The following is a 144,179-nucleotide window of genomic DNA, read 5'->3' as shown; positions in this document are numbered from 1 at the left end:
TTCAATCTCCTTACTGGTTATGGGTCTGTTCAGGCTTTCCATTTCTTCCTGGTTCAGTTGTGGTAGTTTATATGTCTCTAGGACTGCATCCATTTCTTCCAGATTGTCAAATTTTTGGCGTAGAGTTGCTCATAGTATGTTCTTATAATTGTCTGTATTTCTTTGGTGTTCGTTGTGATCTCTCCTCTTTCATTCATGATTTTATTTATTTGGGTCCTTTCTCTTTTCTTTTTGATAAGTCTGGCCAGGGGTTTATCAATCTTATTAATTCTTTCAAAGAACCAGCTCCTAGTTTCGTTCATTTGTTCTATTGTTTTTTTGGTTTCTATTTCATTGATTTCTGCTCTGATCTTTATGATTTCTCTTCTCCTGCTGGGTTTAGGGTTTCTTTCTTGTTCTTTCTCCAGCTCCTTTAGGTGTAGGGTTAGGTTGTGTACCTGAGACCTTTCTTGTTTCTTGAGAAAGGCTTGTACCGCTATATATTTTCCTCTCAGGACTGCCTTTGTTGTGTCCCACAGATTCTGAACTGTTGTGTTTTCATTATCATTTGTTTCCATAAATTTTTTCAATTCTTCTTTAATTTCCTGGTTGACCGATTCATTCTTTAGAAGGATGCTGTTTAGCCTCCATGTATTTGGGTTCTTTCCAAATTTCCTCTTGTGATTGAGTTCTAGCTTTAGAGCATTGTGGTCTGAAAATATGCAGGGAATGATCCCAATCTTTTGACACCGGTTGAGACTTGATTTAGGACCAAGAATGTGATCTATTCTGGAGAACGTTCCATGTGCACTAGAGAAGAATTTGTATTCTGTTGCTTTGGGATGAAATGTTCTGAATATATCTGTGATGTCCATCTGGTCCAGTGTGTCATTTAAGGCCTTGATTTCCTTGTTGATCTTTTGCTTGGATGATCTGTCTATTTCAGTGAGGGGAGTGTTAAAATCCCCTACTATTATTGTATTCTTGTCGATGTGTTTCTTTGATTTTGTTATTAATTGGTTTATATGGTTGGCTGCTCCCACGTTAGGGGCATAGATATTTAAAATTGTTAGATCTTCTTGTTGGACAGTTCCTTTGAGTATGAGATAGTGTCCTTCCTCATCTCTTATTATAGTCTTTGGCTTAAAATCTAATTGATCTGATATAAGGATTGCCACTCCTGCTTTCTTCTGATGTCCATTAGCATGGTAAATTCTTTTCCACCCCCTGACTTTAAACCTGGAGGTGTCTTCGGGTTTAAGATGAGTTTTTTGTAGGCAACATATAGATGGGTTTTGTTTTTTTATCCATTCTGATACCCGGTGTCTTTTGATTGGGGCATTTAGCCCATTAACATTCAGGGTAAGTATTGAGAGATATGAATTTAGTGTCATTGTATTGCCTGTAAGGTGACTGTTATTGTATATTGTCTCTGTTTCTTTCTGATCTACTACTTTTAGGATCTCTCTTTGCTTAGAGGACCCCTTTCAATATTTCCTGTAGAGCTGGTTTGGTGTTTGCAAAATCTTTCAGTTTTTGTTTGTCCTGGAAGCTTTTAATCTCTCCTTCTATTTTCAATGATAGCCTAGCTGGATATAGTATTCTTGGCTGCATATTTTTCTCATTTAGTACTCTGAATATATCATGCCAGCTCTTTCTGGCCTGCCAGGTCTCTGTGGATAAGTCAGCTGCCAATCTAATATTTTTACCATTGTATGTTACAGACTTCTTTTCCCTGGCTGCTTTCAGGATCTTTTCTTTGTCACTAAGACTTGTAAATTTTACTATTAGATGACGGGGCGTGGACCTATTCTTAATGATTTTGAGGGGGGTTCTCTGAACCTCCTGGATTTTGATGCTTGTCCCTTTGCCATATTGGGGAAATTCTCTCCAATAATTCTCTCCAATATACCTTCTGCTCCCCTCTCTGTTTCCTCTTCTTCTGGAATCCCAATTATTCTAATGTTGTTTCGTCTTATGGTGTCACTTATCTCTCGAATTCTCCCCTCGTGGTCCAGTAGCTGTTTGTCCCTCTTTTGCTCAGCTTCTTTATTCTCTGTCATTTGGTCTTCAATATTGCTCATTCTTTCTTCTGCCTCATTTATCCTAGCAGTGAGAGCCTCCATTTTTGATTGCACCTCATTAATAGCTTTTTTGTTTTCAACTTGGTTAGATTTTAGTTCTTTTATTTCTCCAGAAAGGGCTTTTATATCTCCTGAGACGGTTGCTTTAATATCTTACATGCCTTTTTCAAGCCCGGCTAGAACCTTGAGAATCATCATTCTGAACTCTATATCTGACATATTACCAATGTCTGTATTGATTAGGTCCCTAGCCTTTGGTACTGCTTCTTGTTCTTTTTTTTATTGTGAATTTTTCCGCCTTGTCATTTTGTCCAGATAAGAGTATATGAAGGAGCAAGTAAAATACTAAAAGGGTGGCAACAACCCCAGGAAAATATGCTTTAGCCAAATCAGAAGAGATCCCAAATCGTGAGGGGGGAGAAAGGGGATAAAAAGGGGCTCAGAAGGAAAAAAAAGAAAGAAAGAAACTATTAAAAAAAGAAAGCCAATAAAAAATATAAAAAGGAAAAATATATATATATATATATATATATATATATATATATTAGATAAACTATTTAAAAAACGTCAAAAAAAGAAAACGGTAAAAGTTAAAAAAAATTAGCAGAAGAAGAGAAAAAAAAATTGAAAAAGAGAAAAAAAAATTAAATTAACTGCAAGGCTAAAGAATCATGGGGAGAAAGCCATGAGTTCCATGCTTTGCTTTCTTCTCCTCTGGAATTCCGCCGCTCTCCTTGGTATTGAAACTGCACTCCTTGGTAGGTGAACTTGGTCCTGGCTGGGTTTCTCGTTGATCTTCTGGGGGAGGGGCCTGTTGTAGTGATTCTCAAGCATCTTTGCCCCAGGCGGAGTTGCACCGCCCCTACCCGGGGCCGGGCTGAGTAATCCGCTCGGGTTTGCTGGGTTTGCTTTCGGGAGCTTTTGTTCCCTGAGAGCTTTCCGCAGAGTTCCGGAGGACGGGAGTGAAGATGGCGGCCTCCTGGTCTCTGGCCTGGAGGAGCCGAGAGCCCGGGGCCCCACTCCTCAGTGCGCCCTCAGAGAACAGCGCCCAATGACTCCCGTCACCCTGGCCTCCGGCCGCGCTCCGAGCTGACCGAGCCTGCGACCGGTTCAAGGCAACCCCGAGCTGAGAGTCACTCCTCGGCTCTGTCTCTGTAGCCGGCTTCCCCATTCTAATACCGGTAAGCTCTGCGACACTCAGAAACCCCCGATCTTTCTGTGACCCTGCGGGACTCGAGGCCACGCTGACCCCGCGTGGGCTTCACCCCAGTTAAGCCTCTGGAGTGATGTCCCTCAGCAGAACAGACTTTTAAAAGTCCTGATTTTGTGCTCCGTTGCTCTGCCGCTCGCCGGGAGCCGGCCCCTCGCCCCGCGGTCTATCTTCCCGTCGCTTTGGATTCACTTCTCCGCCAGTCCTACCTTTCAGATAGTGGTTGATTTTCTGTTTCTGGAATTGCTGTTCTTCTTCTCTTCAATCTCCCGTTGGATTTGTAGGTGTTTGCAATCTTTAGATAAGCTATTTAGCTGATCTCCCGCTACCCGAAGTAGTCTCAGCCTGCTACTTCTCCGCCATCTTGACTCCTCCCCCGGCATGTATCATTTTTACTTTCAGAAATTTATAAAGATTTTCTTTGTGGACAAAGAAAAAAAAATTTTTTTTTAAAGATTTTATTTATTTGACAGAGAGTGACAACGAGATTGGGGACACAAGCAGGGGAAGTGGGAGAGGGAGAAGCAGGCCTCCTGCTGGGCAGGGAGCCAGATGCAGGTTTCATCCCAGGACCCTGGAATCATGCCCTGAGCCGAAGGCAGATGCTTAATGACTGAGCCACCCAGGCCCCCAAATTGATTTTTCTGACTATCTGATCAGATGGGCTTAAAAAAACACCTGGGGGCAGGAAGAAGGATCTTTGAGTATCCTAAAACCATGATCAGTCTGGGCGTCCTAGCATCTCAATAGTTTGGCACCAGACAGGTTTCAGGCTGAACCCTTGGATTAAAAACTAGGACCTCTCCTGGCTTTTGTCCCACTGCTCTGGAGGAAGAGCTGAGGGGAACTATGGAAAAAACATATCCACCTCTTTTCTATACACTTGTCTCAACATGATCTTTTTGTTTTCATTGACATATAATTATCATACAATATTATATTAGTTTCAAATGTACAACACAGCAATTTGATATTTCAAACACTACTCAGTGATCACCGCAGTAAGTGTACTCACCATCTGTCACCATGCAAACCATTACAATATTATTGACCATATTCCCCAAGCTATACTTGGTATCTCTGTAATGACTTATTTACTTTATAATGGAAAGTTTGCCATGCTGTCTTGAAAACCAGTACAACCATCCTGCTTGTAGAAGCCAGCACTCTGGGTATTCTGACTAAACTGGGTTATAGGAGGTGGAGGTAGGACAAAGTGAAGGGAGGAAGTTCAGGTGCTACTTCTGTGGCATGGTGTACTTTGAGGGAAGTAAGACTTTGAGGATGGGATTTTAGGAACAAAGAGTGGAAGGAGTGTCCTAGAATCCTAAGGAAGAAGAGCAACAAGTGTCCAAGATAGGCCCTTCCCACTCCTTTCCCTAAACATGAAGATGTCATGTAATGCTAGTCTTATGTCCTGGGCTTGCAAGACATGGTTTCTATTTTTCTTATAATTAAGCAGAGGTGATAACTTGTTTAAGTAAAAGACGAAACTAAGGGAATCTCTGGCCGGTCTCAGACAGCAGCCTGTGTACTTTAGGCTGGTGAGAGTTTCGTGTGAGTTTTGCCAACGCTTATGGGGAAGTGCAGAGAGAACAGGTGCAGCAAAAGTTTATGCAGCAGCAATCGGAGAGACTGGGGCGAATTCTGATGTTCAGATTTGCCCTGGACACCCCCGTCCGCCCCAACTATTTTAAATTACAAATTATCCACAGAAACCGGAGTGTCTTTTAACTTTCTATTTCAATTTTTGGTCATATTTTGTCTTAGATAATTTTCTAAAATTGGATAACCTGGAGACTAATTTATTTGCTTGTCACTTTCCCATTAGAGGGTTGAATTCATTTCTGTTTTCATTACCGGTACACAGTGGCTTATCCAAAATTGCTTTCACCCAAATCCCACGTGGATGAACTTACAGCATTTTAATAAGATGGCTCTTTGCTTTGGGAAGGATTTATAATGGATAAAATAAATCTTATCTTTGAAGTAATACCTCACTTTTGCCAGCAGACATATAGACACACAGTCTTAAAGGGTAGGAGGTTAGCTTGAATGTGAGACTAAAGTATGTCCTTTATACTGGGCTGCATGATAATCCAGGATTCTTTCTTTAGAAGTTCAATACTGAAGTTGTTATGCAACATTTTATTAGATGATAAAAAGCCCCTTTTCTTCATAAATACTCCATAAACTGCTGAGTTGTCAAAGTTCTCCATAAATAATGCAAGCCTCTTGCCCATCATTAACAAAAAAACACTGCTAAGTGGACAGAAAATTCAATGATTCCCTTTTATGGAGATCATAGGACACATACTTAGCACAATTTGCTGACCTTGCCCTCAAAAAAATAAACTGCATAAACTCTGGCCTGGATCTTTTCTTATGGGAAACAGAGACGTGGGGATTTTAAAAGGAGACATTGAACATTGGTTAAAACTCTGACTTGACTTTAGAAGTGGTCTACTGAGAAAAAACAAAACTATTGCTTCTCTTCCATTCAGAGCATACTCTTCCAGCAAAGGCATGCTGAGCCAGGAATCTGAGCTCTTTCAAGAAATCAGCTTGTAGGAAGCCCAAGTGAACTATGGAGTCAGATCCCAGTGTGGTAAGTTACATTATCATTCACCATAGTCCGTGAATCATCATTCATGTGTCTCATTTGTACCACCAGGAATATGCCAGTCAAACAGACTCACTGTATCTCTGTCCCCAGGAATTCAGCTTGGGAAATGCAACATAAAGTAACAGGTGACTTGGTAAGTTTATGAATACGAAGAAAGCAGGTGCCCATACGGCAAATTTGCCTAAGACAACCAGATGTCAAGGTATTTGGTCTGGGCATATTCTCCCCCAGCCCTAAATATTAAGTTTTGTTGCTCCATTTCTCAATATTCTAAGCAGTAACAAAGCTCAAGTCTGTGCTAAAATCTCTGGCTAATATATGGCTTCTGTATACTGCCTATCTACTCCCTGATTTGAAATACTACTCAACAGTCAGTTGATCCTGTATTCTGGAAAGTGCAGTTAGACCCACTGTACTGTAGAAACTCTAGCAGCCACTCCAGATTTCTTTCCAGCAAATGCACAAGTTAGATGCTAGCCATCCCCAAATGTCCCATTCCATGCCTTGAAGTCCACCTTTCACTTGTTTCTCTTACTCAAATCAGAGTCCAGACTGCCAAAATCCTTCCTGGGTGCCCGGGTGGATTAATTGGTTAAGCATCAGACTCAGTGTCAGCTCAAGTCACAAATCCCGAGGTTTTGGGCTCAACCCCTGCATTGGGCTCTGTGCTCAGTGTGGAGTCTGTTTCGGATTCTGTCTCTGTCTTCCTCTCTCAAATAAATAAATTAAATATTTTTTAAAAAGAGAAGATGGGGTGCATGGGTGGCTCATTAGGTTAAGTGTCTGCCTTCAGCTCAGGTCATGATCCCAGAATCCCAGTACCAAACCCTGCATCAGTCTCCCTGCTCAGCAGGGAGTCTGCTTCTCCCTTTGCCCTTCACCCTGCTCATGCTCTCTTTCTCTTGCCCTCTCTCTCTCCTGCTCTCTCTCACTCTCTCTCAAATAAATAAATAAAATATTTTTAAAAGAAGAATTATTTGCCATTTTATGGTCATATGATTCACCATAACTAGCCTCCTTGACACACAAACCCGTGCTCTCAGAAGGGCTAATGCTCCATTCTAGAAAACATGCACTACCCCTCTCATCCTGATCTTTCTTTTCCATCCAATTGCTTCAGAGCATGTTAAAATGCTCTGGGCATGCTAAAGATTGGATTTCTGGTCCTTACCCCTGACCTTCTAAGTTAACATTCCTGAGAATGGGGCTCAGAATCTTTTACGTTTTAAAAGCAACCACATAGTTGTGTATATGTTGTACTTTGGGCAGCACATGCAGAGGGTTTTCAGCGGGACTCATTTCTGCCTTACTGTTCTGTGGTTCTGGATACATCCAAAGATGTGCCTGCATGCCACAGAGAGACAGTCACAGGGTCCGCTGCAGCCAGCGGCCACCCCGTACTCCAACCATTGCAGGACCTCGCTCAAGGAATGCTGAACAGGGCAGAAGGGGGCTAAAGGATATGTGAGGGTTGGAAATTACAAATCCCTGTTTGAGTTCAGCACCTTCATGTCTGACTCTGCTGCCTTAGTTACAGTGCTTCACCTTTCTATTGTTGGGTTTCTCTACAGAAACAAAAACAGTCAAAAACAAAACTATTTCTCAGATTGTAAAGGGATTGCATGAAGCAATAAAAAGACAGGACCTTGCACATAATAATGCTCAATTGGTATCTGATTTAACTCAGTAAATGTTAGTTTCCTTCCCAATTTCTCATTTGCAAAGGAATCGTGACTGACTACTGGCTCGTGGGTGGTTTTGAAGAGCATACTGGGTGTATGTGAATGAGACTCTTTACAGATAGCTCTGTGAGGAGCAGGGGACCCAGAAGTCCTTCCTCTGCCTTGAAAGAGAGACAGACAAGGTCACCAGTTCAATCTGAGAGAAGGGTTGTGTGGTCAGCTGAATGATGGGCTCTTTCAGTGCCCCTGTCCTAATCCTTGGAATCTGTAAATATCTTACATGGCAAAACGACTCTGCAGATGTGATGAAATGAAGGACTTTGAGATGGGGAGATTATCCAGGATCATCCAAGTGGGTCCTAAATGTAATTATAAATGCCATTCCAAGAGAGACCAAAGAAAGACTTGACACGAGAAAGGAAAGGCAGTATGATGGAGAAGTAGGAGAAGAAAGGGCTGTGTGCTGCAAGGAAGGTGTCACAATCTAGAGAACACAGGTGACTTCAGAAGCTGGAGAAGACAAGGACATTGATCCTCCCCAGAGCCTCCAGAAGGAGCCAGTCCTGCCAACACCTTGGTGTGTTGTCCTCATGAGACTCATTTTGACCACAAGAATGGTTGGGGAATCCATTTATATTGTTTCAAGCCACCGAGTTTTGGCCATTTGTTGCACTGGCCCTAGGAAACTAACATAGGTGGGTTTTATATAAAATTATTTCTAAGAAAGTAAGGGAAATATTTTAATAATTTACAGAGGAGAAGTATCTGAAACTCTAATAAGGCAGTTTGAACTTGTATGTATGTTCCCCGTCAACGTTGACAGGACATGTGCTAAGTGCTTTGCACAATCCAGTATCCATGGCCCCAGTCCCCCTGCCCCACCTGAATGAAGCATCTCTGGGAAACAGGCTAGATCCCTCTTCAGACTTCAGATCCTGGATGCAGCCACACTGGCTCAGTTTGCCCAGAGCTGGATCTCAGTATCTCTAGAAACAGCTTCCTGGAATCCTTTTCTGGAGTGAGTTTCTCAGGTTGGCTCCAGTGAACCAGTCCCTCTGAGGCCTGCAAAAGTCAGGAGACCCAGGAGGTAAGGGTAGGATTTTTCCTCTGCATTCCTACCATTTTCTCTCCTGACTGTCTTCGTCTTATTTGTTTCCTTTTCGTCCCATTTTTCCTCATCTTTGTTCTGTCTGCCAGAATCATATTGCCCCCCTATTGCAAAGGTGGATTCTATGGTTAAAACAAAGCTGATGCAATCAGTTCAACCCAGAGAGGCCCCTGGGCTAAGAATAGGATGATCATGTAATTTATCATTCACAGCAGGACACTTGTGCATTAAAAGCAGCCTTGCTGACCTGAGACAGAGTATCTGCTGGAACTGGCAAGCTCCAACCAGAGACAGGCATGGCCAGCCCAGAACAGGACGGCTGCTAAGCCAAGGAAAATAAAAGCAGGCAGTCCCTCTATCAGGCTTCTGTCTTCCCTCTTGTCCACACTGAGCACTACAGGCCAGTGTCTGTATTAGGCTTTCAGGAGAGCCCAAGGGCAGACTAGAGTCCTGTTGGGGTAGAGAAGCAGGACATGGACCTCTTCATTCGCTTTATCTAAGAACACTGCCTCACGGCCAGTCACTTTTGAGCCAAGAAACTTGACTCAATTTACTCCACTTAGCAGCACATACCTCAGCCTTCTGCCCTACCATTCTAGGCTCTGATGGGTAACCAGACCTTCCTAAAAAGTCAGAGATCTTGAAGTGGTTGGGTGGCTCAGTTAGTTAAGCATCTGACTCTTGATTTTGGCTCAGGTCATGATCTTGTGGTTGTGAGTTCGAGCCTCGTGACAGGCTCCATGCTCAATAGAGAGTCTGCTTGGGATTCTCTCCCTCTACCCCTTCCCCCCTTCTCCCACCCCATCTCTCTCTAAAATAAATAAATAAAATCTTTAAAAAAGAAGTCTAGGACTAGACTATCTAGAACCCATCAACAGGCAATCCTGGGCCACTCACACTGTTCTCATGTTCTCCTTTGCCCAACCATTGGTTCCTGTTCCAGCCAAAGCCTCTGGATCATTTTCAGAGCAGCCAGGAACTGCACACCTGGAATCCCATCATAGGCCAAACCTTTCTTAATTTAGAACAACACTTCCACCTGACTGGTTGTTAATATTATTTTTTTGTGATGACCTCTGGGAAGATAAAACACAGGGTACCCAGTGAAACTTGAATTTCCGTTGAATAACTTTTAAGTGTAAAGATGTCTCATGTACTATTATCCCATCCCGTATTTTTATTTTCTAGATCACAAACCCTACCTTCCTTCATTCCCCTCTCCCAAACTCAAGGAGATATTTTCTGAAATCCTATTGTGGTTGTATAGTATCAAAACTACATGTTTAAAAGCTTTACTTGTTTGTTTATTTAGATTATGGTTTGATGTAAGATGCAGTGGTGATGATTTCATACCCACACCATGAATTCCATGAAGGGAGGATCACCCAGTGGTAGACACTGTCCATGTTCAGATTTCCTCCACGTCTTATACTCCTGGGAGAAGTTGGGAGAGCCACTGTGCAGAACTGACAATGTCTTCTGGAAGCTTTTCTAACTTCGTCTTCAACTCCAGACTCAGTCGATATGTAGACTGCTCAGGCATGTGTGTCGAAGGCTTCATATGATGTGCAAAGATTCCCTGATTTTGAATATTGTCCTTTGAGCCATTGTTCTAAAAGTCTACAACCAGAAACTTTAAGTAAGTTCTATAAAGTCTATAACCAGAAACTTTAAGTTCTAGTTACTTATTTTATTTTGTTTCCTTATGCTAACATTTAAAATGAACAATTTTTGTGCAACTCAGTGAGCACACTGGTGGTGGATATCCATTATAGCACCTTTTTTTTGTTTGTTTTTTGAAAAAATATGTTCTTTGAAAGCAGATACAAAGTAATTGGAAGCTAATGGACTGTGTCTCTTGGGGACAAATAGCAGGAGAGGTGGGAAGGAGAGTTTAAAGGCATCAGGTGGTTTTCATTAGTCATTAGTAGAATCAGCAGATTAATAATTAAAGAAAATGTGATCTCCAATCTCATTAAGTTACTCCTATTATTTATTCATATACCACAAAAATTACAAGGATGTTCTTAGCTCAGAAGTTAAAATCTGGAGTGTTCCAGAATCCTAGGGTTTAGCAAAAGCTACATTGTCATGAAGTTGGTGGCCAGGTGGGAGTTAAATATGTCAGTTTTTTGACATATTTCAAAAGGCCTCATGGAAATTAGCCCATAAATGCTACCTGAGTATATTGTAACTGAAAATGTCCTTCAGCTGGAGACCCCCTGGGAACATGCCTGCATTTGAACAAAGCAGGCTTTTTGCTCCTTTGGAGCTGGAGAAACCACCCATGGGCCTCCATGGGGAACTGTGGGGCATCTGGGTAAGGGGGTGCCAGAAAGGATTCCTTACAGGACTAGGGCTAGTGTTGGGTGACTCTGGAGGAGGGTTAAAAGAAGTGGGGCTTTGCTCTGGATTGGATGCTGTCAGGAAGCATAATGCTTTGCTTGGTGACCTAATAAATCACATCTAGAAGAAGGGCAGACAGAAGTGAGGTGGCATTCTTTTAATTATAAGGAAGCAGCACTCTCACTTTATCTGGGAGAGGGGGATGTTTGGCCAGTTTTGTAGCTTGAACAGTGCTCCTGCTTTGTCTGTATTCAGACATGATGATGTACTGGTCTCGCTCTCACCCTGATCCATCACAAACACTGAACGGCTTTGCCTGCTGCATGCAATGTGATTGTTCACGTTTGTCAGGAGAGCAACAGGGCCCAGCTATGAGCGCCAGACCAGTGCCTGCCCATCATTGCTCTTTCCCATATCAAATCAGTAATAATCGATGCAAAATATGACTAAATTAGCACTTCTTTTATTTTTGTGTACTGCAGGATTATTGATGAATAACATATCAACGTTCTTTAGAAACACTGGGAAATGATTAAGTGGGTAGATATTTCAAATTATGGGATTCATAAAGGAAAAGTAATAAAAAGTTCTTGAGCTAAAGATAATCATATCTCGCACTATTTAAAGATGCGGTGATGCTGCAGCCACTAAACCGAACCCCAGGAGACCATGGAGAGGCTATGTCTGTCTTCATGAGTGCCTCTTGCACTGTGGTTCCCTCACTTAGGATGCTCCTCTGCCCATAGCCCTGGGGATATCTATCCAATATCTTCACACTTCCTGGACTCCATGTTTCCCAACAATTCCTGGCCATGCATTCCCCCCTCCAAAAACAGTCTATGATAAATATGTAAGATGTCCCCATTTCACTACCCCATCTGCCATTTGGGCAAGATGCATAGACCACTCCTTGCTGCTCCAAGTACAACCAGATATTTAGAGTAACACACAAGAGGCAATCAGAGAACTCTAAAAGGTGGTCAGAGTGTGGAGGGCTGCTTTGGGAGCCTAGGAAGGAAGGAACAGTAGTAGGAAGACATGAGTTTCTCCAGCCCAACGGAAGATGATCCTAGCCCAGAAGCTGAAGATGGCAGGATAGGTGTATTCCTTCTCTGATGAAGGATGTTCTTCTGACAATTCCAGCTCAACACCACTAGCAAGGGAAATGGATCCCAAGAACCCCCAGTAAGAACTGTCAGGGGAGGCACTCTTCCTTCTCAAAAGCTGAGATCTTCCTCGCCACCTAGGGATACCAGATGAATAAATGGTACCTGCAGGGGAACTCCACCGGAGAGGCCTCTTTGTCCAGCACAGATCACTCTGCCTCACCAAGAGATGCCCAGGGCTGGGGGAAGACCCTTCTGTCCATCAGGCAGCATCAACAGGGACCATAGGAGATCCAGTGACATCAGAGAAACCAACAGGGGAAAATAACACGGCAGAGACTCTGACACAGTCATTGGAACCATAGAGCACAGAATAGGCCAGGGCATACATTCTTAAATAGGTGACTGCCTGCTAAAGTAAAAGATTTGAAAAAGACCCAGAGTTCCCTACATGACAGACAAAATGTCTACAATATACGGGAAAATCACCTGTCATATCACGAACCAAGAAAATCACAACTTGAATGAGAAAAGACAAGGGCCACCAACACAGAATGAATCAGATATTGGAATTACCTGACAAGAACTTTTAAAGTAGCCATCACAAAATATTGCTTCAAAAATGATACATCATCTTTAAATAAATGAAACCCTGGAAAATCTGTCTTTCCCCTCAGCTCCAGGGTTGCCAGCTGTTTTCTGTGATCCCAGCCTCTCTATACACATTAGAGCCCTTGATCCCTCCTTTCAGTCTTGGCTACCTTTGTCTGCTTGGTAGTTCTTCGAATGAAATTTTCCATGCTCACATGTTTCCCCCGCTCTGCACTGACTGGCAGATGGGGCTTTGCAAAGTTTAGAAAATATCATTTGGTGAGATGGAGGAGAGGGTTTATATCATACCTGTCTAGAAAATGCCTCAAAATCCTCTTTTGACTTTGTGTTTTCTTCTAGGTCCCTCTGTCCTGGGCTTTGATAAAAGATTGGTTACTCATTCATTCACTAGCCAAGTCTCATTGGCTGTGACCTTCCATCTCCCATTCTGCAATTCTCACCCCGTTTCTCACCTTAAATATGGTGGGGGGAGGGAATGCTTAAGGGGTGACTGGGTAGCTCAGTTGGTTAAGCATCCAACTCTTGTCTTCTGCTCAGGTCATGATCTCAGGGTCATGACATCAAGGTCCGCACTGGGCTCTAGGCTATGTGGCGAGTCTGCATAAGATTCTCTCTTCCTTCCCCTCTGCTCCACCCCACTGTGCTCTCTCTCCCCCTCAGATAAATAACTAAATCTTAAAGGAAAATGAGGGGTCTTTGGCTTCTACTGTCAAACTTGTTCAGGCTTTCAGCATAATCCTCAAGATATGCTCTCTCATGCCCTATGGGGTGGAAGTGGTGGGAGGGAATATGCTGCCTCCCTCAAATCTATCTATAAGAATCTGAAGACAAACAGGATTATACCACCGTCCTGCTGGAACCTTCAAAGCCTCCCCATTGCTCTGAGGAAAAACAGTGACACCCCAGTGTCACCACTCCCAGCTCTTAGCCTTACCTGACTGCTTGTCCCTCTCATGCTACATAGGGTCAGGGGCCTCCTCTGTGCTGCTGCCACTCCCATCCACCACGCTGGATTACTCTGCTCATCCTTGCTTTATGTGTTGCATGAGGTTGCCTCCGGAAAGACTCTCCTGACCCCTTCCCTCCACTCCACTCTCCCACGTCTTCATCCTGTCACGCCCATCCTGTCTCATTCATGTCCATGTCTGTACACAAGGTTATCACACTCCCTACCAGACTCCCAGACTACCAGACATGTGGATAGGCTTCTCCCTCTTTCCGTGCGGGAACCTGTGGAGCGTGTAAGAGGCATTGAATATGTACTCATTCTGTGACGGCTCTCCTGCTTTTCATGTGGAATGGCCCCTCCCTACCCACCTGCTAGCTTTTCTCGGGGTTCACTGCCAAAGCCCCTCTCTACGTCTTTGACTTGTGCTTTTCAGTACTGGGGTTCTGGAAAATACCACTCAGAAGAGATGTCAGACAGTGTCTCTCTGAACTGCTTTTTCTCCCCAGGAACATGTGGCTGGATGTCCTTGCCAGTGAGGCAGGAGCAGTTTGTTAAACTTGAAGGCAAAGCCTGTGACAGAACAATTGGGAAGCTGTTTGTCATAAGCCTTTAAAAACAAGAATAGAATGTCTCCCGTGTGGGATGATGAGGTTTGATCCTGGTGAAAATGAACTTAGCTCACATTTTCTGAGTGTTTCCTGTGTCCTGTATCTAGAACCTTGTCTCAGCAGATAGAGCTATTAGTCATTTACTCTTTATGAATGGAAAAACTGAGGTTGAATAGCAGGCTGGAGGTCAGTCATTGAGTCATTGCCGTGCCAGAGTTGGGTTTGCGGGTGTGATGGGCTGACCTGGGGTGGCCATTTCTAACGACTGCACTAGAGAAGTGACAGACATTTTGAAGGGAATGGATTTGCAAGCCACAAAGTGCCTTGGAGAGATTTTCTTAATCACTCCCACCTAAATTTATTCGATCTGTGGTAGCTGAACAGAGCCCTAAACCACTCTGTGGGAAGCTCTAGATGCAGGGCCTCAGGGCACCATTCCCAGTTGCCCCTTGCCACCCATGCTTCAGCTAAAAGCACTTTTGGGACCACCAGTGTCCCCAAAATCATGGCATTGAAGAATTAATCTTACAAAGAAAAATGGTTTCATGCAAAATTTTCATCCACAACTAACTAATGAAGACAGCACACACCAGTGACAGAAAAAAATAATCACTTTGAAGGATGTAATGCTGAGTCGGCAAGGCAGCCGTAGCATCTCTACACTTTTGTTTAAATCTGGGTATTGAAAGACAGGACAGCATTCTCCATTTCCAAATTAGGACAGATGCGTTTGGGGTAAATGAATACAACCTTAGGACATCGAGTCTCCAGTCCTAATTCAAAAGCAATCATTTGTGAGAAACTGAACACATGATCAGTTTGGGCCTCAGTCTGGCTGTCTGATTATAGCTGAGGCACCACCTTCTCTGGGAAGTCTTCCGTGATTTCCCAAGCCTGAGATGTCTCGCTCCTTGTCTATTTCTGCATCTAAGTCTCTTCCTGGGAAAGACCTCTTGTTCTGGATGAAGAACTGTCCCTGCACATGACAGCACCCACTCTGCACCGCAGAGCCTAACGGGGAACATTGCATCATGGGTGGTTTATTCGTCTGCCAGAACTGCCGTACAGAGAGTAGCAGACTGGGGGTCTCCACGACCAGGGCTTATAGTCTCACAGTTCTGGAGGCTGGATGCCTGAGATTAAGGTCTCAGCAGGCTTGGTTTCTCCTCAGGCCTCTCTGCTTGGCTTGCCAATGACCTTCTTCTCCAAGTGCCCTCACATGGCCTTCCCTCTGTGGGTGTCCTCTACTTAGAAGGACACCAGTCAGACCAGATTAAGCCCCACCCAGATTATAACTGAAACAACATGACTTCACTCCTTGGGGAGTGGTAAACTGCACGGGGGTCGGGGGGTCGTTGTGGCACAGAGAAAACTTTATTTGCAACAGATAAGGAGATCACGGGGAATGACTTTCAAAGCTGTGACTCCCAGAGCAAGGGTGGATGTGATCCTTTTATTTAGGGTTAAGATAAATATTTAGATAAGGAAGCCTTGTATGTATGTAGGGGTGGGCATAAGGAAACAGGCCTGTACCTGCATTGTATGTATGTGAATGAGGCTCGTGCTCCTCCTTGGGTGGGAGTTGTAGTATTATAATGAGGTAAAGGTAGTCGTTGTTCATTCTAGAGGGCACTCCAGGGTCACATCTGCACAGGCACAAGTCAGAGGTTACTCTCAAATTACTCTGGGTGGTCTGGGCCCGCTACAAGTCTTGTCAGCGAAGCTGCTGTTATTCAAGTGTCAGTTTCATTGTCCATTTGCCTGACTTAAGAGATAACGTGGAAAGAAGAGTGGAAGGAAAAACGTAGAGCAAAGGTCGGTGAGCACAAGCAGGCGGGCACTGAAGTTCAGGTTCGGGGGTCTTTCTAGCTGGTGACAAACTTAACCTCATTCTGCAAAGGATTTGAGACACTGCTTTCTCAAATGCATAACCATGCTTCCCTCTGTAGAAAGCACGTGGGCCTTGGCAAATGAGGACGCCTGAGGTCATCACAGAGGAACCAGAAGGCTGAGGTTGACAGGGTATAGGGAGCATGCCGAAGTATGGACAGGACGAGATCATATTATAATTTCAAATGAGTAGTTCTTTTCTGAGCCCTATGACATTTGAAGAGTGTAACGGCAGTTCACACTGTATAGTAATTGCCAAAATGCACAGGAGAAAACACAACTCTCACTTTAACTCAGAAGTATTTGTTCCTTCAAGACTGTCCGTATCTTAAAAGATAGTTCGGTATAACAGGTATTGAAAAACAGCTATGTCATTAGTATTAATAGAAAGATATACTACAGTAAACGGCCAGCTCTTGGCTACTTTCATTTACCATGGGGAGAAAAATGGGCAAATAGAGGTGGAGGAATATTAAGCTGCACAACCAGATGCTCCTTCAACATAAAGTTAAAAATACCTGCCAGGATACTTTCAAGTGATTGAGAATATAACTCTCCACTAGCCTTGGTATTTAAGGATACAACACTTATCCTCCACTGTTACTCATTTTTCTGAATATAGGTCAAGGGCCTTAAAAAGGCATTATGAGTGGAGGAAAGCAGAACCAGATATGCTTCCAGCCAAAACAGCGAGAAAGCTAAGCAGCAGAGGGAGGTAAATGAAGTGACAGACTTGCATGCCGCACTTCTCAAAATACTGCAGCCACAAAGAGAGAGACAAGAGTGCTGTGGGCCTGCAAGGCACAGACCCTGCCTCCGTGTGACACCCCTACTACGTAGACGTCCCACCAAAGCTCCTGACTCCACTCTGCCCAACCCCATCCACACCAGTCTGGCATGTGGCTCACTGAAAAGGGAAGTTGTAATTCAAAGGGGAACATTTCTAGAAACCCTGTGAGTGCGGAATGCCCTACGGACCCTTTGAGGATCTCTGCAGAAGCCAGAAACCTACCAGGGGTCTTCACATTGCCTTTCTGAGATGGACGGGAAAAAGGGGGGAATGTGATTTTTAACCACCTCAGAGGCACAATCAGATCAAAAGGTAGTGTTTCCACATCGCACCCATTGGTGGGAACAGCAGCTCTGTCAACCAGTATTTTTTCTTCTCTCTGTCCTGAATGAATGGATTTAAGGGTAAGGGCTGGGCCATGCCGCTGCAGAGATCAGGCTAAAATAATCAGCTGGTGGGAGGCTCCAAGACTTCATGCTGAGTTAGAGAAATAAATGGAAGTCTCTGAAAGTGGTACCTCACTTGTCAGTGGCATTTAGCAGGCCAACAAGTACAGCAAAAAGGTAAACATAAACCCTAGATCTTCCATCCTTCCTCCCAGAATCTCAGGGCAAAAGAGCAAAAGAGGGAGGAGTGGGCTTTCACCTCAAGCTTGAATGGGAGAATAATTAGAAATTTGGAAAAGGGGGTCAGATCTTCTCAATCAGAGGAAATGGAAGGTCCACACAGAGCTACTCAAATTAAGCAGAAGCAAGACAAAAATAAACGGCAAGGCATTCATGCAAATAGGTTCCTGGAGAACAGAAAGGAAAGTGTGGCCCATCTGGAAGAAAGGCAAAAATTCCACTCAGCAAGGACAACCCAATGAACAGAAGGAAATGCTCCAAAATTGGTTATAGGAAGTTGATGAGAAATTGATTTCAATAAAACAAGAGCTAAAAGAAAAGATCGATGAATCAAATGAAAGGCAAATTGTAGAGCTTGAGAAACAAATTGAGAATCCAAAACCCACCATTTCAGAACATGTGAGAACACTGGAAACAGGCTCAGACTGATAAATCATGAAATATAGGTTTTATTAAAAAAAAGAAATATAGGTTTGATTATATTATGTAAAAGTATATAGGTAGCCACTTTAAACAGATACAAATAATAAATCTTCCATTTTAACAAAAAGAAAACCCATATACCCAAAAGAGGGTAAAGAAAACCCAAAACACAGGATGCAAAAAATTTATATTAATACAGAAATCATTTGAGGAAAAATAATATCAGGACAAACATATCAGTTACATTTAAAGTTTAAATGAATTTCAAGATGAACCTACAACAAGGTGACTCAAAAACGGTTAAAAATAAAATCATGAGGGAGGATATATGAAGCATAAGCTCAGGGAAAGAAATCTGGGCCCCTGATTTTGAAAGCAGACAAATGTGTATTAAAGGTAAACATTTAGAACAGAAGCAAAATATGATGTATTGTTAGATATCGTATGGTAAAAGGAAGAAAAATGAAAGAAATACAGCTAATAGAGTGTGACCCCTCTTGCTAGACTCTGACAGTTCAGTGTGAAAAGGTAGAACTCCAAGATCATACTCCGGAAAGGACCCATTCTAACAGACTGATAATATTTAAAAAAACAAAACAAAACAGAGTAAAGCCCCTCAAAATATAGCTTAATAAATTATAAATAATAAAAATAGTACAGAATACATGGTGCTCAAAGAACAATGTAATACAATAATAAATTTTTTTAAAAATGTGGAAATTTTTAAAATGCTCAAAAAAGTTCATTTCAGGGCGCCTGGGTGGCTCAGTGGGTTAAGCCTATGCCTTCGGCTCAGGTCATGATCTCAGGGTCCTGGGATCGAGTCCCGCATCGGGCTCTCTGCTCAGCGGGGAGCCTGCTTCCCTCTCTCTCTCTCTCTGCCTGCCTCTCCGTCTACTTGTGATCTCTCTCTGTCAAATAAATAAATAAAATCTTTAAAAAAAAAAAGTTCATTTAAAAGAAGATGTCAAAACAGAACTTAAAGATTATCTAGAAAATGAAGGTTAAAAAAAAAACTACATCTCAAAATATGAATTGCTGTTAAAGCTTTGGTGAGAAGACTATTCAGACCTTAAAGTACTTATACGAGTAAGTCAGAATTAATGAAAATAGATGAACTAGCTATCTACTGAATGAATTAGAACACCAACAAAATAAACGATAAAAATAGAAAAGAAGCTACAACTCAGATGAACCTGGAGGACATTATGATAAGTGAAGTAAGCCAGTCACAGAATGACAAATACCATGTGGTTGCACATACGTAAGTTACTTAGAATAATCAAATTCATAGAGACAGACAATAGAATGGTGATTGCCAGGGGCTGGGGAGATGGGAAATGGGGCATTAGTACAAAGTTGGGTGTAGAGTTTCAATTTTGCAAGAAGAAAAGAATTCTGGAGAGGGATGGGGTGATGGTTGCACCACAATGTGAATGCCCTTAATGTCACTGACCTATACACTTAAAAATGGCTAAAACTGGGGGCATCTGCGTGGCTCAGTCAGTTAAACATCTGTCTTTGGCTCAGGTCATGATCCCAGAGTTTAGATTGAGTCCTTGTGTGGGGCTCCCTGCTTAGTGGGTAGCCTGCTTCTTCCTCTCCCTCTCCTTCTGCTGCTCCCCCTGCTAGTGTTCTTTCTGTGTCTTTCTCTCTCTCTCTCTCAAATAAATAAATAAAATCTTTAAAAAAAATTGTTAGGGGCGCCTCGGTGGCTCAGTGGGTTAAGCCTCTGCCTTTGGCTCAGGTCATGATCCCAGGGTCCTGGGATCAAGCCCCGCATCGGGCTCTCTGCTCAGCAGGAAGCCTGCTTCCCCTCCTCTCTCTCTCTCTCTGCCTGCCTCTCTGCCTACTTGTGATCTCTCTCTCTGTCAAATAAATAAATAAAATCTTTAAAAAAAATAAAAAATAAAAAATAAAAATAAATTAATTAATTTAAAAAATTGTTAAAATCATAAATTTTATGTTGTTTATATTTTGGCACAATTATATATTTATAATAGTTTTCTAAAAAATTAACTTCAAGACTTACTATAAAGCTACTGTAATCAAGATAGTGTGGCATTAATAAAATGATAGACAAATAGAACAGAATAAAGAACTCAGAAGAAACCCAGTGGAACAGAAGGGAGAGCCCAGTAATAGACACATATAAATATAGTCAACTGATTTTTGACAGAGGAGCAAAGGCAATTCTGTGAGAAAGGATAAATTTGGTTTTTTGGTTTTTTTTTGTTTGTTTGTTTGGTTTGGGCTTTTTGAGGGGGGGAGGGGCAGAGGGAGAGGGAGAAATATAATCTTTTTTTTTTTAAGATTTTTAAAATTTATTTATTTGACAGACAAAGATCACAGAGAGAGAGGAGGAAGCAGGCTCCCTGCTGAGCAGAGAGCCCGATATGGGGCTTGATCCCAGGACCCTGGGATCATGACCTAAGCCAAAGGCAGAGGCTTTAACCCACTGAGCCACCCAGGCGCCCTGAGAAAGATAATCTTAAGCCAGCTCCATACCCAGCAAGATCCCAACGCGGGGCTCTAGCTCACAAACTTGAGATCATGACCTGAGCTGAAATCAAGAATCAGATACTTAACTGATTGAGCCACCCAGGCACCCTGGAAAAAGACAGTTTTTTAAGCATATGATGCCTGAAAAACTGAACATCCATATGCAATACAATGGAGCAAACAGCTTTTTCAATAAATGGTACTGGAACAACTGGATATCCACAGAAAGAGAAGAAACGAAAGAAAAGAAAAAGTGAAAGAAAAGAAAGGAAAAGAAAAGAGGAAGGAAAGAAGAAAGGAGGGAGGGAGAGAGGGAGGGAGGGAAGAAGGAAGGAAGGAAGAGAGGAGGAAAGAAAGAAAAAAAGAAAGGAAGGAAGGAAGGAAGGAAGGAAGGAAGGAAGGAAGGAAGATTTTACACTGTCTAAAAAATTAACTCAAAATGGATCACAGGCTTAAATGTAAAACATAGAATTATAAAACTCCTAGAAGACAATGTAGCAGAAAACCTAGATGACCTTAGATATGCAAATGAGCTTTTCAATACAATAGTAAAGGCATGATCCTTGAAAGAAATAATTGATAGACTAGACTTCATTTAAATGCAATACTTTGTTCTGTGAAAGACAATGTTAAGAGAATGAAAAGACAAAGCACAGATTGGGAGAAAATTGAAAAACACATTGGATAAAGGTCTGCTATCCAGTATATACAAAGAACTCTTAAAACTCAACAACAAGGGAAAAAAACAACTCAATTTAAAAAATAGGCTGGGACGCCTGGGTGGCTCAGTTGGTTAAGCGGCTGCCTTCGGCTCAGGTCATGATCCCAGCGTCCTGGGATGGAGTCCCACATCGGGCTCCCTGCTCAGCAGGGAGCCTGCTTCTCCCTCTGCCTCTGCCTGCCACTCTGTCTGCCTGTGCTCACTATCTCTGACAAATAAATAAATAAAATCTTTAAAAATAATAATAATAAAAAATAAATAAAAATAAAAAATAGGCCAAAGTCCTTAACAAATACTTCATCAAACAAGATAGACATACGGCAAATAAGTATATTGAAAGATGCTCCCCATCATACGTCACCAGGGAAAGGAAAATGCAAACAACAAAAAGGTACCACTACACACCTATTATATGGCCAAAATCTGAAGGCTGAAAACACCAAACTCTGGAAAGAAAGGGAAGCAACAGAAACTCCCATTCACTGCTGGTGGGAAGGCAAAATGCATTCCACTTTGGAAGAGCGTTTCTTGCAAAACTAAACATATTCTCACCATATGATCCGGCAATCGCACTCCTTGGTATTTACTCAAAGATGTGGAAACATTATTTTCAAACAGAAATCTGCACTTGGATGTTTATAGTATCTTTCTTCATAATTGCCAAAATTTGGCAGCAACCAAGATGTTCTTTGGTAAGTGAACAGATAAATAAACTATGATACATCCAGACCATGGAATACTATTCACCTGTAAAAAGAAATTAGCTATCAAGCCATGAAGAGACAGGGAGAAACTCTAAATGCATATTACTAAGCAGTCAGTCTGAAAAGGCTATATACAGTATGATTCCAACTATGTGGCATTTTGGAAAAACAAAAGCAGAATTTGAAGACAAAGATCGGTGGTGGCCAGAGGTTGGTGGGAGTAAGGGGATAAACAGGCAGAGCACAGTTTTAGGGCAGTGAATCTGTTCAAGTGTGTTACTATAATGGTGTATACATGTCTTTGTCCAAACCCATAGAATGTGTTAACATCAAGAATGAACCTTAAAGTAAACAATGGGCTTTGGGTGGTTATATTGTATATAATATACATTGACAATGTATATTTATCAGTTGTAACAATTGTGCCACCCTGGGTGGGGGGTGTTGGTAGTGGGGGAGGCTGTGCATGTGTGTGTGGCGGGGGGGTATATGGGAACTCTCTGTACTCTCTCGTTATTCTGCACCTAAAACTGCTCAAAAACGAATCTTAAATGTAAAAAAATAAAGAGTAGAGGAAAAGAGCTGAAATATTAAAAATAAAAGTAGAACTTTAAGAATTATAAAACATTTCCGTAGAATTTGTTGATGGGTAGTATTTGTTAGAAGGTAAATTCATAAAAATCCAATACAGCAGAAGAGGGACTGGTAATAAGGTTTTTAGAGAGAAAAAAATTTTAGAGAATGTACAATTTTAAATGAGACATTGGAGTCAGACAGGAAAGGTTGAAGAACTGGGCTGAACTGTGGAATATCACACACTCCTAAATGGGGTGTGCTGAAGATACGGTGACAATTGACCACAAGAATTCAAAAAGGCTGAAACTGTGGATAGTACCTTCCTCCCCTTCCCTCCCCCAGGTATAAAATATCAGGACCCCCTCCTCATATTATCATAATATCTGATATTAGAAAAATCAAACCCATATGCAAATGGAGTAAATGGATTTTAGTTAAGGAGCCATGAGCAGTGAGGTTAGTCCTGTGTGGATTGGGAAGGGTTTGGGTCAGAAAGAATGCATTAATGAGAGAACATTAAATTGTGTGAAAAAGAGCTCTTCCAGAGGACTGTGCCTCAAGATGGCTTCTGGTTAAAGCTTTAAGTCCATCTATTCTCCAGCAAACTATGGTCGTCTCTTCAGTAGAATGGTTATTCACATGTGCCACATCTGTGCTGCCTGGCCTGGTTTGACCCTCGATCTCCCTTTGCCTAGTGATACTCCTGCTGTGGCTCTGGAAGCCAGTGGGAAGGTGGCTCCTCACAGCTGTGGCTCCCCTTGCACAGTATACAAGCTGTCCCAGTACAGGTCAGGTCAGCACGATGCCAACAAGGGCTACACCAAGTTCTCCAAACTGATGAAAATATCTAAGGGTTTGGGGTCTGAAAACACAAAAACAAAATCCTTGGTGAGCTATATCAATAAAAACAGAAGAAAGGAGAAATGAACACAATTAAAAATGAAAACCTGAGAATAAGCCACCAACACAGAGGAAATTAAGAAATCCTAAGTGCCTATATTGTAAAAACTATGCAAATATGTTGAAAAAAGGGACTGTCATTAATTTTCTTAAACATCTGTAACTAAAGTTGACTACAGAAGTGCTTGAGGACCTAAACTTCCCAAATGGGAGGAATTCAGACACACACCAGTGGATGCCCAGACAGCCCCCAGGTGAGTTCTTTTATACTTAAGAAGATGATTCTCAAACCAAGTAACCAGTTGCAGAATATAGAGATTTTTGCTTAGTGCACAAAAGCAAGCGACAGAATGATTAATCTCAATTATCAGTACTAATAGGGAAAAATCACATGTAGGGATCATCTCAGGACTCTAACAGTGGTTTGGTCTTAAGGAATCTATTAATATAATACAACATACTATTAGAGCAAAGGGGAAAGCTTTCTGATCATCTCCATAGATACTGTGAGGCTGTGACAATAATCTAACATCTATATATTTCCCCCAGAAAGCCTGAATAGTTTGAGAATACACGGATACTTTTTTATTATGACAAGGAAAATACATGTCTTCATACAAGATGAATAGTGAGACACTGAACCATCCCATTAATGTCAGGAACAAGATAGGTATGCCACCTGAATCACTATTATTTGACACTGTTCTCAAGTGCAATTGCCTAAGGGAAAGAAATAAGGGAAATTATTGGAAAGGAGAAGGCAAAAGAAAATCTTAGAAACAATAAGAAAACACAGTTAAAGCAGTTATGACATTAATATACAAAATCAACTATATTCTTATACATCCAGTTATCAAATAAAATGGAAGAAATATTCCATTGAAAATGGTAGCCAGGGCGCCTGGGTGGCTCAGTGGGTTAAGCCGCTGCCTTCGGCTCAGGTCATGATCTCAGGGTCCTGGGATCGAGTCCCGCATCGGGCTCTCTGCTCAGCAAGAAGCCTGCTTCCCTCCCTCTCTCTCTCTCTCTCTCTGCCTGCCTCTCCGTCTACTTGTGATCTCTCTCTGTCAAATAAATAAATAAAATCTTTAAAAAAAAAAAAAAAAGAAAATGGTAGCCAAACAATAAACTATCTAGAAGTAGACAAGAAATTCATAGCACCTATCTGAACAAAACCATAATAATCTACCAAGTGGCATAAAATTAGATTTGAACACAAGCCTAGACTGCAGCACTCTTGAATAGGAAGACTCACATAAATTCATTGTGACCTCAACGAGGGAGACAAACCATAAGACACTCTTAACTAAGAAACAAACTGAGGGCTGCTGGAAGGGAGGGAAGTGGGGGTGAGGTAACTGGGTGGTGGGCATTAAGAAGGGCATGTGATGTGATGAGCACTGGGTATTCTATGAAACTGGTGAATCACTGAACTCTACATCTGAAACTAATGATGTGCTATATGTTGGCTAATTGAATTTGAATGAAAAAAAATGTGTGTATGAGAAAGGGAAATGGAGGAGAGAGAGTGAGAGAGAGAGAGGATGGGAAAGGCAAGAAATGTTAAGGGGATGGTTAACTTGAAAATATCGATTTGTGAATATTTAATATTAACATGAATAAAGCTTCAGAAATGAAAAGCATTCAGAGAGAGACAAACCAATAAGTAAAAATAGCCCCAAAACACTTGACAGGAATTTAGTTTACAAACAAGGAGCCATTCTGAACAAAATGGGTAAAAGACTAACTGTATTACAGGGATACACTATTATATATTTTGTTGGCACAACTGACCAACCATTTGGAGAGAAAAAAAATGCATTTTTACCTTCATTTCCTGCAGTAAATGAATTCCAGGGAGTTAGAAGATGTAAAGGTAAACAAATGAAACCATAAAAATTTAGAAGAAAATATGAGTACATTTATTTATAATCTCAGAACGGGGAAGGCCTTTTAAAACTAGAAACAAATCCCAGGATCTACCCACACAAATATGGATAAATTGACAACATAAAACTTTAAACTTTCTATATGCTAAGAAATAAATCAATAAATAACATCAAAAGACAAAAATAAACAAATAAAAATATTTTCTAAACAAATAAGAATATTTTCAAGATATAAGACAAGAAAGTTCCAAAGTACACAGGCAAATTAATTAAGAAAGAGCCAAATAACCCCAAATTATGTAAAGGACATAAATTACAAAAATTGAAATTTCTAAAACATATCTGAAAGATACTCAACTTTATTCATAATAAAATGAACTAAATCAGAATAACATTGCAATATAATTTTTCTCCAGATTGGAAAAAATATATATATATTAAGTTTGATAATACCCAGCACTGAGAAAGTTGAGAAACTAGCCTTTTCATTATATTCTTGGTAGGTATATCCATTGATTGTTATTTGGAGGGTAATCTATCAATATCTACCGAATGGTAAATGCACAGAACCTTGAATCCAGCAATTCCATTTCCCACTTACACCATTCCCATTTATACCAAGATATGGTCACAAATGCATGCTAAGATATAAATCAAGGATGTTCATTACAGATTTGTATATAAAAATTAAAAAAAACCTGGAAATTATATGTTCACTAATAGACTAACCAAAAAAAAAAAAAAAGTCCATCGAGACAATGGAATGCTAAGCAGCTATTAAAAAGAATGAGGTAGATCTTTTTATGTTGCTATGAAAGGATAAAACACTAATCGCAGAAAGCAAAGTGCAAAGTGCTGTGCATAGCAGGAGGGGATAGCAAAGGAGTCTCTCTGAGCCGCCTTACACCCCCTCCTGGCCTCCCTCCCTTTCTTTTTCTTCCTTTCCGGAAATGCCCCCCAGTCCTCAGAAGCTCATTCACCGGTGGTCCCTGTAACTATTTATGCTTTTCTTACTATATGTGAATCTTTTCCTTATTATCACTTTCTAAAATGGCAGAGTACTGGTCGAGGGGTTAACATATAAACTACTTTTGTTTGCTTTTTTAATGTTTTTCTGTATAAAATACAAAATCAAAGTTAGTTTTTTTTTCCCAAGCAAAAGTGTTAACAGAAGTTTTCAGGTAGCAATAAGAAATGAAGCATTCTCTTATATATCAAAACATTTTTACTTGTGTCTACAATAGGAAAAAAAAAAAGAAAGAAAGAAAAGATTGTGCGTTGTTCATCCATCCCATGTAGAACGGCTGAACTCTGAGGACAACCTTGCTCCAAACGGCGTGACGTTAGCTAGAATGCCCTTACTTATCAACCTGCTTATCCCCTCTGCAGCTGCACACTCAGCACTCACGCACACCCACACTCGGAGCATGCCTGAGCCTCCATTCTCCTCAGTGCAAACAAATCCATGTGCATTACCCAGAAATGAGTGAAATAAATGGCCGGAGAAAGGTATGCAATTTCTTTCTCTCTGAAAACATAATCTTCCCTCATAATACACCCATCTCAGGGGTTAGAAGCAAATTAAAGATCTCCAGGAGCTCAAAGCCTTCTGCGGTTTTGAGCTCTGATCTGTTCCTAGAAGAAACAACAGAGCAGGAGAGATTTTGCTGTGTCTCCTTCTGATTGCATTAAAAATAAGGAAACTGGGAAGAGTCAAAGTGACCACTGTCAGCTAGATAATGTAACTGGAGAATTCTGTCACCACACAGGTTTAAAATGAAAGATTCCTTTGCTTTCAAAATGCTTATCTCCAGTGAATCTACCTTTTCAAGCTACCTTTCTGGGCTAACGTTGGAGCTGTTGAGCTGTGGGAAAACAGATCCCTAAAAGCCAGAGACTGGAGTTACTGGTCCGGGAAAGCTGCTGCCCACATCATCCCCTTCCCAGTTCCTGCCATACAAGGAACCAGAAGAGGTCCCAGATCCTGCTCCTTGGCCTTGATACATAAGGAAAGGCATAGCATACTTTCACTTTATATTGTGCATTTGTACAGACCCACAAGTTTCTAAGACTAATCAACTCAAGTACACGAGAAACATCTAATGCATTATTAAACATACACACACACACACACACACACAGCTGGCTTAATTTAACTTTCGCTATTACGTTGGGCTTACAATTTTTAACAGAATTGTATTTGCCCTTTGGGTTTTTCAGAATAGAGCAAACTCAGCTCCCCAGTGTCTGAGGGCAGCACAGGAAGTTTGGGAGTCTCCTGGTATCTACAGACATCCCCCTGCCTGGGCCAGGTGTGGTCCTAGTTCAGAATCAACATACATCTATGTCCCTCCTGATTCCCACCACAGGGTAGCTTGGCAGAAAATCAGACTGGTAAAATCATCATTTAAAAGACCAACTATGCCTCTCTCTCTCTCTCTCTCTAATAAAATGCAGGAGCAGTGTAAAATTGTCTCTCTCTACCATCTATGGCAGAGAAAAATAAAATCTGAATCACAGAAAAACGAGCAGTTAGGTTTTTACTTTTAGTCTTGTGTCCTTTTACCAATTATCTGAATGGATCTAGTGAGGTGGTTTATTACTATTATTGTTACTTTCCATCGAGGTTTGTAAACAGGCAAAAGCTTATGTTGAATTTTCACATAGGCCTTCTGGCAAGTGACATGCAGGCATGCAAAACCAACTGTACAGGCCTCCCCTGGCGGTCTTGAGCCGCCTTGACCTCTCTGAAGGGCTCACCAGGAATTGGGGAATGGGCAAAAACAGCTTTCAGTGGTCCTGGTGACCCTAAGGATGTTCCAAGAATATGAAGTAGCCCATCTGAGAGGGTTCAACAAAACGTGCTGAGATTCTATTATTCAAAGTAACAAGGAAACTATAACAGATATGACTGGCAGCGAGCGCTTGGGGTACATCAGCATCCTCACGTCTAGTGTAGCACCCCGAATTCTCCCCAAGCCAAAGGCATCGCCTGTCGGTGCGTTTCCCACATGTTGGGGACCAAGACCGGGTTAAGCGAAGTCTTTCGACACAGCCTCGACGAAGTTTGGAGCTGACATCAGGATGCCGATGGTGCAGATGATGGTGAAGACAGAGAAGGCCATGAGACACAGGCGGTCCACCACGCACGCCGCGAATTTCCACTCACTGCATATGGCCTCGCTCTCGTCCTGGCAGCGGAAGCGGTTGGCGATGTAGCGGACCTCCTCCAGGATCTTAGCCAGCTCCGGGTCCCCCTCGGAGGGCTGCCCACCATGCAGGAGGTGCTCATCGTGCGTGGGGGAGCAGGCCATGCGACCACACACGACGCCCGAGTCGGGGGTGGGGGCACAATGCACCCCATCCAGGCCGCGGAAGCCGATGTAGAGCAGGTTGCCGTTGGTGGTGGGCGGTCCGGCCACCGCACTCATCTCCACACTGGCCAGGCTGCAGCGACGCTGACGCGGCTTGTGCTGGCAAGCCGGCCTCACCTTGTCCTCCCCCGGCCTCTTCATGCGCAGGAACCATGCGCACCAGTTCAGAAGGATAACTCTGGTCTGGGGAGACAACAGGGAAGTTAGGAGCGGGTGGAAGCGAGCATCAGCAGATCCTGATCACAGCCCTACTTGTGGGGGGAAGGGGTTCCTGGGGGAGCCAGGCTCCCACTTCTTCCCTGAGTTTACACAGGCAAGCAGTGCCAACATGTTGCAATGGTTGGGTCAAATGTGAGCCTAGAATAAACCAATCCAGAAAGTCACCCTGGGAATGAGCGGGATTCTCAGTGGCAGACACCTTGCAGTCTTGGGGCAGACAGGCATACGGGAGGAGAGAGCTGTCTTGGAAAAAGAGCCCTGCCTGAGTTGTGTGAACAAAACAAGTCACCTTCCCTCTCCAATCTTCCCCCATCTGTCACCAGCGACCATCATACCCAGCTGCCTGTGGGGCACCCCAGTGCCAGGGCAGACTTGCAGGGGCACACCGCTGGAGATTTAAAATTTTTCAAGGGCAACCCCGTGACGCCTATCAGATGCTGCATGAACCCCTAGCTTGAAATAGTTCCTACTGGAACACGGGGTCCCTTGTAAGGATGGCATATCATTGCAAAGCAGGTTTTTGTCCTGATGAAAAGCAAGTGCCAAGAAAGTCAACATGGAACAAAAAATGGGGGCACTGTGCTCCTAAGATTTGAAGGGGTGTGCCATGCCAACAGGTGCCTGGGGGTCAGGACATAAATACTTATTATGTTATTTTGACCACCTTAATAAAGAGAGCCATTAGGTGGGTTTTTTTGTTTGTTTGTTTTTGCCCTAGGGCCTGTGAAAAAAATCCCTGAGACACTAAAAAGGAGCTGTGAACCAGGAAAGTTTAGGGACCTCTAACCTAATTCATTAGGCTACAATGAAGACAGTCAGATGATGTGCAGGAAAGTACTTGGAAAAGTCGAAAGCAGGGGTTGGCAGACTTTAAGGGGCCACATAATAACCTCCACAAGGTCTCTGTTGTAAGTACTCAGCTATTAATAAAGTATAGAAATAGTCACAGAAAGCATGTAAAAAAATAAACATGGCTTTTTTCTAATAACATTTTATTTGCAAAAGCAGCTGGTGGGCCAGATTTGACCACTGGAGCCACAGTTGGCTGACCTCCGGTTTAACGTGTTTTATCAACATATACTGCCTACATGCATAGAAGGTGCTGGAGAGAAATCACTAAGATTTCTGGTTTTTCCCTCTAATGAAAAGAAGGAGCCATGCAAAGCCTCAATTCAGATTAAAAAATTTCTTGGAAACTTATTGAGACAAGTGTGGGAAGAGTGGGCCCTTTCCCTGAAGTTAGCCAGATCCCGATTTTAATTTTGGTTTAGGATTGTGTCACCACAATCAGCAACATAACAGGTATGTTTCCCATCTGTAAGTACAGGCAGTAAGTTGGGAAGTTCATGCCTGTAGCACTTTAATGGCCTTTTCTCAGAGATAACTGCAGTAGAGCTGTCTGGAGACAGGCAATGAAAAGAACAACAAGGCATAAGAGCAGGTTCACTCCAGCTGTAAAGAGAACCCTTTCTCAGGGCAGAGGCACTCTGTATATCCCGCCCACACCTTATGGACAAATCTCCAGAGCCTGGAAAAAGCCTGTCTGCATACCCTGGAGGGTTTTCCATGACCAGTAAGGAGTAGGGACATATGGCTCCCCATGAATCTGCAGGTCAGTCCAGCCCTCCACAGGAGGCTGATAAGACATGCCAGTTCAGTTGGTCCTCTCAGGGCCTCTGTGAAGTGAGTATAATTTCCCCCACCCATTTTACAGATAAAGAAACTGAGGCTCCAAAGAGGCTAATAAATTGGCTCAAGGTCACACAGTAAGCAAGTCATCTATGCATTTAGGCTTTCACGGCTCATCTGTGAGAGGGTCTATGAAATCTTTTTCAACACTCCTGTGATTTTAGCCCAAACCCCACTTCAAGGGAATGCATTGGGCAGCGAGTCCGTCTAAGCCCAGAGACAGCTATACACATGGAGTGTGTGTGTGTGTGTGTGTGTGTGTGTGTGTGTATGTGTGTGGCGGGGGACAGGGGAGTCTGTGCCTACCCTGGAGCACATCTCAAGCTAATGTGGTCCACACTACCAAGTCTGTTCTGAGTTCCATGCCTGAATCATTAGCTTTCAAAGCTAAAGCATCTCCAAAGATGCAATTATCCTCTTGACACTTATCAAACTGTGCTCATGACCTCTTCTGTTGGGTTATGGTTTTGTGTCTGGCTGTGTAAATGTCACATAATGCCACGGCACCAGCAATATCTTCTTCATAGCAACACGTCATAATAAAAGTTCCTTGAAGGCTATTTATTTTTCAAATACACCCAGAAAGAAAGAAAAATGCAGGAGGCTATATAAATTGAAAGTGAGAGAGATCCAAGCTTCATATTTCATTTGCAGCCATTGGTTTTAACACCCTCCCGTGCTGAGAGGTGAATAATTAGCATAGACTCTTAATTAGGATTTTTTTTTTCTGGGCAGTAAAGTACTATCAGGTCTTTAAAAATGGTTTTGTGTCTTAAACATAAGGAATAATAATATGCGTTTTTAGTTTTACATTGGCATAAATAAACACTTGAAGGATAATGGGGAAATTGCTTAAAATGGCTATCAGTATTGGTGGTGGAAGCACAGTGAGGGGTGGGAATGAGAGCAGGATTTCCTTCCGTATGATTTTATTTTCACTTTGACTTTTGAAACATGTGAATGTATTACCTTTTTCAAATGGAAGGAGGGTAGCCAGAAAGTGTGTCAGGGTTGTAAAAGTCAGATGAAAATGTAGTGAATGTGTGCAAATGTGTCCCATTTTTTAATGGGGGGACCTTCTCAAAACAAGCCCACGGACTGCAGTGATGTGACATGTGTGGGAGACAGCACCATTTCTGGGGGCTCATTCCAGTGCTGATGCAATGAGCTATGAGAGAAAGTTGTTATTAGGTGTATGAAATTGCTGTGGAAAAGAACCTAAGAGAAGAGAGTAATTCGGTAAAGTAAAAAAAAAAAAAGAAAAGAAAAAAGAAAAATTTTAAATTGGTCTTTCCTAAGTTCACTTTGGGTAACTGTAAATTATTGCACAATGAATAGTTTTAGAACCCTGGGAACGCTTTCTTCCCAGAGGTTCACAAAATGCCCCTTACGTCTTGCACCTGCATTTAGCATGTGTGTGTGTGGGGGGGGGGTTCTTAGAGTCCCTTCCGAACTTGGATGCAAGGTTATAGATCTCCAAAGCAAACAGCCTTGTTCTGACATGAGAGGGCTCCTTTAGCACCTGCTGTGCCTAGGCCATGCTCTCTGGACAAGAACACTGGAAGGTCTGCAGGGCCCAAGTAAGGATCAATCCCGCCCCTGGCCCTGGGTGTCGTCACACTGTGCTGAGGTGAGGAAAGCCTGGGCCATACTTGGCCCTAATCAAGGTTTCCTGAGTGTCAGGTGAGGACGGGCGTTGAGCTTCAGATCCCAGACTCCCAAGGGCACGGCTTGGTAAGCATCTGCCTATATCCCAGTGCCCAGTGCTGCGCAGGAGCAGGGAAGGTATGGCATGACCCAGGGCTGACATAACAGGCTGTTATATTCAATCATTTATCTTTTTCCCTTTTGCTTTTATCCTAGCCCCCCTCCCCACTGGTGACCACTAACCTTTATTAGATAGGCCTGTGGTGCAGTGGCATCCTCCAGGCACTGACTACATGTGTTAATACAGGGCTCACTCTCTCTCACCCTACTGGTCTTCATTCTGTTTGGAAGATCCAACCACACGGCTGGGTGCTTATCTCCTCTGCTGCTTCCAACCACTGTCCTGTTCGCCACAGTGTACGTGCGAAACGTTTTAAGAAACACACTGGTAGCCAAACATAGAGAGCGGCCAGTGTGTGGGCCCCGTTCTGGAATGTCAGATTGCAAGAACAGTGCCATGGGCCCCTAAGAGCATGCTCACCGTAATAGTCCAGAGGTAATACAATAGTGCGGACCGGTGAGGTCCTATGGGATACATGGCTCTGTGTTGAGGGCTGCTAGCTGTCTGTGGGGTTTTTAAAACAGATAATTCATCTGTGGAGTCACCGGCACTGAGGGCCCCTGACTCCCTGTGGTGAAGAGCAGAAGGGACGCACCCACTTGGGCATCTTGCCGCCGTCAGGGTCGTGGTGGTGGTACTGGAGCACGATCACCGTCACGACCACGGAGAGGCCCACGATGATCATGGTGCTGGCAAAGTACTGGGCTGCAAAGACAAGGGATGCAGGGTGAGCCCCGGGCCCTCCACGGCACAGGCATCATGGCATGGCAGGCAGAACCAGATGGCGGTCTCTGACTGCCTGGGACCATATGGCAGAGCTCGGAGCAGGGCAGGACTGTCTACAGGCCTGCAGAACCCCTGCCCACACTCCTGGCAGGCAGAGGCCAGGCTGAAGCATGGGGACCAGCTTTCCCATCCATGCCAGCTGCTTGGCTTGGCTGACCGCACTTTTGTGAGCTCCGCCAGCCTCCTCCTCCAGTGAGGGTTAACAGTGCCTCACAGGACACTGATAAGGTTGTTCCTAGGAGAAAAGCTGCGGACTGTGATGGGAACTGAGAATACCAGGGTAGTGAAAGTCTGGTCCCCATCGTGATAACTGTAGGCCAGGGACATGCTGGAGGCAGGGATATAATAAGGGCAAACCTGAGCATCACTGGCAGGGTACCTAGAATTAGTGTGGGAAATGAGCCTGGTCCCAATTAATGAGAGATAGGAAGAGGTGCCAGGTGTCTGAAGAAGACGTGAAAGACAGTGACTTCTCTGGCTGAGAATGCCAGCTTCAGCTTCGGTGGGCAAGGATGCATTTCTCCTCCTTGGTCCACATGAGAAGCATGGCACATCCTAAACAGCTCTCCACTAACCCACTGCCTCCATCCATGAGTTCAGACATCTATGAGTTTAGGCAGGCTACTCAGCCTGTCTGGGCCTCCGGTTCTTCAGCAGTATGACAGGGATGGCAATGCCTTCTTTTGTGGGGCTGGTGCAGGAATTAGCAATTATATGAACTGAGGATCTAGAAGAAAGCCTGGCGAAGAGAAGACATTCCTTGATTGGCAACTCTCATTACTAAACCTTTGGTGTGGCTTTCAGCTCAAGGGGGCTGAGCTCGAACCAGAGGACATCCTGGTGCAGAGGCTAAGTGCATGGCCACACACTCAGTTAAGAATGCCTCCTTTTCTCTGGGCAGGAAGGAACTCATTGCCCCACTGTGGGAACCAAGAGGTACATGTGAGAAGCTGTGAGAGAAGGATATCTGAGACTTCAAGTTAGCACCAGGTGTTTCAAGTTAGACCAGGGATCTCCAAGAAAAGGAAGGAGGTAGAACAAAACTGTGACTTCTGTGGGCTGAGTTTATATGTTGAAGCTCTAGCCCCTGGTATCTCAGAATATGACTGTATTTGAAGACCGGGCCTTTAAAAGGGGGATTAAGTTAAAATGGGGTCCTTAGAGTGGGGCCTGATCCTATCTGACTAGTGTACTTATAAGAGGGGAACTTTGCACACACAAAGGGGTACCAGGAATGCACCCAGATAGGAAAGACCATGTGAGGGCACAGCAAGAGGGTGGTTATCCACAAGTCAAGCAGAGAGGCCTCACTTAGAGATTAAACCTGCCGGCACCTTGGTCTTGACTTCCAACCTCCAGATTTATAAGAAAATACATTTCTGTGTGTTGACACCCGGTCTGTGGAATTTTACTGTAGCAAACCTAGCCGACCAAGACAATGACCTGCGGAGACATGTGGTGTCAAAGGATCCCCGCAGCTGAAATCCCATCTTTCTAGACATGGGCTATGCACCAACCATGCCTTTTGCTCATCGGTTCATCGGTCAAGGCAGGGATGCCCACTACCCCACAGAGCCAGCTTTCTGTTTGAAGTCTCTAGTGAAAGCATGTTGTTGGAAGGTAGGAAGAATGGGCTGAAGCATGGTTTCTTGACCTCCGGACGGTAGTGAGAGAACTAGGAACACCCACAAAGGCTTTTCATAGCAATACTGTCTCTCTCTGGTCAAAATTATCACACATTAGGGGAACAAAGGAGAGACTTGCCTTTGTAGTTTGTGAAGCCTGGGACTATCTGTGTAAGAGAAATAGGCTCCCCTAGACCTACCCTCCCTTGTTAACCACACAGGGTGGCCCTCAGGTGGCCTGGGGCAACAGGAATAATCATAGACTCCATTTGTCTTTCTGAACTCCATCACCCAACTGGAGGAGTGATGCTCATATTAAACCTAATATCCCCTATGAGGCTGTTTGCTTCCCATTCTCAAAACTGGCTTGGAGGGACAACTGGGTGGCTCAGTGGGTTAAGCCACTGCCTTCGGCTCGGGTCATGATCTCAGGGTCCTGGGATCGAGCCCCGCATCAGGCTCTCTGCTCAGCAGGGAGCCTGCTTCCTCCTCTCTCTCTGCCTGCCTCTCTGCCTGCTTGAGATCTCTCTCTGTCAAATAAATAAATAAAATCTTAAAAAAAAAAAAAAAAAAAAAAAACTGGCTTGGAGGTTTTGTTCCCTGACCAGGAACAGAGCCCTGGCTATAGTGGCAAAAGTAGCAGATCCTGACCACTGGACCGCTGAGCACCCCTCTGCATGTTCCTACTTATTCCAATCCAGGGAGGTACATAGCCACGGGCAATCCTATCTCCTGTTCCTGTCATCCTGTCCTGGGCTGAAGGTCATGCTTTATATCTGTCTTGTCCAAAACACATTTATCCTGTTTACATTTCCTCACAAGCTTTAACTTTATCCAGAGACACTGAGGTATCTCAGAGTTAAAACATGAGCCCCTCCAATTTTGACAAAGAATTTGTGGAAGAACAATGACTCAAAGCTAAAGTAACAAATCTCTAATGGTAAAATCTCTGGCTGCATAAGTGTGAGGGGGAGAACAATGGGAGGGTACATTTCTGTACCTTCAAGCCAAACCATGAAGCTCAAGTCCCCACACTGCCTTACATGTGCCCAGGTAAGCAGAGTCTATAGGTCACTCAAAACAGTTATAGAAAGTCACTCCTCCTGGGACCATGTGGCTCTCCAGGACCCTCACTAAGCCCACGTCTTCAAAAGAGACCTAACATTTACTTACCTATCAAGGGCACCGAGTCAGATGTCGCAGGCATGATCTCAGCCACCAGCAACATGAAGACAGTAAGAGACAGTAAAACTGTTATCCCTGAAACATAAACACAGCAGTGCCTGAGACAGAAGAGACGATAACGCCTCAAGTCCATTAACTGCGCCTAATCTGAGATTCAAAGGAGGGAGGTGTGGGGGAGGGGCCAGTGATGTCCTAAAAGTGAATGCAGGGTTCTTTCTCTGTCAATAAGGGTATGGCCATTTTTCTGGGGGCTGTTCACATCAATTATCAGATCGAGCTAAGTTTAGGAGCCAGAACTTTAGAACAAGGATACAAAATGAATTACTGAACTCAACATAAGTATCTCTCATTTTCTTAATTACATTAGAATTGAGAGGTAGTTACATATAGCAGGAAAACAAAAATAAAATAAAACAAAACAAAACAAAACAAAACAAAACAAAAAAGCCACGCAATCTTAAGACCTCACTTTTGGTCTTGACTTTGCTATTTACTACCTGTGTAACTGTGGATAAGTCACTTAATGTGCCTGAGCCTTGCAGTCAGAAGATAAGGATTTGAGGGTGATTTCTACATGTACTACATATGACCTTTAATAACTCTTTAAGATGTTGAGAAATACATTTCACCATTCTAAGTCTTAGTTTTCTTATCTTTCTATTGGATGATCAGAAGGAATTACCCTGTGTACAGCAATATAGAGATGCAAACTGATCGTGAACTAACTAAAGTGTTGCTTCTCCATAACAAATGCTGGCCAGTTGCTCCCCAACAAACAGGATGCGGTAGCAGAAGAGGAGAAAGTAATGCCCCTCAGGACAGAACCCAGTAGTCTCTTCTTACGCAGTCCCATCTTCTGTGGAAGATCCTACAGATTCTCAGGAGGGCACCGGGCATCTAGCATGAAGCTAAATCAGGAGGCTGTGGTGTCGGGGAGATGCCCTGTGCTGGGAGGTCGGTGTGTGACCCCACATCTCTGCCCCCATAGCCATGACATGTCCTGCATCGTCCACCGGTATCCCTAGAGAGCTGACTTCAAGGCAAGGGCCTCCCATCCTGTCTCAGACTCCCACCCAAGATCAGGACACTTACCCAGGGAAATTTTCTCCCCTGAATCTGCAGGAAGCAGGAAGACAAGGAGGGCCAGTGCAGAGATGAGCACACAGGGGATGAGTAGGTTGAGGCCATAGTAGAGGGTCCTGCGGCGAATGGTCACTGTGAAGGTAACGTCTGGGTAGGGCTCTTTGCAGCACTCATAGAACTTCTCACTCCGCTTGCCTGGGATTCCTCCATGAATAAAAGGGGAAAGGAACGATGTCTGAAGAAAATTACCCTACTTGTTTATTTTAATAGGCGTATCACACAAATGACCATGGAGTTTGTTAGATGCTTAAAAAAAATTAAAAAAAAAATAATAAAACTGGGTAATCAGTGTTTGAATAAACTCTTTCTGGTGTATTTGAGTTGTTCAGGAGTATCTTAGTGATATTGGAGCAAAGCGGGAGAATTGTTTTTAATGGATTGAACTAGATGAGGTACAGAGTAAATGTTTGGGTCCCCCTCAACATTCCTATGTTGAAATGTTAACCCCCACAGTGATGACATTTGGAGATGGGGCCTTTGGGGGGGCACGCCTAAGTCATGAGAGCAGAGCTCTCATGAATGGGATTATTGCCCTTATAGAAGAGGCCCAGAGAACTCGCTAATCTCTTTAGCTGTGTAAGAACATAGCCAGAAGACAGCCATCTATGAACCAGGAAGCGGGCCCTCAGCAGACACTGGATATGCCTTGATTTTGGATTTCCCAGCCTCCAGAACTGTGATAAACAAATTCCTGCTGTTTATAAGCCACCTAATCGATGGTATTTTGTTTTAGCAGCCTGAATGGACTAAGACACCATGATTATAAATAATACATTATGAGCTTTACACCATTATAAATGTAATTACTATTTTTTTCTATTAAAAATCATCAAATATAGGTTTTTGTGAACTGCAATTTGCTATCCAACCTGATTTTAGGAATGGAGCAGATTCTAATAATATAGTCATACCTAAACTAATGCTGACTTCTTTAAATGGCTGCACGTTTCTCATGGAAAGCTCTGAATTTTCTAATTGTTTTTTGTTTCTTATTGTATAGCTCTCAGTAAATTATAGAGATTGCCGCAGGGTTCAATAAATGCTTACACTGAAAAGCAGAGTGGAAAATCCCAGACTTTTAAAGCCAGCCCAGGAATAAAAAGTAGCTTTCGGGGGGAGGGGGTAGGGAGAGGGTGGTTGGGTTATGGACACTGGGGAAGGTATGTGCTATGGTGAGTGCTGTGAAGTGTGTAAACCTGGTGATTCACAGACCTGTACCCCTGGGGCTAATAATATATTATATGTTAATAAAAAATTTAAAAATTTAAATTAAAAAAAATTGAAAAAAAAAACCCTAGGAGCTAATAAATGGGTACTGTTTTATAAATATATATATTTTAAAAAGTGGCTTTCTACAAGGCTGCTAGTCTCATGTCTTTGCTGGGCTTACCCACAAGGTCCCATTCTCCGTTTGGGATATAGCCGCTGATATCTGCCTCTTGCATCTGTAGATCCAAGGACCACCCTCCATAGGACCAGGACCCAAACTTCAGTTTGCACTGCTGCACATCAAAGGGGAACCAGCGCACGTCAATGTAGCAGGAGCTTTTGAATATGCCTATGTGGGCAACAAAACAGTCAGAAAACCGAAATGGAAGGGGACCAAGCCCGGCTTTAAATACCCAGCAGTCTCACACTGCTGGTGGGAATGTGAACTGGTATAGTCATCATGAAAACAGTATGATGATTCCTAAAAATATTAAAAATAGAACTATTATATGAACCAGTGACCCCACTTCTGGGTATATACCCAAAGGAAACAAAATCGCCCTCCGGGAGAGAGAACTGCACCCTCATATTCGCCATGTTCACTGCGACATTATTAGCAACAGCTGAGGAATGGAAACAAGCTAAGTATTCATCGATGAATGAATAAAAAAAGATTATCAAACCATACACACATGCAAACGCATACACACACACACAGTGAAATACTATTCAGCTTAGAATAGATGGAAATCCTGCCATTCGCAGTAACATGGATGAACACGAAGGGCATTTTGCTAATTGAAGTAAGCCAAAGACAATACTCTATGATCTCACTTACATGTGGATTTTGAAGAAAAAAAACAAAAACAAAAACAAAAACAAGAACAAAAAACTGAACTCACAGAAACAGTGAGCTCCCAGGGGCTGGGGGAGATGGGGAAATGGACAGGGGCTGGTCAAGAAGTACATTTGGAGGATCCGCGGTACAGCAAGGGGACTCTAGTGGGTAACATTGTGTACTTGAAATGTGCTAAGAGAGCAGATCTTAAACATTCTCATGAAAAAACAAAACAAAACAAAACCCAGCCCTGTAAGGTGATGGATGTGTTAACTTTGTGGCATCATTTTACAACGCACATGTATGTTCAGTCATCGTGTCACACACCTCATTACATTCTCATTCGTCAACCGTACTTCAGTAAAGATGGAAGAAAATGAAATAATTATAAGTAAATAAATAAATAAACACAGAGCTATTCTTTGGGTCTCTAACCTCATATGCTGTTCATAATATGTGCTGCCTCTTCTTCGTGGAAAGGGCTGGTGAGTTAAATACATTATTTTTGATGTTCATCTTTATGATCGATGCCTCATGTATACGTTGTTCTGGCCTACCTGTGTTCCCTTCAAGAAGTGGAGACGTAGTCTCCTGGGCCTCTAGACTAGGTGTGACCAGAGAGGCCTCCAAACCACAGCTAGACCTGTCCAGAACAAGCTTGGTCTTTTTTGGAAAAAAATCTCTAGAAAGGAAGCTCAGCTGAAGCTTCACAGTCTTAAAATTCACAGACAACGCTGTCATGCTCTGTTGAAGACTCTATTTAAGGATTTCTTTGCAAAGAATTAGAAGTTCTGTGAACTTGCTCCTACCATGTCTATGTACCTTCAAACTCTAATAGGAGAAAAGTAAAGAATGTAAAAATAATCACAGAAAAGTTGATAAAAAATGATGAAGGGTTTAGAAGCAGAATATAAAAGGGACGTGTGTGGAACGGAGAAGCAGGGTGGGCATGTCCTGAGGTTAAAAATTGAGGGAAAAAAACAAAACAAAACAACACACTGGGGGCTCCTGGGTAGCTCAGTTGGTTAAGCATCTGCTCAGGTCATGATCCCAGAGTCCTGGGATCGAGCTCCATTTTGGGCTTTCTGTTCTGTGGGGAGTCGTTTTTCCCTCTCCCTGGTCATGCTCCCTCTCTCTCAAATAAATAAATACAATCTTTTAAAAAATTGAGAAAAATACTTGGTTATCTAGAAATGTATGTGGAAGATAATTTTAACTAGTTAAGATCTTAGATTAAGAACAAAGACTGATAGGTTTAAATTGAAGACAGTGCTTGGGCAAAAGTAAAAGTTCCCAGTGAAAAGAGTGACTTCAGCCTAAGACAAGTTGGAAGTGAATTTTTGGCAGGTTATGGAGATGAAACCAAATAAGCCCCCTTCAGCAATTTATGCCCATGTGCTCCTCCCTGCCCAGAAAAAGGCTTGAAGGCTGTGGAAGGCACAAAGAGCTAAGGGTGCCCTCTATTCCTGGGGACAGGGTCAGTGCTCCATACATTTCTGCTAGTAAATTAGGAAAAAGAAAAAAGAAAAAATGAATGGAAGAAGGGACTCAGCAGCCTTGCAAACACAAACCTTCACTCCACAACCAAGCTGGGAAAGGATAAATAATGTCCCATCCTCACAAGTTCCTTTAAGGGCCATGTCCGCTGTTTATAGGAATCCACAGATGCTGCCCTCCCATTAATGGGCGAGACCCCCAAAACCCACACTGCTTGTGGGAAATGTAACTCCATAACTGAATTATTCCATTTCCATGAAAGGGCCAGAGAGAGAGTATCCCTAGTGATAGAAAGCAGATCAGTGGTGGTCTAGGACTGGCAGTAAGGGTGGGGATCAACTGCAGGATGGTAAAAGGGATCTTTTTGGAGTGATAAAAAATAACACTAGATTTTGGTATTGGTTGTACAACTCTGTGAATTTATTAAAAATCACTGAATCGTGTACTTAAAATGGGTGACTGTATGATATGTAAATTATATAATAAACCTGTTAAAAATAAAAACATGAAAGACAATTTCATAACCAAATCTTTATTTCAAATCGTGCATCCAAAACACTTTTTTTTTTCTTGCCTGTACTTGGTTGCATGAACAGAACAACATCCCAGACCAGTCCTACATGACCCCAGGGCACAGGCTTGCTGCCCCAGGTCAGAGTGCTCCATTCTGGTCCTGCCAAAGTAGGGGAGTCTCCCACACTCACAGCACAACATGCCCTGTCCTTCCCAGGCTCCTGGGGCCATGAAGGCTGGGACACAGGCACGGAGCCCCAGAGGACTTTGCTGCACACAGGTGGCCTAGGGCTCAGGAATGCTGCTTCTTGTAGCTGAAAATAGCCTCAGCCCTCAAAACAATGTTCAGCACCCTATTCTTGTATACTGATGACTACTGGAGATCGTTTTCTAAAATAGCTCTCATAATAGAAACTGCAACTCCCAGGCTGGGGAAAAAAAATGTATGGGTGTGTGATGGAAGACTCATCCCATAGCCTCAGTCCCCCAGGGGCCTGCAGTTAGGCAGAAAGTATGCTTGGGCTGGGGGAGGGGTGAAGGAACAGGGGAAGCAGCAAGGAAGCACATGCTTTCAGGTAGAAAACCTGAAAATCTGTGGTTCTTCAGTCTCTACAAACATTATTGAGAGGTATCTGCCTTTGATGGGTTTAATCACTCACACATTCATTTATGAACAAGTGGGCCAGGTGCCTGGTTGATTAGTGGTGGTTCTAAGTTATGTAAACACAGAATCTGCCCACAGGATGCTTGCCTATCATCTGCTGAGGAGGAAGAATGTGTAAGCAACAACTAAGAAGACAAGGCCAGCTTTGCTGTGTGCTGTGAATGAAGGTGTGAGAATGGGGTTTACTGCAGCAGAAAGGCTGTGTGTATGTGAGTGTGTGGTATGTATGGTGTGTAGTGTGTATGCAGGGCTTGTGGTTGGTGTGTGGATATGTGTGTGCAGGAAGTAGGTATGTGGGGCATATATGTGGGATGTGTGGTATGTAATGCATGTGTAGTATGGGGGGGATAGCAGATAGTAGTGTGTGGATAAGGTGTGAGTGTGTAGTATATGTATGTGGGAGATGTGGTTGGTGTGTGAATGTGTGTGGATTTGTGGGGGGGAGGTATGAGTGTGGGTATATATGTGGGGTGTGGTGTCTGTGTGTGGTGTGTAGTGTAGGTATGTGGGGGATGTGGCTGGTGTGTGAATGTGTGTGGATATGTGAGTGGAGGAGATATGTATGTAGTTGTACATGTGAGGTGTGATGTGTGACATGTTATGTGTGATGTGTGAGGTGTATGTGTGGTGTGTTGTGTGGGGGGGCTGTGGTTGGTGTGTGAATATGTGCGGATATGTGTGTGGGGGAGATATGGATGTGGGGTGTATATGTGGGGGTGTGTGCGTGTGATGTATAATGTGTGTGTGTGGGAGTGGTAGGTGTGTGCATATGGTATGGTGTGTGTGTGTGTGTGTGTGTGGTGTGTAATATGTGGGGATGGTAGGAATGAGGATATGGTGTGTGTGTGTGTTTATGTTGGCGTTGGGGTAGGAGTTGGCTGCAGATTGCCTGGAACAGGAAGTTGAACAGTTGCAGTGTGGGAGATAATCCTGGAAAAGAACATGTAAAAAAAAATCATCCAAAAGATTTTTAAAACTCTGTTAATATCTGCCTCAAAGCATTAAAACCCAGGTTCCCCATGCTCTGTATTATTCAGTGAGCAGCCTAGAGCTCAATGAATGGAGAGAAATGATGGGTTGGTGGGGAAAAAAATCAATCCCAGGAAGCAGTTAACCAGCCACTGGCTGCGAGGGAGAGAAGCTCAGTCAGGAACAAGACACTAATGAGCCCCACTTTGAAACCACTTGCTCTTCTAACATGCAAGGTTTTTAATGCACATGCTCAAAAAGCCCGCAAGTCCATCATCTCGCCCCCAGCACCTGGAGAACAGCCCCTGCCGAGATACGCTGTCTGGCGGGAAGGGAAATAGCCAGCTGAAATGGTGGAGGGAAAGGCCGGGGTGCTTGCCTTGCAGACTATAAGGAGACCTGGAAGTGACCTGATGAGGGAGACTTGCTTTAACTGTGGATTAACTTTAAAGAACACCTGGCACACAATAAGGACATATGACACATTTCGGCAAAGACAGTTTGAGCCATGACCCCAAGACAAAAAAGAGGAAGATGGCATTGTCATGTTCAAGAAATATCTGCAAACACAGGAGGGGTTGGGTGTGAATGAGGCAAAGGATGCCACACACTCATGTGAGGACCATTGGGACTGGCACCCTGAACTCGCTTAAATTGTCTAACTATAGAAGGACAAAGGAAGCGGGTCTTACCTGGAGGGAGGTACTGGCAATGCCCAGAAGAATTAACTAACACGTTGGTGTGGAATGTGGCATCGAATCGCTCATCAGCACTAGAAACACGAGAAGGATTTCATGAGTCAGCACTGCCAGGCGGTGGATTTCCCGGGGCCCTTAGTTCTGTCCTGACTGCAGCTAGAAAAGCTTAAGAAGTGCTACCCTTTGTGCTGGGATCATGCCAACACCATTTGCAGCTGGCCTGGGAGATCTTCTCAGAGCACAGGCTGGTAGTGGCCAATGTCCATCCATGCCACCCATTTCATATACACTCTGATTTTCATATGCACATAAAACAAAGTTTTTAGCAGAAGTTAAACCTGAAGACAATTTCACAGGACATCAGCAGATGAGACGTTCCTATCTATCTTTAGGAAATAAAGAGCGGGTAAAGCATTCTGCTATGGACAGCCCCATGTGGGCAGGGATTCTGACCCACTACCTCCAAAGCTCCAGTTCCCACCTCCTGAATGCACCCAATGCTTAGGGGGTGTTTAACCAATACATCTTGAGGGACTGAACTGCAGGCACCAGCAGAGCCCAGAGGCATTCTGGGCCTCAAGATTAGTGATGACAGAAAGGAGGGCAGGTGAAGAGAGCAGAGATAGGAACAGGTTTCAGACAGGTACACCCCAGGCTCCTCCCTGCCCATGTTCAGAACCTCCTGCAGCCAGAAGTTACCAACTTGAACAAAGACATGAAACAGGAAAAAAGAACAGTTAAAGCCATCAGCCTTTATTATTCATGTCTTGTATCTTCTGTATTCTGATGCTTTCCTGACCCTGGAGGAATTGTCCCCCCTCCACTGCAAGGTAGCCAGTTCCTAGAGACAGGAGACAACATGCTCACCAGTGCATCTGTCAAATGCAAACCATCTAATCCAGAGCCCATACCCCAGCCCCCTCCTCCAGGTCTCACACTCCGGCCCTCTCTCCCTCTGTCCTAATTACCTGAGGGCAAGGTACCAAGCAACTAGCGATAGCCCCTATGACCCAGAACCCACTGATATCCTTCACACCAGCCAAGCCTAACCCTGCTTACCCTGCCTCGCCAGTTCCAGTCCACAGAAACCACAGCAAAGGCTCTTTCCCTCCAAGAAGATGCCATCGATGAAAGGAATAAAAAATTGCTCCTTAAAAAAGTAATATCCTCTCAGAAATTCAAGAGGACATTGCATTTAGTAAAACAAAGAGAAATATGAAAGTTAAAATATGATTTATAAAATAAATTTTTATAAATGGTTGGGAGGTTTGGCTGAGAACAATCAGAGATGAAATGTAGGACAGAGACGAGGAAAGCCTCCAGAGCCCAAGACCTGGGGGAACTCACTTGACAGATGCTGGAGAGACAAAAAGGCGGGAGACAATTACTCAAGAAATCACACAGAGAAATGCTAGAGCTGAAAGAAACCAGTCAAGCATGAAGGCAAAGGGAGGCACTTTCACAAACGTTAAAGGGCTCAGAGGGCTTGTGTCCCACGTGTATTTTCTTGGTCATGGATTTGAGGATGAGCTCTAGGAAAATAAGGGTGAATACTGAAAAAGGAAGGAATAAACTTTTGGACTAAACCTAGGTATCAAGTGAATGTATTTCCATATTGAGCTGTGCAGCGGGCCTACAAGAGGAGGGATTGGGAGACCTGTCCAAATTACAGCAAGAGATGAGGGGTCTCAGGAGAGAGAAACAGATTCAGAGCAAGGGAGAAGAGAAATAAGCTGGAAAACACCATGCATTTTATCAAGAACACATTTTTTATTAAAATTACAGTAAAACATCAACCAGAAACTTCAGGGGGGGAGCTAAACAAAAAAGCCAGGGCTTGGGGGCACCTGGGTGGCTCAGTGGTTGAAAGCCTCTGCCTTCGGCTCAGGTCATGGTCTCAGGGTCCTGGGATCAAGCCCCGCGTCGGGCTCTCTGCTCAGCAGGGAGCCTGCGCCCCCCGCCCCTCTCTGCCTGCTCGTGATCTCTCTCCCTGTCAAATAAATAAAATCTTAAAAAAAAAAAAAAAGCCAGGGTTTGAATATGAAACAAATATGTGATGAGGTGCAGAGGAAGAAGCAGGGGAGAGAGACTAAGCTCCTAGCTTTGGGATGAAGAACACTCCTACATCCTTACTGGCAAGCGCGCCCAGGGAGAGAGAGGAGGAGGCCGGCTCAAGGTGCAAATATTCTCTGCTTGACTGTGGTCTGTACCCAGCTGTCTCCATGAAACAAATGATAAACAGTGACTGGGCACAGAAAAGCTGAACATGTGGACCATCACAAAATTGCTCTAGCTCAAACCATGATCTTCAAACCGGGTTCTCTGGAACCCTGAGATTTTCTGGGTGTGCTCTGGAGTTTCTGGACATGTAGACATGTAGATTCTGATACTCTCTTTTCCTTGTACTTGATAATACTAATAAAATTCCAAAGACACTCAAAGGACTTTTAGAAAATTCTACCTCTTCAGACTAGACGACAGATGGATTACTACCTGTGGCCCATTTGCCCATTTAACTCCCTTCTGGCTGAAAGTTAAGCTAAAACTTCTCTTGCCATGCCTGTGCATGGATTTGAACCTCTTGCAAATGAGTTACCCGGTAAGATTTCAGTTTTGCACTGCTCTTTTTAAAAATCCACATTTGAGGGGCACCTGGGTGGCTCAGTGGTTTGGGCCTCTGCCTTCGGCTCGGGTCGTGATCTCGGGCCCCGCATCGGGCTCTCTGCTCAGCGGGGAGCCTGCTTCTCCCTCCCTCTCTGCCTACTTGTGATCTGTCTCTCTCTGTGTCAAAGAAATAAATAAAATCTTTAAAAAAATAAAAATAAAAATCCACATTTGAGCCTACAGTTCTAGCACAGAACCTGGACCCCACTGCACAGCCCATTCCCACCACTGCAACAACTGAAACTGTCTCGGGACGCATGACACAGGATGCATAGTTCTGCTTATTTTAAGCTTGGGTTTCTTCTTGTCTGATTTTTATATTTATAACAAAGGCTGTGAGCATCTGTTAGATCAGTGACTTAATTCTAGAGGAAAAAAAAAAAAAAAAGAATTCCTCCTAGCTCTTCCTCCACACATTTGGATCAATTTAATTGAAGAGACTCTTGAGATCACAAGACAAATGTGTAAAAACAAGATAAAAATTGGTTTCCATTAGCAACAGTTTACCTGTGTGACTCACTGGTTTCTAAACACAGTTCAACCAAAACAGAATATTGAGATAAACAGAACTTTAACACTGTTATCGTTATCAACGGTCAAATCTTAATATTCATTTTGATAGTCTTAGAGTTCTTTGCTATTTTCTACACCAACGATGTAGAAGTAAACTGCTATAATAACTGTATGCTAATACCACTTTATCTGTTTTGGCCATTAGAACTGGAGATGAGATTTGTTTGCAAAAGGGCTCTCTTGCTAAAAACTGAGGCTGAACAGAGCTCTGTAAAACATGAGTGGCCCCAAGCCACTGCCATGACACAGGGGCGTGACAGTGTCAGTGAAACATGTCCCGTGGCCCAGCACTAGGTCATGCAGTGATGTGTAATGGGTGCCAGGGGAGAGGGAGCATGAGGTGTGAGATCATACAGCTTTTTAGCCAGCAGACACTGATAACCATGGGAATAGGGGTGGGTCCACAGGCCTTGGCTCACTCCTCCCTCTGCTCTGGTATGCATGTGAAACTTTCTGTATTAAACAGTTTGAATATATATACTGTTTATGTCCTTAAGACACGATGAACCCTCAGAGTTCTTGACGACTCAGGCACATGGTCACTTCATTCCCATCGATAGCTCCTCTTTCCAGCTGCCTGCATCCTTGTCCAGCCAGAGGAGGACAGACAAGCCCTCCATTGGTGTAAGGAGAACTCTGGGTATACCCTCCCACACCAATAGGGCAACAAAGGGCAAAGGGGCTTTGTCACTGAAAAGTGATCATAGAGAAGATGGATATTTAGCCCAATTATTCAGACCCTAATGTCCTTCATGCGGTGGTCAGGAAGAAAGGGCAACTGGACAGGCTTAAAAGGTGGGCATAACTCCAGCAGGTGGAAAGGAAGGTTGGTACATCCCCAGCAGAATGCATGGTCTGATCATATACCTGTAAGTAAACTATACAGAGGGAAGCCCTGTGAAGGTGTGGTTTGCCTGGATGCTGGGGTGAGTGAGGTTTGCCCCAATACCTTACCATACCACTTGCCTTAGCAGGAAGGCTAGCATCAGGGCTTGAGGGCAAACCATAGGTAGCCATGCCTGCAGGGTCCAGGGTTCAATGCTCAGTGAGTTCACTGAAAGCTGTACTTTCAGAAGTCAATGAAGGCACAGGCAGAGATGAACTTGGGGGTCTGGGATTAGATGTCTTCCTGTTCTCCATCCCCCTGGCGCTCTAGTACTGGCTCCTGACCTGGGAAGCAGAGCCTCTGAAGCCAGCTCACCGTAGCCTCCTGCTTAGCTTGCCCTACAGCACGGACCCCTACAGTCTGCAGGAGCTCAGCCTTAAGCCAGGGAAGAGAAAGTGACCGTGCCACTCACAGCATCATCTGTCCCTGAAGTCCAGCTGTCAGTGCCCTGAGAGAGAAGAACAGGGGGGCCAGTCATCAAGGAAGCCCAGAAAGACCAACCCCCAACAAAACTAAAGACTCTAAATATTAGTAATGCAGAAGGATTAGGGAAAAAATAATCCAGGGTCACCCTGCTGTACCAAAGAGCCCACAAGGTGTGTGAGCTCATGAATAAGATGAATAAGAACTCATGTGCAGCCCATACTGTCCTCTCTGAGCTCACATCGTCCTTCAAAGAGAAACGGAAAAGCAGAAGAGAAGAAAAATGATCTCAACTGTTCTCACCGCAAAATGAAATAATGATTATGTGATGTGCTAGAGGTGTTAGCTAATGCTACGGCAGTAATCTTACTGCAATATACACATGGATCAAATCAACACATCACACACAGTAAACTTGCATGTTACATGTCAATTATATCTCAATAAAAAATAATAAAATTAAAATATTGGAAAGAAACAAAGTAAAGGAGGAAGACAGAGAGAGCCAATCTATCTCAAAATACAATGGATTTAAGGTATCATTTATATTAAATCTCTTGCCAAAAGAAAAAAATGTTGTCAATTACACGATAAAACACCTCTTAAGTAAGGCATACCTAGATGTCAGGGGGAAAACAGTCTGTTTAAAATAGATGATTTTTGTTTCAAAAGTAATGAGTCCTGTTTCTGGATACCTTGATTTAGTTCTGCCTTTTTATCTAAGATGTTAAGGGTCTACAACCAGTACTGTGGCCAGTCATAGTCCACGAACAAAATCTTGAGCAGAACTAAAAATTTATGGTCATTTCTACCCGTCAGAGATCCCAGCAGGAGGCTTCCAGAGGAATGCATTCAAGATCCTTTCTTTATCCACCAATTTACATGTTAGGTGGCATATAACATGGATGTTATTATAACAATTGAACGTAACATTGGAAGGATTATAATAATGTTATGAATAGGATAATGTTAGCACAGTATGTATCAAGTTTCTGAGCTCCCTACTTTTGTTCTTTGAACTGTATGACTATCCCTGACCTCGTACAATATTATCTTTGTTTTTAAAGAGAGGAAGAGAAATGGTAAGGGGAAGGGCAGAGAGAGAAGGAAAAAGAATCCCAAGCAGGCTCCATGCTCAGCACAGAGCCTGACTCCAGGCTTGATCTAAAGACCCTGAGATCAAGACCTGAGCCAGAATCAAGGACCGGATGCCCAACTGACTGAGCCACCCTGAACCCCTCATATAATATCATCTTAATCTATAAAATAATGAAAATGTTGGTATTTAGCAGAATAAGTCCCCCAACTTTGTTCTTTTGTTAAAACATTGTATTATCTATCCTTGACACTTCCTTCATCATTGTAAATTTTAGGATCCACTTGTCCAGTCCCACAAAGACCTTGCTGAGACTTCAGTTGGAATCACATTAACTTTATAGAATAGTTTGGGAAAACTGGACATCTCTGTGATACTGAGTTTTCCCAGAATTAAATATGATATAATCCATCCTTTATTTTAGTCTTTCTCGTGTTTGTTTATTAATAATTCTTGCCATTTGCAGATATTGGAAATAAAACTGGTTAACTTACATTTTCTAATTGTTACAAGGGCAAAGAAATACATTCAATATTTTCACACCTGTTTTGTATCCAACATATTTTGTCTGTGTAGTCTCTAAAGAGTTCTTTTTAATGTAAAAAAAATAACAGTCTATGAATAATGGTTAATTTAGTTTATTCCTTTCCAATCCCTGACATTTTAGTACTTTGCTTTTATTACTACTTAGATTCATACCATTATTAAGATATATGATGACAATGGGTATCCTTATTTCATTCCCACATACATAAACTTCTAATGTTTCAGCATTAAATGGGCTTTTGGTAAAGATCTTACATCAACTGAAATCAAGTTTTATTCTATTTCACAAATGGGTGTCACACACTGTCAGTTGATTTTTCTCCACTTACCAAGATGATCATATGAGGATAAATTATATAAATGGATTTTTCTAAAGTTAAACAAAACTTGTATTTCTAATAGAAAACTAAATTTGATTGGATTTATTTTTAATTATTGCTAGATTTAGTAAGCTAATATTTTGGTTAAAATTTATTGATGTGTGTTCATAAGTGACATTGTATGTTAGGTGGAACTTGCCTATAAAACCCACATTTTGGGACGCCTGGGTGGCTCAGTGGGTTAAAGCCTCTGCCTTCGGCTCAGGTCATGATCCCAGGGTCCTGGGATCGAGCCCCACATCGGGCTCTCTGCTCAGCGGGGAGCCTGCTTCCTCTTCTCTCTCTGCCTGCTGCTCTGCCTACTTGTGATCTCTGTCTGTCAAATAAATAAATAAAATCTTTTAAAAAAAATAAATAAAAAATAAAACCCACATTTTCTGCTTTCTTTTTCAAAACGTGTCAATCAAAAGAATGAAAAGGCAAGCTTCAGATGGGGACAAAATATTTGAAGACACAACTGATAAAGACTGTTATCTAAAATATACAAATAACTCTTGAAATTCAACAATAAGGATAAAAACAACCTTTTTTTAAAGATTTTATTTATTTATTTGACAGAGAGAGAAAGAGAGATCATAGGCAGAGAGAGAGGAGGAAGCAGGCTCCCTGCTGAGCAGAGAGCCCAATGCAGGACTCAGTCCCAGGACCCTGAGATTATGACCTGAGCCGAAGGTTTAACCCAGTGAGCCACCCAGGCGTCCAAAAACAACCTGATTTAAAAATGAGCCAAAAACCTGAATGACAATTCAGCAAAGACATACAAATATCAAATAAGAATAAGAAAAGATTTTCCACATCATAAGTCATTACGGAAATGCAAATTAAAATGGATTTTGGCCAACCAGCCTAGCCAAAATCGAAAACACTGACAACACCAAATGCTGACAAGGATATGGAGCAGTAAGAACTCTGATTCATTACTGGTGGGAATACAAAATGATACAAACTTTGGAAGACAGCTGGGCAATTTTTTACAAAACCAAACATACTCTTATCATACAATCCAACAATCACACTCCTTGGTATTTACCCAAAGGAGTCGAAAACTTAGGTACACAAAAATGTGCACATGGATATTTAGAGCAGCTTTATCCATAATTCCTAAAACTTGGAAGCCACCAAGATGAACTTCAGTGGGTGACTGGATAAATCAACTCAGATACATCCAGACAATGGAAAATTATTCAGTAGTAAGAAGAAATGAACTAACAAGCCATGAAAAGACATGGAGGAATCGTAAATGCTTATTACAAGGTGAAAGAAGCCAATGTAAAAAGGCTGTTTATGTATGATTCCAACTATATGACATTCCAGAAAAGGCAAAACTATGGAGACAGTAAAAAGGTCAGTGTTTGCCAGGGATAGAGGTGAGGGAGGGATATATAGATGGAGCAGAACATTTCTAGGGCTGTCAAACTACTCTATATGATGTAACAGTGGCAGATATGTGCTATTACACATTTCTCCAAACCCAGAGAATATACATCAAGAGTGAACTGTAATGTAAATCATGGACTTAGGTGATAATGATGTGTCAATGTAGGTTCATCAATTACATCAAATGTCCCGCTCTGATGCGGGGGGGGGGGGTGTTGTGCATGAGTGGGCACAGGGGATATAGGGAAAAATCTCTCTCTTCCACTCAATTATGCCATGAACCTAAAACTGCTCTAAAAAGTAAAGTCTATTTTTAAGAAATACATGTTGATTCAATCTTATCTATTTTTTTCCTCTGTTTTTGTCTAGAATCAGCTTCTGTTTTTCCAGAAAAAAATAATTCTGGCTAAATTTCCAAATTTATTGGCATAAAATTATCCATAATAGCCCCACTTGTTTTAAAATGCCTGTCTGAAAAATAAAATAAAATAAAATACCTGTCCATAGTTATAAACCCTTTTAGCTGCTAATTAACATTTGTTTGAATCTTCTTTATTTTCTTGGTAATTATTCTAAGGTATATTCATCTTATTAGTTCTTTTAAAAACCAGCTTATTGGGACACCTAAGTGGTTCAGTCAGTTAAGTGCTTGCCTTTGGCTCCGGTCAGGATACCAAGGTCCTGGGATTGAGCTTCACATCAGGTGTCCTACTCAGCAGGGAGGCTCCCTCTTCCTTTGCCCCTCCCCCACAACTTGTGCCCCCTCTATCTCTCTCTATCAAATATATAAAATCTTTAAAGAAAATAAAATGAATATAATCAGCTTATTCCTTCTTGATTTCTATGTTTCTTATTTAAGGTATTTCTACTCTTTGTTATTCCTTCTTTCTACTTAGTATTTTTCCTAACTTCTTGTGATTGGTGATTAAATCACACATTTTCCTTTTTAAATCTTCTCTAAAGTAATTATTTAAGGCCATGTATTCTCCCTACACACACAGACACACACACTCAGGCACACAAAGACACACACACACTTACACCAAAGTTTTTATTCATATATGATATTTAGTTCTCCAGATATTTATTTTTCATATAACAAGGATAAATCTATTCCTATATCTATCTCCATGTGTATCCCTTTAACTGTACATATTTATATATTGGATAAGTCTTGTTAACTGTGTAGTTCAAAACTGAGATATCCTAATGCTTTTTTCTCTTCTTAAACTATCAATTAGTGGAAAAAGTCCATCAAAATCTACCATAATTATGGATTTGTCTGCCAATTTTCTTCATTTGTTTTAAAGGTAATTTGTATTTAGTACATACATCTGAGATTTGTTATATATTTTTAGAAATTGTTTCTTTATCATGGACTTGGCCTTTAATTTTTTTTTTCTTACAGTGTGTGTTATGACTTTTGGTTTTCTGTTTTTTGGGGTTTGTTTTATTTTTGGTTGCTGTTTTTCTGTTGTAAACACAGTCATTCTCATTCCTGGTTCCTCTTTGTCAAGTATACCTTCTCATTTTTTACTTTTTACTTTAATTAATGTGTTTTGTTTCTTATGTACTTAAATGCTTTAGTTCTATCCGAATGACCTATAGCTAGATTTTTAAAAGTATATATAACATAGCTGGGAAACATCAGTACTTTTAACCAGCTGCCTAATCCATTTACTTTTATCTTCTCTGTTGATATGCTTGGTTTTTCTCTCTACTACTTAATTTTGTGCTTTTGATTTCTCCTTTGACTGCATTTTTTCCTCTTTTCTTTGGTTTACTAATGTTTTCCTTATTCTCCCACCCCCACCTGTTTGAAAGTTCACTATATTATTCTTATGCTTCTAATGGTTCTTCTTACATTTTAACATATGTCTCTTACTCAGAACTGACCACTCTGTGGCCTGTCAGAACAACAAGGGAGTATTTTACCTCCACCTGCTATCCAAGTACCACCTTCCATGTTACTATTTTCTAGCATCTTAACCTCTTTGTTTTTAATACCCCAAGTTCATCATCATTATTATTATTATTATAAGATTTTATTTATTTATTTGACAGACAGAAATCACAAGTAGGCAGAGAGGCAGGCACAGAGAAAGGGGGAGGCAGGCTCCCTGCCCAGCAGAGAGCCCAATGCGGGGCTCGATCCCAGGACCCTCCGGATCATGACCTGAGCTGAAGGCAGAGGCTTTAACCCACTGAGCCACCCAGGCGCCCCTCATCATTATTATTTTATATATTCCAACTTGTTTATATTTACCTGAACTTTTTTTAAAGATTTTATTTGAGAGAGACAGAGAGAGTGTATACCAGCGGGGGAGGAGCAGAGGGGCAAGCAGGCTCCTCAATGAGCACGGAGTCCACCTCAGATCTCCATCCCACAACCTGAGATCATGACCCGACCCGAAGTCGGACCCTTAACCAATTGAGCTACCGGGATGCCCTTATATTTACCTGAATTTCTAACCAACTGCTTTGCTTACCATTCCTTCTCAAAACTTGTTCCTAAATGTTCGTTCTGACGGTTTCTTTAATAGTAGTATTTCTGGTCATTTCCCCTTCATGGGAAACTCTTTTTGTCTTTGTTTTCCTGAAGATGTCAGGATGTCTAATTTGCCCCTAAAAAATGGTTTGGGCGGGAAAAGAATTCTAAGTTGATAATTATTTTCTTTCAGTATTTAGAAAATACTTTCTCTTTTTTTCCCCCTAGCTTCTACTGTGGCTTCTAAAAGGTTCGCAGGCAGTCTAATTCTCAACTCTTCATTAAGAAGCTGCCCTTTCTGTCTTCCCTTGTTCCCAGGATCTCCTCAGCTTCGGGTGTTCTGCAGCCTTTAGCACAGGATGTCTAGGGGCTCATTTCTTACTATCCACCTTTCCTTAGGCTTGTTGTATGTCCTGAAGCTGAGGATTTATGTTTTTCATCAATATTATTAAATTTTCAGCTATTCTTTCGGAATATGGCTTCTGTTAAAAAAAAAAAAAAAAAGATGTATTTCAGTGGAAAATCTCATCCTCTCTAACACAGTTCTGAGTTAGCCTGTACGGTGTTCGAGCTATTTTGCAGCTCTTTGTAAGCCGTAAGCAACTGATAGATGTATACATTATATGTTGTCTGGTACTGATTTAACTGACAGTGACTTGACTTTCTGTGCCCTGTAGGAAAACAAGTTTTGTGTCCACCTCTAATTTATCTCAACATTCCCAGTCCATATAAATTTGTCCTGATTTGACTTCTCCTTTGAACTGGCTCTAACATCTGCCTGGTTTCCTTGTGTTTTATGAGTAAAATAAATTCTTTAACATGTGTTCACTTTTTATATCTTTTTTTTAAAGATTATTTATTTATTTATTTGACAGACAGAAATCAGAAGTAGGCAGAGAGGCAGGCAGAGAGAGAGGAGGAAGCAGGCTCCCCGCTGAGCAGAGTCCGATGGAGGGCTCGATCCCAGGACCCTGGGATCATGACCTGAGCCGAAGGCAGAGGCTTTAACCCACTGAGCCACCCAGGTACCCCTCACTTTTTATATCTGTTTACAAGTCACAATTTTATCTTTCTTTTAAAAATAATCTTTGGGCACGCCTGGGTGGCTCAGTTGGTTAAGCAGCTGCCTTCGGCTCGGGTCATGATCCCAGCGTCCTGGGATCGAGTCCCACATCGGGCTCCTTGCTTGGCAGGGAGCCTGCTTCTCCCTCTGCCTCTGCCTGCCACTCTGTCTGCCTGTGCTCACTCTCGCTTCTCTCTCTATGACAAATAAATAAATAAAATCTTTAAAAAAAAATAATCTTTGAACACTTATCCGACATTCTTTCTATTATTTCCTTCTATTGTACTAGCAAACATGTGTGGGAATACTAATCCTACATATGAGAGGAACCCATACTCCAGGTCTTGCAGGATTAAGTACATGGTGTCTCCTGGGTGGATTCATGCTTCCATATCTGTTTTCCATGTAACCTCAGACACACTGTACTTTATTATGATTATGATCAATTAGTCCTATTTTTCCCTATTGGAAAATAGGAATAATAATAGTACCTTCCTCATAAGGTTATTAGTCTATATGAAACTTTGGCACCAGGACCTGGCACAGAGAAGCATCATAGAAGTGTTAGAAATTTTTGCAACTGTTCACTATTCTTTCATATTTTCATCTATTTAGCTCACTGTGATTCATCTGGGAAATAGCTTTTTCTTCAACTGTGCCTCATTTGATAATCAATGTCTCCACTGAGTTTTTCATTTTGATGGCTAAATTTCTCAATCTATTAGTTTTACTTGACTTTTAAAAGGTGCTTTCTAGGGATGCCTGGGTGGCTCAGTCGGTTAAGTGTCTGCCTTTGGCTTAGGTCATGATCCCAAGGTCTTGGGATTAAGTCCTGCAACAGGTTCCTTGCTCAGGGGGGAGCCTGCTTTTCCCTCTGTCTGCTGCCCCCCCTGCTCGTGCTTACACTCTCTCACTCTCTCTCTCTGACAAATGAATAAAATCTTTAAAATAAATAAATAAATGGTGCTTTTTAGAGGGTGTGCCGCTCTTTTCTTGTGTTTTCAATTCTTAATCATGTTTAATTACCTTAAAATTATTTGTTAGTTTCTATGACCTAAGATTTAGATCTAAATCTGTTGTTTGCCATGTTTAATCCTTGCTCCAAGTGAGCTGTTTCTTTATAAATTTTATAATTTTAATTTTCAACTCATCTTCAGCAGGGGGCGTGTGTGTGTGTCTGTGTGTATGTGTGCATGTGCACATGTTTAATTGAGTTCCATCTTACCTTCCCTACTGCTTTATTTCTGGTAGAGTCTTTGTACCATTTTCTGTAAGAACTAGAGCTCAGGAGGCATCAATGCAGCAACAGTGCTGGTGGGAGAGGAGGCTGGGAATGTGAGGGGACAGTGGGGAAAAAAGAGTCCTGTGGCTTTCTCCTCATGCCTCCCACTCCAGACATTTATCTATTTGTGCCTTGTACTATTTGTTAGGCTGCACAAAACTCTTGGCTCAAGTGCAGATTTCCCACCCACAGAGCTTGAACAGGGCATGTAAAAGCTTTTTGCTGGGAAAGACCAGAATGAACCTTCAGCCTTTTAGTCCCAGGAGGCAGCTCCCCCTAGCACAGCCTAAAACAGGCAAGCTTCTTTTTCATCCTCCTGTGCTGAGAAGCAAATGCTTTTCAGCCCAGTTTCTCACTGAGGGCAGCATTTCCACAGCCAGCCAGCTTTTTCAGTTCCAATCCACCTTGTATGGGGCAAGAGAGCAGAAGCACCACTATCACTCCTGCCTTAGTTTTGTGACACAGAACAGTTCACTGAACTTTTCCAGGGCTCCATGCGGGAAAGAGAGAGCTGATCTCCATTTCCCTAAGTCTGCTACCTGGGCAGAAAAGAAAGCCTGGGCATTCCTTCTAGCGGTGTTTTAGGTTAGCCCATATAATCGATATGAAGACCTCAATGAAACAAAAAGTAGTTTTTCATTCCTAAACTATGCAACCTACGACGTCCCTTCTGGCTCCAGATGTGGAACAAACAGAAAAAGAGGAAAAGCTAATCGCCCGTGCCAGTGGACAAAGTATTCTGCCACTGGTATGATTATGTGTTAAAAGACTGTAAATCATATGCAGAAATTCATAAGTGTGTGTGTGTGTGTGTGTGTGTGTGTGTGCAGCGTGACTGGAAAACACAATGGTAAATGTAACAAAATCACACTTTGCCTACCTGTGCTCCAGCAATATCTGTCAGCTTAGGAAATGCCTATGTAAATGGTGGCCCGAGGTCCATGCTGAGGTAACTGGCTAAAAAGTGACCACATTAATTTTTTAAGGGGACTTTCCTTTTCAGACTGAAGATAGTAAAGAACTCCATCAGCATTAATCTGAATGAATATGATGTCTATATAAACTAAGCATATGCTTTCAAAAAATACCACTTGCTATGTATGACATTATATAAAAAAAAAACAATAAACTCAATCTAAAGATTTCCTGCCCATAATTATTTCAAGTATTTCCACCAAAAACTGAAACAAATTAATAATTAATTATAAAAATCAAACTTGGTTTAGAGTATGTGGAATATAATACTGGGGGCCTTATTTTCTTTTATTTTTTTCCTTTCTTTTGCTTTTTCTTTTTTTTTTTTTTTACACATTATGCAAAGTTTAAGCCAAAGAAGTAAAATAAAAAAAGTTGTTGGGAATGAAGGGTCTTATTTTCTTTATGAGTAAACCACATTGGTATAACAAGCTTGGAAAGAAATTTCACAAAATATAGTAAGAGCATTTAGGAGCCTTAAAATTTCCATATTTTGTCTGGAAAGTTACCTAAAGTTAAAACAATTATAGTCACATATGTTTATTACTATTTTGATAGAATATAGAGCTCGGACTTTCAGTTATAGAAAGACAGAACATTATCTTTTTACTATGGACTGATTTGGGTCCTCCCACCCCAAAATCCACACATTGAATCCCTAAACCCCAAAGTGACTGTATTTGAAGATAGATCTTAAAGGCTTAAAGGAGGTAATTAGTTAAATGAAGTCATAAGGATGAGGCCCTAGTCCTACAGGACTGGCAGCCTTATAAGAGGAAGGAGACTTCCCTCTTTCATTTCCCTTCCCCCATACTTTTTATATATGCCATGAGGACATGAGAAGGCAGCAATCTACAAGCCAGGAAGAAAGCGATCAGCAGGAAACAAATTGGCTCGTTCCTTGATCTTGGACTTCCAGAACTGTGAGAAGTAAAAGTCTCCATTTTTATGTATCCATTAAAATCACTTTGAATGCTTCTTGGGAGGAGCACAGTATATAAATAAATAAGAAATAAACTTTCATGGCTTGAGGATTTAGCTCTCTAAAAATATCTACTTTGGTACAAAAAAGAAAACAAAACGAAACAAAAACAAATACGACATCCAACATATAGTACTTTGTTATGGCAGCTCAAGTTGGCTAATCCATCATTCTCTCTATTAATTATAACTAAAAACTCTGAATATAATATATAAATAAACATAAGGAGAAAAGTGCAGAGAAGAAGGCAGAAGGAATGACATGAGGTCCCTCCATGCTCCATTTGTCTCCCCAAATTCCAAACTGGGTAGTTGAGAAGCACCAATAGGCATAGATCAAAAGAAAAAAAAAAAAAAAAAAGCCCTGAGAAAAGCCTGCTCTATCTAGCCCAGTGACCAGAAGGGTAGCAGAGAGATGGAAAAGTTTTAGACAATATCTGGGAATCAGCTAAACACCAAAGAAGAAAATAATATACCATTACCAACCCCACCAGCAACGGCTAAGTGAGGACTCTAGATTTCCAACCAAATTGTATATACCAAGAAAATAATATCCAAAAAGGCAAGAATTACTATGTTATTATGAGATAGAGTAGACACTAGAGGAAAGAAAATTACAAAGGACAGACATAAATATACACATTGATGAGGGTTCAATCCACCAAAAGACACCGTAATCATACGTAATCTTACGTAATCATACGTAATCTTTCCCACAAATTGCAGAATATGTGAACCAAAACCAGATAGAAGTGAAAAAAAGGAAGAGACAAACACACAGTTTATAGCTGGAGACTTCAACACTCCTCCCTCAACAATGGAAGACAGGACAAATAGACATAAAAATCAGCAAGGATACAAAAGAACTTAACACACCCTCAACCAAAAGGACTTAATGGAGAGAAAACCCTTCTCCCAACAACAGTAAAAACACATTCTCTTCATTCATTTTTTTTAAAGATTTTATTTATTCATTTGAGAGAGAGAGAAAGATAGAGAGAACATGAGCAGAGGGAGTGGCAGATGGAAAAGCAGACTCCCAGATGAGCAGGGAACCTGATGTGGGGATTGATCCCAAGACCCAGAGACCATGAACCGAGTCAAAGTAAGATGCTTAACCATCCCAGCCACCTAGCTGCCCCAACACATTCTTTTCAATACTACGGAAGGTATACTATGACCATATCCTGAGCCATAGGACAAAGCTTGACAGCATTTATCAGAATTGAAACTATATAGAACATAATATGTGCCTTCAACAGAATCAAATTAGAAACAACAGGAAGTGTCTCAAAACACTTGGAATCAAACACCATATTTCTAAGTAGGCTATGTGCTGAAGAGGAGGTCTAGAGGGAATTCAAAACATACACTGAACTGAATGAAAATTAAAAAAACACATATCAAAATCTGTAAGATGTAGGCAAGGAGTTGACAGGGAAATTTACAGTAGCAAATTGCTTACATTAGAAAAAAGTCTCAAGTCTATAATCTGTGATTACCTCTCAACTAACTAGAAAAAGAAGAGAAAAATAAACTCATACTAAGTAGAGGGAATGGAATAATAAAGATAGGAACAAAAATCAATGAAAGTGAAAAGAGAAAAAAATAGGGAAAATCAATGAAGCAAAATCTACCTCTTTGAAAGGATCAATAAAATTGACAAATCAGTATCAGGAAGGAATCTGAGTATAACACTGCAAGTTCTATAACAATGAAAGGATGATAAGTTGATAAGGGAATACTATGAACAACTTTTCACACATAAATTTGACCATTTAGATGAAATATGCCAATTCCTTGGAAATCACAAACTACTAAAAATTTATACTAAAATTTAGCCAAGAAGAAACTGAATAGCCCTAAAGCTATTTTACAAATTAAATTAATAATTTTAAAAATTCTTAAATGAATTCTCTAGATCCTGACGGTTTTACTTGAGAATTTCATCAAACAATCAAAGAATAATGAATACTAACTCTGTAACTCCCTCCCAAGAAGCAGAGGATGAGAGAATGTCTATCAACTCATTTTAAAAGGTTAATATTCTGAAACTAAAACCACAAAGATAGTACCACCCCACCTCACCACCCCAAAAAAAGGAAAAGAAGAGAAAAAGGAAAAAATATAGCTACAAACTACATTCCCTCATAAATAGACATTAAAAAAGCCCTTAATAAAATATTAGCAAATATAATTCAGCTGCATAGTTAAGTAATTGCACATATGACCAAAAGGGGTTTAGTCCATGGGTGCAAAACTGGCTTAGTATTTCAAAACTGATCAGTGGAATCAAGCATATTAAGAGCCTAAACAGCATGATTATACCAATTGGTAGGAAAATAGAGAGTGATAATAGTCAACACTTATCCATAATAAAAACTTTCAGAAAACTAGAATAGTAACAAACTTCCTCAGCCTGATAAAGAACATCTAAAGACAAACTAAGCTAGCATTATACTTCATGGTAAAAGGACTGAATGTTTCCCCCCTAAGATCAGGAACAAAGCAAAGACACCTGTTTTCATCACTCTCCTTCAACATAACACTGGAAGTCCTCACTTCGAAAATAAAGGAAATAAAAGGCATAAAGATCAGAAAGAAAGAAAATTGTCCCTATTTGGGTTGACATGACAGTAGAAATCATCTACATGATTATGTAGGAAAAAAATCCCGAGAAGTCTCCTAAAAAAAACAAAAACAAAAACAAAAAACAGCTCTTAGAATACATGAGTTCAAGATCAGAGGATACTAGATCACCTTTAAACAACCAAACAAACAAAAAATTATGTGTATATAAACTAGCAATAAACATATGGAAACTGAAATCACAATACCATTTATAGTCACTCAAATAAATGAAACTCGAATATAAGCCTAACAAGACATTCATGGGACTTTTATGCTGAAAATTACAAAATGCCGGTGAAAGAAATCACAGAGGATTTAAATAAGAGACACATACTGTAATCACAGATTGGAAGATTCAACATAGGATGTCAATTCTCCCCAAAATGATCTGTAGGTTTAACAAAATTCCTATCAAAATTCCAGTAAGTTATTTTGTAGACATAGACAAGGTCATTCTCCAATTGATACAGACAGGCAAAGGAATTAAAACAGCTTAAACAATTTTGAAGAAAGAGGAGTGAAGTGGCAGAAAATACTCAATGTTTAAGTCTTACTGTAAAGCTTAAGCAAGGAAGACAGTACAGTATCGGTGGAGAGACAGACAAAGAAACTAACAGAACAGAGAACCCAAGTATACACCCACATGAATACAGTAGTTCCCCCAGCCCTTACCCAAGATTTAACTTTCTGTGATTTCAGTTACCCGGAGTCCAGAGGCAAATCATCTTCCTTCTGATGCACTGTAAGAAGGTCAATAGTAGCTTAAGTCGATGTTACAATGCCTACATCATTCACCTCATTTCATCTTATCAGTGAGGCATTTTATTGTCTCCCATCATCACAAGAAGAAGGGTAAGTACAGTACAACAGGGTATTTTGATAGAGAGACCACATTCACATAACTGTTATTACAATATATTGTTATAATTGTTCTATTTTATTATTATTATTATTAATGTCTTACTGTGCCTAATTGATAAATTGAACTTTATCACAGGTATATATCTATAGGGGAAAAAAAACATATTCAGGGTTCAGTACTACCTGTGGTTTCAGGCATTCAGATCTCCACTGGGGAACTTGGAATATCCCCCATGAATTAGAAGAGACTATAGTACACCCCGCTGATTTTGACAAAAGTGTGACACACAAAGGAGGAATAAAGCCTTTGCAACAAATGGAGCTGGAGCAATTGGAAAACCATAAGCAATAAGATGAACCTCTACCTAAGCTTCACCTATTATTCAATAATTAACTCAAAATGAATTATAGATTTAAATGAAAATCTTAAAACTATAAGGCTTGGGAGAAAATCTTGGGGATTTGGGTCTAAGCTAAGAGTCCTTAGACTTGATACCAAAAACAATCCATTAAAGTAAAATTTGATTAACTAGATTCCAGTAAGTTTTTTTAAAAATGCTCTGTGAAAGACTGTTAAGAATGTGGAAAGACAACCCACAGAATGGCAAAAGCTTTTTTCACATGGCATGTGACTCCAACAAATGACTCCTATTTACAACATACGAAGGACTCTCAAAACTCAACAGTAAGAATTAAATGAATAATAAAAAGCAACAATCCAAATAGAAAGAAGGGAAAAATGCATGAACAGAAATTTGATGAAGAGAATATACAGATGACAAGTGAATACATGCAGAGATGTTCAGCCTCATTAGCCATTATGGAAATGCAAAGGAAAACCACAATGAGATATCACTACATGCTTATCAGAATAAAAACTAGTAATAACATCAAATTTTGGCAAGGACACAGAGTAACTCAATCACTCATACACTTCTGGGGGTTAGAGGACTGTAAACAATACCGATACTCTGAAAAAGATTATGGCAATTTCTTGAAAAACCAAATATTCACTTATTATGTAAGCCAACAATGGCATTCTTATTTAATTCATACCAGATAAATGAAAACTTATGTTCACATAAAACCTGTACACAAATGTTCACAGGAGATGCACTTGTAACAGCTAAAGACTTTAAACACCCCAAATGTTCCTCAATGGATAAATGGTTAAACAAACTGTGGTACATCCATACCATTGAGTCCTATCCAGGATAGAAAGATAGACCTCCATGTATACTTTTTTAAAAATTTCTTGTGAACCTATAATTATTTCAAAATGAAGGTAGAATTTTTTTTTTTTAATTAGAAACTTGAGGTGCCTGGGTGGCTCAGTCATTATGCATCTGCCTTCAGCTCAGGTCATGATCCCAGGGACCTGGGATGAAGCCCCACATCCGGCTCACTGCTCAGCAGAAAGCCTGCTTCTCCCTCTCCCACTCTCCCTGCTGGTATTCCCTCTCTTGCTGTCTCTCTCTGTCAAATGAATAAATAAAATCTTTGAAAAAGTTAGAAACTTACAAAATATCCAACAATGTTCAATAAAATACATCTTCTCAATGGGCTACTATGTCACCATTTAAATGATGATTAGGAAAAGTCCATGGAAACAGAAAATGTCTATGATAACTGAAAAATACAGTCATTATAATCCCATAAAAGCATATTAAGCAGATGGACTAAAGAAAGACATAATAAAGTGAAATTTAGCTATTTAGGGAAGGAGGGACAGAAATTAAGCATTTTTATTTTTTCATGGCCATTGATGGTAGTCTTTAAATATGAAGAGGTCCTTCTTTACCTGGCTCTCAATCTGAAGTTAGCTTTCATAATAAATAAGGGTCAACAGTGACAACATAAAAAGTAACAACATCTACTGGAAGATGAGAAGGTACTGAAACCTTCAAACCCAGATGCTACTGCCACCAATCTTTAGGAAGTCGTTTGGAGGCACCATCCGGAAGACCAGAAAACGGAATTCATACAATGTTCTGCATACCAAGAACATCAAAAGACTATGTTATAATAACACATTTGTTGATTACAAATAGGTGAGAAATCCTGTAATGATTCACTAAAGCTGTCTAACATTAATGCATCCCTGGGAAAAATGAGAAGCACTCACTAGGTAAGTACCAAAGAGAAACACTCGGATGGTTAGAATCAAGTTCTCATTGGTTCTTTTACCATAGCCTCCAATGGCATGAGCATAATTCACCATTCAGTTGGTATTTCTCTGGACAGCAAAAGGGAGACAAGAATATAACTGAGGTTAGCGTATGGGCTAAAATTCAGGACTTCCAGGCACTAAATTCCTGCTAGCTTCCATCTAATTAAAGGAATGCAAGCAGGTGTTAGTGCTAAGCAGGCAGTCTTTCAAAGCTTGGTCTGGGGACCTATGTAGCAGAGTTCTGAGCTGTACTTCTTCACACTTGCTGGGTCAGGCCCTGGGGGAGGTAGAAGGGAAGTCTCCATTGTTAACAAGTACTCAAGGAGCTTCTTTTTTTTTTTTTAAGATTTTATTTAATTATTTGAGAGAGAGAGAGCATGAGAGAGAGGATGAGAGGAGAGAGGTCAGTGGGAGAAGCAGACTCCCTGCTGAGCAGGGAGCCTGATGTGGGACTCGATCCCGGGACTCCAGAATCATGACCTGAGCTGAAGGCAGTTGCCTAACCAACTGAGCCACCGAGGCGCCCCCCTCAAGGAGCTTCTTATGGCAGAGCAGAAGCCGGAATGTCAAAACAGAAGAGTCAAAATGGGCAGCAGAATGTAAAAGACCCTTACGGCCCACAAGGATTCAGAGAGCCGCTGATAGAACCACTGAGCAATCTGAAAATTTTCAAAGCTAATCTGTCTCCTTGTGGGCCCTTTGTCCTGGTACAGAGAGACTGCAGATAAAGTAGTAGAGCCAGATCTAGGAACCTTCCCTAGCAGTCCTCCTGCTGCATGCTGCTTCCAATGTCTGGGTGGCCACATGGGGAAGAAGGTTAGGAAGAACACATATGCCACTTCTGGCTGTTTCACTCCCCTTGAGGTGCTTTGGTGAATTTTTATAATTTTCCTAACAACAGTATGGTGCCTTTGTACCAGATTTATTCCTCTGTATCTCAGGGTTATCCAAGACCCTTTATTCCATGTTGCTATCCACTGATGTGTAACTCAGCTGTTATCTTGCCTTCCTTGCTCTACTCTCTTATTAGCTCAAAGTTTGTCAGCTAATTCTATTTTTAGGTAAATAATCAACTAGGAGCAATGACAGTGTTATGTCTTCCTCTGTAATATTTAGATTTCTTATTTTTAATTTGCTCTGGCTAGGGCCTCCCAGCAGACCGCTGACAGCAGGAATATCTGGCATTTCTCTAACTTGGATGGAATTCGTCTAACTTTTCGACAGTTAGCTTTATGTCTGCAGGAGTTTTCTTGTGGATAATATTTATCCAGTTATAAAAGTTTTCTTCTAATCTTAGTTTATAATGTGTTTTGGTCAAGGATTGTAGCTGAATTTAAAAAGTTTCTGTCATTAGAGATTTTGCCTTTGTTTCCTTGTTCAACATGGACATGCAGTGAATTCCATTAGCAAGCCTACCGAGTTAATCCATCTTTGCATACCTGGGATAAAATTTGTTTTTTTTTCACCTAATGCACTGCTGGATTTTATCTGCCAGCATTTCATTTAGAATACCAGCATCCATATTCACATGCAAGATTTGTTGGTAGTTCTCTTCTATTGAGATATCTTTACCATGTTAATTTATATCAGTGTTATACATTTTCCATCTTTTATGCATGTTCTAGAATAATTTATATAACGTAGATTTATCTATTCTTGAAGATGCAAAAGTCCAATGTAAAAATGTATCTTTTAAAATATAAATCTTGGCCTACTTTTTCCATTTTTTAATGTATTTTTAAATCTATCCTGATTTTCTTCTCTTTATGTATATTTAGTAATTTGTATTCCCCTAGAAAATCACCCATTTCAACCAGGTATTTATATATATATATATATACATATATATATACATGTATATATATATTCATTTGGGGTTTATGTTTTCAAAGAACTAAACTTTAGTTCTTTTCTTTTCTCTAAATGTGTATTTGTTTTGTATCTTTTAAAAATAATTTCTGTTTATGCCTTCACTAATTCATTCCTTCTGCTTTCTTCAGGTTTATTCTGGTATGGATTTTCTAATTTTTTTAAAGATTTTATTTATTTCTTTGACAGAAAGATCACAAGTAGGCAGAGAGGCAGGAAGAGACAGAGGGAGAAGCAGGCTCCCTGCTGAGCAGAGAGCCTGATGCAGGGCTCAATCCCAGGACCAAGATTATGACCTGAGCAGAAGGCAGAGGCTTAACCCACTGAGCCACCCAGGTGCCCCAATATTTTCTAAATTTTTGAGGTACAAACTTACTAACTAAATTTCAAACTTCCTTCTTTTCTAATTTGTGCTTTGACAATATCTCCCTGGTCTTGTTATGTTCACTCTCATTGTCATTCATTCCTTAAAAGATATTTCTTGAAAGGTTCTATAAACCAAGATTAATTTGAGAGTGTCTTTAAAAAAAAAAAAGTGCAGATTATAAATACATATGCACACAGAATACCCTATCATAATCCCTCTGTTGTTATTCATCTTTTAAAACATTTGATCAGAGAATATGCGCTATATGAGATCTACTTTTTTAGAATACACTAGATATTACTTATAGTTCAAAAATAATTTTGGGGGGCGCTTGGGTGGCTCCATCATTAAGCATCTGCCTTCAGCTCAGGTAATGATCCCAGGGTCTTGGGATCGAGCCCCACATCGAGCTCCCTGCTGGTGGGAATCCTGCTTCCCCCTCTCCCACTTTCCCTGCTTGTGTTCCCTCTCTTGCTCTCTCTTTCAAATAAATAAATAAAATTTTTTTAAAAAATAATTTTTGGCAAATATTTCAAGTGTTTAAAAGTATTTTTTGTTTGTTGAGTATGAATCTCTGTATTTCTTGATTCGGTCTTATCAACTATTTTATTTCATCCTATTAACCAAATTTTTTTTCCCTGAGATTATGATTTTGTCTACTTCTCCTACATACTTCATCAGTATTAGCTGCAAATGTCTTTAATCTACATTGTTTGCTACATAACTGCTCATAATCACTTTGTTTACTCAGTACCTTTGCCTTTAGTCAACATAAAAAGATTCATTTTGCTCCTTTTCATGCCTTTTGTGTTCTATTTTTGATTTTTATTTATTGAATAAGAACACTGCTAAGTCAGGTGTCTTTTTCTGGCACTTTCCAGACATAACTTTTTCAATTCTTTTCTAGTCATTCTGCTGCATCATTTTGATGAAAATTCGTCCTATGTATACAGCCTACAGTTGGAGTTTTGTTTGTTTTTCTAAACCAATCAGAGAGTCTATTTTATTTTAGGAATTGTTATGGGATGTAAACCTATTTGCATTTTTATGATTAGTGACTACTTTAACTTATTTCTGCTTTTCTCTTGTCATTTTACCATATTTTCTTATGTTGTTTCTTATTTTTCCATTCCTGCATATAATAACTTCCAAATCACGAGACACAAAACAAAGAAATCAGTCAGGATTTCTTTGTTTTGTGTCTCATGGTTTGGAAGTTATTATACCATGTCTGTCCCTCTAATATCTACCAAAATTTATAACCAATCAATTTAATCATACTTTTTGTCCATCCTGTACACTTAACTAGGGTATCTATCTATCCTATGCACAAACCAGAGTAGAGCAAACTTCCACGTCACTCCTCGATGCCTCAATCTCATACTGACTCAAACAGCATATTAATTTATTTAAAAATATTATCAAATATTTAAACTTAGCTATAACTTCTAGTGTTTTCTTTGGTAACCACTGCTGACTGTACAACAGTCTTTTTTGCCTCTCTTTTGGTTTCATCCCATTTTGTTCAGTCTGTCCTTAAGTAAATCACTCAAGTCTTCACAAATTCTAAACTACCTTAATTTTTGCCTGGGTAGTACAGTTCATTAAAATATTTTATTCTGAAAAGAATTTTACCTCTAATACTAGAAAGTAAGGCTCTATTAACTTAGCCAATTATTTTTTCCTGTTATAAAGATCTTTCACTTTGAAAGCTTTGAGAGGTTTTCCTTTCATCCTCAACATTTGTAAATTTCAAGTGATATTCATGATATAAGTCTCTTTCTGTTTACCCTACTTAGTATTCAGTATGCTATTGGTACATGAAGAGACAAATACAACCATCCCATTTCAATACACTGGGGGAAAGATGGAATGCTCAACCAAATCATGTTAATCATTTCCTATTCTTTAGAGTGAAATAATGTTAGACTCTTACCTCATACCATACAGGAAAATTTCAGGGGAAAAAAAAACCCACAATATAAAAAAATCTTCTCTTGGTTTACTTTAGCAGTCAGTTTAGTTTAGTACAAACTTTTTAAAGTATTAAAAGAAACTACAATAGAATGCACGTGTAATCTGCTGGCATGGAATCCCAAAGTCTTAGAGGACACATTAAAAGAAATAATAATAACAAAATAGATGTGATTTACTAAGAATGAAAATTTATTTTAAATAAAAGACCACACATCATGCTAAAAGATAACTTGAATAATTTAAATTGAATAATCCTTCATGAGAGATAGGTATGGAAAGTACTGTAGAAAAGAGAATGACAATCTCTAGGTTAATTTGTTTTTCAGGCTACACCCATGTATATTTTAGGACCCATACCCAACACCCCCACCCCAAACAACCAAAATTCCTGTATGTTTATAGGTAGGTATGTATGTATATATGTATGTGTTTGGTGTTGGGGAGAGCAATCGGTCAATTCAGACAGTGTGAGTTCCCAGTGCCATTACCCAAATTGTGGGCTCCAGCCATTCCCTAATGGACCCACCTAATGGCCCCAGTAGTGCAACTACTCACAGTAATTTGATGCACTCTAGTGCTATTTGCCACACTAACTTTTGGGGATAAAACATGTGGACAGAACATGGCCTCCCTGACAGAGATCACTGGCCAGTGAGGAGGAAGGAGAGTGTTAAACCTGATTTTCTATGGGCCATGTTGCTTAGAAACAGCAAGTTCCTCCATGGTCCACAGTGGCCAAGGCAGGGATAGTCCCAGAGGAGAAGCCTGGCCAGACTGATCTGAATTCCTCATTGTAGTTCATCCTGACCTTACTATCTTATCTTCATCCCCTCCTTTGCATTAAAAGCAAATGCCTGCAACATTTGCTTCCTTCCAAGTTTGACTCCCACCACCTCAAGAGCCCTCTGCACGCCATGGCCTAATTCATATTTTCTCATGGAAATGCCATATATCTTGGCTCCCATGTCTTAATCTAACTGCTCTCTCTAAGCAGATAGACACTGTCCCAAAGTGAGGCAACCACTTAAATTATTGTCTAAACTGAGTTACTCTTAGAAGTGAAATGAGGCATTATTAATAGCTGTGCCAGGACAGAAAACTGAACTCAGGCCTGTCCCAGGCTCCCAGGTAGACAGATCTGGTACAGCCACCCTCCCACAGACAAGTACTCCCCTCCTGCCTCTGGATGAGGCTTTCGGTCTTCCAGATCCTTCTAAGATGCCAGATCCCTGATACATCATTTCTCCTCTAAAAGATGATCCGTTGAGCCTTTGTCATACCCAGGAAGAAGGTGTCAATCATTGCAAAAAGCAAAAGGGTTTGGAGTCAAGGCTGTGGTTCTGTGTGAACAGGCCGTTTAATCTCAGAAACAGCTGAACTGGGGATAGTAATTTGATGAGATCAAATCAGATGAGACCACCTAGGGTAAAGTGATCTTTTTCCTGATTACAAGTGCCTTCAGGTCACTGAATGTGTGTCCTTTTAGAAGCACAGAATCTCACACGTAGTAGGTCCTCAGAAAATCCTCCAGAGCTGAACTGATAGCATCAGTCACATCAGACAAGTAAAGTCTCGGTTCCTCCAGGTTTCCATACGCTCTGATACACTCCATGGGGCACAATCAGCTAGGGCCCCACACTCCGTAGAGGAGGTTGTGAGGGCTTGCTGGGGAAGACCAGTTTCTCTCCCATACATCTCTTCCTGTGACTCACAAACCCCTATGTGCGGCTCCATGCAGGCAGCCTTGAGCACAGCCCTGGGCAGAGGGCAGTGGAAATTTGCAGGGACCCCCAGAGCAGTCTGAGGAGGGCAGGCAAGGGCTGATCTTGCCCACCACCACTGTGCTACCTGCCCCGCCCCTCCCTCAGGCAGCTCATGATGATGACTGAATTTCCCATCGAATCCCTGTCTCACATATTTATTACACAGACCCTTACAACCATGTTGGCTCTGTGTCCAATGTCACTAAGATCAATAAGCTCATCTCCAAAAGCCATGCTCTTGGACTCAATCAGTCTCACAGGCCCTCAGGGTGCAGGGAGGGGGTGGGCGCTCAGTGGACTGGCCCTGTGCCAAAGGCAGAAAGACCGTTTGCCTGGGCCATCTGGATGCAAAGCCCTCCCTAGCAAACCCTGCCCACTGCAGCACCTGGCCCTCTGTTTGAAATTCTGCTCAAACCTTTGCACAGTGGTTTGCATTTTGTCATCCCACTCTGGCTGGCAAGGGATTTAGTGAAAGAAAAGTTGGATGTTAGATGCTCTGAAAGTGGGAAGAGACAGACTCACCTTTCCAGAACGAAAGACAAAAGAGAGGCCCAGTGAAGGTCTTAAAGTAGAGTCAACTCGGAGGGAGAGAGGAATTATTTTGTTTTGTCTAACTTGTAGAAAAATAAAGGATCTCTGGCCTGACCAGAGGCAGGCCAGCCTGAGGTACAGCAGACTCTGGCGTTGGGTACACACTGCTGGGTCACTCTGGGCAAGTGACTAAAGCTCTCTGGGTACCAGTTTCCTGTCCTGAGAAATGTGGATGCTAAAGACTGACTTTGAAGTCATCCAGCCCTTTGCAGAAAGAGTAGGACCAGGCAGAGGTGCTAAAGGTCCACCAGAGACAGTCTGTGATGTCCAGTGCAGACAGGCTGGCCTCTGAGTCAGCTTGAGGCAGACAAGTATCTGGGCTAACAGTGGCTGAATGACGGCATGTGTTCATGTGCCCTCCCCCACTCAGCATGACCAAAAAGCTAGAGGAAACAGAACAAAACACATCCCCTACCATCGGCTGGGAGCAGTGTACAAGCAGAGAACAGGTAACTTTTGGACAAAATAACCATGGGATGGGAATCATCTGGTAGCAGAAGAAGGAGTCAGAAGGAGAATATGAATAAGTATTTTGACAACTATTCAGAGAAAGAAAGAAATTAAATTCTACAAAAAAGATGAGAGCCTCTCCCATCTCACTCATGATAAAAGCCAAGCCCTCCAACACTTGGACTACATCCCATCATGTCTCTGACCTTCTCCACCCACGCACTCCAGCTACTCTGTCCCTCGTGTTCCCAGACAGACCCAGATGACATGATCCTATCTGAGGGTGATCAAAAAAGGTAAATTCTCTCAAAGAGAAAAGCATGACACTTGCACAAAATACAAAGTGAACATGTGTCAAATTTTTTACTTAAGTCATTAATTAATTAGGGAAGAGGCAAGGTGTCAAAAACCAATTCTAAGGAGCATCCAGAAAGTAGACACATACAAAGGCAATCAAGAGTGGGGATCAGATCTGTTAACGGAGAAATCAGCCCAGCAGACAAAATCCATTTTCTTCTCTATGCACTGCAGTCATTTAAATGCATTACTCTCAGTTTCCTAGAATGTACAGAGTTGGAAAGTAGTTCAAAGACCATGACAGAGTTTGAGATAGTTTCTGCCAACCTAGAAGGTGCATGTGACCACACACAGCATGCCGTAGGCCACCTGGTCATCCTTCTCTTGTCTGTTTTGCTCTCACATTGCAAGGCTTTTCATAACCTTTCCTGATAGGCCTTATTCTTTCGATCAAGAACATTCATCTCCCTGATGCCACATGACTTGTTACCCACCTCCTCCAGACCTTCTGTTGACCTCACATCCTACCCATGGCTCTACCACTCCCTATCTGCTCTCCCTGCTTTCTTGTTCTTGGAGCCCCTATAATCTGGTGTGTGTGCTCCCCTCTTCTCTCTCTCTCCCTTTCTCTAGAGAGCAGGAATTTCTGTCTGGCTTGACTGCTGCTGTGTCCTCAGATCCTAGACAGTGTGTGATAACAGCACATAAGCCTTCACTAAATATTGGTTCAGTGAACGAACAAATTAAAAACAAACATCAAAGGCACAGGGGTAAGAAAGGGGAGATGGGCAGACAGTTCAGAGGACAGTTTTGGAAATGCACACACAGATCGGCTGGTTCCACTCACTTCTTGAAAACAGGTGACTGCTCCGATCTCTTCCTGCTATACCTTCTTAGGAACAGCCTCCCTCCAGAGTAGGTCTGAATGTTTGATAAAGCAGATAATGCTGTAACAGCACATCCTTAAAACCTCCTTCCCTGGGAGGTATAAAGTTGCAAAATTACCTTTGTTCAACTGGAGAGTCCTGCTGCATCCAAGAGCCGCTACTGATGTCCTTTCGGTGATGGCCTCCTGTCCCCAGCCCCACCCCCCACAACCAGCCATGACTGCACATGGGCTGTTGAGTACCAACTCATTAACCTTCTCCACGAGGCATTAACAGTGACAACACTGAATAAGAGATTCCCTCTCTAAGATCCCTTTGCATATGTAGGCTCATGTGAAACCATGATAACACATGAAGGCCACAGAGGGGCTATGGACTCGCAAGGATATAGGTCCTGGCTCTTCTCTGTTACCTCTGCTACCTGCCTGTCTCCTCTCTGCTTTGGCTGAGAAACCCGCCTAGTCCTTATGGTGTTCTCCCTCCTACTTGCATCACTGCTGTCTTCCCCAACAGGAGGGGAACTGGACTGGAACTTCAATCAGGCCAAGGAGACAACGACTGAAACGTTGAGTGTGCAACTCATCTGCACTGCAGCTGACCAGGCTGACAGCTGTCCTTCCCAGGCCCAAGGCCCTGACATCTGCCTATTGGAGGCATCAGCAGTCCGGCTTGAGGCTTGAGGACCAACTCACACTCGGTCTCTGCACGGGGCAGACAAGCAGAGGTGGTGTCAGGGAGGTGACATTCCTGGAAGCAGCGGTCAACCTATGACAGGCAGAGGGCAGCTGGCAGATAAATACCCCAGAGGTTTCCAGCGAGAATGGGCCCCACTGCCCAGAGCAGTAGCTTGCTTTTTAATTCATCTTACATTGGCTTCCTTCCTTCCCTGTCTTGCTTCTCCCAAATAAACCATGTGCTGAAATACTTGTCATAGATTGACTTCTGGGGGGAACAAAAGACACCTGGAAAGGAAATAAACTCTATTTCATGGGTGACTCACTGATTAGCACACAATTACTGGCCCTCATAGGCTGGAATACACTGCATCCAGGCTGGTTCTGCACACATCACTCTTTCCCTAGGCTCTGCCATCAGGTACAGGGTTATGGGAATACGTGACAGAAAGAAGGTTATAGCCAGGGGACTGTAGTCTCAGAGCCAGACATGAGCCTGCAGACATGCAAATGCAGTTTTGCACAGGCGGTAAGAAAGGGATGGTTGACACATCATGCTGTCCTAAAAATACAGAGCCAACAAAAACACCTTCAAATACATTCATCAACAAAGATTCCACTATTATAACTGATTGAGCAGCTCAGGAATGGAGAAGCCCAGAGAAGCTGAGGCAGTTGCCTGTGGTTGCACAGTGCAGGGCAAGCCAAGGTGTCCCGGCGGTTCAGGCTTTCTTCTATGAGCCGACTGCTGATAAGGAACGCCTTTCATTCCATCCAAATGTGAAAATCATGAAAAGCTATCCACAATTGCTACTCACTTTGAGCAAGGCTGTGTTCAGAAAAATCCTTGAAGTGCAGGCTTAAAGTAAAGCAGAATAAAGCAACCGAGAAACTACTGGGATCAGCATCCGGCAGGGATGCTTTTATCAGCGCCCATCCTCTCCTCGGAGCAAGCCGGCCAGCTGGCTGGCCGCACTGTAACTCGTTCTCCATCCATCAGGGAAATAAAGCATCCCGTCCCAGAAATGATGCAGAGATGGCTGTTTTGCAGTGACCCAGCCTCTTCAAAGCATAGAAAATGTATTCTATCCCAAAAACCATTCGTGGCTCACAGTTGGACTCCATTCTCAAACCAGAATAGAGCAAGAAACGTGATGGACATGTTTGCGATGCTTCCCCTAACCTGAATCAATGCTCCTTTCAAAACCATGGCTTACACAGAAATGATGGCATGCCCCCCTCCTTAAGGAAGAGCTCCCCCTGCAAACACAACATGTTAATGAACCATCTCACCAGCCTACTAAGGGAATATACCATTTGGAGTGCCTGGAAGCTGGCAGAAAGTATTAAGCTCAACATCTCTCAAAATTCCTAATAACAGAATATCAGAAGGTCAGGATCCTATTAAATTCAAGCCTGTTTTTGCTACTTCCTGTGTCAATTTTTTGGCTCCGTCACAGGTTCGTATTTTCCAGCTTGCCCATACGATTTCTTTTTCTTCTTTCCCTGCTGTTCTTAACAGCACCCACATCACATGGATCCATCATCTTCCCTCCCTCCTCTTAATTCCTGCATCCTCCCTTCCTCCTTCCATCCTGCCTGTGCACAAATATTGATTAACCACCCTCTAGACCCCTGAAAGATGGCAGACCCCATGTGCTATGGGCGGCAGGACCTCATTCTGTGACAGAGCATGACAGAGAGACACACCAGGGACTCAGTGGGATAGGGCATCAAGCTGAGGCCCGCGGGAGGACAGAAGGGTGACCCTGTCAAAAGGGGAGCTCACAGAGATGTCCTGTAGTGGGAGAGTCCAGACACACCAAGGAGCTAGAAGACAAACTTCTAGCTAGGGAGCAGCACTTGTTAAGAGGCAGCTGGAGGGGATGGGCTGGGCCACTCCCCCCTGCTGGCCAGGCCTTGTGACTTCTGTCCAGACAGCAGAGGTAAGCCAGTGAATGGAATCAGGGGATGAGAGGATGTTTGGAAGCTCTCTCTGCCTGCCTCCCTGTGTACTCTCTCCCTTCTACAGATCCCTCCAGGGTGCACTTAACTGAGTCCTCCTTCATTACACATGTCTGTTTTGGTCCTTCATCCTCTCCCCCCACAACCATTGAATTCATGCTTCACCACTTCCCTTCCACAGAGCACAGCATACCTTTGTCTTCCTTTCCTTCCCTCCCTGTGTGCCCTGGAGAGGTGAGGTTGACTTCTGCTCCCCTGATCCAAGCTGAGCCCCTGACTACTCTGCCCAACAGGGTGTTGTGAAGGGGCTATTCTGGGGTTCTTATGATCAGTCCCTACAGAGCCTCGTGGCCCTCACTTCCTTCCTCTTTGAGCACCCCACTGGGGGATGCCCATACCAAGCGGAAAAGACTTTTAAAGGAAGCTGTGGTGGCAGAGGCGACAGCCCCAGCTGAGCTCCCAAACGCAGCTGCCATCCCTGCCCGCCATGGGGCTGCGGCCCTCCACATTCCAGCCTGTCTGAGCCCCAGCCCCCTACTTCCTGCCAACATCTCACATGCAGAGACAGGCAACCACATGGGTCCAGTCAGTCTACAGCCTGGTGAGAAGTAACATGCACACAATTTTTTAAGACACCAAGTTCAGGGTAGTCTGTCAAACAGCAAGGGATAAATGACACTGTGTCTATGACAGGCTTAAAATATATTCTGTAACCTGCTTATGCTACAACATGTTTGTGTGGACATGCAAGCCATATATTTAACAATTACTTCAGAAAGGATGCTCTACCTCCCATTTCTCAGAAAAACTGAAGCTGAAGAGGAGGCAGCCTCCACAGATTCTATGAGAGGAAATAATGAATGTGGCCAGCAGGGAAGTGGGGAAAGGAGGGGAAAAAAAAAAAAAAGATAGTTATTTAGAGCTCAAGGGGAAACTGAGAGGAAAGGGTTTCTGGGGCCATTGGTTGAGTCAGACATATGGGGGGCAGCATTATTTCTGAGGGCCTGCTCCCTGGTGACGGCAGGTGGAGACTATTCCTTTGCTCCTTGAAATTCAGTTTATATAGAATTCTTGGTAACTCTTCATTATCCAGCACATTAGAATCATCAAACATTTTATTTATTAGGGTTTGAGGCCCTCCATATAAACCATAAGAACCATCTCTATGGCCTTATTAAGATTCTACCGGGGCACCTGGGTGGCCCAATGGGTTAAGCCTCTGCCTTCGGCTCAGGTCACAATCTCAGGGCCCTGGGATCAAGTCCCAAATCAGACTCCTTGCTCAGTGGCGAGCCTGCTTCCTCCTCTCTCTCTGTCTGCCTCTCTGCCTACTTGTAATCTGTCAAATAAATAAATAAAAATCTTTATAAAAAGAAAAGATTCTACCACATTGTAATATTTATTCTTGACTTCAAATGAAAAAGAACTAAGTTAGGCACAATGCAAAACCCTTAGAGACATTTCCTTCTGCATTGCCATACCCTCTTACTCTAAGCGGAAATCCTCATTACCATCTCTGTAAATGCACTGCCATTCAGTCTTTGCCAAGTACCACACCGGGCATGCTAGGTACATCCACAGAGTGATCCTTTCCAAATTCTGTGAAGCTGGCATCTCCCCCGTGCTGCAAAGGAGGAGTCTGAGACTTCACAATTGTATACACAGTAAACATTACAGCTAAGATTCCAACCCAGACTTCTCCAGTCCTGATTCGTTGTCCTTAAGGAGTCAACTGCAGTGCCCCTGTTAGGGGCTGAATTGTGTTTCCTTCAAATTCACACACTGAAGTCCTAGGTCCTATGCTGAAGTACCTCAGTACATGACTGTATTTGGACAGTCTTTAAAGAGGAAGCTAAGTTAAAATGAGGTCATTAGAGTGGGCCCTAATCCAGTATGATAGTTGTCCTCACAAGAGATCACAGAGCACAGACATGCACAGAGGGAGGACCATATGAAGACAGAAGGAGAAGATGGACATCTACAAGTTACAGGAGAGGAGCCTCAGAAGAAGGAAACCTACTGACACCATAATCTTGGGCTTCCAGGCTCCAAAAGAAAATACATTTCTGGGGGCACCTGGGTAGCTCAGTGGGTTAAGGCCTCTGCCTTCAGCTCAGTCATGGTCTCAGGGTCCTGGGATCAAGCCCCATGTCGGGCTCTCTCCTCAGCGGAGAGTCTGCTTCCCCCTCTCTCTCTGCCTGTCTCTCTGCCTGCTTGTAATCTCAATCTCTGTTAAATAAATCTTAACCAAAAAAAAAAAAAAAGGAAAATACATTTCTGTGAGAAAACAAATTCTTGTTGTTCTGGTCACTCAGTCGGTGGTATTTTCTTATGGCAGTCCTGGAACACTGATGACCCAAAAGATGAGCCATAGGATTTCATGTGCTTCACCTACTCCGTAGGGGACCACGTACTCTGACTTTAGACATGTTGCAAAACTCAAGTATTGGAACTAATTTAAGGAGCTGAATACTGGCAGCAAATCAGGAAGGGATAATATTCTTCTAGAAACAGGCCCAATAATTCAAATGAAATGTAATCTCCACAAATTAAATTAATAGCTGATGTAAGATAAGAATCACCCAGCCTCCTAGAAGCAGTCAATATAGGACAAACATGTCAGCTGGTCCCAGAATCACTCCGTGGAAATCAAAGGCAAGGGCCAATGGTCACACGGTTTCCTAAGTCAGGAAGGCATGGGGCTTCCTTCTTTTCCAGGTAGGACCAAAGGCAGCAGTTACCACTAGGAAACATCTTTCTTTTACATTAAGTTCATTATCATATTCCACCCCTTACTGGAAAGAGATGTTCTGGATCCCTATTTTGATTATGTAGTTTAGCCCAAAATTTTGTGCTTCTAGAAATTTACTCTGCCTGAATACTTGCCTTTTGGGCATCTGGTCTACAAATCAGAATGTCCTGGATTACTAATGAATCCCTCATTTCCTGACCTCACGAGCAGGAGGACTATTAGAATATGACTGTTATGTGCCTTCTGTCACTCGACCTGTATCACAAGCTTCCAAGCACAGCTAGAGATGACAATCTCATGCACCCAGCTACACACAGTAGGACTCTCCCAATGCACGTTGGGAAATGCACCCAATGAGGACCTGGGTCCAAATAGTAGATTCCAGTCATGCACGCCATTGGCCAGCAACTTATGCTGTGACCATAATGCTGCCATTCAGGTGCAAAGGTACTTCCACATGCAAAAATGCCTCAGTGTCAATATGTACAAAAGTATGTATGTATCTATCATGCACAGTCCTAGAGACATGGTCATCATAGGGAGAGTAGTAAGTAATACAAGCCTGCATGCCACAGCAGAGAACATGGGAGAGTGGGACAGAAGGCTTCTCAAAGGCCTGGGCATTCACAAAGCATCATGGGCAGCAATGATCTCAATACAGATAATGTATCCGGTGTTTCTATAAAATATGTAAATATGCTTGGTTATTACATGTATGCAAGAAAAAAATCATTTTTCCTTTTGTCCAGCGTGCTTACCTGTTATAGAGAAGAATGTCTGGCTTCCAAATCAGGCCATCTGGGAAACGGACAGTCTTCACACCCGGATATTCTGACATATTCCATTGTAAATAGTGATCTGTCCAAGACTGACACACGGATACAATGACATTAGCAGCACTTTGCTTCCCTGCCTACTTATATTTCTTCTACAAGATTATTAGATATATTCAGAGCCAAAACGAGATCCAGATCCTTATTTACATAATTGAATTGTTATCTACAAAATATAAGGAAACTGGGAATTAAATAATCTCTTCCAAAATGACCATGAATATCAGCACAAAAAAATCACATTTAAGATTCTGCTGTCACCATGATTACATTCAGACGGTAGCAGTAAAGTTAATTCTGGTCCACTGCATGCCCCCAAGCCTTTCCCTCCCACAGCAGATGGAGTTTTTCTAGCCAAATGAGTGACTGTTCTGCTTTCAAAGTTCTCCACTGAAAGGACACTTGGGAAAAATAAATTCACTTATTTCAACTGGAATACGAACTAAGCTGGAAAAAAGGAGAATATTTATTTCCATGAAATAATTTTGTGCAGCTGCTGGGGAACCTCTCAGAACCTTCTAATGGGGGGCTGTTTTTGGACTGGAGTCGGTATTCTCATGCAGGAATAGTGCTCCTGATGTCACAACCGAAAAATGTAAACACTCGGCCTTGGTGGTCAAACACTAAATCAGGACAAGTGTGCAGATGAGGACTCAAGAAATAGTCCTGAACACGCCAGCACAGGTGCATCTCCTTGGGGCCAGGCCTTAAATTGGTTCTTGAGTGACCTCTGCCAGAGGAAGGCCCATGCCTGAGGTCCCTTGTCTAGGACCACATACCCCAGCCCTACCTGGAGTCCACTAGCTCTATAAAGACTGGTAAGTAAGGATCCCACAGGCAGCTGCTATACAAAGAGCACCACCAAGCCAGGGTTGCTGAGCTAGCCCATTTGGACTCAGCAGCTCCTATAAATGTGCCATAATCAGAGCAGACCCGAGCAAAGGCCCCATCCTGTATCCAGTCTCCCTGGGACCACCTGTACTCTGGAGCTCAGACCTTCTCAGACTTAGAAAGGTATCTGATACAACACTTCCAGCTGGGACCAAGGCAACTCCCATAATCAAACATATCATTATTTCTGTAGCAAAACATGCATACTGATACTAAGTCAGAAAAATAAATGCCTTCACTGCATATCTATTTCAGTTTGATTTTTAAACTCTGTGAGTCTGATGCAGAGTTACAAAAACAACATCAAGGGAGACAAAAGTACTTTAATTTTCAAAGCTGTTGAGATTTGGGAATTGCAGCCAAGAGGTAGTGGATCACAGAGCATGTCCCAGAGATCCCTCCATCCTCTGGAGAGGACAGGTAAGTATCTGGAAAGGCAGTCCCACTTCTGGGACCATCTGAAGTCAGATGAGAGGGAATAGCTGGGAGAGTAATGTCACTTTACAGCCATGAGCCTCTGAGAATGAAGATTTGTCAATGTATAATGTGCTGGAGAATCACCTGGGGGGCATTTAGGATAGAAAGCCACCCCACTGATATTACTAATTGATGTGGGTGGTTGGTGACCCCCAGAGGGCCAGTCTTGGTGAAGTTGGTTTGCAGAAATCCCTGGGCAGCAACCAAACTGTGTTTTCTCCAGACTGCTCCATCTCTGTAGCCACTGGCCCAGGGCGCCATTCTTTTTCCTCCTTTGTCCTGGTGATGAGCCAGTTCATACCCAACACCTCTGATTTCCTTACGAGGATCTCATCTTACCCTGGGATGCTTCTCTGGGTTGGTGACTCATTATCGCTTAGCCTGTCACTCTCACTATCAGAACCATGTTAATGAGGGTCACAGGGCTCCCAGAACGAAGGTGGGCAGGGGAAGAAAATACCCATCTCCTCAGCCTGCTGAAATGAGGGGCAGAGCAGGGAGGTAAGGCAGGGAGTGGGAGTGCTTGGTTGGTCAAAGCTCAGCCTCTTCTGATGGCACCATGTGAGAGCTCTTGGCTACCTCCCCAGCAATCTCCCCCTACCCAACTCATGATCTTAGCTGCATGTGTCCTGTAGGCATATGCCCTCACCATCTTGTTTGTTTCAAGTCATGTGTACACCTCGCTGGCCATGATCCAGGAATGCTAGCATGACAACTATTCCTATTTACAAGAGGAGACTGGAGCACAGAGAAGCAACATCCTTTCTGTCAATCACTGGGTCAAGACTCAGGGCTGCATTGCTTGACTTCAAGAAGAGTGATCAGGATATAGAAGAAAGCAAGATGGTGGAGGAGTAGCAGACTGAAATATCATCAGGTCCCAGGAGTTCAGCTACCTAGTTATCAGACCATTCTGAACACCTACAAACTCAACAGGAGATAGAAGAGAAGAAGAGCAGCAATTCTTGGAACAGAAAATCGACCACTATCCGGAAAGTAGGACATGTGGAGAAGTGAATCCAAAGCGATGGAAACATAGACCGCGGGGGAAGGGGCCGGCTCCCAGGAAGTGAGAGAGCAGCGGAGCACAAAATTGGAACTTTTAGAAGTCTGCTCCACTGAGGGATGTCGTTCCAGAGGCTAAGCGGAAGGTGGAGCCCTTGGAGGGACAGTGTGGTCTCAGGACCCATGGGGTCACAGAAAGACCAGGGGTGCCTGAGTGTGGCAGAGTTCCTAGGTATCAGAGTGATGAAGCCGGCTGCAGAGATGGAGCTGAGCAGTGGGCTCTCAGCTCAGGATTACCTTAAACTGTGGTCTGAGGCAGAGTTGGGCCACTGTTCTTCGAGTAGGGACCCCACAAGTGGCAGATCCAGAGACCCCCCTCCTTCCTCCTCTGGGAGAAGCGACGCGGGAGCATGCTGCAGGAATCTGCTGGATTTGGAGACTCCAAACTGGATATAGAAATGCACGTCACAGTCTGGATGAGCACAGGGCTGGATGGCCAGAGACCAGGGAGACAGGAGGGATTAACTGCTTTTCTCTGAGAGCACACTGAGGAGTGGGGCCCTGAGCTCTTGGCTCCTCTGGAGAGGAGATTGGGAGGCTGCCATATTCATTCTCATCCTCCAAAGCTGTATGGAAAGCGTTCAGGGAACAAAACCTACCTAGAGCGAACCCGAGCAGATTACTTAGCCTGGCCCCTGGCAATATCAAGGGCAGTGCAATTCTGCCTCAGGCAAAGACATCTGAGAATCACTACAAGAGGCCCCTCCCCCGGATCAGCAAGAACATCCAGCCAAGACCAAGTTTTCCCATCAGTGAGAACTATGGAACTCCAGAGCTAGGGGAAAGCAATACATAGAATTCATGGCTTTCCCCTGTGATCCTTTTGTCGTTCAAAGATAAATTTTTTAAATTTTATTTTTTTCTTGTACTATTTTTTAACTTTTCTTCTTTCCTATTTTAACATTTTTAACTATTTTATCTTATCAATAACTTTTTTTAAAAAACTTTTAAAATTTTCATTGGTATAGTCATATTTTATCCCTTCATTGTATTTAACCTTATTTTTTGTATACGTACAGATTTCTTTTCTTAAAAATCTGGATATATTCTCTAATAGATAAAATATACCCTAAATCTAGTGCACAGATTTGTTCTAGTCTCCAATCTGATCACATTTTCTCCTCTTTTTTTCTTTTTCCAAATAACTTATTAATTCCTTTTTTAGAATTTTTTAAATTTTTGTCTGTATAGTCATATTCCATCCCTTCATCGTGTTTACCCTTATTTTCATGTATATTTAAGTTTTTCTTTCTTTAAAATTTTGGGAGGTAGTTTCTTCTAAGAGACCAAAATACACCCAAAATTAAGTGGGTGGCTCTGTTCTATTCACCAGTCTAATATATATATAATTTTATTTATTTTTTATTTTTTCATTTTGCCCCTTTTCTTCTCCCCCTGGTTTTGTGTCTCTTCGATTTGGTTAGCATCTTATTTTTCTGGGGTCTTTGCCATCGTTCTTAGTATTTCGTTCTCTCGTTCTTCTATTCTTATCTGGATAAAATGACAAGGCAGAAAAATTCACCACAAAAAAAAAAAAAAAAAGAATTAGAAGAAGAAGAACTAGAGGCAGTAACAACAGCTAGGGATCTAATCAATATGGACATTAGCAATATGTCAGAACTAGAGTTCAGAATGACGATTATCAAGGTGCTAGCTGGGCTCTAAAAAAGCATGGAAAATATTAGAGAAACCCTTTCTGGAGAAATAAGAGTCCTTTCTGGAGATATAAAAGAACTAAAGTCTAACAAAGTTGATATCAAAAAAGCTATTAATGAAGTATAATAAAAAATGGAGGCTCTTACTGCTCAGATATATGAGGCAGAAGATAAAATTAGTGTTATAGAAAACCAAATGCTGGAGAATAAAGAAGCTAGGCAAAAGAGACAAACAACTACTGGATCATAAGGGGAGACTTCAAAAGATAAGTGATATCTGTTGGGGCGACGGCCCAGGAATGCAGGAGGAATAATAGAAATGACCGCCGGGGCCGCCATCTTCCAGCCCCCTTCCCGCCTTCCTCAACCCTTGATCCTCCCGCCAAAAGGATGTATGCCCAGGTCACATCTCCATAGGTAACCTGATACCTATGCAGGAAACAGAAGTATCAGGATGTCCCCACCCCATACCCTCCGATCACCAAATACCCTACCATATACGGATGTGAGCCCATGCCCTGCCTTGGCCCGATAAAAGACCCCCGCTGCCTCCCTCCCAGCGTGACTTCCCCAACTCTGCTTTCCAGAGTCCCGGAACCTCGCCCAAGGGTGCCTGTCTCCTCCCCGCGTGTCTTTCCTGGCTCCCCTTCTCTTGAGCCCTGAAACTTTGCCGGAGAGTGCCTTTAATAAATCTTGCCTTGTGCCTACCTCGCCTGGTGTCATGTTTATCTTGCCTATAAAACTTTACAATACCATAAGACAAAACAATATTGGAATAACTGGGATCTCAGAAGAAGAGAAAGAGAAAGAGAGAGAGAGAGAGCAGCAGAAGGAGAGTGTATTGGAGCAAATTATAGCAGAGAATTTCCCTAATATGGCAGTAGGAACAAGCATCAAAATCCAGGAGGCACAGAGAACCCCCCTCAAAATCCACACTCCCTCATCTAATAGTAAAACTTACAAGTCTCAGTGACAAAGAGAAAATCCTGAAAGCAGATTGGGACAAGAGGTCTGTAACATACAATCTTAGAAATATTAGGTTGGCAGCAGACCTATCCACAGAGACCTAGAAGGCCAGAAAGGACTGGCATGATATATACAGAGCACTAAATGAGAATAATATGCAGCCAAGAATATTATATCCAGCTAGGTTGTCACTGAAAATAGAAGGAGAGATAAAAAGTTTCCAGGATAAACAAAAATTAAAAGAATTTGCAAACACTAAACCAGCCCTACAAGAAATATTGAAAGGGGTCTTCTAAGCAAAGACCTAAAAAGTAACAGACCAGAAAGGAACAGAGACAATATACAGTAACAGTCACCTTACAGGCAATACAATGACACTAAATTCATATCTTTTGATAGTTACCCTGAATGTAAATGGGCTAAATGCCCCATTCAAAAGACACAGAGTATCAAATGGATAAAAAAAAAAACAAGACCCATAGATATGCTGTTTATAAGAAACTCATTTTAGACCCAAAAACACTTCCAGATTTAAAACGATGGGGTGGAAAACAATTCACCGTGTTAACAGACATTAAAATGAAGCTGGGATGGCAATCCTTTTATCAGATAAAATAGACTTTAAGCCAAAGATTATAACAAGAGATGAGGAAGGACACTATATCATACTTAAAGAGTCTGTCCAGCAACAAGATCTAAAAATTTTAATTATCCATGCCCCTAACATGGAAGCAATTATATAAACCAATTAATAACAAAATCAAACAAACATGACAATAATACAATAATAGTAGGAGACATTAACAGGCCCCTTACTGAAATGGACAGATGATCTAAGCAAAAGATCAACAAGGAAATAAAGGCTTTAAATGACACACTGGACCAGATGGATCACAGAAGTATTCAGAGCATTCCATCCCAAAGCAACAGAATACACCTTCTCTAGTGCACATGGAACATTCTCCAGAATAGATCACATCCTGGGTCACAAATCAGGTCTCAACTGATACCAAAAGACTGGGATCATTCCCTGCATATTTTCAGACCACAATGATCTGAAACTAGAACTCAATAACAAGAGGAAAGTTGGAAAGAACTCAAATACATGGAGGCTAAAGAGCATCCTACTATAGAATGAATGAGTCAACCAGGAAATTGAAGAAGAACTGAAAAATATTCATGGAAACAAGTGAAAATAGAAACATAAATGTTCAAAATCTTTGGGACACAGCAAAGGCGGTCCTGAGAGGAAAGTATACAGCAATACAAGCCTTTCTCAAGAAACAAGAAAGGTCTCAAGTACACAACCCAACCCTACACCTAAAGTTGCTGGAGAAAGAACAGCAAAGAAAGCCTAAATACAGCATGAGAAAAAAAATGAATATCAGAGCAGAAATCAATGAAAGAGAAACCAAAAGAACAGTAGAACAAATCAATGAAACTAGGAGCTGGTTCATTGAATTATTAAGATTGATAAACTCCTGGCCAGACTTATCAAAAAGAAAAGAGAAAGGACCCAAATCAATAAAATTATAAATGAAAGAGAAGAGATCACAACCAACACCAAAGAAATACAATTATAAGAACATATTATGAGCAACTATATGCCAGCAAATTTGACAATTTGAAATGGATGCATTTCTAGAGACATATAAACTACTAAAACTGAACCAGGAAAATAGAAAACCTGAACAGACTCATAACCAGTAAGGAGATTGAAGCAATCATCAAAAATCTCCCAACAGGGGCACCTATGTGGCTTAGCTGGTTGGGTGGCTGCCTTGGCTCAGGTCATGATCTTGGAGTCCTGGGATTGAGTCCCACATCAGGCTCCCTGCTTGGCAGGGAGTCTGCTTCTCCCTCCGACCCTCCCCCTTCTCATGCTCTCTCTCTGTCTCTCTCAAATAAATAAATAAAATTTAAAAAAAAAAATCTCCCAACAAACAAGGGCCGAGGGCCAGACAGCTTCCCAGGAGAATTCTACCAAACATTTAAAGAAAAAATAATAGCTATTCTTCCAAAATTATTCCAAAACCTAGAAATGGAAGGAAAACTTCCAAATGCATTTTATGAGGCCAGCATTACCTTGATCCCCAAACCAGACAAAGACCCTATCAAAAAGCAGAATTACAGACCAATATCCTTGATGAACACAGATGCAAAAATTCTCACCAAAATACTAGCCAATAGGATGCAACAGTACATAAGAGGATTATTCACTACAACCAGGTGGGATTTATTCCTGGGCTGCAAGGTTAGTTCAACATCCTCAAATCAATGTGATACAATACATTAATAAAAGAAAGATCAAGAACCACATGATACTCTCAATGGATGCTTAAACAGCATTTGACAAAGTACAGCATCCTTTCTTCATCAAAACTCTTCAAAGTGTAGGGATAGAGGCTTTACACCTCAATACCATCAAAGCCATCTATGAAAAACCCACAGTGAATATCATTCTCAATGGGGAAAACCTGACAGCTTTTCTCCTAAGGTCAGGAACACAACAGGGATGTCCACTATCACCACTGCTCTTCCACATAGTACTAGAAGTCCTAGCCTCAGCAATCAGAAAACAAAAAGAAATTAAAGGCATCCAGATCAGCAAAGAAGTTGTCAAACTCTCACTCTCTGTAGATGATAAGATACTTTATGTGGAAAACCCAAAAGAATCCACTCCAAAACTGCTAGACTTCATACAAAAATTCAGCAACATATCAGGATAAAAAATCAATGCACAGAAATCAGTTGCATTTCTATGCACCAACAGCAAGATAGAAGAAAGAGAAATTAAGGAGACAATCCCATTTACAATTGTACCCAAAACCATAAGATACCTAGGAATAAACCTAACCAAAGGGTCAATGAACCTGTACACAGAAAACTATAACTTACTCATGATAGAAATTGAGGAACACACAAAGAAATGGAAAAATGTTCCATGCTCATGGATTGGAAGAATATATATTGTGAAAATGCCTATGCTACCTAAAGCAATCTACACACTTAATGCAATTCCTATCAAAATCCCACCCATTTTTTCCAAAGAAATGGAACAAATAATCCTAAAAGTTATATGGAACCAGAAAAGACCTCGAATAGCCAAAGGAATATTGAAAAAGAAAGCCAAAGTTGGTGACATCAGAATCCCCGACTTCAAGCTCTATTACAAAACTGTCATCATCAAGACAGCATGGTACTGGCACAAAAACAGACACATAGATCAATGGAACAGAATAGAGAGCCCAGAAATGGACCCTCAACTCTATGGTCAACTAATCTTTGACAAAGCAGGAAAGAATGTCCAATGGAAAAAAGACAGCCTCTTCAACAAACAGTGTTGGGAAAACTGGACAGCTACATGCAGAAAATGAAACTGGACCACTTCTGTATACCACACACAAAAATACACTCAAAGTTGATGAAAGGCTTCAATGCGAGACAGGAATCCATCAAAATCCTTGAGGAGAACACAGGAAGCAACCTCTTTACCTCAGTCACAGCAATTTCTTCTAAGAAACACTGCCAAAGGCAAGAACTTCATCAAGATCAAAAGCTTTTGCACAGCAAAGGAAACAGGAAACAAAACCAAAAGACAACTGACAGAATGGGAGAAGATATTTGCAAATGACATATCAGATACAGGGCTAGTATCTAAAATCTAGAAAGAAATTATCAAACTCAACACCCAAAGAACAAATAATCCAATCAAGAAATGGGCAGAAGACATAAACAGATAATTCTGCAAAGAATATTTCCAGATGGACAACAGACACATGAAAACATGCTCCACATCACTCAGCATCAGGGAAATACAAATCAAAACCACAGTGACATACCAACTCACACCAGTCAGAATGGCTAAAATTAACAAGTCAGGAAACAACGTGTGTTGGAGAGGATGTGGAGAAAGGGGAACCCTCCTACACTGTTGGTGGGAACGCAAGCTGGTGCAGCCACTCTGGAAAACAGTATGGAGTTTCCTCAAAAAGTTGAAAATAGAGCTACCCTATGACCCAGCAATCGCACTACTGGGTATTTACCCCAAAGATACAAATGTAGTGATCTGAAGGGACACGTGTCCCCGAATGTTTATAGAAGCAATGTCCACAATAGCCAAACTATGGAAAGAACCTGGATGTCCATGAACAGATGAATGGATAAAGAAGATGTGGTATATACATATATACAATGGAATACTATGCAGCCATCAAAAGAAACAAAATCTTGCCATTTGCAACATGGATGGAACTACAGGGTATTGTGCTGAGCGAAATAAGTCAATCAAAGAAAGACAAGTATCATATGATCTCTCTGATATGAGGAATTTGAGAGGCAAGGTGGGTGGTTTGGGGGTTAAGGAAGGAAAAAATGAAACAAGATGGGATCGGGAGGGAGACAATCATAAGAGACTCTTAATCTCATGAAACAAACTGAGGGTCACTGGGGGGTAGGAGGGTAGGGATAGGGTGGCTGCATTGTGGACATTGGGGAGGGTATGTGCTATGGTGACTCCTGTGAAATGTGTAAGCTGATGATCCACAGACCTGTACCCCTGGGTCAAATAATTCATTATATGTTAATTAATTAAAAAAAAAGAGTGATCTGTAGTCTCTATCATGGCCAGTTCTTCTAAGCAAATGTCTCTGCACTAGCAGACTTCCCACCACAAGGAGGTGGGCTCCTCATCATCCCAGAAGGTGCCTCGCATCTGCTCACTTGAAAGCCAAGCTGGGTGTCCCCCACCTCAGGACAGGAAAGGTGGGCTGCAGGGAGAGGTGGAAATCAGGCAGACCCAGCTTTTCACCAAGCCTGTGGCAGAGCCAGCTGTGTGAGCTCAAGCAAGTTGTTAAACAAAAAACACAGGCCCCAAATTACTTGGCCAAGTCACCAAACTGGGGCGTAATACTTAACTACGGTTTCAATCAACCCCAGAGATTTAAGCCTTAAAGGACCAGTCTTGAATTTTCTGATTAGCATCAGTGAGGTCAACTGTCAAAAGCCCCTCTCTATCCTCCAGTGGAAGATGAGGTAATAATCTGCTTGGTAAGACCCCCTACCCTTCCCTCTAAGGGAAAGTGACCTTGTCTGAAACAATTCTTTGTTTTCTCTTGCTTGTAACTTTCTTGCCCTGCCCTCCATCCTTTAAAAACTTTCCATTTTGTGCAACTCCTAGGAGTTCATTCCTCTCTACTTGCTGTGTAGGGTGCCGCCCAACTCACGAATTGATCATTGAATTAAGCCAATTAGATCTTCAACCTTACTTGGCTGCAATTTGTTTTTTCACAAGGTAAACCTCCCTCTCTGAGCTGTGGCTTCCTCACAGGTACCCTGCCTCACAGGGCAGGATAGTGCTGTGAGGATGAAATGTGTACAGTAGCAGGTCAGTCACATGGCCCTAGCAGGAATGTGACAAATAATGATGGCTTACCGAGAAAAAAAAAAAAAGACTCCTTTTAGAAGTCCTTTAGAGGCACCATCAACTGGGCACAGGAGGCTATAGCAGGAACCTTGGCTCTGTGTGCCCTGGGAGCAGGATCGGAGCACCCAGGACTCCAAAGGTTTCCATGAACATTTCTGAAGACCAAATATGTTAAAGGACTTGTAAGCAATCATGTTCCAGAAAGAGGCTTTTTATCCTCTCGAAGCATTCACTCCCCACTCAGAAAGTAGGTCCCTGGAGGGCAGAGGTCCTGCACAAAGTCTTCCTACAAACAGTGCCTGGCATGTTGGGTACCTAATAATAAGTGTCAACCTAGAAATGATGGCCACGTTCTTCATCTGGGATCAAAACAGATGACTCAAAGAATTTTCAAAACATATATGTGGGGCACCTAGGCGGCTCTGTGGGTTAAAGCCTCTGCCTTCAGGTCAGGTCATGATCCCAGGGCCTTGGGATCAGGCCCTGCAGCAGGCTCTCTGCTTGGCAGGGAGCCTGCTTCCCTTTCTCTCTCTCTGCCTGCCTCTCTGCCTACTTGTGATCTCTGTCAAATAAATAAATAAAATCTTAAAAACAACAACAACAACAACAAAACACATATGTATGGAGTTTCCCAAAGCCAAGTCTTTCACACCTGATTCTCTGGACAGGAACCAGGTGTCCAGCCATTCAGTTCAATTCAGATCCTCTTTACCTGGAGTTAGTGTCAGATATTTACTCCCAGAGCATCTGGAAGAATCTGTTTTTCCTTCTCTTCCATTTCTGAGGGATCCCTTCTCATTACATCTTCAAGGTATGATTATGTAGGATTGTTACGGGGACATACAAGGGAGGAAGGGGCCCTGGATGTGAAACACACCATAGGAACCCCAATTCTTCCATGCATCTGAGAACTGGCCTCATTAGTGTTTGCCTTGAGCCCATAGGAAACTTTTTAAGTGTGTGCATGCACGTGCATGAAAATATTTATAGCAGGAGAGAGAGAGAGAAGAGAAAGTACGTCTGGTATAATAAGAAACATATTTGGTCTATGTCCCAGGTTCTTGGCACAAGGTTTCTAAAACCTTGGTCATTCCCTGAGGATAGGAATGTCTCTTGTTATTCATATATCTGAGCCCACCTAAGATTCTTCTAAGGAGGTGAGGTGACTTAAGGTGGACCCCCTAGATCACCTCAGGTAGCCAGGATGAAGCTGGTCATCAGAGAGACCAAGCTTTGACTCCCGGGTGGGAATTTTCAGCCCCACCCAAACTTAATATCCAGGCAGAGGGAGAGAGAATGAAGAATGGATTATAAAAACCCTTGAACAGAATTCAGAGCTTCTGGGTTGGTGAACAGGTGCCAGGACAGTAGCCCACAGAGGGCAGAAAAGCTCGGTGTCTCCCCCATACCTTGCCCTATGCCTCTCTTCCATTCACTTGTTCCTGACCAGTATTCTTTATAATAAATCAGTAAATATGTGTTTTCTTGAGTACCATGAGCTGTTCTGAATTTGAACTCAGCTGGACAGAAGTATGGGTAGCCTGGACACCCATGTTGTGGCTGGCATGCTTTGGGGGTAGTCTTGTGGGACTGATACCTTGACTTGTAGGATCTGACGCGAACTCCAGGTAGAGAGGATCAGAATAGAACTGAAAGGCTGGACACCCGGTCTGTGTCCGGAGAATCAGAAAACTGATTATAGGTGTGAAAGAGCATGTACTTAGTGTCAGAAAACTCCATACATGTGTGTTTTAAAAATTCTTCTAGTCAACTGTTTTGATCTCAGATGAAGAAAGTGGGCCTCCTCCTTCCTCCTTGCTCCTGCCCCTTGTTGGATGGGCGGGCTCCGGGAGTGCAGGAGGAACAGTAGAAATGACCGCCAGGTCCTGCCCTCTTCCAGCCTCCTCCCCTCCTTTCCTTCACCCTTGACTCTCCTGCCAAAAGGATGTACGCCCAGGTGATGGCTCCATAGGTAACCCGATACCTATGCAGGAAACAGATAAAAGACCCCCCCAACTCCCTCCCAGTGGGACTTCCCCCACTCCCCTTTCCTGAGTTGAGGAACCTCGAGCCAGATGGTGCCCACCTCCTCCCAGTGTGACTTTCCTGGCTCCCCGTCTCCTGAGTCCTGAAACTTCACCAGAGAGTGCCTTTAAAAAATCTTGCCTTGCGCCCACTTTGCCTGGTGTTGTGTTTATCTTGCCTATAAAACCTTACACCCCTGACACTTTTTTCTCTCAGTATGACATCACGATTGAAATCACCATTAACTGTGGGTTGTTATGAGGGCCCTAAGCAAGGCATTGGCTGGCTTGTGTGTGAACGTAATGTGCAGCATTTCTACATATCAGAGATGAAGTGGTAGAGAAAACAAATTAAAAAGGTAAACGTTTTAGAAATAAACATGGTTTACAATGTAACATTCTACAATGTGAATACTATTCATTCCATAATTAGAATCAGGAAGTACAAAATAGAGAACATAAAAAGGATGGGGAATGTAGAGCCAGAAGAATGGTCAAAAGTCCGAGATCAGAGGCCAGACTCTTGAAAAGCACAGGCAAGTCTTTGGTTTCTCTTCAGAAACCGAAATGGTTCTTCTATTTCTTCTCATAGATTAAATCAGATTATATCTGACAGGCTTCCCAAAATGATGAAACTACTCTATAGAAAAATACCCCAAGCGCATCCTCCTAGGAATAAGAGGTAAACAGAACAGCAACTTTCTCTTCCTTCAGGTTATCTAAATAACTGGAAATTCCTGCCAAATCAAGGGTGAGTGAAAAAAAGGAAAACACAGTAACAAACTGTAACTCAAAAGAAAATCTAATTAATTAATTTATTTTACTTTTCCATCCTTCTATTCAGACTGTATAGAAAATCTCTCATTTGCAGAATATTGACCTCAGAGTTCAAATACCCTGGGGGAAAAGATTATGCAGATTCAGGTTTTCAGAACAGCAATTCAGCAACAGGAAGCTCTGGGAAAGAAAATTTGCTGAAGCCAATTTCCTTGATTTTTCTCTCCCCTCCTGTCCATATTTCTGCCCTGGTCTTCTGCTCTCTGATCTTCACATTAGACATTAGGAGAAGGAAAGGAAAACTGAATTGGGGTAAATCAGAGGGGAAGAAAAAGCATGAGAGATTGTGGAATCTGAGAAACAAACTGAGGGTTTGGGAAGGGAGGGGGTGGGCGGATGGGTGAGCCTGGCCTCAGGTATTAAGGAGGGCATGTATTGCATGGAACACTGGTTGTGGTGATAAACAATGAATCTTGGAACACTGAAAAAAAATAATAAAATTAAGATGTTAAAAAGAAAACAAAACAGTCCATTTCTGTAAAGCAGAGATTTTCCCCACCTGTGAACTCCACTGTCCCCACCACCAGCCTGCCTCTTGCCATATCTCTAGGGACTCATTTGGTCACAATATTTTAACCTTTTTGGTAGAATGTAAATTGCACAGCCTGATTATAAATGGCTTAAGAGAAAAAGCTGGGTCTCATCTACTTCTGGGTCTCCCTCACATGACCCAGTTCAATGCCTTCCTCATAACAGGTGCTCAAAAAGATTTGTTAAATAGATAAGTGAGATAAGGTGAGTTTTAGAACAAATGAAGTTGCAGACAATTCTGCAAGTCCGAGAATTAATTAGAAATAGGCTGTGCATGAGAGAAATTTAGAAGTCTCCAGTGACATCCTCCAAAGCAAGTATGTTTATTTATGGAGTCCCTGAACTCAATGTAATAAGTAATAATCTGGCAAAATAATATTTTCCTCGAAAACAACAACTTTTGGGGCGCCTGGGTGGTTCAGTGGGTTAAGCCTCTGCCTTCGGCTCAGGTCATGATCTCAGGGTCCTGGGATCGAGCCCCGCATCGGGCTCTCTGCTCAGTAGGGAGCCTGCTTCCTCCTCTCTCTCTCTGCCTACTTATGATCTCTCTCTATCATATAAATAAAAATCTTTAAAAAAAAGATTTATTTAAAAAAAAAAAAAAGAAAACAACAACTTTGAAAAAAACATTTGCCAAGTCACATATGTCATTGAAGATCATTTGCTTACTGTGGGATAAGGAATGTAGGCATCAAGAAGACAGACCTGTCTGTGACCTCACATGCAGTGAACATATTAGGTGTTTCTCTCTATATAAGAAAAATGGCAACAGCAGGACTGTACCATAGAGGACACGGGCAATTCTGGTTTTATGCTAAAAAGGAAGCATTTGCATTATCTCCCAGAATTTCCAGAGCTTCAACCTTATACTACAGTGTTCAGATGTTATTTGGAGTTGGCTCTATTTTGTATCATGGTATCTTAGCCCTTCCTAGGTTCCTAGGTTGTTTTTTGTTTCATTCATTCCACAAAAATTATTCAGTGCCCACTGCGGGTAGAATAGTGAATAAACCCAACTGAGTCCAGCCCTCCCATTGTACATTCCAGTTGTGGGAGGGAGACTCAGAGCCAGAGAACAAATAAACAAAGGATGGGACAAGGGCTTTAGAAACAAAATGAAATGGCCTTATGGAACGCATGCTTCCCTCAAATTGCTATGCTGACCCCTAATTCCAATGTGAGGATGTCAGAGAAGGGGCCTTTAGCAGGTAGTTAGATCATATGGAAGAAGCCCTCCCAAATGAGATTAGTGCCCTTATACAAAGAGGCCAATGGCTAGCTCACTCTCCCTCAACCATGTGAGAACACAACACAAACGCAACTCAAAAGAGGGCCTAATAGAACCCAACCATGGCTGATGGCACCATGATCTCAGACTTCCAGCATTCAGAACTGTGAGAAATAAATATCTGTTGCGTATAGCCACCCAGTTTATGGTATTTTCTTACAGCAGCCCAAACAAAGGCACCAGGTAAGGAGAATGGAGTGAGCTAGGGTAGCAGGGGAGGGTTTGAAGACAGTAGACAGGGACTCAGGGAAGACCTCACTGGAAAGGTGATTTTCAGGAAGAGACTAGTAAGAAGCGAGGGAGAAAAGAAGTAGTTCTTGGGGAAGGAGACTTCCAGACAGAGGGAGCAAGTACAAAGGCCCTGAAGTGGGTGTGTGCTTGGGTAACGTGTGCAGGGCATCAAGCGGGGCAGGGAGCACAGCAAGAAAAAGAGGGCTGGGGGGGATGTGGCAGAAGCAAGGGCCAGGCCGACAGAGTCAGAGAATACCTCAAGGACCTCAGCTTGTCACTGGTGAGACAGGAGCCTCTGGAAGGATCTGGGTCAATGAGGCTTGTGGCTGAACCTTCATCTTCTCTTATTGGGATCATACTCACTGGTATATTGAGGGGAGGTAAGGACTGACACACAAAGTTGAGCTAGGAGTCTCCACAATAACATGGGTGAGAGAGGATGATGGATTAGACCAGGGTAGAAGCAATGGGGTTGACTTGTGGTGGTAAGAATTGGATCTGTTTTGAAGGTCGAACTGCCAGATCAGATGTGGGTGTGAAAAACAAGAGTTAAGGGTGACTCTGATGCTTCTGCTCTGAGTAAATGAAGACAATGGAGCCACCATTTATCCCAAATGGAGACAGCTACTGTAGGGGCCAAGGGCAGGCTGCCCAAAATGTTCCACTTTGTCATACTGATTATTTTATTTTATTAATTTACATTCAATTATCCAACATATAGTACATCATTAGTTTTTGATGTAGTGTTCAATGATTCATTAGTTGCATATAACACCCTGTGCTCATCACATCACATGCCCTCCTTAATGCCCATCATACTGATTATTTTAAATAAAAGTTACCTAAAAAGGCCTGTGCAAGAAAGATACTCAGACCCTCCTCTGTCCCCCTGAAAGCAGGAAATAAATTTCTCCCATGAAAGGTACCATCCCTGGACCAGGAGCTAAAGAGACAACCTTATCACCAGAGATAGGAAAAGAGCCAAGAAGGCTGTAGAAACAATCTTTGTTACTTTTTGCTAATTTCCCAGCACAGTCCAAATTTCCTTCAGAATTCCTTACTAATTAAAACTCCCAAAGACAAGGGTCTTTTCCTGTCAATTCCTCACAAATTTATTGTCTTTTTGTCTAAGAAGCTTAAAAGTATCTGTCTTGGTCATTTCTGTAGGTCTCAATGCCATTATTGGGCCTCCATGTGCACATAACAAAACTGTGTTTTCTCCTGTTACTCTGTCTCATGTAAATTCAATGTTAGGCCAACTGGAAGGACCTTAATGGGAAAAGAAAGATTTTTGCTTCTCTTCACTATGGAGGTGGCAAGTGTGAAAGGAAAAGAAGGAATGCTCTGGAATATACTAGGGTTAAGAGCCTGCTGGGTGCCCACATGGGGACACCAGGGAGGAAGTTGGGTTGGTGCTGTTAGCTCCTGAATGGTGCCTTAAGCCAGGATACTGGATCCTCCAACTCCTGAGACAAGGAATGGCTGGACAGACATGAAGAAACAACAGAGGGAACTTAGGAGTCTGAGTGAATTAGGAGAAAAACCTAAGGAGAGGTATCCAGACACTAAATGAAGAAAGATTTAAGGAAGAGGGACCAATCAACTCTACAAATGCCCTGAGAGACCCATTGAGATAAGAGGGGGGAAAAAAAATCAATCCCTGGAAAAGACAAAACAATGGTATTCTACCCCTGGTGGGGAGTAGGGGGACAGGGCAGGTATTGACAGGTAAGGGACACAAGATATCACCCTGGATGATGGCAAAGTTATGTTTCCTGAGGAGGGTGGGACTGAAGAGCTGAAAGCATGCCTGGCAATTCACTGACCAGTACACTTAGGATCTAGGCATTGTAATGTACCTAAAATTTTGCCTTGAAAGACATCTTAGTCAAAGAGCTGCATGAAACACATGGGTGAAGGTGACCACTGTCTGCTCTTCTACTTTAAACAGAATTTAAAAAGAAGCTAGATCTATAGGAAGATGGATAGATGGCCAAATATGGGAGAAAGCAAGAATTACGAAGTGCTAATTACAGAGTCTAAGAGGTGAGGACATAGACTCACTGTGACTTGACTGAGCTTGAAATTTTTGAAAATTTTCATCAAAAAAACTGGGGAAAATTGTTATTCATAGTACAGCATTCAGCAAACTGGGGTTAGTGGTTTGTTCACCCCAAGCCAGGCCAGGGTGGTTTAACTGAGAACACATGGGAAGAGACTGGGGACAGCCTGGGCCCAGGGAGGCACCACTTGGAGGAACATTCCTGTAAAGGTGAGGAGGAAACCAGAGTCACTGGAGGGGTCAATGGGGACAAACTGAGCTCTGCCTGTTTGCTGAGAATGACCTGCAGACACTATTATGACGTTAGAGGCAACAGGGAGGACCATGAAAGCAAGGTTCTCAGCAGGTACTAGGAGAGGGAACCCCTTCCCAGGAGGGAGAGCCCTTCTCTAAGGGGAGCACTGACCCTGTGCCCATGATAAAAGGAGGGAAGCTGGAGCAGGTGTGCACAGGCTTTGAAGTAGGATGTGCTCACTAAAGAATGTTGCTTTAAATCTGCAGCGAAATCTCTAAAAGGTTCTTTGAGGGATCTCACGTAGAGCGAAGCTTATTTGTGGGATACAAGGCAGATGGCTTTGCATGAATCCGTTTTCTCTCCCTCGACTTCCACATGCATTCCCACTAAAACTCACCTGCCCAAGAACCACCTGGGAGTACCCCTTTCCCCATGTTTACTTCTCTCATTTCTCCTTACACAGAAAGGCCTATTTCCCTTACCTCAGCTCCTATCTTGGGACAGTGGCCCAATAAGGAACAAGTCAATTCAAAATGTCAGTATCTATGCATTAAAACTTGGGTGACAAAAACTTTCAAATGATCTTTGGTGGGTTTTAATTCCTTTAATTCCTTGCTTTCAACAAAACTGAAAGAGAAACTAATCAAGTTGTCAGCTGATACATCCTGATAAAACTATACTATCTTTGGCATGTCATCTGGAAGAAGTTCAAGGAATTGATTAACATTGCTGTAAGAAAATGTCTCTCATTATGAGTGACACATTATTACATCTATTTTAAAAAGTCATAGAACTGATGGTGAAATCTGCATCAGTGTCTCATTTCTGATAATAAAAAATAGTCATCCATGAATACATGAATTAATTTAAAACAAAAACCCATCTTTGGTAGAGAGATGAATGTCACCTTGATGAATGAAGTACCAATAATCATTGTAAACCTAAATCAATCTAGAAGAAAAAAAAATAACATATTGTCTAAAAGAATAGTTTTTTATGTAAATATTTATATTTAAGAGAACCAACACAGAGTGATTAATAAAAGACCTGCAAACACTAAATTACATTATGTTAAGATAAAAATCTGTGTGAAAATTAGAATTGCAATGCCAGTGCAAAGAAGGCAGGAACTGTGTGAAATATCTGGCAGTTAAAGAAGACCCTGTTTTGGGACCCCTGGGTGGCTCAGTTGGTTAAGCAGCTGCCTTCAGCTCAGGTCATGATCCCAGCGTCCTGGGATCGAGTCCCACATCGGGCTCCTTGCTCGGCAGGGAGCCTGCTTCTCCCTCTGCCTCTGCCTGCCATTCTGTCTGCCTGTGCTCGCTCTCTCTCCCTCTCTCTCTCTGACAAATAAATAAATAAACTCTTTAAAAAAAAAAAAAGAAGACCCTGTTTATATATTTCTTAAGTGAATGATATGGATATCAAATTATTATGGCATTTAGATTCCACTTAAAATAGAGACTAACAGTTTTACTTCCAAATGTCAATATTTACAATTTGACGGAAGAGACATCATTTGCAATTCTTTAAATTTAGGTGAGAATTTTAGATGTCAAGTTAAAAATCTATGAATGGAATATAGCATTTCCAAACGTTTGCAGGGGCCACTGAAGCACTTAAGTGTGGAGGCCTCTGGCTTAGGCAACTCCTTAGGATTCCAATATGTCATCCAGGGGGCATGGCGAGGTGGGGGAGGCAGGTGCCCCTGAGCCCTGGAGTCCAGTTAGTGCAGGTTACAGACACCTTACAGACAATGCAGATCGTAATCTTATTATTTGTTTTGCATGAAGTGGTTTTAAAATGTCCCTCAAATCACCCTATAGAGAAACACGAGCATGCACTTGATCCTGCAGGATGCAACGAGAAACCCCAGAGAGGGCATTCTAGTTCACATACACTGGCATGTGTGCAGTGAGGAAGGACTGCCCTGGCTTTTCTCAGGGGTCCTCTGCTTCCCCTGTATTTCAAGCACTGGCTACTGGGAAGCATGAGCAGGAAGACTGGCAGGGGAGGACTGCCATTGTCTCGACTTACCATCTGCAGCCAAATGTTGGTGGTTAAAACTTGGTTCTTCTCATCCTTCAAAGAAAAAGAAAGACCCATATAAATATGGTTTATATGGTTTACAAAAGAGGGAATGATAATGTTATTCATGCAGGAATCGGATTGCTGAGACTGCTGGAGTGTGTGGAAATTAGGAGGCATTGAGCGCTTCCAAATACACACAAGCAGCATTTCCCCAGAGTTAAGCTTTTCTCCTTATCCTGAAATTATGTACATTATAGAGCACTTACAAAATATCAAGAAGTATAAAGAAGAAAATTAAAACCCCACAGCCCCATTATCCAGAGATGACATGTGCTAATGATTTAGCTTATTCTCCTTTGTACCCTTTACATTAATTAATATGCTTAAGAAAATAAAATTGGGTACAAATTCCAATTCTTTAAAGTCAAGTTTATTACCAGAATATATACAGTTTTAAACAAATATCAATATCTCGTGCTTCCCTCCCCCAGGAAAGGGAGTATGACCCTAAGGCAGCAGACACACTGTATGCCAATGGTGCTGCGTGGGTCACATTTCTGCCTGGTCCCTGTGGATCTGCCTACCTTTTCTCTCATCTTCTAGCTACCAAGAAGGATGCCTGACCCCTGACACACACCTACAAGGTAAATTCTGTCCTAATGAGCAAACCAGGTTTCAGAAAGGTAAGATGACTCTCGGAAGGAGCTAAACAACTTGGATCTCTGACTCAAAGCCCCTTTTTCTCACATTTCCAAACCACCTAAGGATGGGATCCAGCAGGGTGCCAAGTCTGTGCTCTAAGCAGAGCTTGGGATAGTGTACCAACCATGGCTTTGCCCCAGCACAGAACGTCTAAAGAAGATTCTAGGCAATATCAACCTTTCCAGCTGGGATGCAAGCATCATCTTATCAGAGCTGGCCAAGCCCAACATGGCCCAGCAAATACCAATGTGTGCAGGCTAATGAGCAAGTTTCCTGCAATAGTTCTACTGTGATGGTGTTATGCAGAACTTAGCACCCAATTCCCACCTAAACGACTCTGTAAATTGGCAACTGCCACTCTCTTTAGGAGAAAGTATTAAGCAATGCCCCCCAAGTAGATGTGCCTAGAAGCTAAGACTGTGAGTTCCTCCACCAGGATTTATCTGGCCCCATTAACTGATGGCATACACAAAAACAGACCCAGTAGAAGAAAGAACATGGCATCCGCTGAGGTGTGGTCAGAGGGCTGGGATGCAAATGAGAAATAAATGCTGTTTCCCATTAAAATAAAAGTGTGTTGAACATGTAAGAATTTGGCAAAGATTCTTTGATGCACCAATGCCCCTGGCTCAGTAGCTCACACCCGGAGCAACTTTGAGAGGTGAACTTGGCAGGCAAGGAGGTATGTGAATCCCAAAGAAAGAAAGAACAGAGCTGCTTGGGAAGGGACAGGTAACAACATCCTAGTAAAGTCCTAGGTTGCAGCTGTGTCCAGAAAATGCTGTCAGTTTGGTTAAAGCAAAAATACACCCTATTTTCCAAAATAAAACATGGCAGTGTCTTTTTGTGGAAAAAGTTACATAGCTGACGTCTCTCGGTATTCTGTACTGAGCAAATGGTCCCCGATAGAGCTGTGTATTTGCACCGCAAGAAAACTCTTGTTCCGGGTCAATCTCCAATATTATTTGAAAGCATCAGTGAACTCTTTTAGGACATATATCCATTGCATCAACTTATTAAGGAGTTGTTGTTTTTAATGGACTTAAAATTAGCCAGTGTTCCATTTGGGTGGCTTTCCTTCTTTTAATTGCATCTGTGTCTTCAGCTTCTGAGAAAAAAGCTTCTGTGGTTTGGGAGCTCAATTACTACCAATCTAATTAAAAGGCTTTCTTCTTTCCAACATTCTAACTGAAACCTCATTAGAGTGAAACAGAGTTTCTGTGGTGTGTAGCAGCATGGGACTGAAGTGCCGGCATTTCAAACTGTAATCAACACTGAGCAGCAGCCAGCTACCGCCGGAGAGCACAACAATGCCAGGTAGGGGAGCCCTCCGCAGAGACTCCGGGGACCAGCCCACAGATCAGCAAGGAGGCTGCTGTGTGCATTCCCAGAGTGGGTCTCTTTCTCCTGCTTCCATCCCAGGGCCACCCGCTGGCTGTGTCTCTCAGCTTTCTCAGTCTGCACAGTGACAAGATGTCCTACCTCTTTCCCACCCCCGGGTGTAGTGCCTCCTCTCCATCACATACTGAATGTTTGTGTCCCCCGGAAATTCCCATGTTCAAACTTAACCCCCACCATGATGACATCTGGAGGTGGGACTTTTGGAAGATTAGGTCATGACAGCAGAGCCTCTGTGAATGGGATCAGTGCCTTATAATAGAGACCCCAGAGAGCCCCCTCACCCCTTTGGCCCTGTGAGGGCACAGGGGAGAAAATAGCTATCTATGAACCACAAAGCAGGTTCACACAGACACCAGATCGACCAGTGCACTGATCTTGGATTTCCCAGCATCCTCACCTGTAAGAAATAATTGTGTGTTGTTTAAGCCACCCGGTCTGTGATATTTTTGTTATAGGAGCCCAAGCTGATGAAGACAGTACCCCACCACACAGTGACTTCTACTCAGCTCCAGATGGGACTTCTACTCAGCTCCAGATGGGGCTCTCTGCCCTTATCCAGCTGCACTGCTGAAAGAATGAAGTCTAAGGTTCCTAGTGTAGTACACAGCCTTTTCTACAAGCCACAGTCCAGCCAAGTGTTCATTCATTTATTCATTCATTCACTCATTAAACAAATGTTTGCAGAGCACTTCCTGTCTCATTGCCATCCGGACATATACAGTAGGAACTGAACATCATTCTTGAGCTCGTAGAATATAGAATGTGAGTCAGGAATGGGATTAGACAACTCAAGAATGATATAATTACAAAAGGTGACAGAAAAGGAACAGGGTACCTTCAGAGAGAATGACAGGGATGGGGTCCCAAGGATGAGCCTTCCTTTTGACACCCTATGATACTGGAAGACCAAAAGACATGGCTCCCTTAGGACATCACCTGTATCATTTGCCCTTCAAGACCTCATTCCGCCTCACCTCCCAGGACCTGCCCTCTCTCTACCCTCCTCCCTTCTCCTGCCCGGACTGAGGCTGCCTCCTGACTCAACAGCAGCTCCAGCACAGAGCCAGCAACTCAGCTCAGGACCTCGGCTTTGCAAAGGAGAATGAGGAGCACTGAGGAGAGACATGAGAGATTATAGCCTACAAGAATCCAGCCTACTTCAGAAAGCACCTGGCAACCCGCTCCTGGAGTTATAAACACAGAGGATAGCCACCTGCCTGCAGAGGACACTGACACCTCTCAGTGGCCCTCCAAGTGTGCAGCTTAGGTGACCCAGGGCCTGCGCAGTCTACAGTGGCCAGATCTCCTACACACCCTGGTGCCCACGCCAGCCTCTAGCCCTTCCTTCTTGCCACCCCCAGGATACCCGCAGTGCCCTGCTTCCTGAGCCTTCTGCAAGAGGGCCCAAGGCAGAACTTCAGCCTGCATTCAACTATCATGCCTCAGGGTTTGCATTGCTGTCCATGCTGAGGTGATGTGGAGAACTGGGCACGGAGACCGAGGCTTTGGTTTAGAAAGTTGGCAGATGGAGCTGTGGTTCCCAGATGCCTCTCTGGCCTCAGGCATTTGGATGTTCCTGGCAGGGTTTTCAGGGGCTCCACTCTCACTGTCCAAAAGCTGTACTTATTCAACCCAGGAGGGAAGCTTCCTTCCCTCTCAAGTAAACATCGTCCAATGACAGAAAAGCCATCAGCCTTCTGCACTCCCTTGAGCTTGTTTAAATCCTGAATTAGCTGATGAAGCTGCTTGCAATAATCTCTTTCCTCATGAGCTGGGTGGCACACTGGTCAAACACTGGGATTCCTGCAGGGAGGGGGAATGATATCTCCAAACCCAAGTCCCAAACCCTAGCCCCAGGGTCTCTGAATAAATAACCAGCAAGCAGCGCAGAATCTGAACATGGGTTTCAGTGATTCCAGACCCTCAGGCGGCCGCCTGGTCATCCCTGTTCTGATCCAGCCCTGCAGGACAGCGTGGAGGGGCAGACCCCATACGGCAGAAGACCCTCCAGGCTCTAATCTGAGCCCTCCAATTACAGGCACTCAGTTTCTGTGGGTTCCAATTTTCTGTCCTAGGAAATAAGGAGATAACAGATGCCCTGACCACCTTCTAGAGTGGAAGAGGCAAGGAGAGCATCCTGCAAACTGTGACATGTGACTCAGTGCCAGTGGCTGTCCCTGTGCAGCTCCCCTCACCACACAGCTCTCCTGCCAGGGAATCACAGGAGGCCCTTGTGGCAAAGCAACCCCAAAGCCAACTAGTCTAATACCTCCTTGTTTTTTTGTTTTTTGTTTTATTCTGAGCACCTCAGAATATTATTCAGCCTTAAAAAATATGGAAATTTTTATTTCTTTTTTTAAGTTTAATTTTATTTTTTCAGTGTTCCAAGACTCATTCTTCATGCATCACACCCAGTGCTCCATGCGATACGTGCCCTCCTTAATACCTACCACCAGGCTCACCTAACCCCTCACTCCCCACCCCTTCAAAACCCTCAGTTTGTTTCTCAGAGCCCACAGTCTCTCATGGTTCATCTCCCCCTCCAATGTCCCCTAATCTACTTTTCCTTGCGTTCTCCCAATGTCCTCCATGTTATTCCTTATGCTCCACAAGTAAGTGAAACCATGATAATTGACTTTCTCTACTTGACTTATTTCACTCAGCATAATCTCCTCCAGGCCCGTCCACGTTGATACAAAACTTGGGTATTCATTCTTTCTGATGGAGGCATAATACTCCATTATATATATGGACCACATCTTCCTTATCCATTTGTCCATTGAAGGGCATCTTGGTTCTTTCCACAGTTTGGCGACCGTGGCCATTGCTGCTATCAACATTAGGGTACAGATGGCCCTTCTTTTCACTACATCTGTATCTTTGGGGTAAATACCCAGTAGTGCAATTGTAGGGTCATAGGGAAGCTCTATTTTTAATTTTTTAAGGAATCTCCACACTGTTCTCCAAAGTGGCTGCACCAACGTACATTCCTACCAACAGTATAAAATAAAGAAATTCTGCTAATTGTGAGAGCATGGATGAACAAGGAGGGCACTAGCCTAAGTGAAATAAGCCAGACACAGAAAAGCAAATACCATATGAATCCACCTATATGAGGAATCGACAAAGAGTTGAGCACAAAGAAGCACAGAATGGAATGGTGGCTGCCAGGGGTATGGGAGGTTTTAGGCCAGAGGAACCAAGGTTCAGCTGTGGAAGATAAACAACTCCTAGAGATTTCTGGTGAGGCACGGAGCCTATACTTGACAATACTATATTACATACTTAAAAATCTATTAAAAGGGTAGATCTTGTGTTAAATGTTATCATAGAAATAAATAATAAATAAATATATAATAAAGTTTCTGTATGTCACTCATACTTCAATTAAAGGGAGTGTTGTTTTCTTTTAAAAGTACACTTTGGGGGCATCTGGGTGGCTCAGTGGATTAAAGCCTCTGCCTTCAGCTCAGGTCATGATCCCGGGATTCTGGGATCAAGCCCCATGTCAGACTCTCTGCTCAGCGGGGAGCCTGCTTCCTCCTCTCTCTTTCTGCCTGCCTCTCTGCTTACTTGTGATCTCTGTCTGTCAAATAAATAAATAAAATCTTTAAAAATAAATAAATAAATAAATAAATAAATAAATAAATAAATAAAGTACACTTTGATTGGGGCGCCTGGGTGGCTCAGTGGGTTAAGCCTCTCCCTTCGGCTTGGGTGGTGATCCCAGGGTCCTAGGATCGAGCCCCACATCAGGCTCTCTGCTCAGTGGGGAGCCTGCTTCCCCGCCACCCTGCCTGCCTCTGTGCCTACTTGTGATCTCTCTCACTCTGTCAAATAAATAAATAAAATCTTTTTTTAAAAAAGTGCACTTTGATTTAAGCAGCCATGCTTTTTGAAACAATCTCCCAGAATAAGCATGTATCTGCTTTGGGCACACCAGTTCTGATAATGTGTAATGTGCTATCTTGTATTTCATATAGCAATTATTCTTCTGGAAGTTGTACAGCAACATAATTCAACATTATTTTGCAAAGCTCCCAACACTTTTTCTTTGCTTTTGTATAGAAGCTGAGAAAAAGATAACAATACATCTCACTGTGTCTAAATTCTTGTTTGCAGAGAAAAATTGCTGGATAACATAAATTCCTATTTGTGTAGTCTCTAGTTTATACCAAGGATTACTTCTTTTATCTAATTTAATTTTACACCAACCATATTTTTGTCCTAGTTTTACAGAATAATAAACTGAGAGTCTGCGATTTTCCCTAAGTCAGCAAGATAGTAGATCTGACACGCACACACAGACACATACCCCTCATATCCAAAATAAGAAATAAACTCTTATAAATCAATAAGAATAAGGCAGACAATCCAACAGAAAAATGAGCAAAAGATGAACAAGCACATGATTTTCACCACAGAGAATATCAGTAAATGACATCTGAAAATACCGTAGTTAAATCTTCAATAGACATTTGCATTCTTCCAAATGTCATGCGTGCACACAGGCACGCACACAGCTTTTTTTTTTTTTTAACTCATTCAGTCTGTGACAACAACGCAGCTAAGTCAGTACTATTATTATTCTCCTTTAATAATGGGGATTATGGGAAGGCTCCCAAATTTAACCTAATATATGTCTCCGTTCTGCTCAAATATGTTCAGGTGAGCCTCTATCTTCCTTTATAATAAAAAGGGAAGGGGTGCATAAAAATATCAACTGTGAAACAAAAGAACCTCCTGGCCCCATGTCCCGCAGCTCAGTGTGAGCTGAGATCCACCCCCTTACCTCTTTATCCCAACACCTGTGTTTGAGCTACCATGAGGCTCTGTTCCCAATGTCAGAACAGTGAGCACCTTGGTGAAGTTAATGAAAAGTGGTTCCCTTTGGTATTTGTTTCGTACAGGAGTTCTCGAAATATCATCTGGAAACCTCTGAAGTTCTGAGATGCTTTAGAGGATCAGTGAAAAACTTTTCATAATCATTAGAAGTTATTAGGCTGTTTCCCCCTCATTTCCTCATGAGCACTGAGCAGAGCTTGGCAGTGAGCCTATGGCATATGACATCACCAACAGACTGAAAACAGAAGCAGATAAGAGAATCCAGCTGTCTTCTATTAAGCTTGGCATTAAGGAGATTGGCAAAATATAAAATAGTGCCACCCTTCTCACTAAAATTGTTTTGCTTGGATAAGTGTATTTACTTTTTTAGAAAAATACTGGTCACATTAACATGGCATGGGTTTATTATAATTTTAAATTAATGAATGAACTTAAACTATTTTCTTAATTTCCATTTCTAATACGGTAAATATTGATAAATATAACTCACATAAGAAAAATTGGGGGGAATTCCCATAACTTTTATGAGAGTAAAGTGGGTCCTGAAGCTTTAAAGTTTGAGAGCCACTGATAAAGGGCCTGCATTCATTAAGAATTTCTGTATCTCTGGGGCACCTGGGTGGCTCAGTGGGTTCAGCCGCTGCCTTCAGCTCGGGTCATGATCTCAGGGTCCTGGGATCGAGTCCCACGTCGGGCTCTCTGCTCAGCGGGGAGCCTGCTTCCCTCTCTCTCTCTGCCTGCCTCTCTGTCTACCTGTGATTTCTGTCAAATAAATAAATAAAATCTTAAAAAAAAAAAAAAAAAAAGAATTTCTGTATCTCAGACCTAAAACCCAGCCCTCTCATGGTGCAGAGCTCTACTGCATCTCTGTTCTCTTTTTGGGGTTGTTCATGGTCTGTGACATGGGAGTACAACTGAAAAGTCCAGACATCACAGGCAGACCTGGCTGTGTTACTTACAAGCTATGTAGACTCAGGGCAGTCACTGAACTTTTCTGAGACTCGGTTTCCTGTACATAAAAATAGGAAACTGATTGCCATCTCTCCAGCAAACTGCAAGGATTATAAGAGTAGCACACAAGAAGTCCCTAAAACACAGTAAAGTTTTCTGGCTTTCTTTCTTTAAAAAAAAAAAAAAAAAGGTTGCTTATTTAAGAAAAAGAGAACATATGTGAGGAGGAGGGGCAGAGGGAGAGGGAGAAGCAGGCTCCCCACTGCGCAAGGAGCCTGAAGGTGGGCTTGATCCCTGGACCCTGGGATCATGACCTGAGCCAAAGGCAGATGCTTAACTGACCCATCCAGGTGTCCCAAGTTTTCTACCTTTCAGTGATCAGAAACAAGTTCCTCCAACAGAAAGGTACTGGGGTGACTTAGAAGGTTGTCCCATGGGGGCAGAATCTCCTCTCTATTTCCAAATGCCTACCTTTGCAGGTGGCACATAATTACACTTGTTTTCTCACAGAAATCTGGGCCTAGAAGGTAAATGTCTTGATGTCAAATTTAATTTTCCTAACGGGTTAAGGGTATTGTGATATATGAATGTGCAGATGTGAATTTAAAAAAAAAAATGTGTGCCACACAGTTTCAAGTGCTGGATGTTTATGTCCTTCCACCAGCACCAGGCTTCTCAGCGGGCTTGGCCTTGGAACCTCACCATTTTCTTACTAAGGTTCTGGAACTCTTTACTCATCACGGAACTGGTTAGAGATATATACTTATTTCTAACAGTATTGTTAAGTACTTATAAATAAAGGAAATGTGTTATGCTGTGGTCCTTTAAAACACGGCACTCTGAAGAGCCTGATACTGTAGACAGTGCCCCAAAGAACTCCACCAATGCAAATTATGGTCCTTGGAAAACTGCCTCTCAAATTCCCCAAAGTGATTTTTGAATCCTTTTATCCCATTTTTAACTACCAAAGTTAATCTTGCATAGCATTAGAACACTGTTTTCAGGAACAATGCAGAGAAAGCCTGGAAGAAATCTGTGAAATCAGACCAGAGTATTATTCCAACAGGTCAGTGTGTAATTCCTTACTGACTGAAGGCCAGTTAAGATGCATCATAACCAAGGGTACAAAACCGGCCCATCAAGCTGTCTCCTTGGAAAGTCTGCATGCCAGGTGAACTAACGGCAAGTCTGTCTCCTGAGCTGAGGTCCTTGATTCAGCCAACGTGAACTGATTTTCTTTCCCCTATAAAACCCACCGCCCAGAGCTCAGTGGGTTAAAGCCTCTGCCTTCAGCTCAGGTCATGATCTCAGGGTCCTGGGATCGAGCCCCACATTGGGCTCTCTGCTCAGCAGGGAGCCTGCTTCCTCCTCTCTCTCTGCCTGCCTCTCTGCCTACTTGTGATCTCTGTCAAATAATACATACAATCTTAACAACAACAACAACAACCACTGCCCAGTGCAATATCAAAGGAGTTGGGGCTCATTGCCAAGCCACTTCTGCTGCCTGTGTGTGCAGGTATGAGAGGGATTCCCTGGGGAAGTAACCTGCCCTGATGTTATATGGTTCCTGCTGGGTGGACCCCATCCCCAGCACTGCCCAGGTTCCCCAAGGAGAGGGAGTGATTTCAAGAGTGCACTTTTAACTGAGACTGAAAGGCTTTCTTTCCACTTCTGCAAGAGGAAGGGCCTCCCTATCTCCCCCCAAAGACCCAAATTTGGAGGAACAAAGCTAGGGAAGGTGATCATGAGAGTGATCCTAACCAAGCAGACACTTTTCTTGAGTTTACAGAGCTGAGAAGTGGAGGACATGGTGGCAGGAATGGGGGAGATTATGGAGTGCAGGAGAGGGAGAAGTGCTTCAGTGGCCCTGGGTGACCCAGGAATCAACTTTATCTCAACTCTGCTTGAACAGACACAATAAATTTCCCTTTACACTTAACCATCATCCTAACTGAATCAGTGTCCAAGCATTGCCTTCACTACTACACATGCAGTGCACATAAAACATTATCTTTGAATGGGCTAAGAGAAAAGAATCACATGTACCACCAGATCCCCCACAAATGCCTGAGAAATTACAGAGATGTGTGCAGCATCAGCACCAGGCTTTTCCAATGAACTCTGGCAGGAACTGACTGTGGTGTGTCTCATTATAACCGAGGTCTTCTAAAGACATCAGTTAGAGATACAGGGACCCCAACAGAACACCCCATGTGTAACTGATGCAAAGGTGGGTTCAAAAGGCCAAAAAGGAGGGAATGAAGGGAAGGTAGAAGCAAGGTATAAGAGAAGTAATGTTTTCTCTCTTTGTTGTTATTTGGCATTTCTTGTATTTCTACAAGTAATATAGATTAATTGGTTTAATAAATTAAGGAAAAATAAACAGGACCACAAGTAAGGAAAGAATGATGGAAAAAAAAAAATAGTTCACTACCATTACAACCCAGAAAATAAAAAATTAAGAGTAGACACATTATGAGGATAAGGCCTGGGCAAGATGAAATGACAGCTGCATAAATAAAATATGGCAATAAATGAATGAACGAATGGATGGATACATTTTTAAAAATAGCAAATACAAGGAAGAAAGGAAGGCAAGCAGATAGGCACAACTAAAATGTAAAATATAGTCTGGAAAAAAACCCAAACAAGACGGGCATGTTTCCCATGAGTTCTTTAATACTATATAACTTAATAAAACCTTGGATCAAATTAAATATGATTTCAAAGACAAGATTATAAAATAACCAAATGAAATGAAAAGGAAACTGCAGAGTTAAATAAATAAACTGAGAACCAAAACAACATGATTACATAGCTAATAAATTAGACCCAGAAAGGGACAAAACAGGCCCAGTTAAAAATTGAGTTACTGGCATGAAAGCGAGGCATGAGATAATCACAGTTTGTGCAAAGGAAAAACACAAAGAGATTAAGTCCATTAAGGAAGAGGTCGGAGATGGAGGTGACATAAGACAGAAAGAGAGCTGAAACGGAGAGCAGACCCATGAAAAAGTAAGTGCACAGGAGACGTACTTCTGGTTCTGGCAAAAGACTAGACTCCATCTCCGGAACACCATCGTGCCCCAAAACACCTAGAAATGGCGGAAGAAATCAAACAAATTTTTAAATGAAAACCTAAGCTCATAAAAAAGGTACGAGAAATCCCTCGAAACAAAAACCCAAGAGAAAACTGAAAAGAACATCGTGAATGCGTGAATTGATGCTGCCAGAGGCCTGGGTGTAGAACAGTGGTGGCCAGTTATAGTCACAGAGAGCTTGAGCAGTGCCTCGGTGGGACTGAGGACAAAGCTTTGACTGAACCAAACCCCCAGACCACATTCGTCCACATGACACAGCCCACAATCCTATGGACACCCCTATACTTCTATGGATTTTTATCTCCAGCACCAACCCCCTCAAGTTCTCATGGAAAATATGCAAAAAAAGATCACTTTTTCACTCTGATACAGGGATGGAGGGAGCAACTCTAGGGAAACAGGTCACTCAGAGCCTTCTCCTTAGCAAAGTCCTACTCTCCAAAACGTCCTACTCTGACTTTGTCAGATTTATTCCTGCTGGGGAGAGTGCACCTTGCCCACACCAATACCCTGTCATCTTTCTGTCTCACCAGATTGGGGACGGGAAGAGCTATATCACCAGGAAACACCCAGGAGCACGGCCCACCAAAATACTGAGATTTTATCATAAGATTATAGAATGCTTCCTCTCCCTCACACTTCTCCACCACTACAACGCTCCAGTAGGATACCAGTATGGGTGTAGGACACCAGGGTACGGCTGAAACAGTCTGCGGACTCTCTGAGCAAGAGTGCCAAGGGAAGCCCAAGGTCAAGCAAGGAGACAAAAATAAGGACACTATAGGAATGTGAAGCCTCTGGCCCCCAAAGCTACAGCAAACAGTAACGTCTAACCAATAGCCAACCTAACATAAATTTTCATACTAAGTTGTATTTGTCAACTCCTATTACAGGTCATTTCTGACTTATGATAGAAAAACCACCAGGCAGGTAAAAGACAAGGAAAAATAATCTGAAGGGACGAAGCAAGCATCAGAACAAGACTCTGACATCCAATCTCAGATGCCATTCAGCTGTAAGACACATGCATGTTACAAAAATGTGAAAATGTGAAAAATAATCTTAGAATTGATGGACTACGGTACAAAATGTATTTTTTACTCCTTCTTTCACAAGTTAAAGAAGGCATGAGAAGTAGCAGAGACTTCTAATGACCCATCTCAACCTCATTTGTTCCAGTGTTTGAAAACGCAAAGAGCCTACACGGGGGTTTCTTCCAGAATCAACGTTGAAATTTTTACATGCTATCTGAAAGGCAGAGAAATTTCTAAGTTTGCAGATATTCCTAAACTCATTCAAATGGAGAAGGCTGATGGGAATAACCTATAAGAGTATGTTGCTAAACTTAGGAACTAGAAAAACAAGGAATTTCATTGTGGTGGTTCCAGGACACTAACAACTACAATTCAGGAAAAGAACTTGAGAGTCCTTGTCACCATTTCCAAACAGCATGTTACCCAGCACATCTTAATCAAGAAGCGGATAAGAAGCAAAATGAGAATATTTCCCTCTTTTGAATATTTCAACAAAATATTTCAATAGAAAAAGAAAAGATGGCACTTAAAGCGACCAAAGATCTAGTAAGGGAGAGGCCAGATGGTGGGGACTTCTGTAAAAAGATAAGCCAATATTACCCTGGGCCCCTTCAGAGGAGTCAGAGGTCAGGCGGTAGCTAAGACTGGGCACGCGTACAGTCTATGCAGTGGGTCCCCAACATATGCATGGGGAGAGAGCACCTCTGAAGTAGTCTAAATTTCCTGCCCACAGCAGCTGACTCAAAGTGTCTTCCTCTTCAACCTAACTATGGGACCAAATGCCCACCCCTGGTGATGCACTTTTATTAAGGACCTGCTCTCTGCCATACAGATACCTGAGGGAGAACCAGGAACATTATATGGCAACACTGCATCCTCCACAGAAGTTCCACAGGTCCCATGCTGTCCTAAAGGTGGCCCAACATGGCCCAACATGCTTGTTCTGAGTTTTTGATGTTCTCATACATGCTGCTACCTAAGCAACCCCCAGTGCCAGCACTGACTAGCAACATAGTAGCAGAGAAGTCTGCATTCAAGGTTCTACCCTTTAAAGAAACCAGGCTGGGGTCATCTTGGAAATCCCAGGGCTAAAGTGTACAACCTAAATGATGTTTATCAACAAAGAAAAACATTAGGATGCACCCTCACAGACCCCACTTCATGCTGTTATCACAAGGATTTTGAGAAGTCCCAAAGAACCTGACTAAATTTGTGGTTCCCAAATGGAATTATAGGATCCTTTTTGTTCTTCTATACAAGTTATAAATAATGAGTCCTCTACGGATCTTTAGGCTCTAATCCTTTTCTTACAGACTTGTAGAAAGTGAATAAATGACCAATACCCAGAAATAACTTGGCACTTCATTTTAACTAATCATCAGAGTTCTAACACTAATAAAGGAAAAGTCTACACCTTTCCTTTCCCCAGGATAGAAGTCCATTTCCCATTTAATACAGAGCATATTCAGATGCCCATGTCATTCTACATGGAACAATGAGGAGCTAAATAAACCAAATGCAGACTATTCACATACCTCATTTCTTCTTCTGGAAAGTACAATGAAGTGATTCATGCCATAAAGCACACTATACCAATTACCAAGAAAAATGTTCCTATCACAAAATCAGGAACAGATGACTTTGGAACTTTCTTGTGATTCCAGTGATTAAATAGTTTGCATAAAGTTCCAAAGTATGCCCTTCCTTAATAACTGACCTTTTGTTACATGTCAGCCACTTAATATTTCAGGGAAATTTTTTTTCATTATAAACCCTGAATTCACTATTAAGAAAATGCTCGGTGCAGGAGATGCCTGAGTTGAAATCTACAACAACTGGAACTGAATCTCTCTTCCACAACTTCCCCTCTCCTAACCCCTCTCGATCTATAATCATGCCTTCACCAGTAGATCAAAATTAACCTGCACCTATTTTTATATTCATTATAATCTAGAACAGTCAATTTCTCTTCAGTTTAACAAGGGGGATGCACTTGCCTTAAATTGGATTCCATAAACAGATTGTTATAAAGGATTAGGTTATGAAATAAGGAGGGATTCCCAGGGAAGGAAGTGTCCCCTTGACATTTCCTAAGAACTTTCACCAACTTCCACAGTGAGTTGTTACCACCTTCTTCGCTCCTAAAGATACTTCGTAACCTCCCCTGACCAACCACATCCTGAAGCACTCACGTCTCCTTTTGCCCCCTGTAGGACCTTCCCAAGATGCCATCTAACTTGTTTGGCAGAAGTTTAAATGCACCTCTCTGTCCTCATGTGTCCTCACAGTCTCTGACAGTGGTCAGCTCCATCAGTGGCACAGGAGAATAACAGTTAAGAGGATCAGAACACACCTTCTCTTCTGGCTCTTAAAAACTGAATAAACACACTAATAAGAAAGAAAATCTTGTCCAATTAACTCACAAGAGAAAAGGAAAGGAATAATAGCACAAAGATTGTGAATATGTACTGCTGATTTGGAAGGGGGGAAAATGAGACATCTCAAAACACACAAATGGGAAAAAAGGTGACAGATTGCACTGAATATGTTTGACTTCTCTCGTTTTATTGGATTAATTCTAACATCAAATTTATAAATAATGAACAAAACTTTGAAGTATTGCTACATTTCTACATCCTGAACTTGTCCTCCTTTGGGTATGGGTTCATGGATAGATAGTAGGAAATGATCCTGAGAAACTGAAAGAATGATTGGCTTCTGCAACTGTGGGCCATTTTCTTAAATCTGTATTAATGCAAAGGTGTATGTGCTTAAAATAAACCAAGTCACCTGTTAAGTAAGTATTTTAAAATGATAAGACTCAGAACTGATGATGGTATAGCAAAACTGATGATGATACTGTGAGTCAATGTGTAAAGTGCTACATACTTTGTTCAAAGCAACCTTTAAATTTGCCTTTATGTAACAGAATTTTATTTTATTTTTTTTTAAAGATTTATTTATTTATTTGACAGAGAGAAATCACAAGTAGGCAGAGAGTCAGGCAGAGAGAGAGGAGGAAGCAGGCTCCCTGCTGAGCAGATGCGGGGCTCGAACCCAGGACCTGGGATCATGACCTGAGCCGAAGGCAGCGGCTTAACCCACTGAGCCACCCAGGCGCCCCTGTAACAGAATTTTTAAAAATACTATTAAATTTGGGGGCTAATTCCACATCTAAGAAATGGCCTTAAAGAAATAGGAATCAGAATTAACAAGGAAGTCCAAAGGTACTGATTATATTACTTACAGTGCTCACAATATTATAAGCAAATTAACTGCCCAATAATAAACTGTAGCATATCCATAAACGGAAATGCCATGTAATTACTAAAATGTTTCTTAAAAAAATATAATCATCTGAGAAACACATTAGAATGTGTTTTGGGAGAAAAACATCCCATAAAATTGTACTTATAGTATTATCCATTGTTTAAATTCTATTCTGTGATTCTCCTAGTTTTCATCCCCTGCTTACTCATGAATATAATCTGATCCTTTCAATACTGAACAGCTCTCTGAAATCTTCTCTCACAACCCACCTGCTTTACTAAGAGTTATTTGACCTCTCTAAATAAAATATATAGAGGATGTGATACTGACCTTAACATGCACACAACTATGGAAGTTATAGTTCTTATCTCATTTTTGATACTACATATTTTGGCTTACTGTAGAATTTTTAAATGCTCATTGCAAGAGCCATAAAAATGATTAAGTTCCAGAAAGATGGAGTAGATATGATTTTTCCCATTCTTGCCACGAAATACAACTGAAAGCAACTAAAAACTCTAGATGTTATATATAAGGCAAACAGGAAAAGACTTTAAAAAGTGTGCAGGAGAAGGCAGACTGCCTATAGACCTTAGTACCAAGGAATAACACTTCAGTGAATTCCCTGGGTTTTATTTTTGATTCTTATGTCCCAGAAGGACAATTTGGAAGCCATGACTTTCATTTCCACTAGGCAGTAATGGAGGGGGGAATAAAAATCTGTATCTGCCTAGCAGTAAAAGGCGGCCCATCCCTCTCCCCTTCCTTCATGTCAAACAACAGAAGCCAAGTAGGAAAGCTCAACGTCCACCTTCACCTAGCAATTAGGCAATGCCCCCTCTTCCTCTGCTAGAGTGGTGTCAGAGAAAGATACATAGATAGAAAGTTTAAATACAACCCTGAGTCTCATAACATAATAACGAAATGTCTGGGTTCTTACTGAAAATCAGTCACCATACAAAGAAGCAAGAATATCTCAAAGTGAATTTTAAAAGACAATCAGGGGTGCCTGGGTGGCTTAGTGGGTTAACGCCTCTGCTTTAGGCTCAGGTCATGATCCCAGGGTCCTGGGATCGAGCCCCGCATCACGCTCTCTGCTCAGCAGGGATCCTGCCTCCCCCTCTCTCTCTGCCTGCCTTTCTGCCTACTTGTTGTCTCTGTCAAATAAATAAATAAAATATTTTTAAAAAGTAAAATAAAAGATAATCAACATGGGGTGCCTGGGTGCCTCAGTCAGTTAAATCTGGGATTAAGCCCACCCCGCATCTGGCTTCCTGCTCAGTGGGGAGTCTGCTACTCCCTCTGACCCTCCCTGCTTCATGTTCTTCTCTCATGGTCTTTCTCAAATAAATAAAATATTTTTAAAAGAGACAATCAACAGATGCCAACAATAAGATGAACAATTCAAAGATGTTAGAATTGTCTGATAAAGATTTTAAAGCAAACATCATAAAAAAACTCAAAGAATTATGAGCAAAACAGTAATAAATGAAAAGATAGTCTCAGCAAAGAAACACAAGATGTAAAGAAAAATCCTGAGAAATTCAGAGGTGAAAAATAAAATAACCTAAAGAAAAACTAAGTGGATAGGCTCAAGAGCAGAATGATTGAGGAATGAGTGAACAGGCAGATAGAACAATGGAAATTACACAATTTGAAAAACAGAGAAAAACTAAAAGAAAAAAATGAACAGAGCCTCAGCAACCTACAGGACTACAACAAAGATCTCACAATTGTATTATTGGAGTCTTGAGTCAAAAAGAATGTGGAACTGAAAAAGCACATGAAGATATAATGGCTGACACTTTCCAAATGTGAAAAAACATACAAATCTATAATTTCAAAAAGTGAGCAAATCCCAAACAAGACAATCTAAAGAAATCCGCACCAACACACATCATAGTAAAAACTAAGGACAATGAGAAACCTTTAAAAATAGCTAAAGAGGGGCACCTGGGTGGCTCAGTGGGTTAAAGCCTCTGCCTTCTGCTCAGGTCATGACCCCAGGGTCCTGGGATGGAGCCCCGCATCAGGCTCTCTGCTCATCAGGGAGCCTGCTTCCCCCCAATTCTCTCTGCCTGCCTCTCTGCCTGTCAAATAAGTGAATAAAATCTTTAAAATAAATAAATAAATAATAAAAACAGCTAGAGAAAAACAATACCTTACCTATAGAGCAAAGGCAATTCGAATGATAGTGTATTATTTAATAATCCTAAACCACTCCCTATGGGGAGGCTGGCTCTTTTTTTTTTTTTTTTTTTTAAAGATTTTATTTATTTGACAGAGAGAGATCACAAGTGGGCAGAGAGGCAGGCAGAGAGAGAGGAGGAAGCAGGCTCCCTGCAGAGGGGAAAGCCCAATGCGGGACTCGATCCCAGGACCCTGAGATCATGACCTGAGCCGAAGGCAGAGGCTTAACCACTGAGCCACCCAGGCGCCCCCGAATGATAGTGTATTATTCATCAGAAATCATAGTGGCCAGAAAGACATGGCATAAGACTTCCAAGTGTTAAAAAAAAAAAAAAAAAAGACAAAAACAAACAAAAAAAACCCATAGAGTTTATTCCACGGACTTGAGCCTGGTTTAACATTTAAAAACCAAACAATATAAAAACACCAGAATATTAATAAGCAAAACAAGAAAAAATTCACACAATCATTATCAATTGTATATTGATAGAATAAAAAGTAAACTCTAAAATAAATAATGGGAATAGAGGGAAATGCCTTCAACTTCTTAAGGAACATCTACAAGAAATCTATTCCTATTCAATATAGTGCTGGAAATCCTAGCATTGCAATAAGTTCAAGAAAAAAGAATGAAAGGCATATATATGGGGAAGGGTAAAATAAACTGTCACTATTTGCAGAAAACATAACTGCATAGAAAATTTCAAGAAATCTACAGAAAAAGCTCCAGTAATAAGAGTTTAGCAATGTGGTAGAATATAAAATGAATACACCAAACACAGCTCTATTTCTACATACTAGAAATGAACAAAACATGAACTAAATTAAAAATACATTATTTATAATTGCTTACAAAAAGAAAAGAAGGCATAAAGGAAAGGAAGGGAAAGGAGGAAAGAAGGAGGGAGAGAGGAAATTTTACATACTATCTACTGGACTTATACACTGAAAACTAAAAATATAGATGATAAAAAAATCAAAGATTTAAATAAATGCATAGCCATAACATATTCATGAATCAGAAGACTCAATAATACTCTCCAATTTGATACATATATTTATTTGAAATTATTTTAATTTATAACAAAATCCCTATAAGATATTTGTAGATTTCACAAGATTTTAAAATGCATATGGAAAGATTAAAAAAAAAAGAATAAAACAATTTTGAAAAATGTATGAGAAATAATCCTACTACATTACAGTTCCTTTTTTTTTTTTTTTAAGATTTTATTTATTTGACAGGCAGAGATCACAAGTAGGCAGAGAGGCAGAGAGAGAGGAGGAAGCAGGCTCCCCGCTGAGCAGAGAGCCTGATGCGGGGCTCAATCCCAGGACCCTGGGATCATGACCCGAGCCGAAGGCAGAGGCTTAACCCACTGAGCCACCCAGGCACCCCCTACATTACAGTTCTTATTAAACAGATTCAGTAATCAAGACCATGTGGTTTCAGTAGAGGGCTTAGCATACAGATCAATGGAATAAAATAAAGAACCCACTAACAGATTCACAGAAGTGTGGTCAACTGATTTTGACAAAAGTGCAAAAATTCAATAAATAAAGGATAATCTTCTTAACAAATAGGGCTGCATCAGTTAAATATCATTTTAAAAAAATCAATCTAAATTTCATATCTTATAGAAAAGGAACTCAAGGAGAGTCATAGATTTAAATGAAAAATGTAAAACTGTAAACTTTTAAAGAAAACATAGGAGAAAATCCTCAGAACCTTGGGCTTATCTTTTCACTTTCTTATACTATCCTTTCATGCACCAAGTTTTTAATTTTAACAAATCCAATTTATTTTTTGTTTCAGTACTTATACTTTAGATGTCCTAAGAAAACACTGCCTAATCCAAGGTCGTAAATATATACCACATGTTTTCTTTTAAGATTTATATAGTTTTAGCAGCTAAATTTAGTTCTTTGATACATTGTGAGATAAATTTGGTATATGGTAGGAGGTAGAGGTCCAATTCTATTTTATAACATAGATATATCCAATTGTCCCAGAATTGTTTATTAAAAAAAAAAAAAAATCTTACTTATCTTGGCACCTTTGTCAAAAAGCAATTGACTGATAATTTGTAGATTTCTAGATTTTGGATCCTAATCCATGGATCCAGATGTGCTTTTTGGATATTTTCAAGGGCCATAGGGGCATCTAATTCCCCAGCTTTCTTTTCAGTCTTTGGGTTAGTTTGGTGTATTTCCCACATCCATTGACTCAGGCAGCTCCAAGCTTAAGCAATTACTTCTAAAATTTCCAACCTGGAAAACATATAATTCAGTAACAAAAACAACAAATAATCCAATTTAAATAATGGGCAGAAGATCTAAATAGATTTTTTTCAAAAGAAGATATATAGATGGACAACAGGTATGTTAAAATACACTCAACATGATCAATCATCAGGGAAATGTAAATCAAAGTTATAATGAGATATCACCTCACACCTGTTAGAAGACTTCTTACTAAAAAAAAAAATTTTGGGTGCCTGGGTGGCTCAGTGGGTTAAAGCCTCTGCCTTCGGCTCAGGTCATGATCCCAGGGTCCTGGGATGGAGCCCCGCATCGGGCTCTCTGCTCAGCAGGGAGCCTGCTTCCTCCTCTCTCTCTCTGCCTGCCTCTCTGTCTACTTGTGATCTCTGTCAGTCAAATAAAATAAATAAAATCTTTAAAAAATAAAAAATAAAAAAATAATAAAAAAATAATTTTTTTTTAGAAAATAAAAAGAAATAAGAAGTGTTAGCAAGAATGTGAAAAAAGGAAAACTTATGCACTATTGGTTGGGAGCATAATTTATTGCAGTCATTGTGGAAACCAGTATGGAGATTCCTCAAAAAATTAAAAACAGAATTACCATATGATCTAGCAACTCAACATCTGAGTATTTATTCAAAAACAAAAACAAAAACACTAACACTAACTCGAAAAGGTATCTGCATTTCCATGATCATGGCAGCATTGTTTACAATAGCCAAGATATGGAAGCAACATAGTGTCCATCAATGGATGAAAAAGTTGCTTATACATATACACAATGGTATATTATTGAGCCATAAAAAATGAAATCTTATGATTTGTGTGAACATGGATGGACCTAGAGGGTATTATGCAAAGTGAAATAAGTAAGACACAGAAAAATAAATTCCATATGATCTCTCTTATATGTGGAATCTAAAACAACAACAAAAAACAAGCTTGTGGATACAGAGAACAGGTGGAAGTTGGAGGCAGAGGGGAGAAACAAGTGAAAGGAGTCAACAGATACAAAGAAAAAATACAAAAACAAAGCAATTAAGATGACACTAAAGAAAAATAGAGAAATGGGAGTCATAGGAAAAACTTTTTTTTTTTTTTTTTTCCAACAAATCCTGCCAGGGAAAAGGCTTTACAGACTGGGAAAGCTCTGGATTAGGTCTGCTAAAGATAAATTTGTAAGTAGGGTTTTCTAAAGAATCACCAGATGAAACAAACAATGACCATTCTCTGGAACTGAGACTATAAAGGAACCTTAATGCTGTTCTGTTCCCTTCAGTGCTGGTAGGCTGATGTCTTTCGGTATGATTGCAGACTAAAGGTTTCAAGGCTACAGGGTGGCTGGAGATAGGGGAATAGAAATAGAGCAAGTTACAAAGTTTATTGTTATTACCAAGATTCAGTTGATTTTCTTGAATAAATGTTCCCCCAGCCATCTATAAGCCTTGGATTAATTTCCAAAGTTTTCAAAAAAAAGTTGTTTTTGGAAAAAAGTGTTCCACTTGCCTTCTTTGTTTTTATGGAGGAAAGAATCTTTAGGGGTTCCTTATTCTACATTCTCAGTTATATCCTTCAGGCACTTGAATTTGACAAAGTTCTTAATAGGGTTCTGGCACATAGTACTGGGTCAGTACCACCATTCAGAAAATTCCTATTAAGATGCCATCTGGACATAAGCATACATCCTTTTCCTCCCAAATTAAAAAAAAGAGTTAAAGAAATGTGTCAAGGCATAAATCCACATTTACAATAAAAGGCGAATAGGAAAGGAGATAACATAAATAACTTAAGTAATCTGAAACAGAAATGAACAAGAAATAGACTTGTCAGAGTCTACAAAGTGCAAAACTAAGTCAACAAAGAAGCTGACACAGAACCCAGAACAGCTTACAAATCAAAATGAGCAGCTCACTGTGACTATAAAAGTATAGATGGTGTTAAAACAGGAGGACAGGAACAAAGTATAAGAGTCATTTATGCCCCAATATATTCACATGCACATCTGGCAATTGCTCCTCCCTGCCTGCCAGAACACTAGAACTCTCTAAACACAGAGACACAGGTACCATAACCATAACCATAGCCATAACACAGGCAACATACTGAAAAGAGACATGGGGTTAAGAGTACTTGACCTCTCTAACCACAGTCCCTTTTTGGCTCTCAAAACTTGGTCAGGCTCATACTGCCCAATCTGCATAACAGCATACATTCTCTAGACAATACATACATAATAGCACTACATTCTCTAGGCAAACTGATCATCCCCAAGAAAAGATCTAAAAATACTAGAATCCCCAAAATATCTTCCCAGCCAGATCATGCTACAGTGAAGCCCACTCTGTCATAATCATTGAGATATCTGGACACAAACACATACACACACACAGTTCTTATCAAGGATCGCTTCTCATTATGGGAAAGACTTTAACATGAAAAAACAGAAAACAAAATAAGCAAAGAAAATCCTCTGAAGAAACAGACAATACGGGGAGATGAAAACTTTCAAAACTTAAAAAAAAAAATAACTTTAGACATGGAAGAGGAGCTATGGCATCAATGTAAAAAGAACACGTTTCAATAGGAGGCACATACTACCAACAGAGTGCAAAACAGAGCTCTTGGAAATTGGAACACTGGAATATAGAAGACAAGGAAACAACAAAATCCTGAGAAAAAATTTAGTTTATTCCCAGCCAAACTATCTATCAAGTACAAAAATAAATAAATAAATAAAGTCACATAAGACCTTGAAAACATGTTCTTCTATGCTCCCTTTCCCAGACTGCTACTAATGGACACCGTCCACCAGAATGAGAACAGAAACCTATAAAGATGTCATGGGTCCCTGAAAAGGATATAACTAGAGAACAGCAACAGGACTTCTCTACTTGATAGTTGTAGTATAGTATAGAAAAAACAAAACCCACATATACACACTCTTTGTTCCATGGTCCTGAAATTACACAGAACTTCAAAATAGTTTTCAATTTCCTGAATAATAGGAATGACTTCATTATGTCAATGAAGTACTTAAGGCAAAAGTAGGGGATTCCCTGAAAAGCTTTAGGATGGGGGCTGGTCATCAGAGAAAAATCTAGATGAAATTAAAGGGCTGGAACTTTCAGTTCAACCTTCAAGGGGGGGGAGGAGGTGCTGGAAATTAAGTTCAATAAGGTGGCAAATCATTTAATCAAGCATGTCTACAAAATGGAATTTCATTCAAAATTCTGGACAACAAAGCATGGGAGAGCTTCCTGGTTGGTGTACGAGAGGGTAGCATGATCTGGCTTCTGTGCTTCGAACCCTCCTAGACCTTGCCCTATATACCACTTTATCTGGTTATTCATTTGTATCTTCTATAATAACATAACATTTACCTGTGTTGTGTGTATTGTTCTAGTGAATGAGTAAACCTGGAGGTTTTGGAAAGCCCTAAATTTTCTGTCAACAGGGAGGAAGTTCTGATAGCCTGGAAACCCCACTTGGGCTGGCATCTAAAGGAAGAGCAGTCTTGCTGGGCTCTGTGCCTTTTATCTTGTCAGATTTGATACTAACTCTGGGTAGCTGGGGTGAGAATCGAATTGAATTGTAGGAAACGGAGTTGCTATCAGAGATTTGTTGACAGAACCCAATGGTAAAAGAAAATACCAGTTTGACAGCTGTGCAGCAGACCCAAGGAACAACCAATTTAGTTTCAAATAAGAAGACAAAATGCTCCAAAAGAAAAAAAAAGAAGACAAAATGCTTCAAAAGATAGGTCTCTAAGAACCAGAAACATCCAAAACTACATGTGTCTGAACATAGGAAGAATAATTTAGACTTCTACTAAAAAAGTAGGGGATGAAACTGATTTTTTACATGAAAAAAATCAACAACTGAAAAAAGATAATAGCATTAGCCCTGAGGAAAATTTAAAAAAAAAAAAAAAAAAAAATATATATATATATATATATATATATATATATGTTAGAAAATGAATATAATCATAGGCTACTACATGGTTCAAATGTGAATAATATCACAATTACTTTGATATATATACTATACATTAACTTAACCAAAACAGTGATATAATGCCATTGAGAGAAAATGGGAAAAAAAGGGGAAGCATATTACTTGTTTGGCAGTAGGGAGTGAATGCAGGAATAAATCCTCATCTTCAGTATTGGGAAGTCCTTAAATATTGAACATAACTGTAAACAAGAAAGTAGTGGTTATAACAAGGATCTTATTTAGAGATCTAAATGTACATCTCAAAGAAACAGCTAAGAATTGAAAGCGGTTGCTTCTGGGTAATGCAAATGGAGGCAGGTATATAAATAAGCCATACAGATCTATTTCAGTGTTTAATTTATGTGCAAGAATTATATTAACAAAAATACAAATTTTTTTTAAAAAGTATCACCACCTACAACAGTACTGTGACATTATCACAGGAAGTATTATTATTTTAAGGGACAGGATCCAAGAGGTGTGGCAGCATTCCTGAACTCACACAATTATAGAAGGTGTGAGTTCAGTTTTAAACTCTCTTCTTATGATCTCAAACCTCTGAGTCTTCCCAGCAGCAACTTATAAGTAAGCAAAGTGTCTTGATATCACCAAACAGAAAAAGATTGATTCTGACTAGAGGAGACCAGGAAATTGCTACAGAAATGTCATTTGAACTCGGCTTTGAGCCATCTCAGGCTGCTCTTTGCAAGCAGGGCAAGTGCCTGGATGAGTCTCCTCCCTTCTCTCTGGCCTCAACCCAGCTTCTGGTCTGGGCTGGGTGGAGGATGCAGTAAGTGCAGTCCACACAGCATGACTCCTGATGCAGCCACCTGAGGAGCTCCCAAAAGTCTGTAAGTCATATGCAGTTATCAGTGCCTCGTGATCCCACTTTTACAACTCCCCTGAACTCACACCAACTCTGGCATTCAATCAACAAAATAAGGTGATAGCAGTACATCAGACAGGGGGACAGCAAGGACTAAATGGAGAGTCAGGCACTGGCATTGGCTACTGCTGTTATCCCTCTGAACTTGCAATCCAGAGTGAGCATCCAGACCCCTTGAGGCCCACAGGGCTCCTCAGGATATGCAGCTCTGCCATCACCCCTTGACATGCATGCTTTGTCCTCCCACTGGACTTTGATATCTGCATCAATGCCTTCACACCGTAGTGAAGCCACCCTCCCACCCATGCCAGTTGCACCTGGTTTTCCTTGATGAATGCATTAGCCAGGGTTCCCCTAAAAAGAAGAAGGAAGGAAGGAAAAGAAGAAAGGAAGAAAGAAAGAGAGGGAGGGAGGGAGGGAGGGAGGGAAAATGTATTACAGGAATTGGTTCCCACAATTACAAAGGCCAAAAAGTCCCATGATCTGCCATCTGCAAGCCAGAGAACGAGGAAATCTGGCAGTGTAATTCAGCCTGAGTCCAAAAGCCCAAGAACTGGGGAGCCAATGGTGTAAATCTTTTCAGAACTGTAAAGTTAGAAAGCCAGGAGCACGGATGTCCATGGGCAGACGATGGAGGTCTCAGTTCGGATAGAGAAAATGAAATTCACCCCTCCTCTGCTGTTTTGTTCTATTAGGACCCTCAGTGATTGGCTGATGCCCGCAGCATCGGTGGAAGTGATCTTCTTTACTCAATCTATAAATTCAAATACTACTCTCTCCCGGAAGCACCCTCACAGACACCCTCAGAAATAATGTTCTACCAGCTATCTGAGCATCCCTTAGTCCGGTCTAGCTGACATATTAAATTAATCATCCCAGTGAGCCTGCAAGAGAGGAAGATACAATAGTGAGTCTACTGTTAACAACCCCCTGGTGTAGCTTTTTCCCCATCTAATATTTATTTAGATCTGTTTCTTTTTACCTGAGTATTTTTAATTTTAAAGTAGCACAAGTCGATTAATTTGAAATTAATTTGAAAGTAGCATATAGGTGAAACTTTTAAAAATGAATCTGGGGTTCCCATTTTTAAATAGGGTTATCTACCCATTTCACGGTAGTGATTATGGGATTATGGGTAAGACTGGCCTTGTTTCTTTCATCAAAATGTGTCGCTGTTTTCCCTACAGCATTTTGCTGTGTTTGTTAAAAGCATTTCTGGATATTACTGGAATGCTCAAATTTCTTTGCTTCATTTTTCCCCTTCAAGGTTTGAAAATTTTATAATTTTCTTAAGGAGGTTATTTAAAAATTTTTTAAAGATTTTATTTATTTGAGACAGAGAGAGAATGAGAGAGAGAGAGCATGAGAGGAGAGAGGTCAGCTGGAGAAGCAGACTCCCTGCCAAGAAGGGAGTCCCATGTGGGACTGGATCCTGGAACTCCAGGATCATGACCTGAGCCAAAGACAGTTGCTTAACCAACTGAGCCACCCAGGTTATTTCATATATCTATATCTATATCTATATCTATATCTATCTATATATATATAGAGAGAGATCTATATCTATATCTATATCTATATCTATCTATCTATCTATATAGAGAGAGAGGGGGCGGTGGGGGAGAACAGGAGAGTTCTGGGTTACAGATTGCTATGGACATTTCAGGGATTGTTCTTGCTTGACACTTCAGGCTTAATGGGAATTTTTTCTGGTCTCTGACTACTTGCATTTCTTAGACCCCACTTATAAGGATTTGGTTAGGGTTCGGGTTTTTTGCTTTTGTGTTTGCATAACTGGAACGCACTTCCTAGCAATTCTTTTTTTTTTTTTTTTTAATTTTTTTTTTATTTTTTCAGCATAACAGTATTCATTATTTTTGCACCACACCCAGTGCTCCATGCAATCCGTGCCCTCTCCAATACCCACCACCTGGTGCCCCCAACATCCCACCCCCCACCCCTTCAAAATTCTCAGCTCGTTTTTCAGAGTCCATAGTCTCTCATGGTTCACCTCCCCTTCCAGTTTCCCTCAACTCCCTTCTCCTCTCCATCTCCCCTTGTCCTCCATGCTATTTGTTATGCTCCACAAATAAGTGAAACCATATGATAATTGACTCTCTCTGCTTGACTTATTTCACTCAGCATAATCTCTTCCAGTCCCATCCATGTTGCTACAAAACTTGGGTATTCATCCTTTCTTTCTTTTTTTTTTTTTTTTAATTTTTTTATTTTTTCAGCATAACAGTATTCATTATTTTTGCACCACACCCAGTGCTCCATGCAATCCGTGCCCTCTCCAATACCCACCACCTGGTGCCCCCAACCTCCCACCCCCCACCCCTTCAAAATTCTCAGCTCGTTTTTCAGAGTCCATAGTCTCTCATGGTTCACCTCCCCTTCCGATTTCCCTCAGCTCCCCTCTCCTCTCCATCTCCTCATGTCCTCCATGACTTCCCAGCAATTCTTTCAGATAGTCTGTGGGTGGTAAACATCGAATCCTTGATACTTAAAAACTTTTCTTTTCTACTTATCTTTGTAGAGATTTGGGAGATAATAATCAGTTTGTCATCTGAGCTTTGACACTATAGTCCACTGTCTTCTCAAATCCAAGGTTTTTCTTGTAAGATGACAGATGTCATTTTGGCACTCATCCTCTGGGAAATTATTTTCATCTATTCTGAATGAATTAAAGATTTTCTTTTCTCATACTTGGTGTGTTGAAATTGAAGTATTCAGTGTGACTTTTTCATCGGCTCTCCTGTCTTCCTTGAACTCTAGAAGCTTTTTAAAAAAATCATTTTTTATTATTCTTACTTCCCATTGGTTCGGTTATCTCTTTCTGAGATAGGTAGTAGACTCCAGTCAGAAATCATTCTATTACCTCCTGTCTGTCAATCAGTGATTTCCAAACACAATTCCCCACTGACAAGTTTCTTGATAAACGGGGATCCAGGTCTGGAGAGGGAGATATACGATAAGTCTAGAACATTTCATTTTATTTTGTGCTAGAAACAGAAAATACCCATGGTCACAGAAACTGTACCAAAAAGACAAAGGCGTCAACCTGAGAATCTGAGCAACAGAAACAATAACTGTAATGAAATGGACATATCAAATACCCCCAAAATAATTCAAAATGGTAATAAAATCTCATTGGTCACCTATTTAAATATCTTGAATACTGTATATTTAAAAAATAAATCTCCAAACAAACCTGGGTTCAAGTCCCAAAGCTTCTCTGCCTACACGAGAAGAGAATACATTGTTCACGTGACCACTGAAGAAACAAAAATAAGGTGTATGACAGTATTTGAAAACCTTAAAGTTATATACATACAGATGATGACATTTTAAGGTTCTTCTCAAATTCAGACATTGAGATATACACCCAGAGTCAAACCATCAAAGCTACCTATTAGTAGGGGAGCCAGGCACTGAATTCCACCCACCTCAGGTCATACCCACAGTCCTTTCCAGATTTCCTGACAGATACAGAGATAATATCAGAAGGAGACTCATTTTCCTTCAAAAAGCCAATTTCTGAAATCAGTGCAATCTTTCCAATCTACCCAAAACTACAACATGTATCCCATCTTGCTATTCATTTCCTTTGAGATCAAGTCTCAAGCACTTTGTAAGAATTTCTCTCTAATTTGGTGTGCCTTTAAAGTGATATTTGGAAAAATGCAGGAAGCCCGTGGAAAGATGGTTTGTGATGAGACATCAGTGACCAGCTGCTCCCTGCTGATGCAAACCACCACTGGAAAGGAAACAAATTTCCTGTCATGAATATTCCCTTTCAGCTTTTAATTTAATCCACTGCCCATAATTTTCCCTGTCAAAGACAATGAAGGTGCCATCTGTACACTGCTGTTTTAATACACACCCGAAGGTTACTGACAAAGGATTGTTCGGGCCATGACCATTCCTTTAATTGCTCCATACACAGGAATAAGATGAGGGATCCAACTGGCCTGACTCCTGCTGAGGGAAGTAAACTAAGGAGAAATTCCCTGTGGCTGTGGACCATCTTCCAGCTCAACTCCAGCTTACAGAGAGCTGCATTAAATGTCTCTCTCATTCCCGGGACCCTAAGTCACCACTCCCTGGCCTAATGACTTTGGGGAAAAAGCCTCTGATGCAGTTTGCTCACTCCAGAGCAATAAGATACACAACTACTAACATAAAGAACAGGAAAGCCTCAAAGTCATATTTAGAGAACGTCTCCTGCTTTAATTACCTACACTGCCTACTCTTCGCCTAACTTAAAAAAAGATATATATATATATATATATATATATATATATATATAACATCTCCTGACTTCCAGCTGTCTTAGGGATGTACCTGAGAAAATTAACCACAAATGTATGAATGTTTGCAAATATCAAGATTTTATGTGATCTGCCCAATTTTAATCAACATTCCTATTATTATTTTGTTTTCATCCATTGGAATTTTATTGATCCTCAATCTATAGATATTTTAGGCAAATATAAAATATTGGCCTAAACGATTCAGTAACAATTTGCTGAGGATAGCTATAATATTAATGAAAAATCTAAAAGTAGCACTTTCGGTTTTAAAGAGCAAACCTTGTAAAGAAGTTTTTAAGTGTGTTTTTTTAAGTATTTTTAGAAGCTTTGGCCAATGCATAAAAATAGACACATATATCAATGGAACAGAACAGAAAACCAGAAATGAACCTACAATTACATGGTCAATTAATCTTCAACAAAGCAGGAAAGAATAGGGACATATAGGTGGTGTGGTCAGTGAAATCTCTGACTCATGGTTTTGGCTCAGGTAGTGATCTCATGGTCATGAGATCGAGCCCTATGCTATACTCCATGCTCAGTGCAGAGTCTGCTTAGAGTTTCTACCTCCTTTCCCTCTTCCCCTCCCTTTAGCTCTCTCTTCCTCTCTCTCTCAAATAAATAAATAAATCTTTAAAAAAAAGAAAAAGCAGGAAAGAACAGCAAATGGAAAAAAGTCTCTTCAACAAATGGTGCTGGGAAAACTGGACAGCTACATGCAAATGAATGAACCTGGACCACTTTCTTACACCATACACAAAAATGGATTAAAAATGGATGAGAGACCTTAATGTGAGACAAGAAACCATCAAAATCCCAGAGGAAAACACAGGCAGTAACCTCTTGGACATTAGGCATAGCAACTTCTTAGGTAGATATGTCTCCTGAGACAAGGGAAACAAAAGCAAAAATTATTATTTTTGCTATTAGGACCTCATCAAAAGAAAAAGCCTCTACATAGCAAAGGAAACAATCAACAAAACTGAAAGGCAACCTATGGAATGGAAGAAGATATCTGCAAATGACATATCTGATAAACAGTTAGTATCCAAAATCTATAAAGTACTTATTGCACTCAACACCCAATAAACAAATAATCCAGTTAAGAAATAAGCAGAAGACATGAACAGACATTTTGCCAAAGAAGACATACAGATGGCTAACAGACACATGAAAAGATCGTCAATATCATTCATCATTAGAGAAATGCAAATCAAAGACTACAACGAGATACAAACTTAGACCTGTCTGAATGGCTAAACTCACAAATACAAGAACCAACAGAAGTTGGCGAGGATGTGGAGAAAGGGGAACATTCTTACACTGTTGGTGGGAATGCAAGTTGGTTCAGCCACTCTGGAAAAAAGAGAGGTTCCACAAAAAGTTAAAACTAGAAATACCCTATGATCCAGCAATTGCACTACTAGGTTTTTACCTAAGGAATACAAACGTACTAATCCAAAGGGATAAATACATCCCAATGATTACAGCAGCATTATCTATAATAACCATATCATGGAAACAGCCAGTATCCATCAAATGATGAATGAATAAAGAAAAGTGGCATATATATATATATACACATATATACTTCATATGTACATATTGTATTATATATGTGTGTGTATATATACACACAATGAAATAATACTGAGCCATAAAAAAGAATAAAATGTTGCCATTTGCAATGACATGGATGAAGCTAGAGAGTATTATGCTAAGTAAAATAAGTCAGAGAAAGACATATACCATATGATTTCACTCATACGTGGAATTTGAAAAACAAAACATATGAGCAAAGGGAAAAGGAGAGGCAAACTAAGAAACAGACTCTTATCTACAGAGAACAGACTGATGGTTACAAGAGGGGAGGTGGGTGGGGGATGGGTGAAGTAGGGATTAAAGAGGGCACTTATGATGAGCAAGGGGTGTTGTATGGAAGTGTTGATACACCATATAGTACACCTCTGAAAGTAACATTACACTGTATGTTAACTAACTGGAGTTTAAATAAAAACTTAAAAAAAAAAAAAAAAGAAGCCTCGGCCAATTAATTTTTAAAACCCATAAAACACTTCATTTAATATAAGCTATGAATATAAACTAAAGCTTTTTCAAGGTTACATACTAAAAAGTTGATTACCTCATTACAGGCTCTCTTTGAAAATAGTATAGGAAGGTTTTATGTTGCTTAGGACACTTTGGGGAACTTTATTTTGATTTTTCTTCAGTATCAGATTATAAGTATCCAAAAGAAAGATAAAAACAGAAAATCCAGCCCCATCTCATTTAAGAGCACTGACCTTGGGGCGCCTGGGTGGCTCAGCGGGTTAAGCCGCTGCCTTCGGCTCAGGTCATGATCTCAGGGTCCTGGGATCGAGCCCCGCATCGGGCTCTCTGCTCTCTCGGGGAGCCTGCTTCCTCCTCTCTCTCTGCCTGCCTCTCTGCCTGCTTGTGATCTCTCTCTGTCAAATAAATAAATAAAAAATCTTAAAAAAAAAAAAAAACTCCATTAAAAAAAAAAAAAAAGAGCACCGACCTTCATCGCAAGACCCTACTTTGAGGTATTACCAGTCATCCATAATAACCTCATCCTGAAAATAAAAATATCCCTGCTGAAAATTTTCAAATAATAGTGCTTTAAACCCAATAGGAGTCCAAAAGTGTTCAATAAGTTAGTAGTGTTTTTAGAGTAAATGCATCATTTTCTACAGTGACTATTTTAAAAGAAAACATTTATTTACATTTAAATAAATTGTATATGTAGGAAGTGTGAGAAAATGCTTATTATCTCATTCTTTTAAAGTCAAAGCTCTTGCCAAGGAGCAGGGAATTATAACTTTTAATTGTATTTTTTAGACAGTACCTTTTAAGCATATATTCAATAGGTCACAAAAGGCCACCTGAAGGACATGATCATACACCATGTATGTTTCTAATTGAAGAGGTCAACTTAAAGATACCTATTTATTTCCCCTTTCCCTCTATGACCACTAGAATTAAAATAAAGGAGTGAAATCGTATAAATGCCTCAAAACAAAGAGAATGGGAATGGGATCACAAAAAGGCAAGATATTTCAATACATTACATACAGAGAGAGAACATACAGGGAGGCTTAGTATCTGCAAATGTAGAGTGAAGGAAGCCCTGTGCTAAATACGATGAGGGGGCTGCCAGGTGAGAGGAGCAGGTATGCCCCAAGGAACCTGAAACCTCACTGAGTTCAGAAGTAAAATGAAGGACGCAGGGAGGACGAAGGGGAGCTAACACGGGTGAAGTGACAGAGAGCGTAGGAATAGAGTGTCAACTCCCTTCTGAGGATAACCATCACAGCCAGGGTTTCTCCTTACTCTACAGAGTCAAAACGCAAAAAAAAAAAAAAAAAAAAAAAAGATTGATTAGAACTGTGTCATCTAATATAGTAGCTACCAGTAAAATATGGTTACAGAGTCCTTGATATGTGACCAGTGCTGAGACGGGCTATGAGTGTAACGCACACTCTGGATTTCTAAAGCCTTAGCTCTCCCCTCCCTCCAAAATGTAAACTATCTCAGTAACAATGTTTCTACATTGGCTATGTGTTGAAATTTTAATAACTAGGTATATTTTGTTAAATAAAATATCTTATTAAAATGAATTATACCTATATCTTTTTATTTTTTAAGTATGGCCACTAGAAAACCTAAAATTACACCTATAGCTGACATTGTATTTGTAGTGGGTAGCACTGATCGCTTCTATATAGAAGAAGCTAAGGTGACAGGAGACGACGCTGAGACAAAGCATCCAGTGCTTTGGCATTTAGTGTCTTCAAAGAAAGGTAACAGTCCTTACCCAAGCCCTAAAACCACAGCTGACACTAAATTCTACCCTCGAATACAACACTTTCACCAATGTTTCTCTCCCTTAATTTTAAAATATGAAGAGAAATCTAAGAATCAGAAGACATTTTAGGAAAGCTTGCCAAACAAATCATAAAAATAAACAGAAAAACAAATAAATGAGCAAATTCAAAGAAAAAGGAAAAATTATCTTAGGAGAAATAATATTATTCAGTTTGAAACAAATGAATTTAAAAAATAAAGAAATGAATGATAACCCTCAACTAATTTCCTCTGAGAAAGGAAGTCAACTCTATCATGAACAGAGGGAATAAACAGCATAACTAAAGACTTGGAAAAAGAAAAGAAAGATAAGATTTGTGAAGAGTATAAAAAAGGAGAACATCTAAACTTGACACCAGGATAGATGACAACAGAAACATTCAAACAGAAAGAATTATAGGCTCAGAAAAAATGGCTTTGCAGAGAGTATAGTTTACATTGTCACAAAATTGTGAAGGCAGCTTTAAAAAAAATATCAAGATACAATAGAATCAAATTACAGATAAATTACATGTGGCTACAGAAGAGAATGTAAATGCTACCAACATGGAGATAGAGGTGGTTTAAAAAAAACAACAAAAAAAAAGTAGGGACAGCACTCTAGTGCTTACACACTAGGAAACCAAATTATGGTTAACAGAAATCACAGTCTTAAGACTGTTTTTTGGAGGTATAAAAGTGATCAGTGGAAGTGACAACAGTAGTATGAGAGCAGACAGGGAGAGCTCTGAGTGAATCAAGTTCATATCTCATCATAACAAGAAGTCAATAGCAAACGGATAAAGCTGATCAATCAAGGAATAATAAATGAGTATTGAATCAGGAATCATAGCCAGAAACAGAAACTGCTGAAGGTCTCAGGGGAATGGATGGCAATGTGAAAAATGGGATATGACTAGGGCTTCTCATAAATCCTTATTGTTGGCTCTGTAAATGTCGTGTGTCACACTGACATTCTTAAGTATTAAAAAATGTCATAGCCTATACATTTTCTGCATAGTATACACACATTAAATAACTGAAATATCTATCCGGGGGCCAACACAGTAGATAATAAAATGTCCAAGTGTGATATAGTTCAACGATCACATAGCAATTACACTAACACCCCTTTACATTAATCATCAGTCAAGATTTCCACAAAGCTACTTAAAAGTGATCACCTTTAAATTATACTAAACTAAAAATCAACTTGAGGTGGATGGTACATAAAATATGAAAGGTAAAACAACAACAGAAAACCTCTAAAGGAAAGTATCTTCATGAGGTTGAAAAAGGGAAGGAGTTTTTAAATAAGACACAGTAAGCATTAAACATAGAAAAAAGGTTTTATGAGGTGGGTCACATTAAATGAAGAATTGCTGTGCATCGAAAGACACCATCTTTCTGAAAGCATATTATACTTCAATTAAAGATTTACAAAAGACAGAAAAAGCAAAGCTCAAAAAAGCAAAAAGACAAGCCAAAGAATCTGAGAGAATATTTGCAAAAACATTTAAGTGCCTAAGGGCTCATGTCCATGATATAGAAAAATTCATATAAATTAAGGAAAAACTAAACAAACAAGCCAAGAAAAATAGGCAAGAGACATGAACAGACACTTCTCAAAAGAAAATAATTGCCTGGGGCGCCTGGGTGGCTCAGTAGGTTAAGCCTCTGCCTTTGGCTTGGGTCATGGTCTCAGGGATCAAGTCCTGCATCGTGCTCTCTGCTTAGCAGGGAGCCTGCTTCCCCCTCTCTCTCTGCCTGCCTCTCTGCCTACTTGTGATCTCTGTCTGTCAAATGAATAAATAAAATCTTAAAAAAAAATCCGCCAAACTGGAAAGAGCCAAGATGCCCTTCAGCAGACAAATGGATACAGATGATGTGGTCCATATATACAATGGAGTATTATGCCTCCATCAGAAAGGATGAATACCCCAACTTTTGTATCAACATGGATGGGACTGGAAGAGACTATGCTCAGTGAAATAAGTCAAGCAGAGAGAATCAGTTATCATATGATTTCACTTACTTGTGGAGCATAAGGAATAACACAGAGGACATGGGGAGATGGAGAGGAGAAGTGAGTTGGGGGAAATCGGAGGGGGAGACGAGCCATGAGAGACTGTAGACTCTGAGAAACAAACTGAGGGGTTTTGGAGGGGAGGGGGATGGGGAGTTGGGTGAGCCTGGTGGTGGGTATTAAGGAGGGCAAGTATTGCATGGAGCACTGAGTGTGGTGCATAAGCAATGAATCTCAGAAACTGAAAAAATAAAACAAAATTAAAAAAAAAAAAAGAAAATAGGGATGCCTGGGTGGCTCAGTCGGTTAAACAGCTGCTTTTGGCTCAAGTCATGATCCCGGTGTCCTGCGATCGAGTCCCACATCAGGCTCCTTTCTCGGCAGGGAGACTGCTTCTCTCTCTGCCTCTGCCTGCCTGTTCTCTCTCTCTCCCCCCCCCCCCATCTCTCTCTCTCTCTCTCTCTGACAAATAAATAAATAAAATCTTTTTAAAAAAGGAAAGAAAGAAAAGAATCAACTTGAAAATTAAGAAATGAAATAGCCCTTGACTCCTCTGGTAATCAGTGGATCTGCTAATTGAAATCATAAAGAAGTATCACTCCCTACCCACCAGAATGGTGAATTAAAAGCACTGAAAATACCAAGGGTTGGTGAGTATGTAGAACAATAATGAGTTTTCATATACTCCTGGTGAGAATGTTAATTGGTTTAGAATCATTCTGAAATCATTTCATTTGGCTTCACTTAGAAAACTTAAAGGTATTGCCACCTTATGACTTAGAGCACACACCCATATATATATACGTATGTGACAGACAGAAATGCATTCACACGTGCCTCAAAAGACATGTAAAATAAGAATATTTATGACAGAGGTCTTCATAATAGACAAAAGCTGGCACCTAATTACCCATCAATAGAATAATAAATGTTACATTCAAACAATAAAAATGAATACACTACAACGATAGGCAACAACTTGAATGTCACTCTCAAAAATAAAAGTAAGCAAAAGTAACCAGACCCAAAAGAGTACAAACTGTGTGCTTGTGTTATCCCACCTGTATACATCCCCAGAGAAGGGCAAAATTAAACCCTGGTGCTTAACATCATGCTAATGGTTTTCCAGTGGAAATTAAACAGATTTTTAAAAATTTTTTTAATTTATTAATTGGACAGAGAGCACAAGTAGGCAGAGAGGCGGGCAGAGAGAGAGGAGAAGGCAGGCTCCCACCAAGCAGAGAGCCCGATGCGGGGCTCAATCCCAGGACCCCAGGATCATGACCAGAGCTGAAGGCAGAAGCTGCAACCCACTGAGACACCCAGGCACCCCAAACAGATTTTTCTTGCTTTAGTAATATGCCTTTTCCCTCCAATATAGACACTACCTCTTTTTGCCCAAGACAAAAATCTTTACAGACAGTGATCCAAGAGTAAATTCCCCACTTTGAGAATCATCTCACAGGTGGCATTTGTTAACCATGACAGTTACAATTCCCTCCCTGTCAGCTTCCACCTGTCACAGACAGGTCAGCTCCTTTATCTACTACCTGAGTTGGAGACTGGAGTCAGGCCCACATCGAAGACCTTCCCACAACCCATTCTCCCTCAGTGGCTTTTAACCCACAGTACAGGATTTTATACAATTCCTTATTTAATCTTGTTAGTTTCAGCCAATTATTTTGGCATTCTGAGGGCTGTGATTCCTCAGGTTTTGCTGTAACTTCCAGCTTTTCTCCATGGAAACTTAAGCATATTATGTGATATCTTATTTTGAGATATCAAAATAAATATTCAACAAGAAAATATCCAACAAGGAGAGGTAAGACATGTGTGTGTGTGTTTGTGTGTGTGTGTGTGTATTTATAGACACATAAATATGTACATAGACACACTTTTACAATAGTTTGGTTGGGGGGTTGTATTTTTTGTTTTTTGCTAAAATGGTTTATAGCTGATGTTGACTGTCAATAAGTAAGTCACTGAAATAAATACCATGGGAACTGCTATTAGAAGGTTCTAAATGACTCTCTTCTCCTCTGAGGAGTAAAACACTACCTAATCCTAATAAATCAATAAAAGGACAGAGATTTTCGTTGGCATCCCTCCATAACAAGACTATTTCTCTTCCTTTAACAGCATGTCAGGGATGAATCAGGGGCTCTGAGAAAACTGAACCAACCCTTTGGGGAATACCTTCAGTGGTAGACCAGAAAAGCAACATTTACAAGAAAGATTCCTTCAGTAAAAGCACCCATAATCCTCAGTCTATAAAGCTAAAGCATTTGGTATGTTTGTTTATGTCCCAAAGCCATAAAGAGGTTTGAGAGGGATAACATTTCTAGCATAGTAAATCTGGATCAATTACAAAGGTGCATTGTAAACAAGTTTTAATTTAGAATTTCAGTTCTGCTCCCAGCAATGATGAACTAAGTGGTTCTCACAAACCCTCCAGTGAGAACAATTAAAGAGGATAGAAAATGCAGCAATCATGTGTATAAAAACACCAGAGAACTTAACAGGGCAATGAAGAATTGCGGAGCCAAGATCCAGGAGGGGAGGGAAGACCTGAGAAGATAACAGGTTTGGGGACCACTTTTCAACAACCCCTTGATGATTCCTAAAACAATGTCTAAGGGGCCAAAAAATTAAGCAGATCGTGATGAATGTGAGAGCTAGGGGGAAAAAACAGGAGCTCAGGGAAGACTCTAGTGAATTCTCTATATTTACATCATAGTATGTATAATCAAAAATCAAAAGCAGATCAGCCCTTACAGGAATGGAAGGCCAGCTCCCCATCTTCTCAATGACTAACTGGATTGAAGCAATTTGTGCTTGCTGATGTCATGACCTGGATGTTGTTGGTCAGAAACAAACAAAAATTGGAAGAAGATAGTATCCTTAAGACCTTCAAATTATCTCTGCAATTTTCTACATGCACTGGCACAAAATGAAAAGGCAACCAGGCTTAGAAACAACATCGTGAATCATTTCATGTAACTTAAAAGTAACATCGTGAATCATTTCAATACATGCTTTTTAAATGATTTCTAAAATAAAAAGAGGGACAGAGACTGAACATGCACTGATGGTGAGAAATGCATGATAGTGGAAAAAGAATTTTAATTTAAAATCTGTATTTGTTTACTGCTTGGCATATTTGTATCACTTTAAAATTAATGCCTGCTAATATTGTTTAAAGTGTGGTAATGGGGTTATACAATTTTAATTTTTAAATACTTCTGTATATAGTCTATAAACACAGAGAAAAGAGAGCATGAAATACACCAGAATATCTTGAGTGATGGTGATTTGGGTGATGATTTCTCCTATTTTTTAAAAATTTCATTTCTTGCACAAAAAAAAAAAAAATATATATATATATATATGTATATATATATATATATATAAAAACATATATAAAACATATATAGTTTTAAGAAACACCACGTATAAAAACATCATTAGGATACTTACCTGTACCTTGGGCTTTCTGCACAGAAGGTGTTCAACATGAACAATTTTTACAGCTAATATTGAATACTATTAAGTGAGAGTTGTAGCATTTTAAACAGTGGCCAGTAGATGCAAAATCATAGGCCTGACAAAAGCAAAGCATTGCCATGGGGATGTCCGATAACACACAAGCCCTTATAACACTGGGCTTCACAAACATACCTGCCGTCATTTGTAGCAAACCCCAAATGCGGGACCACTTAGCTCTATTGTCTTGTGATTAAAGCTTCTAAAAGGATGAATCTAAAAGTAGAATCCATATAATACCAAAAAATCATGTGTGCATAATTATGTGTTTTATATTGCATATAATTATGTGTTGATTCACATTATTCATTTTAAATGCCTTGCCTTCTGGACATGGTTTCATAACTGTGCACATTTATTGTATGCAAATCAACATCTAGAATGGCCTTAAGATGTATGCGTACAGGTGAATGACTACATGGCAGGAATAAAGGAGAAATATTATGGAAACTGCTGGCAGTTTAGAACCCTGCATTTGTATCACTTCAAAATGATTTCTTGTGTATCATCTCATTCCCAGCCCAGTTACAAGCCCACAAACTAAATTAATAAATGCCATGAGTCAGAGTATGCATTTAGGAATAAGTTAGACACTTTTACATAACAAATTTATCTATGTAGCTACATGAAGTTTATATAAACAGTTACATATCATAGGTTGGATATCCAAAGTGTCTCTGGATTCTGTCCACTTCTCACTTTCCCACCATGTGGGAAGTTTCGACCTCTTCATCCCTTGTCTACACTTCTCCACCTCTCCAATCTATCCCACACACATACTGCCCTCAGCATCCTCTATCTAAATAAACACAGATCTAGTTACATCCCTCCACTGCTTAAAAATACACCACACCTTCCCACTCTCCACCTAACAGTTCACCAAGCGGCCTGTTAGATAGCTAGAACAGACCACAGCAGGTAAAACAATCCCTTTGAAAATATATACTTTCTCCTTAAAATGTATGCATCTTTTTTTTTCATTCTAACCTATAATGTATACTTGTTGGATTTAATACCAGTATCACGGTTTGGATTGTTTCCATTTCTAGGAAAATTTGCTATGGCAAGCTGATCTTTCAGCCTCACAAATCCCCTGGCACACTGCCTCCTCATGCTCTCAGAGATACCCAGGCCAGGGCAAAACCTCAACTCTGCAGAAACACTCAAGACACCTCACGCTCTGTTCCCCTCCTGTCTCTGAACTCAATGCATATATCCTCCCCAAAAATAATCCTATCCTGCATTTTGTAAAGTGCATTTCTAGAAACTAATTCTTACCAGAAAAGTCTGTAAAGAAAAATTACTTTGGTCAATACTATACCCCTCTTTTAGAAATTCTCAATAAACACAAGAACACTCAATATTCTAAGAAGTCTTGCAGTAAAACCTGTAGCCAAGAATAACTGAGAGCCTTTCTTAGAACCTACCTTGCTGAAGTGGTCCTGTCCTCCAGTAAACTCTTCTCATCCTGCCCTCATCACCTGGAGAGTCATTCCTACTTTCTCCAACTGGCAAATTCCTACTCAATTTTAGAAATCTGACTACCTCCGCCTTGAAACCATTCCCAGCCACCCTCGCTGGAAATAAATGTTTTCTATGTGCATTTGTAGCACTTTGTACAGGCATGTATGTTAAATTACACATGTGGTAATCTTGGATCTACAGTCTCCTTAGATCAGTCCTTGGATCAGTCTCCTTAGCCTGACTGGGAGTTTTAAAAGTAGAAACCTTTCTTTATTCATTTATGAATCCCCCGAACTAGCAAAGTTCACAAAACAAGCTCAGTAAATACGTGTGGAATAAATTGGTGAAATAGAAATGATCTTTCATGAAAATAAAATATGCAACATCATATACCATTTCCCTATCACTCGAGCCAGGAACTCTCTGCTGGCAAAAAGGGGAACAATAAGAACACTTGGAGGGTGGGGTAATGGTGTCTAGAACAGCCCAGTCAGAGTAAGTAAATGACCCCTATTACAAAATTTATAAAGAGAATCTCACGCCAGTGAAGACTATCACATGAATCCCTTATGAGAGCCACTGTATCTCTGTCCAGGGTGTTAAGATTCCAGCTGGAGCGCCCTGGCTCTGCTTCAAAACCAGGCAGAGCCAAGTCCGAATGGATTACAAATGTTTGCATATTTCATTATTTCTGATATAGAGACTTCCTTTCCACCTAGGATCTCAGAGTAGTTGCACTCAATCAGCTTCAGTTCAGCCCATGCAAATAAATTAAGCTAACTCCCCTGTAAAAGAAAGTTACCCACTCCAAAGGAGGTAAGGGGCAAAGCACTTCAAAGTCAGATGTGGGTTTTCCTCGCAACCCTGCCGCTAACCAATGAGCAACTTTGGGCAAGTGACCATACCTTTCTAGGCATCAACTTCCCAACCTCTGAGTTGAGTAGCTACGTAATTAAGATCAAGCAAACCTTCAGTGAATTACCAGTGAATGTCAACCATTTTTTCTTACTTAATCCTCTTGAAACCCTTGAAGTGGGTATTACTATCCTATTTTACACATGAAGAAACAGGGCTTAGAGAGGTAAAGTAATTTGTTCAAGGACACACCATGAGCTTGCAGCACTGCCTGCCTGGGAAACTCAATGGGTTCATGGCTGGATGGCCAGGGAGAGACCAAGGCTTTTTTCCTCCCACCATCCCATGACCTCAGGCTGCTCATGGCTATCTTCACGTTTCTCCAACACTGGAATGATGATGATACTCAGTCCTCAAGTTCTTTTTGTTTGGTTGGTTGGTTTTTTTGTTTTTGTTTTATTTATTTGATAGGCGGAGATCACAAGAAGGCAGAGAGGCAGGCAGAGAGAGAGGAGGAAGCAGGCTCCCTGCTGAGCAGAGAGCCTGATGCGGGGCTCGATCCCAGGACTCTGAGATCATGACCCGAGCCAAAGGCAGAAGCTTAACCCACTGAACCACCTAGGCGTCCCAGTCCTCAGTTTTTTGATAGTTTTTAAAATTTCCTAACTTGACACAAGCTTGTGTTTTATTATTTCTTTGTCACATCATGTAACCCTAGCTGACACTTAAATTTCTCATAAGACCTTCGAATCCTTCATTTAAGTCGATTCCTTAAGGATCTCCTAAAGAGATAAAAGCACCCAGAAAGAAGCTTGCAGCTGCACAGGGAGTGATTTTCTCTCCCAAAGAGACTGCCACAGCCTTAGGAGGACTGCTCTGCATGCTCACTGTTCCTGCTCCTTGGCTAAGCAAGCCTTGTACCCTCACATGCCATCCAGCCAGCACGAGGACCACTCCAGAGAAGCAGCTGTGGCACATAGCCATGGTGAGGCCATCTGGCTAGCTGGAGCCAATCCTGAGCAAGTGGGGTGGGGGAGGGCAGCTTTCACCTTCTCAGCCTACCATGCACCACTTGTGAAGTGTGTTAGCTTAGCTGACAGGTCCTCTGCCTGTGCAGGGGGTGGGGTGGAGAGTGTTGTTTGGTTTGGTGTGTTTTGATGAAAAAGACCATAGTCGTGTGTTGGCTTTGCGATCTCTCAAAGTTGCCTTCACATCTTTAGCTCATCACAGTGACCAATGAAATGTTATCCTCTTTCACTAACAGGAAAATACAGATTCAGGACACTTACAAAACTTACCAAAGAGCAACCATTCAGAAACTGTGAGAGCCAGAACCCACAGAGGCCCCCAAGTACCTCTTGAAGTAACAGAGAAGCTGCTCTTAAATAAACTACTCCCTCGCCTCAAACAGACAGAGCCTTGTGGAGCTCCCAAAGCCTCCACACTGGCATTCTCTGACCTGGCTTCATTCAGTCCTAGAGCTTCTTTTTCAGCCTCTCTTCCCCTAACTCCAAATCTACATCCTTTCCCGTCTCCTGAAATCCAAGCTCCGTAAACAGTGATTTTTGTTCTTTGGTAACCTCTAGACGGCACTTGTCTACATCCCTCCTGATAAGTCGTCTATGTCGTCACATAATCACTGAATATTTTAAGGATAGTTCTGTCTGTTGGAGGAAGTGCACATTTAACACAGGTATATTATGGAAGAGGAAGCCGTTCATCACGGCAATTCTAGCTACGTTAAGTGATGTAACGTGCATCAGTGTGGTAATGTGGGTCCTCTTTATTTGTATGATTATGAAATATCACCTGTCTTCTTACACCACTTATCTGCACCCCTCTGGTGGATCGTAGCACTTTCTACGTGTAACTGAGGCTATCTGAACACCTCTTTCCCACCACAGTCTTCTCTGCCCCTGAACACCATCGTCCCTGTACCCCAGAACAGTCTAATACTTTGTACAAATTAGACACAGAAACCCATTTATAATGAATCAAACACTTTTGTAAAATATTTGTATTGTGTGAAGGATATGTTATGAACTCTGAACATTCAAAACTGTCTTTGAGCAAAAGAAAAGGAAAAAAAAAACTTACACACATTATTTAGATTTGTCAACTAAAGTGAGCACTAATAAGTCCACAAAGAAAGAACCCCATGGGGCTGGGAGCAGCTGCCGGACCAACAACTGTATCTCGAGTGCGGAGCCTTGCTCACCATCAGAGCGGGACTGCCAGCACTACTATCACCAGGAAGGGGAAAAAAAAAAAAAAAAGCCCATTATTGGAATTGGGGCAAAGGGGGCGTGTAAATGCTCACAGCTGGCCATCTGGCTGGACAGATTAACCAGCTGCAAAGCCCAAGGCCAAGCCCCTACCCAAAGAGGCTACATACTACAGGCAGCAGTAAAGTCTAGAGATTGCCAAATTGACACGGACAGCATGCTAACACTTATACCATAACGGATACGGCAATGTGACCATTTGGACCCTATTCTTGCTGATTCTGGCTCAGGATGGGGATACGTTCATCCTGAGTTTCAGGCTGAGGGAAGGGTGGGGCTGGAGTACCCACGCACAGGTGGCTGGAGCAGTGGAACATGCTATACCGGGTTCCTTAGGTGGGAGGGGAAACTGAGGCACGCAGCAGCGGGCAGGCTCAGGTCAGGGGCAGAGTTCTGGCCCTCCTGGCCTTGAGCCAGCTGGCGTGTCCCAAACAAACTACACCTCCTGGCCGCCTGATGCTTCCGCGACCCCTCAGAACCCACGGCGGGAAGAGGACAGCCTTGCGGCCGGGCCAGACTCACCACGTCCATGATCTGCAGGAGACTCAGGGAGAAGTAGACGGTGAGTGGCTGCGAGTCGTTGGCCACGGGCCTCTCCAAGGGGTTGTAGTTCTTGACCAGCTCCTTGTAGAGCTTCCTCTGGAACTCGCCTTGCAGGGACACTTAAGGAAAGGAGAGCCCGGCGCGCTGTTCAGGGAAGGCCAGCGGGGGTGCGCCCCACGCCCCCTGCCTGTGACCCCGGCCGCCTAAAGCAAGCAGCCCAGACGAACCGGGCTCGCCCTTCCCGGGCACCCCCCGTAGCGCCACCCACCGTCCCTTCTCGCGCGAGACCCCAAACCTGGCCCCGGCGCGGGGCGCTCGGAGCCGCCGGAATGCGCCCGGGATCCCGCGGAGGAGGAGTAGAGGGCTGGGAGACCTGGCGGCTTTACCGTGCAAGAGCGACGCGGCCAGCGCCAGCCAGACCGACCCGCGCATGTTGCGACTCGGAGCTGCCACGGGCCGGCGCGCCCCGCGTCTCGCTGGTCCGCCCGGGCCTGCGCCTGCGGCCGCGGAGCCACCTCTCCCGGCTCGGCTCGCGCGCCTTCAAAGAGCCGAGCGCGCGCCCCCGCCCCGCCCGCCTCCGCGCGCTTCTCCACGTGATGAGCCCCGCCCCCGCCCCCACCCCAGCCAGTCCGCGGGGGCCTGGGAGGCTCGGTGGCTGCCCGGGGAACTGCAGCCCGCGGGTGCAAGTGGGAAGTGCGTCCCGGCGCTGGTTACAGTGTGGGCACCCCGCCCAGCCTCTGTCGCCGCCGCATCACGCCTCCAGCCAAGCCGGGGGCTATCCAGGGTCAGCGCTGTCTCTCCTTCTGTCCTTGGTCCCTACTCCGCTCCCTCCTGCGCTCAGACAGAAGCTACACGGGGTCCTTGGGAGAGAGCGGGACAATTCTGGGGTGCAGTCCTCCAGGGTCCTCCCTCCCTTACGCCAGTGGTTAGGTGTCAGCGACTGGGAACCTGGCTTCCACAGGTTGGGAAGTCTCTCCAACCTGACAAAACAGACCTGGAAGGAAGTCCCCTCCTAACCCGGCCCTGGTGTTCTGTCAGGAACCATTTGCTGGGCATCATCAGCCGGATTCTCATTTAGGTTCTGGAAGTGCTGAAAGGAGAGGGGAAATCTCTGCCTGGGAGACATTCTAAAGGGGAGGAGAAAAGCTGCAAAAGTGTGTGATGGGATTCCCAGTGGACATCTTCTTTATGTCTCATTCTCTTTCAAAGGAGATTTAAAAGATTGAAGTTACTCCCCCAACCCCTTTCTGGAAAGCTAGCCAAAACTTGGTGGTGTAATCTCGACTTTTTTTTTTTTTTAAACCTGGGAGATAGTTAATTGGCAAGGGGAGGCTCAGAGGCGGGGGGGGGGGGGGGGGGGGGGGGGGGGGGGTGTCAAAACGTCAAGGGTTAAGCCGAGTCCTAGATGTTAAAGAGGCGGTATGGTTTTGGATTAGCAAGGGAGTGAAGGTATTGAAGAGGGGTTTCTACAGAGGCAGAGAGCCCTGCCCCATTTGCTCTCAGCCGGCAGGTCGCTGAGAACTGAGTGCAGCAGGTTCCCTGCGCTCAGGTAGGGGGCGTTGCCCCTGGCCTTGGTTCAAGCCCCAGAGCTTTTTTTTTTTTTTTTTTTTTTTTTTTTTTGCCCTTTTTTTTTTCAGCATAACAATACATTGTTTTTTGCACCACACCCAGTGCTCCTTGCAATCCGTGCCCTCTACAATACCCACCACCTGGTTCCCCCAACCTCCCACCCCCTGCCCCTTCAAAACCCTCAGGTTGTTTTTCAGAGTCCATAGTCTGTCATGGTTCATCTCCCCTTCCAATTTCCCTCAACTCCCTTCTCCCCTCCATCTCCCCTTGTCCTCCATGCTATTTGTTATGCTCCACAAATAAGTGAAACCATATGATAATTGACTCTCTCTGCTTGACTTATTTCACTCAGCATAATCTCTTCCAGTCCCGTCCAGTCCATGTTGCTACAAAAGTTGGGTATTCATCCTTTCATGATGGAGGCATAATACTCCATAGTGTATATGGACCACATCTTCCTTATCCATTTGTCCGTTGAAGGGCATCTTGGTTCTTTCCACAGTTTGGCGACCATGGCCATTGCTGCTATAAACATTGGGGTACAGATGGCCCTTCTTTTCACTACATCTGTATCTTTGGGGTAAATACCCAGTAGTTCAATGGCAGGGTCATAGGGAAGCTCTATTTTTAATTTCTTGAGGAATCTCCACAATGTTCTCCAAAGAGGCTGCACCAACTTGCATTCCCACCAACAGTGTAAGAGGGTTCCCCTTTCTCCACATCCCCTCCAACACATGTTGTTTCCTGTCTTGCTAATTTTGGCCATTCTAACTGGTGTAAGGTGATATCTCAATGTGGTTTTAATTTGAATACTTCTTTCAAGGTATGTCTCCAAAGGCAAAGGAAACAAAAGCAAAAATAAACTTTTGGGACATCATCAAAATCAAAAGCTTCTGCACAGCAAAGGAAACAGTCAACAAAACAAAGAGGCAACCCATGGAATGGGAGGAGATATTTGAAAATGACAGTACAGACAAAAGGTTGATATCCAGGATCTATAAAGAACTCCTCAAACTCAACATACACAAA

The 144,179-nt window shown here is 41.7% G+C and overlaps 1 protein-coding gene across 1 annotated transcript; it reads right to left on the bottom strand.

Annotated features, from left to right (window-relative positions):
* Positions 1-25,139: 25,139 nt before the first annotated feature.
* CHRNA7 (cholinergic receptor nicotinic alpha 7 subunit) lies at positions 25,140-141,828 on the bottom strand. Its single transcript, XM_047739243.1, has 9 exons — positions 141,561-141,828; positions 98,054-98,098; positions 78,255-78,364; positions 43,503-43,582; positions 38,511-38,678; positions 37,070-37,264; positions 35,966-36,052; positions 32,977-33,086; positions 25,140-28,888 (listed from the first exon to the last, which is right to left on the bottom strand). The coding sequence occupies exons 1-9, from the start codon at positions 141,567-141,569 to the stop codon at positions 28,364-28,366; spliced, it is 1,329 nt and encodes a 442-aa protein (XP_047595199.1). The 5' UTR covers positions 141,570-141,828; the 3' UTR covers positions 25,140-28,363.
* Between the last annotated feature and the right edge of the window lie 2,351 nt (positions 141,829-144,179).

Source organism: Lutra lutra, chromosome 7, assembly GCF_902655055.1.
Source record: "Lutra lutra chromosome 7, mLutLut1.2, whole genome shotgun sequence".
NCBI lineage: Eukaryota > Metazoa > Chordata > Mammalia > Carnivora > Mustelidae > Lutra > Lutra lutra.
The sequence above is the reverse complement of the archived record's forward strand: the minus strand, read 5'-3'. Positions and strand labels throughout refer to the sequence as shown.

Bases quoted from the DNA above. Each gene is read 5' to 3' on its own strand.
- CHRNA7 (XM_047739243.1), bottom strand. The intron at 78,365-98,053 runs GTAAGTCGAGAC...TCCGTGTGTCAG, and splicing joins CCAACATTTGGCTGCAGATG to TCTTGGACAGATCACTATTT. The intron at 36,053-37,069 runs GTAAGTGTCCTG...TTTATGTTTCAG, and splicing joins AGGGGAGAAAATTTCCCTGG to GGATAACAGTTTTACTGTCT.